The sequence below is a fragment of the Pygocentrus nattereri genome, chromosome 3 (assembly GCF_015220715.1).
Source record: "Pygocentrus nattereri isolate fPygNat1 chromosome 3, fPygNat1.pri, whole genome shotgun sequence".
Lineage (NCBI taxonomy): Eukaryota > Metazoa > Chordata > Actinopteri > Characiformes > Serrasalmidae > Pygocentrus > Pygocentrus nattereri.
In genome coordinates this window covers 23,365,582-23,509,760 of record NC_051213.1, presented here as the reverse complement: position 1 = coordinate 23,509,760, position 144,179 = coordinate 23,365,582, and the positions used below count along the sequence as shown (strand labels likewise).

The 144,179-nt window shown below is 40.1% G+C and overlaps 6 protein-coding genes across 19 annotated transcripts in view; 2 read left to right on the top strand and 4 right to left on the bottom strand.

The window, feature by feature from the left end:
* Window positions 1-63,189, bottom strand: part of ptprub (protein tyrosine phosphatase receptor type Ub) — a 252,566-nt gene extending 189,377 nt beyond the window's left edge. For 8 of the 12 annotated variants that reach the window (XM_037537133.1, XM_037537137.1, XM_037537135.1 and 5 more), the window contains exon 1: window positions 62,926-63,188. In XM_037537133.1, the coding sequence (XP_037393030.1) occupies window positions 62,926-62,995 (70 nt within the window). In that variant the 5' untranslated portion in view covers window positions 62,996-63,188. Of the gene's footprint in view, window positions 1-62,925 lie in introns of all 12 variants that reach the window. The other 4 variants (XM_037537140.1, XM_037537134.1, XM_037537138.1 and 1 more) reach the window with 2 other exon arrangements.
* A 7,415-nt stretch (window positions 63,190-70,604) lies between these two features.
* Window positions 70,605-87,789, bottom strand: LOC108410885 (glucocorticoid modulatory element-binding protein 1-like). Its single transcript, XM_017682185.2, has 10 exons — window positions 87,720-87,789; window positions 78,639-78,777; window positions 77,887-77,945; window positions 77,628-77,746; window positions 77,193-77,296; window positions 75,717-75,862; window positions 74,310-74,441; window positions 74,074-74,211; window positions 73,018-73,140; window positions 70,605-72,874 (listed from the first exon to the last, which is right to left on the bottom strand). Exons 2-10 carry the CDS (start codon window positions 78,746-78,748, stop codon window positions 72,495-72,497), a joined length of 1,311 nt encoding a protein of 436 aa, XP_017537674.2. The 5' UTR covers window positions 78,749-78,777; window positions 87,720-87,789; the 3' UTR covers window positions 70,605-72,494.
* Window positions 87,790-89,174: 1,385 nt separating this feature from the next.
* Window positions 89,175-113,613, top strand: si:dkey-34d22.1 (discoidin, CUB and LCCL domain-containing protein 1). The gene is made up of 15 exons (XM_037536569.1): window positions 89,175-89,381; window positions 94,605-94,826; window positions 97,715-97,852; window positions 101,699-101,750; window positions 102,230-102,302; window positions 102,476-102,609; window positions 102,974-103,011; window positions 103,443-103,625; window positions 103,784-103,896; window positions 104,022-104,193; window positions 104,640-104,732; window positions 105,461-105,554; window positions 105,672-105,712; window positions 105,829-105,936; window positions 111,768-113,613. The coding sequence occupies exons 1-15, from the start codon at window positions 89,282-89,284 to the stop codon at window positions 112,196-112,198; spliced, it is 1,992 nt and encodes a 663-aa protein (XP_037392466.1). The 5' UTR covers window positions 89,175-89,281; the 3' UTR covers window positions 112,199-113,613.
* Window positions 113,614-116,357: 2,744 nt separating this feature from the next.
* Window positions 116,358-121,141, top strand: rab42b (RAB42, member RAS oncogene family). Its single transcript, XM_017708281.2, has 2 exons — window positions 116,358-116,841; window positions 119,998-121,141. The coding sequence occupies exons 1-2, from the start codon at window positions 116,624-116,626 to the stop codon at window positions 120,443-120,445; spliced, it is 666 nt and encodes a 221-aa protein (XP_017563770.1). The 5' UTR covers window positions 116,358-116,623; the 3' UTR covers window positions 120,446-121,141.
* A 2,538-nt stretch (window positions 121,142-123,679) lies between these two features.
* Window positions 123,680-128,671, bottom strand: taf12 (TAF12 RNA polymerase II, TATA box binding protein (TBP)-associated factor). Of its 2 annotated transcripts, none has more exons than XM_017708219.2 (6): window positions 128,513-128,671; window positions 127,375-127,536; window positions 126,011-126,088; window positions 125,014-125,128; window positions 124,607-124,695; window positions 123,680-124,510 (listed from the first exon to the last, which is right to left on the bottom strand). In XM_017708219.2, exons 2-6 carry the CDS (start codon window positions 127,453-127,455, stop codon window positions 124,475-124,477), a joined length of 399 nt encoding a protein of 132 aa, XP_017563708.1. In that variant the 5' UTR covers window positions 127,456-127,536; window positions 128,513-128,671; the 3' UTR covers window positions 123,680-124,474. The 2 variants fall into 2 exon arrangements, with proteins under 2 accessions (XP_017563708.1, XP_017563707.1); XM_017708218.2 differs by having other exon boundaries at window positions 127,375-127,603; window positions 128,513-128,664.
* A 110-nt stretch (window positions 128,672-128,781) lies between these two features.
* Window positions 128,782-136,600, bottom strand: ctps1b (CTP synthase 1b). 2 transcript variants are annotated; one of them, XM_017708279.2, is made up of 19 exons: window positions 136,584-136,600; window positions 136,178-136,454; window positions 135,203-135,382; window positions 134,936-135,106; window positions 134,472-134,572; window positions 134,267-134,383; window positions 134,008-134,091; window positions 132,945-133,025; window positions 132,581-132,732; window positions 132,336-132,468; window positions 132,071-132,159; window positions 131,573-131,667; window positions 131,310-131,372; window positions 131,182-131,225; window positions 130,927-131,023; window positions 130,711-130,766; window positions 130,497-130,593; window positions 130,268-130,412; window positions 128,782-129,733 (listed from the first exon to the last, which is right to left on the bottom strand). In XM_017708279.2, the coding sequence occupies exons 3-19, from the start codon at window positions 135,366-135,368 to the stop codon at window positions 129,655-129,657; spliced, it is 1,770 nt and encodes a 589-aa protein (XP_017563768.1). In that variant the 5' UTR covers window positions 135,369-135,382; window positions 136,178-136,454; window positions 136,584-136,600; the 3' UTR covers window positions 128,782-129,654. The 2 variants fall into 2 exon arrangements, with proteins under 2 accessions (XP_017563768.1, XP_017563769.1); XM_017708280.2 differs by lacking the exons at window positions 136,178-136,454; window positions 136,584-136,600 and adding an exon at window positions 135,927-136,161.
* Window positions 136,601-144,179: the final 7,579 nt, after the last annotated feature.

Genomic DNA, 144,179 nt, shown 5'->3' with positions numbered 1-144,179 from the left:
AATATTTTCTTCATAACTCTGCTATCAGATTAACTGTGTTAATTGGTGTAACTCTGTGTAGAGCTGCCAGCAAGCAATGAGGGATGATGAGGTGGGGGGGAGAGGAGGGGGGGGGTGCCCTGTTGTAAAAACAATTCAGACCTCTCCAAAAAGACAGCTGCACCAAGATAAAATGGACAGCCTAACTGCAGTTTTCTTGATATGACAAAATCATGAACTGCCACAATAAAAAAAACACTTAAAAACTTGCTTGCTCATCCATGAAGCTGAAAATTTGGTTTGCTTCCACTTTTGTAACCCATTTCCTTTAAAATATATAACATTAATGTAACTAAAGAAAAAAGATGCATAGTTAAAATGAGGAACCTCCAAAAGAGACAGAAACTGCATTTTATGGCTACTGTGAAAAGGGGTTAAATACTTCTCAGTCGTGTAAATAAAGTCTTGGCTGACAGTATACATTAGGGAAAATCTTGTGAAATATCCATAGCCTTCAAGTAGGAACAGGAAGAGTATTTTTTTACGCTACATAAAATAACATCCTATGACCGGAAGGCTTGTCTACATGGTTGCTGTACAACTTACAATGTTAACATACACATTAAAGAGCAACATCAATTCTACAGCACTGCTAGAAATAAGGATCTGCTGGCAAAGCTAGCAGGGCAGGAATACAAAATGTGCAGAAGGGCAAAATAAGTAAGAATGGAAATCAGGAAATCAGAAGGATGAATCATCTTTGACTAGTAAGGTAGCATAGAAGGGGGTGATTTGATTAACAACTTGAGGTTAGCTCTTCCTTGTCAGGTGTTATTTACAGCATCAAAGTTTTTTTTCCTTTAGGCCTTTACTGCCTTCCACACACACACACACACACACACACACACACACACACACACACACACACACACAACAAGTCTCCAGAAATTAGATTCCACTCTGTACGGTATCTTCTTGTGTTCTTGCCTCCTGCCTTGCCATTTAATTGAGTGCTTGCATTGCACTTGGGGACTTAGGGGCAGCATTGTTAGTGAATCCCTGGTAATCCGACATTTACATAGGCTTTATTCAGTGTTCCGTATGCTTTCTCTGGTTCAGGGATATGCTTTTCTATAAACTTTCCACTTCAAATTAACACTTCACTGAGAGCAAACAAGCTGGAGTTGAGAGGCCCAGTGCAGCACCTAAGCCTGAGTGGGATTTCCCATCCCTGCTGTACTCTTACATGCACACATGCACTAAACAACAACACCCCATTAATTACCTTTAAAAGCATTTTCACTACTGCACTTTAATATGCATACATGGGTTACAAGCGCCTCTGCTCGTAAAAAAAAGGCACTTTGCGGTTCAAAAGCGTGTGAAAGATTTCTCATTATTAAGCTCCCCGTAATGGCCCTCTCGCTGAGATAACCTGCTCCTGTCAGCCTGAGTGGCTCTTTTTTTAACCAGACTCAGGTAATTCATGGTGTATGAAATGAATTACACTGCCTGAGAAACACTGGGGAAATAAACCATAGCTGAGTATCCATCCTCCCTGGAACTAAGCAAACTAGGGTCAGGTTATGTAGACTTTTCAAAATTGCATTATATCTTCTTTAAATACTCTAGGAGATGATAATATCATTCATGTAAAAAAATGTGTAAGATAAACAATCGATAAACAATATAAATATTAAGAGTTATGTATAAACACAACAAAATCAGGCTAACTAAACATCATCAGTTTGAGACTATGCAGCTGCAGGCATGCAAACCAGATGCTAAGCTAGCTAGAGATGGAGACATCCCTCAGGGAGCTTTCACAACTACCTTGTTCAATATGGATCGAATTTGTTTTTTAGTTCACTCAGTTTTGACCATTTGTGTAAACACTCGTACTTGGGTCTGCAGCAAGCAACTGAAACATTCTATGAACACCATGGGTCTGAATCCACTTCCAAGTGAACCCGGGTTCAGTTCACTGGGTTCAGTTGTTGGGAACACATTTTTACGTTGGTCCACACCATCAGTGCTGTACAGTCTACATAATATGTCTGTTTTAACATCTGTTCCTTGGTAGACACTCATACCTGGACTGCCAAAAATTTCTATTTTTACATCATTACATTTTTTAGGGTTTCATTCCAAGGTTTCTGTGATTAAAATCAAATGGGCAATTTGATCTTTTTCAAGTCCTAAGGTCCTGAGGTCAGTGACAGTATTTAATAACAGGATAAAAATAAACATTTTATTCAAAATGTTTTATTTCTTGTGGGATGCTATGCTTTCTGGTCATAAACAGGTAGGCCTTTAGGCGGAAAAGACTGAGATACTTTTATGTTACTCAGGCCACTGCTGTAGAGGTGGTGTAAATGGCATTATTCACACACTGCAGCAGTGAGGTGTGTTCTCAGAAATTCACAAAGTGATCTAAAACCCTGTAGAACTGTCTTACAGTGGAATAACAAAACCTGTAATATCTGCAAAACCAGTGTTTCGATAACCATGTTTCTTCTTAATACCGACATGTAAAATGTGAGCAAGTGGCTAATACAATCTGAGCTTTCTCTCAGGCAATTACTATGAGTGGCATAAACTGTAGTTTGCAGTAAGAGCACACTCAAAACTGAAAGAAAGGGGCAGGCTATAGAGTGCTTAACGGAGCAATATGAAAGCATCTTGTATTCTTGACACATTCATATGGTTATGTTTATAAACATCAGAGTTAACAGGTTAATAACAGATTGACGTGCTAACTTATTAAAGGCCTTCATTTTTTAAACACTGTTAACACAATTTCTTAGTTTGATCTTCAAGTCATCCATAGTATCGCACAATAAAGCCCAGCTGCCTGCACTACATGTTGCTATGACTGAGTCTGTAATCTTCTCATTCAAATATAGCTTTTAGATGGTGAGTTCCAGCAATGGTTCTCTTGATAAAACCAAAATTATTTCCAGCTACTCCAGTGCTGTGAATTTGTTTGTCATTAAAGTCTGAAGAATCACTTACAAGGAACCAAAGCACTGATACCGGAAATACCAGTAGTGTCAGTTACACCAGCACTAGAAGATGCCTCCAACAGACTACACTGGACAGCACCTGCAGGAGACTTCCAAATGCAGCAGCAAAGTGGATACTATGGTTTCTCTTGAAATGAGATGCAGTACAGAAGTATGAGCGCAAGAGTTCTTATACTGACATCTAGGTATTTTGCCCAAATTGTGAGTTTTTATTATATATTATTTTATTATCTATCTACTGGATTGAAATATCTCTACATTTACAGTAATAATCCTTTATTTACAATCTATTGGATTCTTAACACAGATCTCAACACAATACAAAATAATAAATACTGTTGGTCTAGACTGTCGACATTGTGACGATAATATGTGGAGAGGTCTAGATCAGGGGCTCAGTGCTCTGAGTGAACCTGATTGCGGCTCCTTCAGTCCTCTGGCCACCACCGCAAGCTTATTCCCACAGCCCAATCAGACATTCTCTCATTGGCAAGGCATGCAGCTGGAAGATGCTGGCGGGGCTGAAGCTCTGCCTAGCTCTAGCACTAGCCTCATTACCATTGTTGCACACAGGCTTAGCAACACACACAGATGAGCTCTGTTAGCATTAGGCTGAGGGCTTCTGACTGTTCTCCCCAGATTCTTACTGCAAGGCCATCCATCCTCCCTGTCTCTTTCTCTCTGCACTAACAATGAACGCAGTTTATTTCCTACCACAGAATTAATGAGGGAGCCACAGTACCAACACACATGGACAAAACAGTGCCCATGCAGACAGGCTACAGAGACAGGAACAGTCATGCACTTTTCCATAATGCGTTTAACAATGGCTTGAAGGCAGAAAACTGGACTACAGCACAGAACACATAGGTTGAAGGTATCCCATCATAGTACTGATGTGAAATTAGCTATAAACACCACAGTCAGGAACATCTGAGTTCAGGACACTCTTCTTTAGCTTACAAAGCTCTTTAGAAATTTAAAACTTAAAAAAGTAATCTGTCTGTGTGCCTAACTCAATTTTCAATTTGAAAAAAATGAAAATTTCTGTTGGGAGTGGAGACGAAAAAAGATACGCTAATTAAGAGGAAGAGATGTGGGATCTACCCCAACTGACATCTCACATATCGTACAGGCTTTTACTTTTAACTGACGTGATTTGTTTTCAAACGAAATGTCAGTTTAGTAATAAACAGTGCTATCATACAAAACCATTTACCAATGAACCATGATTTCTGATTTCATGCTGCTCATCCTATATGAAGGAAACTGAAACATGAAGACTAAGGTCCAGAAGCCCAGGAGATGACTGGCATTTCCAGGCCTGTGTGAGAAGGCTGCTTGGCAGACAGTCCTCTGAGAGCAGCAGTCAGTGGGCAGACAGGCTGCTGGAATACTAAGCAGGAGGATGTAAGGCTGAGCACACAGCGGCTAGAGTCCAGAACGGGCTGGGCTATCAGACACACCTGCTGCTGGAGCTGCAGTTCACACAGCTGCTGAATGCCCATGGCAGTGTCTAGGGACCTCACCCTTCCTATGGACCTCTGAGCATACACGAGCCACATAATGACACAACCAACTTAAATAAGACTGATCATCAAGCTTTCTGCGTCGAGAGTCAAAATCTAAGTTTGATATTAGAAATGTATACACTTTTTCAATGCATAATTTTGTATTATTTATGGTAAATTTACACACGCACAAGCACACACACACACACACACACACACACACACACACACAGTCAGCTTAATTATTGGCATCCTTGGTAAAATTGGGTAAAACAGGCTATGAGAAAATGTCTTTGTGCTTGATTATCTCAATCAATATGAGAAATGTAATCCTTAACTGAAGTACGTTTAGCCTAAGACAAACCATTATCATTTAATTTTTCTGAACAAAAGTCCTGGCAACCCTGCATTTGGTACCTTCCTAATAGTGGGCCTCATTTACCAACTGTTCCTAAGAAGAAATTTCTTCTTAAAACACACTTATGCAATTTTCACAAAGATTCTGATGTTCACCAGTGTTTTCTTATTTGGGATTTGATGATGATGAAACCTTCATTGTCACTAGTCACAAATCACATTCTTAGGTAAGAACAGATTCTACAAACAAGAGCACAAAGATGCAAACAATTCTGCAGTTTAAAAACAAGTTTTTTTTTTCTTAGAGCCTTTCTCAAGAACAAATTTAAGAAAGAACTTAGTAAGACACTTTTGAATAAGGCCCAATGAGCCTTCTCCTGTGCTGCTTAATATGAGACCACTCCTCAGTACACAACCTCCAGGATTTTAGGTCCTTTCTTGTGAACTACACAAGTTGTCAATGGGGCACAGCTATCCTATCTGGATTCAAGTGGTTTAAGACAATGATGATGACTGCTGTGCCAATACTTGATTCTGTGGTCATTGAATTTGGACGTATGTTTTGGATCATTATCCTGCTGGAAGATTGAACCACAATCTTTGACGCCATATATCCTAACAAGGTTCCCTACAAGACTTTGTAGGAAAAACACAGCTCCAAAACATCACTGATCCTACACCATATTAACAGTTGGGCATGAGCTTATTTCCTTCTTTTCTGTTTCTTTTACACCAAACCCATCTTCATGTGGTTCCAGTCCAAGTTCCAGTTGCACTGTATCTAGCAAATATGAGGACCCTATGTTTGTGGCGAAATGAAAGAAACAGTTTTTTCTGGCATGCCTTCCAAATAGTGTGTTGTCATAGAGATGGCATCTACTTGTAGTTTTGGAGATGTTAGGACCCCAAAATCCTACTATCTTTTGCCAAACTCCAACTGTGATTCTAGAACATTTTTTGCCTTTCTAACCATCTTTCTCCTGTAAGGGTACAAAATATGCCATATCCTCTTCCAGGCAAGTTCACTAGAGCTCTGTTCATTTTAAGCTTCTGAAATATCACCCTAACAGTGTATATGGACGTTTTCAGGCATATAGTCATTTCTTGATTTGTGAAGGTCAACACAACATTGCATTCTTTAATCTTCCCCATGTTGATCATTGACTGAGGGAATTTGGCCCCTGTGGAGCCTCATTTTTACATCCTAGTGCCCAATCCTGTTCCTGGAGACCTACTACCCCATACAGTTTAGCTCAAACCCTAATCTAACACACCCGATCCAGGTAATGAAGGGGCATTTAGCAGCAGGTGTGTTTGCTTTGAACTCTCAGAATTGGGCAACCCTGCTCTACTGAAAGAGGAAGTCACAGATGACTTAAGAAATTCCCGAACACTTAGGTGGGAATTTAAAAAAAAGTGAAATATAAATGGGAAAATACTTCAGTTACATACTGCTCATGAAAATTTCTAGGGGTGACAGCAATAATGACGTGTTTAGGCAAAAATATACATATTGTGTGTATATATACACAAAACACAAAAACAGTATGCCTGTTGTAGAGCAAACAAATAACCATACCTATACACATTTTCAAAAACACAGCACAGTTATATTAGAGCAGGTGAATAACCATATTTATACATATTCACAAAAACACAGAAAAATAAGCAGGACTATAAATCTTTTCCTGGGAGACTTCCTTCATTTTGCTTTTTACCATGTCTAAATCACCTGACTTCCCACCAAAGAAGAAAGGATAACAGGCTAACTTAACCATGTGAAAAGTACTTAACTCTGCTTGTGTGTACGTGTGCGTAGACGTCTGTGTTGGGGTGTGTGTACCTCATTGTCCCCATTAGCAAACAGAGACTCAAGTTTGCACCTGAGGTGGAACGCTATAGCAATCAATGCACCAGTGGGAGCGCAGCACTTGGCCTGGTAGCACCAGCTAACTTAACACCATCTCTCGCCTGCAAATGAAGCTAATTAAAGGCAGGGTGGAGGAGGCGGGTCACAGTGGGGTAGCATCTGAAGCATCAGAAGCATCAGCTCACACCATGAAGCCTCCATCAGCTCCTTCACAAAGCCACTTTTCACTGAGTCAGAAGACGAGTACCTGCAGCTGAGGGAAATGCAGGAGTACATAGTCTGTTCTCTGTTGGACAGAAATGAGCTCAAAAACAGCACCAGTCACAGCAGACTGATCCTAGACCAACAGACTGTCCCAGAATGCTAAAATATATGTGTCCCATGCACACTTACAAAGTGCATTTCTAGATTTAGCAAGAACACTTGTTAAGCTTGTTGTTTGTTGTTGACCTAGCTAGCGTACTTGTATCTTCTTTGTGGGACAGCTACTTGTATAAGTTCCAGCAATTTTAAGTCTTTTCACCAATATTTCTGAAACAATGTGTTACGATGTTACCAAGACACTCAACTGTGGGATATGAAAGCAGTTTTAGGTAGCATTAGGCATGATGCTTTCTGAATCATATTGGTATCTGCAGATAAATGCTAAATTTGACCAACATTTCAAACTGATATTGGATGATGTGTATATTGTAGATATATATGGGTATATATCCAAAGACGCAGACCATTAGAGAGATACAACACCAGAATACTGAGCTAAAATGTTCGCATATTATACATTTTACTGCATTTGTAAGCATATGCAAAAAAATGCTAGATTTCTCTGCAATGCTTATCCAGGTGAATCTTGTCTAATTTTTTAATTTTATAAAGGTGTATGTACTGACATCAGTGAATAGTTACATGGAAAAAAAATCAGACATCAGCTTCAGCCCGTAATGCATTAGCACCCTCTTTGTGACAGATGGCAAAACAATCAGGTGCCGAGGCAACAACTCTGGTGGAGTACGGACCAGATCTCTCTATTTCTTTTTACTAAGAGACTCAGTATCTTTACCAAGCTCATTACATCATGCTCCCTTTAGATGTTGTTAGAACACTTCCATACTCTCTTACATTCTTATACTCTTCCATACATTCTTATCTCTGCACAGTTTTATGTATTTACCGTATTCATATTGAAATAAGAAAAAACAACTTTGAATACAGCCTTTTGGGTGTTTCCCCACTGCACTTGCACGCCCAATCATTAACCTCGTTATAACAGTTTCTTGATTTCCAGTTAAGCCCCAGAGGGTACTTTTGGATGTATGGTGTATAAATATCTACCCCATTCATCATCCCAACTGTCCTGTCTCTTCAAAGACCATGTCCATAACAATATTTTAGCCACTCCTACTCTGTAGGACTTCCAAAATTAATCATTGCTTCAGGTTCTCAAGCAAGGAGCTATACTTTAACAGAGGAACTATAGACTCAAACATCCTGTCCACTTGGTGGCACTGTGTCCACCTCTTTGGACTATGATTAGTTTCCATGTTAAATTTGACAAAGAGCATTTAGTTCTTTCTCCAAAACACAGACCTGATAATGAATTCCTTTTTTATTCTTTCTGCTTGTTTCACATTTTGGATGACACAAATTATTTTAGTTTCTATCTGGATTCAGTGTTAATGGCTCTGACACCGCTTGTCTTCATTCAGACAGGCCACCTTGCTTTGCATCCCACGACTGGCATATTTGGCACGGACGGTTGACTGCCCGCAGGATTATTAAACTGTGTCCGGACTGATCCTGTTTTAATTAGGCCCTCTCCTCCTCTACGAGCGCTGCAGTTAAGTGGTGCTCCAGTGGTAGAGGGCCAATCCGCTATCAGCATGGAAACAGATTTACTTGATGAGTCCGAATTACAGAAGCCGGTTAGCCCGCAGGCAACTCAGCCTACACAAACACACACAAGCATATTCGCACACACTCACGCTTTTCCACACTATTTTTTCTGTGTGGACGCTCAGGGGACAAACACGACTCATTCTGAATGCTAATGCCTCACAACTGCTGCACATTGACACAGTTTTGTGCTATGGTGGGTGTATGCTTTTCATGTAAGGAGTCGAGAGAAGGGCTATTCCATCAAAGAGTGATGCCAATTGCAATTTGAGGTTAGCGTGTGTATATGCATCTATATGGGTGCATGTGCATGTGTTTTGTTTATGTACATTTATAGGAAAAAATAACCTGTAACCTGCCTTCCGCCCGATGACTGCTGGGATAGGCTCCAGCACCTCCCACGACCCTGATGGAGAAGCGGCTTGGAAAATGGATGGATGGATGGAAATTTAAATTCATCATGCTGTAGAAAACATTTTATTAGAAAGAAATTCATTCTACAGAAGTTAATGACCCCAAGCAGACTGCTGAGAAGATCAAGACATACTTATCAAACATAGAAGCTGCTGGTGTTCTGAGAGCAATGAAACCTTAATGCTTTACTCTCTTGGTCCTGATGCTAAAAATGAATTGCTTGTACTTGTTTTGATTGGAAAATAAATGAATGAGAAGATGGTCTCTGACTTTTGCCCAACACTGTATATACAATGCTTAAAAACAAGTGTTTGTGCATTGCCTTCACTTATTTTCGTTAAACATTTGCAAGCACGATGAAAGGTTCTCTGTAAGTAGAGGTAAGTAAAAGCATCCTTGGATACATAAACAGAGCCCCTGCTATGGGCAGCTGGAGAGAAAGGAACAGACAGTCTGGAATCACACATATCTGTTTACATATGCTGCATCACCACAGAAGCAGTCAAAGCGCAACCAAATAAGCAGCCTGCAGCTAATCGTGCTAACATCACTTCGACTTGCTCCATCTCCAAAAACCTCTGAATCCCTCTTCGCACAACAACACAACATAATTCAACCCATTAATCTATTTCCATATTCAATGCAGCAGAAGGACGGAGACGGGGGTAGAGGGTGGGGGAAACAGATAGAAAACATGAAAGAAGGGAAAGAAGACTGCAAAGAGGGCGAGGACGCCAGAGGCCCAGTGCTAGTGAGTCACTGCTATGAGAAGGCTTTGTGTTGCTAGCTTTAACTCCCATGCTAGATGTATCCCGGAACCAGACTCGGGCAGTCTGGGGACTAATGCTGAGAGTGGAGCCGAGCTGGAGGCGAATGCTCTAGGCAAAAGCATGAGATGGCTAAACTACAGGAATGAGAGGGATGAGCTTAGCAGCAAGGATGACACCATACTAGTGAATGCTCACACTCCATTTCCTGGACTATTTACTGAGCTACTACCATTCAGCAAACCTGCTTTGCTCTATTACACCAGAGACATCTTTCACATGCTGACCTGAATAAAGTATTTCTAACCGCAGCTTTCACAGATAATATGTGCTCCAGCTGCCCTTAGTGCACCCACAGCTAGACACAAGACAGCTAAACACACAGATACAGCAGCTATTCAATTTACCGCCATTTCTGCAGCCTAATGAATAAGTGGCTGCCCCTTGGCCAGGTTGGCTGTGGAAAGGAGACTTTATTGGACCTACCTGCTATAGTAAAGTTTCATTGAAAAGAAGTATGGGACAGGAAGCATTTCTCTAGAAGTCTCATCAGTGCAATTCTGACATAGTCAAGGCCACTCTTCCCTAAACGAGAGCTAAATGCGGGAGAACACAGTTAAATGCCATCCATGAGTCAGCGGAAGAGAGAGGAAGACTACGGCAGCCACGTCAAGTCAAGTGCTAGCAGACTTATCAAAGAGGCTCTTTTAATGTGATGTGCTATACAGACACTCACGGCTCTTTAAAGTAACATTTCCAGCTCTCCTGTTCCATTACATCCAAAGAAACAGATAGGCATCTGCAACCACTATTTGTCAGAAATGTTCATTTTAAAATAAACTCTTGACAACTCTGTTAGGAGTTTATATTAAAGAAGGAGAGCATTCTAATTTAGCATTAACAAACATTAGCTAAAAGCATAAGACTTTTGCTATGTGTTATATTTGGGAGAGTGGGGTTGTTTGGCACAGTTTTCACTCCCTGTTGTATATGCTGGGTATACCTTATATTGGGATAACCCAAATAACAGCAAACAAAATGAATCTCTTATCTATGCTAATTTAATGTCAAGAAACACTTCCAGGAATTAGGGCATTCATAACTAAATTAATGTTGTGCCAACCAGTCCCAACATTGGGGTGACTGGCATTTGTTATGGGGATGGTTGGCACAACTTTAGAAGGCCATAATTTCAGGAGTTTGAATTTAAACTAAACCATATAAACATTCACTGGCAACTAAACAGCTTTTTAGAATAAATTAACCATCATGAATGTTTCTTTTATTTTATCATAGGCTTCCATTGTCATGGACAAAGCAGACAACTCCTGCATTTGAAAGTAGAGATAATCTCAAAGGTCCTTATGTTTTGTATTTTAAATATAATATGTATTAAATAAATACAGATATCATCAAATGGCCTACAGCTTCGGGGTAAGAACAAATTGTTCATTTAATGTAAATGTAATGTAAACAATGATACAGTACAGTAATGCATTATGATTCTAGTTGTGCTATTTACTATGTGTGCAGGACGGGTGCATGCCACAGAGACATTTTGTTTTTAACACAGACAAGTGAAAACGTCCTTTCTTAACATACTGTAACTTTAAGATAACCTGACAAAATGGTCAAAAGAACAACCATTTTTATCTTTTGAAAGCTCCCCCTACTGACCCAGATGATAACACTGTGCCAACCAATCCCATTCTCCCTTAAAATGCAGTGGCGATGTTCGTGCAGAAATTATACAGTTTGTTGGCTTCTCTGTTTTATGTCCCTCAGGACAAGTCTCATTACTGCACAGCGTGCAGAGTTTCTTCTAATCATCAACTCAGCTCTCATCATAAAAATGCACCATAATTTACCAGCTGCATATTATGTGAAACCATAAGTGATAGTGAAATTTCTCTTGAAAAACAGCTTTGGTATACATCTATATTTTGCATCTGCAATTTCCAAAAAGAAATACTTTAGATGTGACAAAATGAGCTAGACTAGTGGAATGGAGTCATCTGCATGGCCTGGGGGAGCAAAAGTGGCACTAATACACCACAACCGTCTGACAGGATTAAGTCACAGGCATTCCTCCCTGCCAACACATCAAGGTAAGTCAGCTTGATGACACATTTTGACATGCCAATTGTGCTGGGGAGAGAGAGAGAGAGAGAGAGAGAGAGAGAGAGAGAGAGAGACTGAATTTAGGTAACTTAGTCAGTGAGACCCTCAAGTAAACCACAAGGAGGTAGGGGTGGGGGGGAGTTGAATGAGCAAAAAGAGGTAAAGAGAGAGTGGCAACAGCTGCTAAATGTCAGGCAGGCAGCAGGGGGCAGTGTTTGAGGTCTGTTGTCCCCGTACTGCAAAGTGCAGAGGGCGAATGCAGTGCAGCCTGCTGTTCGAAAGCTAATTAGAAGTGCCTCTGTTGAGAGCAGAAACATCTAGGGCCCAGGCTCGCTCCAGGATGCACTTCACCACTTCAAAGGAGCCGTGTTGGAAAGGCAACTTTCTATTGATGCTGACAAACAGGGCGTCAAATCACGTCCCTCCCTTGTGATTTACTTTACTAAGCCCCTCTCTCTCTTCTATCAGAGAAGTCAAGGTCAGGTTCTAAGATGCCAGCAGGCCACCGAGACATCAGCCACAGGAGCCTTGGGGCTGTTTATGTGGCAGCAAACATATTCTACATCAGCATGGCTAAGCCAATAAAACACAACAAGAGGTCCAGGCATCAGGAGCCTGGTACGTTGGAGCTTTTATTTTCTAGGCTTTATTAGGTAATTAAAGTTTGAAGAGTGGCCATATGCTCCATGTGACTGGCTGCGGCATGGTTACTAAACCTTGACTGGGAACAGGTGAAAGAGAACAGACTCGCTTACTGTCAGTGCTCCTTGCCATCTGTTACTGAAAAGGCTGTTCTAATGGAAGACAATTACTGGTTTATTTTTACCTCTATGTCAATGCCTTTGAATTTACTGACAATGTGTCTCAGTTGACACAGATTTTGATTCCTTCAAACACAAAGAAGAAGAAAAAAATCTCCAAAGGCAAACATAAAAGTGGAATTCGGAGGTAAAAGGTGCAGGGAGACAGTTGAAAAATGAAAGAAGCCTCTAAGCACTTACTCCAATTCCTGGTTTTCATGTTCCTGTCACACAGTCTGTTTTCCTCCAAAGTCCCTGATAGCATTTGGCCCTGTGCAGCTGATGCCTTATGGTAGTGCTGGCTGATATATATCCTCTTTACTGGTACTGGCTGTCGCATAACAATATTTTAGTTATGAGATATTAACAGACTCAATTTCTCAACTGAATATTTGTAATTTGCTGTGTGCTTCAAAGAGTAGATTTCCTTTCTGGAAATGTGTTTTCTGTCAGGTTAACATGAAATTTTAAAGTCCCAGGGAATGCGTAAAATATTAAAAATGTTTGCATGAAACTAAAATTAAGTGTTTTATTAAACATTCAGCAAAATCTGAATTAAAAAAATAAGACAGAAATGTAATAAGACATGGTTTAAAAAACGCTGATCAGACCAATCTGAGAACTGTCTTGACATAGAGAGGATTAGTGAGACTATTGCTTCCCTAAGCACTGCCTGAGATTAAGACTGCCCAGTTCACATCCAAATTTGGCAAAATACACTGGCCATTTATTGGCCACTGGAAAATGATTCACAAAAGCAAGATTAACCCACATGGAAAGTAAACAAGGACTTAGAAAGAAAAATTGGATTTAGGTTCCCTGTAGCTTTAAGAAAAGAACAAAAAAAAAAACAGTCCAATTAAGACATTATTTTAGCACAGAGTACCAGTAATCTGCAAGTGTGGATTCTAAAGATACCATATTACACAAACAGTGATCGCACTGTACAACACCTCGTCACTGTGTTAGGACCTTATTGTATACTGAGCTACTGACAACAGGCTCACTGAGCACCAACTGCATATGTCTCTACTCTTTACTATGCACTGCCATTTTGTTTATACCTCTATACATATTGCATATTGTACTGCCACTTTGCTTATACACCCATGCATATTGCACAACTATTAACATATGTTATTATTTACAGTGTATAGTCACTCAGTTCATCTACTGGACATGATATGCACAACTGCATTGTTACCTGCATTACGTGAGATTTTACCTTTTCTTGTGCTGCACATTATATTTTATGGTTGTTTTAGCATATTTTATTATATATTTTTATTTCTTCTATTTTTGCATCTGACTAATAGTGTACGACTACTTTTACTCTTGTTTTGCTCTTTGCTATACTTCATGTTGCTGTAAAAAAAACTACTTTCCCTCTGGGATTAATAAAGTGGTCTATCGATATCATGGTGCTAATGATGGGTAACGGTAGCAGTCTGATATCAGCAGAAATTGTTGGATCAGATCAGAGACAGAAACAGAATGAATCCATGAATCTTGTCTCTATACCACATATTCACATTGTGTTAGGTGCTAGCTGTGCATTTCTCTGATCATGTTCAAATCATGTTTGAGTAGCTTCAGCATGACAGCCTACTTTTAGATTTCAAGTGAAGAGCTTCAATTAAAAGTAGCTAATTTTAAAGCTCACTAATATTTAAAGAAGAAATATCAGATCAGAACCCACCAATATTCAAGCTCTATATTGATATCAGAAAAGAAAAAGTGGTATCATGCCATCTCTAATGGCTTCATGAACTTTATTAATGCAAATTTAAGTAGCAGCTGATATTGTGACACTGTAATTTTTATATATATTTTTAAGTATTAAGATATTGAATTTTATCTGTACCATACAAAATTACCTCATGGTGGAGTTGTTAGCCAGTTAAAATCAGAATGCTTTCATTTAATCCACCTTCGCCTGATGTTCAGGCCAAGGTGGCAGGTTCAGGCCAGCCCGGCAGGGAGCATATGAAGCACATAAAGGCTACAATTATATTAAACCCAGTTGCTCTTGCATTCTAAGGCACATCGCCTTGGTTAACAAGCCAGCTTTTGTGCCTCACAGTTTATTTCTAAGTAAATAAGTTAGGAAGCTGACCTAGACTTTCCTTGCCTAGCAGGGGGCTGTCCCAGACACCCTCAGCCAGACTCAAGACATTCCAGCAAGGACGCAGCTAATCACCCCTACACTGCACTTAACTCCCCATCTCTCCAAAGCCAAACTTTCTCCGCTGCACTGTTAATCGGGATTTCGGCACAGCGGGATAGTATGTCTGGCTGCTTGTGTGTTGAACAAAGGGATTTACTGAGGCTGTTAAAAAGCTGGACCTCTTTCTGCAACTCTTTCTCCCACAGCCATCCTCTGAGGTACGAGGAGGAAGCCGTGATAGATGCAGTGCGTGTTATTAGCTACAAAGTGGCGAAAAGATTACATGTTCCCTTTCTTCTCCAATCCCCAGATAATTCATCTTTGCTCGTCTCCTCGTTTATGGCTGCGAGACTGCAGTGGAGCACACACAGGGCTTTAAAAAACAAGCCAAATGAATGAACAAAAGCAATGGCCTGCCACAGAGATAATGAAAAAATCACTTCCTATTGGAAGCCGTGAGGCAGACAGTTTAATTACGTTGCCATTTTTAATTGAACATGAATTATTTACAGTCTGAGCAGTAATGAAATACCGCAAATACCCATATCACCCAGTTAGTGCCCAACTCAGTCATTCATCATGAGTGCACCAGATCGCGCTTGACTCTTGGGTGTAAGAAATTCTTTGATGAAATTTTCATCACAAGAATAAACTTTCAGATCAGCAGTTTGGGAAAAAAGATGTGGTATACATTATCCATTGAAGAAGACAGTCGTCAATTTCAACCCAATAACTTTTGATTGTGGCTGGCTCCTGCAAAGCATAGCTTCAAGTCATGCCTGACAGTTTGACAGCTATGCTCAGGTAAAAGACAGCAGGGCTTGCTCCAATATACAGGAGTACAATGAATTTTCTCATTTTTTTCTCTGTTGCCACAGTTAGTTTGGGGGCGCAGCCACCAATAATATATTTATATATGCAAATGCAGGGCAACAAAGGGGTCGCTCCTCCCTGCAGCGTTGCTCAAGACAGGAAGACCCTAGGCGCTTACCTGAGCTCTCATCGTCAGGACACAAGGCGGGATGGTCCTTCGCTGTTCCACGAAAACAACGAGACACTCGTGTACCCACAGCGCCAGGGAATTTGCTGTCTGTAACTTTCTGTAACACGGAGCAATGATGAGACGGACATATATGCGTAGAAAAGCAAGATTTATTTGGAGCAAATCCAGGATTTTTTGTTTGTTCAGAATTTAAAATGGTAGTTTGGCCTGTTAAAGAGTAAATAATGTTATTCATGTAGCTGTGGTGAATATACAACACTGCCACTTTTTAAATTGCTAATATAGATTAAAAAAATAATAAATATCAGCCAGAAAATTAACCATTTGCCAGTTTGACAGACATTAGAATCACACTCTATTATTTTGCATAGAATATCTGAAGCTAACAAAGTGCAACAACCAAACAACCAATTTAACACCAGCATTCAGGTGTTGTAGTCCAGGCAGCCTGCATGTATGTGTTTTAGGGGCGAGGCTTTGGAGAAAACCCCTGAGGTACACGCATTATTTGTTTCACAGTTCAGTTTCAAAATGATTACCACTGCAGGTTAAAATCGCTTAGCAAAACTGATGATTTTTCCCTTTTAGTAACTACTGCTAATTTGTCAGAATAGCAAGTTGCTAGTTGAGGGTCCCTGAGAGAGTAATGTAAACTCTGCTCTTTCAGCAATGTATCTAAGACTTCTGGATAAAGCACTCACTTGACACTCAAGAGATCCAAGTCTTGATTCCCCATGGGCTGGACATGATGAAGAGATCTCTAGTGGACCCTGCATGTAGACTCATTTGACTCTGTGACTAATATCAGCCCTCTGGCATCTGTTCAGCCAAATTGCTTCCAACATCACATTAACACTAAGTGACTTAATCTGTGGTAAAACTTCACTTGAGTGGTGGTCCATTGCCTGATACATGGCTTTTAGGAATGTAAAGAATTTGGTGCCTGGTTAACGATAATATCTATGTTATATCTAAGTCTTCCTACTATGGACTTTTGCCTTTAATGGGTGGGTTGAGGTTTTCAGTGATAAAAAAACACTGTTTAATTTGAAGTTCTTGTGGTACAAAAAAATATGTTCAGGAAAAGAAGATTTAAAAAAGTGTCTCGTAGGCAGGCGTAGGAGTTTTACTGAAGCATGATCATCTGAGGCCAAGTAACCTGCTGGTAAAACAACAGCTAATGTGCCCTTGTAAGATGACACTGTGTTCACATGCGCTGCTAGGAAACTCAATTCAAGGGAAAACTATTAGAACATTTTGGGAGAAATTAGTCTTAATATCCATATATTACATTTCATATTGGTATCTAGAAACTCCTTCACTTTCCTAATCCATGATAATAAACCAGTGATTCAGCTTTCACTGGCTACTTATAAACTCCACAAAGTCAGGCCTAGACATTCAATTTGAATCAACACCCCTAATCAGACGTGACTTGAGAAGCGCCCATAATGTATTTTATCCAATTACAGAGTGTGGATTCTAACCTCATTCCACATACCTAAGGTGAACTCATCTGGAATCTGAATTTCCCTGGCTATTACACCGTGCTCCCACCACTGTCGCTATGCATTACACCTAGTGCCATCACAAAGCCTGGACTAAGTCATTTCATCTCAAGAGCAGCAATCCTCTCACCAACTCCATTAAGGCCAGTCATGCACCCCTTATTCCCCTTAAAACATTGTCAGTGTAGGTAGCAGTTTATTTTTGTCCTTCGACTGATGGGCATGACCCTGAGTTCTCTACAATTAAATTAAGCAGGATCTTAGGAAACAACTGTTGGTAACATTTAACAGCAGTAAGGGGATTTCTAAATTATACCATTTCATGGTCATTGCCTCACAACCCACTAACTTCAACCTATCTAGAGGGACAATTAACAATCTCTGTGATGGTAATTGAAGAGGAAACTTAAGATATTGTCATGATAATGGCTGAATTCAAGGAGATGGTATATACGAAACTCATTTCCACCCAGCACATTTGTCAATATTTACCATGTACCAATATCTACTATGTACCAATGCACTTTTTTTATTTGCCATTTTATACCTTTGAATAAATTTGTTAAACATACAAACTACAAAGTAATAAAGAAAATACACTTTTATTATTGTAAACATCTGATTTCACTTATTTTTTCATCATTTCAAAAGCAGAAGCTACAGACAGTGTTACTGCTCTTACAGGGAGTTTCTGTTATATTTGACATTTTGCTATAGTCCTATTTAATCATTTTGATCAGCTATTATTTTCAACCTTTTTTCTTTCGATTGAGAAGTTAAAGTGCCACTTTTGACCTCTTTCAGATGAAATAATTCAGTATCCAAAATTACAGTGCATTCTCATTCTCAAATGATTTCACAGGTCTGCTGCTTGTGTTTTAAGTAGAACATATTTATCAGCTATTTTCAGTACATGTTTTAGAAATACATATATTTCAAAAAAGAAAGAAAGAAAAAAAGAAAGAAAGAAAACCCAATTTTCCCACATGTAAGTCGGTTATTTTGCTGGACATCAAAATCTTAATAAAAATTGAGGATAAAATGATCAAAGTAGAGTAACAGAGTTACTATACGGTTAAGAAGTTCGTGGGACATGGTCTGCAGTGCTTCATAAGAAATGCACTGCATAACTAAATTTAGTTCTTGATAGAAGAGCTAATTTGTGCAAGTCGCAAAACGCCACTTGAAAAACTCAAGTAGCTGAATTTACCCCAATGGACTGATTACGCCAACTCTCCTTTGAACCAAATATTCTAATAAAAGTTCTCAAGATTTCTTTGGTATAATCAAACTGACAACAGACCCTCCCTGTAAAACATTACATACTTAAATCTTAGGAGCCCTCTCAATTTAAATGAAAACTTTCTCCCAAAACAAAAACTTACAGTTCAGTCTAGCAAAATATTCTGTTGTGACCTGAATATGGATATTTTGGGGAATAAAGGAAAGAAAAACAAACAAACATATGAAAACACTACAGTGACATAGCACAAACAACTCTCATTCTGTCATTTCTCGTTCAAGGGAGTAGATGTTGCTGCGCTTTGCCAACACTAGGTATTATTGCTGCTTATGTTTGTGTGAAAATGTTCATGTTTTTTCAACCTAGAGCTAAAATGTAACAGTAACTGCATCTATCTCAAGCATCAACACAGACGTGCAGTAGCCCAGAACAAATACAATATCACTTGAACAGATGGTACTGTTGCCGCTAGGTAGCTAACAGTTTAGGCTACATATTGTCGTTATTCAACCAGACAAATTCACTTCATCGGTTTCACTTAAAGACTTTGTGAATAAGGTAGTACATGTCTAATAGCCTGATTCATTGTTTTAATTTTCACTCACTTAATTTTGGTTAAGAACTAAGAACACCCTGTGAGTGCCTTCAACCAAATGTTTTCTCTGCAAGATTTATGTTGTCACGGTAACTTCAGAGTTACATGAATAGTGCATTTCAAACACTGTACAGTAAGAAGGTCCCTGCTAATGTAGGGAATATTTATTAGGAAAACGTAATGCAGTCGTTGTATTAACAATCATAGTGCAATGATTAGAAGCTGCTTTCCATCTGCCTGAGCACAAAGTGAGCCCAACCCTAAACAACACAAAAGACCATTCTTAAACTTACAAAAGAGACAAGACATGTCAGAGGTGGAGCAATAGAGTAAACCTAATCAATGAAAGCGAGGGCATGTATAGTTTTAAGTTGCAAGAGAAACCATTTCAAAATATTTTTTTATATTTTGGGGACACAAACCTTTGCGAGGCAAAAAGAAAGTGTAAACAATTCTTGCCTGAAACAGACAGAAATAAAGAAAAAAATAGTTCAAACTTGCTTAACGAATCACAAGCTGAAGTCAACAGTGAATCTGACAAGGCATGGCTTGATTTCAATAATGGTGCTCGGGAGGAAATGCGCAGCCTTGGCGCTTCGCTGGGGATGAAGGCGTCTCTCGGATGATTCACTCAGACAACGTAATTATGTCTTGTGGTTTTCATCACATTGGCCATGTCTAAGGAGGCAGGGGGCTGGCAGTGCTGCAGAGGGAGGGGGACGAAGGGGCATGCTGGGGATGGGTAGAGCCCCACTGCCCCTTCATCTCACATTAACATCAGAGCAAAGGCACTGCCTGAAGCCACATACACACACACACATGTTTAAACAAACACACACTTATCAAAGGGTAAGAACCAGTTTGTGGAAAGATCTACCTGGAGAAGAGTGTAGAATAGTGTAGAGTATAACTGCTTACGGCTCTAGACTTTTCAGGTGTCAACCAGTAGATTTATGTACAAGTCAAAAGATCATGAACCTCATAGGAAACTCCCTGGCTGTCCTCACACAGAGACAGGGCATAAGTAATGAGAGACAGGCAATTATGTGATGCTGAGCAGGAGCAGCAGCGGAAGCAGCTGGAAGATGGGCACATATTAGCTTCTAGCCAGGCATCTCATGGATGAGGAGACACTTATGTAAAGTTAGTACAGCTCTGATTATGTAAATGGACTTGGGACTTCACCATACAAGGGTGGAGAAGCATTCCAAGTCCACAGCTACAAAAGCAGAGTGATTTGTTGTCTCAGATGGCAATTGATAAGTGGCAAAAACTTAGTTTACTGTAATAAATGACATTTCGTATCATATAAATGTCTATATAACTATGTTGTCTTTATGAATATAAATAGGAAAGAAAACATAATAAAACAGTCAAACTCAAAACAAGCCTTGTTGATAGGGCTAAAAAATTGGGAACAATATCGAATCATTGTTCTGAGCAATATTTTGACCATTATTAATCAGTTGAGGTCCAGGCTTGGTATTCTTGAGGCTTGAATACAGAACAGTAACAGAATACAGAGAACAGTGTGCTAATTTTAGCTGTATTGTCATGTACACAATACATGGGTGCTGGTTGCTTCTGACTGATCTAACAGGCAGTTTTCTTCACATAAAACTTGTTGAGACAATGTAATCACAGTTCTTGCAAAATGAAAATGAGCCATATTCAGTGTGAAAACAGTTCATCTTTCAACCCCACATGTAATATCAATGAGCTATTCTTTTAGTATTGAGTACCAAGACTCTTCACTAACTATATTAATGCCAACTTAAATATAATCAGATACTGTCATTTCTTTGCATAGATGAAAAAATATAATCAATATATCAACTGATAAGCTGCACTTTCCACTATGACCGAGTGGTGCAACTGACAAAGACAGAGGGAAATGACAGAAAAATGTGTGTGTAATAAATGTGTTATACAAGTTTTCTCTATTGATATTCACTTAATACAATACCAAGCTTGGGGGGATACAACGGTCAAACCCATTATGCAATCACTGGGGCACTGTCTGCACATCATGCAACTCAATGCAAGTGGCAACACTGCTTTCATTTTCAGCAAGAGAGAAGTTCAAGGTTTTGTTTTCACCAACTTTTAAAAAAACAAATTTTATTTCAGGGGTTTTAATCAAACCAAATCCTTTGTGAATTCAAAATGCGCTCCCATGGCTTGGGGTAATGGGACTTTGACAATGAGCTGATAAGTGGTGCCAAAACAGCCAGCGTATACAGCCATCACAGGAAACAGACTACTGTTAATTATCTGCTGAACAGCAGGGATGCCACTGGGGGGGTCTTTTCACAGTGGACATAATGGAGCAGTGATGTGTATACTGCAGCAATGTGTTAAAAATGAAAGATGGATCAAAACATACAGTGCTATGAAAAAGTATTTACCCCCTTCCCAATTTCTTCTCTTTTTGCATATTTATCACACTTCAAAATTTCAGATCATCAAACTACTTTTAATATTAGACACAGTAAACACAAAATGATGTTTTTAAATGATTCAATTTTAAGAGCTTCACCTGTCCCTATGTGTAAAAGTAATTAACCCTTAGCTACTAAATCAACCAGTTAACCAAATTCAGTTGACTATTGGGTTTATTTTCACTAGCCACACCCAGGCATAATTACATCCAGACCTGCTGAATCTAAACATTACTTAAATCAAACCTGTCTGGCAATATGAAGCAGGCTAGAAGGTCTCATTATGCAGTGTTCTAAAGAGATTCAAATACAGATGCAAATTAAAGTCATTAAAATCTGCCAGTTTGGAAAGGGTTATAAAGCCATTGCTAAGACTCTGCGACTCCAGTGAACCAACTGGTGTGGAGGGCATTAGAAATTGTTGCTTCTACTGTGTGAAAGTGGTTAAATCAAGTGAAAGGGGAATGTTTTATACCTTCTGTGGCTAATTACCCAGAATGATCCATCTCCCTACCTTAGCTTCCTGTTTGGAGCTAAAGGAAGTACAGCAGTGCGGGGTTGTGTCAGGGCATGGTGGGGCACAATGGGGCTAGGGGAGCGGACAGCCATGGTGCGTGGCTTCTCAAAGCTCAGAGTCCATTAATCACACTTTACACACCCGCAGCTTTTGCAGGCTAGTGTGACAGCAACATGGCCGACAATGATTAATACTTAATGCAGCATTTAGGAATAAGATTTATGCCATCTGTTAGTGGACGACATGGCGCAGAAGTCCACCCCTCCGTTTGTGGAAGACTCTCTGTCTGGGCAGATTAAGAGGGTGATTCATAACTTCTGCAAGAGGGGGTCACCTCTAGATAAAGGGTGACTTTGGCCTGCATGCCAGAGCAGGAAAGGGGCTGACAGTGGCAGCACTGTGCTAGCAGCTAGGCCCCGGAAGCGGCTGGACACTTTACAAGAGCCCAGGTGTCCCTGTCACTGTGCCACTGGGCTCTTTTATACAAGCTACACAACAACAGATGGTAGGGGGCTCTATGGAGCTTTAAGTGAAAAAAGAAAGTATAAACAGCAGCAAAAATATGTGACCCATGTCCTGTGTAAATATTCACCATCTCTCATTTCCCATGAAAACAGGAACCAGGATTAGACTGATAACACACAAAAGCCTAAATTAACTCCTTTCTTGCCACAGTCAAATGTCAGGTGGCATGAGCACAAACATATTTACATGTATTTGCCTTCTCTTTCAGTTTTATCATCAAACACAGCTGAGGACAGCTTTCCACACTCATAAAGCATGACATTTACACTACTGCTCAAATGCTGCAAAATGTTTCCAAGCCATGCTCCTTTGTTAATTGCATTTCATAATCACCAATTTGCTTTTACTACTGCTAATTTCTAAATGCCTCTTCGAGTTATTAAGCAGTGTCACATGTCTGAGGGAATGTACAAACACAGAGAAGTGAAAAGTGTGCAATCTGGCATTCAGTTTAGATTTATTCTGTTTTTGCAGAACACTTATATTTTGTTGGCAGTCTTTGCAAGGGCCTGATTATGAAGAACCAATTTTCATACAACAAAGCCCATTCCTTGCTTTCTGCCATCTGCATATTCAGACAAAGTGTCAAAAAATGTGAAACCATCTATTTATTATTCCTCCTTTTCGCATAAACAGCAAGCCTATTCACCAAGAGTAAACCATATTCAGATGAAGCACAACATGCAGCTAGAGAGGTGAATTTGAGGATTCAGTCCGGTGCAGAAAACAAATGTTTCAGTTCTGTCAGTGGTATCTCCATCAGTGCCTTTGTTGCAGATAGAAGCATACATTGTGCCTTTTAAAGGGGAATATCATGTATTTTCTAAATTTCTTCTTAATTAAATGATTATGATGCTTACAAAGTCACACGTAGTAGTTTGATGTGAAATGCTTTGTTCTAGAGAAACTTACTTAGTCAGAACTGTTCACAATGGTGGTGATCAGAACCAGACGTCTGAAGCAAATTCATCCAAAAGCTAAGCCTCAGAACCATTAACACCAAAGGGTTCCGAGTATGCGAACTGGTGCCTGAGGCACTGTTTGATATAGTTCTGCAAAAAGGTTTCTGTTTAAAAAGAAAGCATTTTTTCAGATTTACCATGATTTAACTATTATCAACATTACATATAAACTCAGATGGTACATGTAAAATCACTGGTTTGGACAGTATATAAAATGACTATATTTGCTTTGATTGGTGACCCCTGGTTACTGTCGCCAACACTGTAAAGAAATCCAAGTTGGTAAATTTATCTGCAGTGAACCATTTCACATCAAACCTCTTACCAAACTTTATGAAAATATGAAAATATCAAATATCAGGATACTAAAATAAGTATTAAATAAAAAATAGCTATTAAATGATCTGTGGAATCACCCTTTGAATCATATAGCTTTATTTTGGCTTGGAGAAAACAATTTAAGATCATGTATGTAGATGGTAACATTTTTCCACAGCCCACCATAACCCTCCCTGCCAGCACCTGACCAACCAATGATTGCTCAGTAAGTCACTGATTACAATCCAAATAAGCTGGTAATCTCTTGTCATATCAAAATTTACATTATCTGAGCAGTGCTTGCCCCACTTCTTTCCTACATGGCTTAAGACCACGGTTTACAACTGCAATGTTTACAACCATGTCTTTACTGTATTAAAGCAATGCTTATAGATGCTTAGACAAGGCCTGACTGTCCCAAGCCTTAAGGGTTCCTATTTTTAAGTGGCCCCGTGGTCTCCCCATGGGAAAACAGTAACTGGGGAGGTTTTTGTTTGCAGTGGGGATAAGCTGCTGCCTCAGTGGAAGAGATGAGTCTAAAAGGAGCTATAACATGAGATTTTTTCCCGGAGGTTGTCGAGACTTGTTCGTATCATCACCCTCACTGTCAACTTTGTGTATCATGGCTCAAATCAAGGCCTGACGGCAGCCTGACAAACACGAACTGTCATCAGTCCCTCCTCCAAACGAGCAGCTGCTTTAACCTTGGGCACGAACGGAAAATAAGGCTTTGTGACATATGGCAAAGATGAAGCAACACCATGTAAAATACCAAACAAGGAATTAGCTGATTGATCAAAGGCCTGTCTTGCTCTTCTTTAAGCGCAGTTGATTCAAGCAAATCTGATGTCTGGAGCTTAATCACAAATCCCCACAAAGAATCAGGAAAACATGTGTATGTTGATCCCACAAATGAGGGATAAAGCTAAGTTCACTTCTTATGATGCAAATGCTGCGCTACCAATAGTATTAATCAACCTAGCATAATGAAGCCTCTCAGGAGCAGCCAGCTATAGACAGACATAAAGCTTCTGCAGGAATGTTTTCAATCATTAAAAGAAATTCAAAGAGGACAATGTTCTTTTTATGAAGGCCAATGTTTGTGAGCAGAAGTAATTAATCACTTTTCATTCATTTATAAATTAATTCACAAAACAGTTGACTGGGAAAAAAAATCTAAAAACATTTAGGCATGAACTGCAGGACACAAATTCAGTCCAATGCTCTAAATAAATGTGAGGAAGAAAAGAAACTCAAATTGCGCTTATACTCCAGGGCTGTGTTCGTTAGCAGCACTACAACTTCCTGATTAAAATTGTAGACTATTAATTCTCTTTGTTATGGCGTGTGCAAGGCTGTGGCCAGCATAATGAAACACGAAACTGACAAATTGAGGGTTGGGACGGAAAAAAGAAGGGCTGTCTTTGTTTACACTCGCTTTCCACCACTGGCATGGGCCATAGAGAAGAACAAAGGGCCAAAGAAATGGAGCAGTTTGGCTCAGAGACAGGTGTCCTGGTAGACTTAGGTGGCATGTTGAAACAAGCAGCAGGGGAACACAGTACACCTGCTAAAAGCCTGATTTTTGGTAGAATGCAGACCTCATACAAACCTAAGATCAATTTGCACCAGAATATCTAAAAAGATGTAAAATATGCTAAATTTCCCAGATGGTAAATACATTTTAAATACATTGTGCTTCATTCAAAAATAAAATAAAATAATATTATATATATATAAACATTTGTATAAAAGTATTTTGGAATAAGTGTAAAATGTGACACACATTATTAAAATATGTGCGAAAGCAGCATATCAAACCATACATGTATATTTATCTTGAAACACTAGCAAAAGCAAGTGTTTCAAGTATTCATGCGCATAATTTAGACTTTTAGAATTTACATTTTGATCATTTAGTATACTTTCAATGTATATATCTACCTTTATCCAAATGTACACACATAATCTTCTGACATAGTTTTTTGATTTTATGCAAACATTGGTTTGTAGATTTGTCTAAAAAAAAGAAGTGATCACTTCAAATCTGCAACTGCCAGCAATAGCTTTGCACTAATGTTGTTCATTTGCGGTCTCTGAATACTTTTTTCAATAGCAGTTTCAGTTTTGAAACAAATCTTTGTTTATACACTAAGAAGTAATTTGATATTTTGCAGTACAGTTGTTCAATTTTAACCCATTTCTCTTGGCAAAGTTATGATGGACTTTCAAAATCCTTCATAAATTTTCAAAGGGATTCAAGCCAGGAGATTGACTAGGCCAGGCAAGCACCTTCACCTTCCTTATTAGAAACTATGGTTAAGTCATTTTGGCAGTATGCTTGTTTAAAACATCCATCTTGTCCATTTTATCGGCTGATGAGATTAAATTCTCCTTTAATATGTACAGTAATTTGCTCCATTCATATTTTCCCATATCATGATAATCTCAAATCTGTAGTTCACTGTGAGTATGGTGTCAGGATCATATACACACCTTTCTTTCTCCAAATAGAACAAAGTAAATTATTGCCAAAGAATTCAATTTTTGTTTCATCTGACAAAGAGTACATTGTTCCAACAAATTCAGATTTGTCTGTATTCTCATGCATAAATTTTACACACACATCTCTGTGGTTGTTTTTAGCAGAGCTTTGTGTAGGGTGTAGCATCGAAGACAATTTATACCATCCTGTAATATTCTTTGTATAATAGTTATTCTATTCTATTCTATTCTATATATCTTCCTCAGACCAGAATTTGTATAGACACTTTTATCTTGTTATGCGCTCGGATTCAGCCTCGCAAGGCAGGGACTCCAATTCCCAGAATCCTTTGGAGTCTCACGTGACTTCATACTCCCCACTCCAAGTCTCCTGATTTTAAGGACCTCCACCTGAACTTTATTTTGAGACCCTAAGGTTGGGTTATTTAAGCCCTGACCGAGCACTAAGACAATGCGAAGTACTGTTCTGCCGAACCCTACTGAGCGTTTTGGATTGTGCCGTTTGTTTCTCGTGTTTGGACTTTAGTATTGTTACGCTGACTTTCATTTGTGCCTAGCCCTTTGCGGATACCTGTTTTGGTCGTTTTGGATATTTGCCTATTTGAACTTCGCTCGGACTGGGATCACGATTTTTGTGTTGCTCTTTGTCTTTCGATCATCGTGCCGTTTCTTTACTACGCTGATCTCCAATCTGCGTTCGTCTGCTAATCTCTATCTTACATATCTGCATATGGTGATCCACACATCTCTTTAAGCTCTTTTCACATTGGTTCTCGATTCCTCTTATTTTCTATTCTATTTATTGTATTCCTATTTTATTTGTATCTTTGTCAAACATTTGTTAATAGTCTGTGTGCTCCTGTCAAACATGTGTGCACACACATACGCCCTGTGACCACTGTTGAAGGACTAGAGAATGACCAACACAAACTATGCTGCAGCACATGAGCTATTGTCTCTGACTTCACATCTACAAGGTGGACTGACAAGGTAGGAATGTCTAATAGAGTGGACAGTGAGTGGACAGTGAGTGACAAAACTCAGTACTACTGTGTGTGATCCACTCCTACCAGCACAACACACCACCACCAAGCTGATAAAATGAACAATGAGCCTAGAAACAAGGAGGTGTTCATAACGTTATACCTGATATATATGGATATGTGTGTGTGTGTGTGTGTGTATATATATATATATATATGCTGAAAATTACAATATTTAAGAATGCTCCCTGTACAGGATATGTTTCACACAGAAAATCAACAAAACATATATGATACATAACTGATATATCAAAACATGACAATGCTGTAAGACATAATGTGACATTTATTAATTTACTTTAATTTATTTTCTTTTTCCTCTCCATATGGGTTGCATCCAAGTAACTATGATGTGTTCTTATGTGATATGCATGTGTGTACATCTGGAACATCTCCTAATTTACTTTAATCATCACATCACAACTAATTTGGATTTGATAATAACCAGTGAACTATCAGCCACAAAACACTGCTAAGCCTCAACATGATTAGTCTCTTACACTGTCATACAATAATGACAGCTGCGACACAAACCTGAATTTCAGTAACAGACTGAACATCTGTGCTGCTGAGCAGTGCTTTTACAGAGAGTGCCCTTGAGTTTGTCTTTTCTTTGTTAAAGAACCACTTTAAGAACCATCTAGCCTGATTTTGAGGGAAAAAGATCATTACAAAGAGGAAGAAACTGTTAAAATTATGCACACCCATTTGACACTGGGCTACGTGTTCACTTGTGATCCTTGTTTCCCTCCCTCAGATGTAAGCTAATTAGCATAGTGTCTGGGCCCAGCTGAGCAGGGAAACAGTGTCTGCCACATAATGAGTGGAACAGGCCTAGGCAATTACATTAAGCCCAGCTCTGATTGAAAAGTAAACAAACACCACCCCCAAACACCCCCATCCCCCAAAAACCTCATACACGTACATACACAGACATGGAGTAAGGAACTTCCACTCACTTAGCTGATGGAGTGACACTAAGTTATACAAGGGAGCCAACAGGAGCTGTTCAACTTCAAAAAACCTATGAATTAAAGGGCAGAAAAAACCCACAAGCCATCATTTCTGAAAGACAATTAAAGCAAAGACACAAGTACAGCGTGAAGGGAGAACATGCTGTTGCTAGATATGTTTTTAAGACACAACATTGCCACGTGCCATTAATTTCACAGTTTGGAGAAAGGGTGCCTCTAATGAGACAGTGACGGAGTCACAATTTTCACCTAAAATGAAAAGAAAACAGCAGCAGGATGCCATCAGAGCTTGCAAGCACATGGAGAACAGTGGCTGCCAGCGTTTACAGGTGCTCGCGCTTTGAGCCATGCATCTGTAGAGTTAAAGAGGCCCACGGGCCACAGCTCTCACAGAGAAGATGCTGCTAAATGAAAGCTGGCTGTGTGGCTCTTTTAAAGTCTGCTCCCAGCCGTGCTCACTCGGCAGGCGTTTCCCACCTGTCAATCACACGGAAAGCAGCTGAGGGACATAAACCAGGGAGCTGGCCTGTCACTGCGCTTTATATCACCTCATGCTCAGCAGTATTTGACCGCGGAAGTTGTTGAGAGAGAAGATACTAAAAGCACCTGTGGAGGAGTGAGTGTCCCTCACCACCCTTAAACAAGAGTTCAGTCAAAAGTGCATTAGCCCAAAAGTTGTCAATCAGCCAATACATGTTTGACACCTTAAGTTTCCTTCTTTAGTTTTGCACAAGCTACAGTATTAATGTAGCTAACAAGTAATACAAGATTCTATCGCCACCAATTAGCATCACGTAAATGTCTTGCTTAAAACATCACATATCCATTTCAAACCATGTAAGTTGTTGTGTAAGCTCAAACAGACTTGCATGTGTGGTTTATGTCACTATTATATTTTTTATATATATAGATAACAGTACATGTCATGTGTCAGAAACCATATAAGCAAGTGCATATGAGATGACTTAACAATGCTTTTGAGTGAGTGATGATTTGGGCAAACAATGCTAACTGGTGTGGTATAGGCCTGTCACAATTACTACATTACTACATACCTGATTGTGATTGGGCCCATATCATGGAAAATTAATTTCACTCATTTTAAGTACTGTGTAAATAATGTTAATGTTTTAAAACATACCATTCAGTATCAAGTCCATATATGAAAACTAAGCTGCATTACAGCCTGTTCTGAATTCATTGTTTCTGTGATGTCTCAATGTCACGATTGGCTCCTCCCACTCCATGTGCGTTTGTTTTCGTTTTGTAACTCCGCCCTTGATTGTGTTCACCTGTCCCTCATTGTTCCGTGTATTTAAGCCCTGTGTTTACCCCTTGTGTTTGCCGGTCTTTGTTTGTCTCAGTCTCTGTTTGCTGGTTATTCCGGTTTGTCATGTCTGTCCCCCAATCTGTCCGTGTTGGCTATATGAACCTGGACTGTCTCGACTATGCCCCTTGATTTGCCCTTAATAAAAGTCGCTTACCTCCGCACATGCGTCCGCCTTATCGCTCCCCGTTACACTCAAGAACCAACTTTTTTGTAAGAGGCACAATACAGTGCAGCCAGTCAGAAGAGAGCTTCTGTATCTTATATTAAATGTCTCACAGTAAAAAAACAGCATGTTTAATTCTATAGGCTAAAGAGAGGTTGGAAAATCCAATACTTGTTAGCTACATTACCCTCATAGCTCAAGGGCAAAATTAAAGAAGCATATTTTGGACACTGAACATATCTTGGCTGATTGACTATACTTTAAGGAGAAACCTGTCTCAATTTCTTTCTTGCTATTCCTTTACAGCACCACAGCGCTGTCAGATGCAGTTAAACGTTGCTGTAGATCTCATACTCCTCTGTGTATTTCACACATGTATCAGAGTAACAATCCGTAAAAAAGACATGGTAAAGTGTATCTTCAAACTTTGCGACGCATATTTAGTTCATTTCCTGGATCAGTGACTGCACTGTAGATCCTCTGGGTGCTCAGGGAGACGAGCAGGCCATGGAGAGAAGGCCGAGAGGCATGAAGGGAATAACACAGAGTGATGCAGCGGCCCAGCAGATCGATAGGAGACAAACGCGTCTCTAATAAGCCAATGATGGAGGCTGTGCGTGTGGAGGACTCCCTGGTGCGAGGCAGAGTCGCGGTGCAGAGAGAACGATATTGACTCGTCTGATTCATTCTACAGGCTGCAGAAATACAGTGTCCTGAGTGAGGGGGCAGGGGAAAACCTGAGCTGTCACTACTCAGAATAAGGACACCAACCCAGAAACACTGTACTGGTCTTAATGCTAATGGAGGGACAGATATCTTCGACAAGAGCAGAAATGGCTTCCTCACTGGATTCTGTTTCTGACATTTGACACTTTTTGTTTATTGTTTTTCTATGTTTTTTTTCAGTTCACTGCCTTCCAAACTAGGGCTGGATATCACCATCTAGTTTATAATTCTCATCACAACACGTGTCAAAATTTGAAATATCACAATGCATCACAAGCTCTCATTTGGATCATAGGCATGACTTCTCAAAACATTCTGAAATAATAGTTCTAGTAAATGTTTAAAAATGACACATTTAGTTATGTTCTCATTGATACCTGTTACAACAAAACATGAATCAAGTAACTTGAATACACGGCTTAGAGGCTGTGTTACTCAAATGTATTTAATGAAACTGGTTTACAAATTAAACCAAAGTGTGTCTGCAAATTCAAATTCTGCAAGAGATGGGCATTCATTGTGTCTCCACCATGGCAAATATGTAGTGACAAGCTAGGTGTAGAAACAAATCCACATGTTGGAGCAAAACCTCATTCTCAAAAAAAATATGTTTACAAAAAAAGGAAAAACACTTATCAAATTTTGACACAAGTGGCAGTAAGCATTTTCAAATTATTTAAAAAAGAAAAGAAGAACAAAAATGGAGATTCAAAGTTTTGTTCAGACAGAAATGTACACATGAAGCCTCATAAGACTTGCTAGACTTTCACAGCTGTTGCCATCTATAGACGTTAAATAGTAACTTCATCCTGAACTACAGACGTACTATGAAAAAAAAACATAGGGATTCCAACCGGGCCAAGAACCAGTACACTGCCATAGGTCATTTGGTACTGGGCTATAATGTGGCTGTGAGCACGAGGTGTCAGTAGTCTAACTGCTGAACTCCATTATTCTATTATTTTTAGTTTTTATTAATGCAATTAATATGATTATACTAGTATTTTGAGACTTGATTTCTTTCTTTCTGAATGGCTTAAAGTAAGTAGGCTGCACTCAGCAGCAATTGGCTGCTTTCAACTGTTAGCTGAGAAAAAGTGAAGAAACAGCCAAAATTGCCTTTTTATCAAGGCTCCACACTCAGAAAAAACACTGAAGAAAGAATTGAAACTAATACTAAGAAAATAATCGAAAGTATGATGACAGTTTAAAAAATACAGCTTCATTGCCACCGAGTGTGGTATGAGGTGATAAGTTGTGGAATAAAGCTACAAAGCTGTCCAATTACTTCACCGTTTGGAGACAAAACAGCAAACTACATGCTACTCAAATGCTCTCCATCAAAAACATTAAGGGCTGCAGTTCAGTCTCTGTTGCTTAAAAGGTTGGGAAGCCTGCACTACACAAAAGTATGAGGAACCTCAAACATCACATCCATATGTGCTGTTGAACAACAGGCAATTTTGTGGAGGTGCTTCCCCTCTTTGCCACTGTAAGAAGTTTTTGGTTGAAGCTGACACCAGTGTTGCGTTCAGGCCAGTCAAGCTCTTCCACACCAAACTTGGCAAACCATTTATTTGTGGAGCTTTGTGCATGGGGGCATTGTTGTGCTGAAACAGGAAAGAGCCTTCTCCAAACTGTTTGAAGCACACAGTTTTGCCATTGCATGCTGTAGCATTAGGATTTCTCTTTATTGGAATACATATTTACGCAAAAGATCAAGGCCAAATCATGAAAAACAGAATCATGACTCAGCAGTCAATCACAGCATTGCTGCGGCTCTATGCCAGTCCAGGCCCTTCACTTTAGGTAAACCTCAAAACACTAATACTGTCAGCTAAAGGAGGATAGTCGTCAGGCAGCAAATGGAGTGATATGGGCTCTCGCTCTCTTATATGTCTGGCAGTCAGAGTTCAGCAGGCAAACTGTGCTGAGCTCCATGTCTAGAGGGGTTGCTACCTGTCCTATACCTGGCTGTGGCTGATGGATTTCCTGCTGGGTGCTGACTCGGTGAGGCATGATGACTAGCGTCATCCACTGAGGGCTGAATTAAACCTGTCTCAGGGGAGGAGAGGGTCTTCTAGGCCCCACGATGACAAGCAAGCCCAAGTAACAACTCGCTCAGGCAAAGAAAGAAGGGAGGGCAGGGTGATTAAGAGCACAGAAGCAGAAGCCATTTGACTTGACAGATGTTATGATAATAACCTCCAAAGATCACACTTTAAACTGTTGATGAAGCAGGCGTGAAGGTGTTGCAATTAGGCCAGTATATCAAGATTGATAATTAAAAGCAGAATGGATCTTCCTCTTAACTCACACTTACACACAGCACTGCGCTAGAGCAGCAGATAATCATTCAGTGCTGTAAAGTCATACGCTTTTGCCGATAGGCTACACAAGCATCTCTCCATTCATCTGGAGATGATGACAGCTTCTGAACAGACACCACACCCAGAGGGCAGGACAGGAAGTGAGGGATGGTACCAGGAGAGAAAGCACAAGGGAGGAGTGAAGACATGCAGGAACAGCAGAGACAAATGAGTTAACACACCAGGGGACAGTTATTGCAAAGTAGGAGAAAAATGTTCAGCAAGAAGCTAAAATTGTGCCACACAAAATATCTCAGAGCACCAGCATGTGATTGCGCTGTCTGCCTCACCCTCTAAGTGAGGCAGAAAGTAACAGATTATGGGTACCTCACTGCTGCAGGGCTCTTAAGTAGCTTAGGACTTGCGCTATATTTTAACAGTTCCATCTCTGATGACCTTCTGCAATTATACTGCCTTGTAGAGAGAAATGAAACTTACTTTTCAAATACGTTCTGTAAAATGCAAGACTCAGCACTGAAACTGGACTTAGGAGATATTGAATAGTGCAGGATACAGATTTGGATCTGTATCTGTAAGCAAGCAAGGAAGTAAATCAGTAAATACATAAGTAAATAAATAGCATGGATTTATGACACCTGTCTGAAAATGACTTTGCTCGGTCCATTTGCAGGCCAGCAGGGTGTTATATCCAGCTGGATACATGGGTTGGGAGGTAACTCCAATTCAGGACAGACTTTAGGTGAATCCAAAGTCAGGTGGTTTGACTCAACACAGTGCGGTCTTAAAATGAACTCAGATTTGGCTTTGGCTTCCTACTTGTTCCTACTACACACTACATAGATCTGAGTAGTACATTTGGCTTGTGATATCTTGCTTTTCCTGCTTTTTTTCTAGCATGACAGGAAAGCAAAAAGAAAACAAAACACATACTGTTCATGAGGGATAATGCTCAGCTTGTCCATGGTGCTGCACAGTTTAGTGTGTAGATTACTGTAACACACTTGGCTCAACTCATGAAGGGTTCGGTAATTTGCTGATTAATTGGTAATTAGTTTGCTGTTGAGTTTGTTGTGTAAACCAGGGAAAACACAATTGTCTGCTGTGCTTTAGATCTACAGGACACTCAGGAGGTTTATCTAATTTAAAAGCCCTGACAGAAACAATAGCTGTCACATTTATTCTATGAAGTTCTGCAGAGACCCCAAAAATTATATTGATGCTTTAAATATTTAACCATCTGTACATTTTTATGAGGTTCCTTAGGTTACTTCATAAGTATTTAACAAAATGATATTTATTTCAGGCAAAACCTGTCATGTGTGGCCCCTCCCAGTCCTGTCCATGTGTTCGTGTTGTGTTTTGGTTTAGCCCACATGTTCTTTGCTTTGGTTTTGTAGTCCAGCCCCCTTGTTTAGTGACTCCGCCCCTGATTGTTCACACCTGTATTTTGTGATCCCTTGTTTGCCCTGTTGTATTTAAGCCCTGTGTTTGCCCTTTGTCTTTGCTGGTCTTTGTTGTTTTGACATGTTTGATTTGTTTGCTGTGTTTCTCCATTGTGTTTATCCTGTGTTTCTTAGTTATGTCTGTCCACCCTAAACTCGATATAGATTATTGGAACCTGGACTGCCTCAACAACGACCCTGGATTTGCCCACAATAAAAGTCGCTTATCTCCACATATGCATCTGCCTCCTCGCTCCCTACCATCACAAAACCACTTTAAGCTCAACTGATGGTAGACTTTTTGTGTGGAAAAGGTCTGGAGAAGAGTTTCAACCACACTGCACTAGGGCTACTGTAAAACCCAGAAGTGTGAATGTCAAAGTCTGGAGCTGTTTGTTCTGTCAAGGGTGTCAGTGAGGTTCTATTAATTGATGGGATTACAAATCAAAAGTGTGCAAAGGCATTTTGAATGTAAACCTAAAGAAATCTGCAAAGACACTGCTCAAACAATACTGGCTGAAACCAGCCACCATTTGACAGAAAACTAAAATAAAATGAAATAACATAGTTATTGGATAATATAGTTTTGGAACAGTCTGTTTAAAATTAGCATTGCCTGGTTTGGCATTCCATTTCCTAACATGATGAACGTAATACATTTTTTAAGAAGAGCAAATGTCCAAATACTTTTTGGAGCCTCTGGATACGTTTGGATATTTTAAATGAATGATGGCATAAGCAGCCCAAAAGATGCAAGAGCATGTCATTTTAATTTAAAATGAAAACCAGCAACTGTAAATGAATAGGATCAGATTTTAGCCACATCTAACCGCATCATCGCTATGCTATCATAATAAAACGTCACAAACAAGTATGATAATTCGGTTAGTGTTCATCAATTTGCAATGTACTCCAACAGACTCTAATCATTTTAATTAAGTCTTGAGGCTAGTGGGTTTGCATAGTTTCAGAAGACATTAAATCAACATATTTTAAGACAGTGCGAGGTTTGTGCAGAAGGGGAGATATGGTGAAACAAAGACGAACTTAAGAGAGAGGAAGAGAGATGGCGGGAGGGAGGCTTGTCCCTTCCAGTTGTCTGCAGCGGTAGGGCACTGTGTTGTGTTTGCAGCATCATCCATAACCAAACCCCTATAATGACATGCTGCTGTAGTGAAGGGTTAGCATGCAGCATTTCACAGCACCCTAAACAGTGAGAGAAAAAGCAGCATGTAGACCAGCATGTAGACTGCTCCCTCTTCTAGCTTTCAGTAAAATGGCACATTTTGTGTGCTTTAAACAATTTCATGTATTTGTGATGATAATAAGCAGCCCGACTGCATGACATGTATGTTATTTGTAATCATGCAAAATGTGTGGCCTTGTGCTATTGCATATGAAAGCATATGAATGTGTGTAAGTACGTGTAAGTGTTTGATCTTTTCTGGGAGTTGGATGTGGACAGACATAAGCACCGCCAAACTGCAGCTGTCTGAGGAGATGTCAGCCTCCCCATATTAAACAGGGAGCAGGTGCGTGTGTGTGTGTGAGTGTGTGTTCTGACACGTAGGCAGTCCTCAAAGGAGCCGTGAGATGTAGAGCTGAGATTTGCAGTGCAGACCTGTCGCCTGACTGGACATGAGGCCACTTGCTCAATATGTCACCAAAACACCCTCCAAATCCCTGCAGACTCACTGTGAAAAACAACCTAAATTCAGCTTTTAAAGCTGTGAAATCGGTGCATGCTACTGATAAGACTCACTGCCTTTTTGGCACATTTTCATTCAATTAGAAGAGATGAAATGGACATTAGCAAGAAATCTAGACCTTATTCTGAAGGAGGTGGGAATATAGGGGACAGTGGGAGTGGAGCATTTTGGTTTATGCTTAATAATTTAAAAATGGATGAGCAAGATGAATATTTTTATACAATTTTATATTTTTTTATACAAGCAACCTACGCCTATTTGTCTCTACTACAAATGCAAACATTAACTTTGATTCCAGCATCTACTACTTAAAAACAATTCAGCTGAAAGCAGAGTGAGCGCAAACTTTAGGCTGGGTTAACTGTAATATATGCAGAGGTTAGGTAAGCTAAACTAAAGCTAAACTAAAATGTCTGCAGAAGACAATTTATTATTCTTGAATCACGCAAGTTATCCAACATAAATACATAAAAATATATATTCATTAAAATTAAAATGATTAATGAATCATTAAGGAGGCAAATGTATTTTTTTACAAAGTAGAAATGCAAATCTCAGAACAATAAAAATGAAATAGATTTTATTTAATTTTACCTGATATCTCTAATAAATATTTGAATAATCTGTGCATAAAAACATAAAATGAACTGTTTTTGAAATTATATTGGATGATATGGACATCCCTCATTTACTTAAGGGGGCTTATTTTTTCATACAGATGAAATGATGGTAGAGTCCCAAAGTTGCATTGCACCCTCAGTTTTACCGTTTTGCACTCTCTGTAGAGCTCAGGAAAAATGCAGTTAAAACACAGAGGCTGTCCATTGCAAAGCTGCAACAATTGTTTAAGACACTCTAATTACAAGGATGTACCATATCGTATCGTTCGCTATAATACCGGTATAAGTTTCTAAACGATAAAAAAATCCATATCGTGATAACAGCGATATTCTGCGTGAGTCATTTTGGAACAGAAAGTATGACGCAAAGCAGCTCTGTGGTGGAGTTTCTCCCAAAAACGGGAGCGACATCAGAGTGGAGATGATTTGGTTATAAAATCTCGGATGTACAACAGATCACAGTAATATGCAAGATATGCAAGAGGCCTGTAACAACAAAAGGGAGAAACACAACTAATCTGTTTCACCACCTCAAGCAGAAGCACTCAGTGGAGTCTGAGGAAAATCAAGTGTCTGTGTTTACACGCAAAGATTTTCGCCAATCCGACTGAATATAATCGGATTACAGATTCAGACTGAGGTGTTTATTCTCACTCTGTTCAACACTCTGATAAATCTTCCTTTACATGCTCGCTGCGATCCGATGCAAAATGACGCGCATGCGTGCAGTAGCGCTTAGAGTAAACGTTACTATGACGTGACACCATCACGTGAGGTTCAGTCGGCGTGAGATGAGTTTCCAGTTGGCGCGCTTGTGTTTTGAACGGCTTTAAAATGATGTCGAGAGGAAGACGTCGTGCTCTGAGACACATGAGCTGGACGTCCGTCCCACCGCCGTCTTTTAAAGCTCAGAGTATAAACCTCGTCTCCTCACCTCCTTTCACTGTGACGCGCCGCGCATGCGCAGAACGGATTCACACGATCCGACTGGAGTGTAATCGGATTCAGGGGTTTACACGGATATTATTCTTCTGTTTAACTGATTATTTAGAGGATTACTCACCTCGTTCAATCGAATAGACATTGTATTCTGAATGGCCTCAATCAGACTAGACTATTCCGATTGAGGTGTTTACATGGACGTATTCTATTCTCTATTAAACGTGGCTAATACCGCGAAGAGCACTGAACAGCTGATAACCACGTTTACATGCATCCTAATAATCTGTTAATAATCCGACTAATATCTCAATCGGAACAATTTTTTTGTGTCTACTGAATATTTGAAACATCCATCCATCCATTTTCTAAGCCGCTTCTCCGTCAGGGTCGCGGTGGGGGGGTTGGGTGCTGGAGCCTATCCCAGCAGTCTTCGGGCAGAAGGCAGGATACACCCTGGACAGGTCGGCAGTCCAACGCAGGGCAGACAGACAGACAGTCACTCACACACTCACACCCAGAGTGCATGTCTTTGGACTGTGGGAGGAAACAGGAGAACCCGGAGGAAACCCACGCAGACACAAGAAGAACATGCAAACTCCACACAGAGAGGACCCCGGTCACCCGGCAGGGGAATCGAACCCAGGCCCTCCTTGCTGGGAGCCACCGTGCTGCCCTACTTGAAATATATTTATACTAATTAAAATGTTAACATTTATTTTGTTGCAATAGCATGTTTTTGAAATGAACAAAATGTTATTCAGTATTTTGTCATATCGCTAAAAATATTGTTATCACAAAAATACCCAGAAATATCGTGATATTATTTTAGAGCCATATCACCCACCCCTACTAATTACTCTAATTACCTTCTTCTGACTACAACCAAAGCTCAAAGAAATTTCATAGCATCATTTATGGTTTAAAGTCTGAGACATTGCATGCCAAGTGAACCATGATAGCCTTCTATTTGTGGCATTGCTCTGATTTGGAGCAAATTTGGCCATTTTCAAAGTACAGATTTGACATATGATCATTTTAGACGAAAAGCACTCATGGAACTGGTTCTAGCTAAGTAGCTCACTCACTAATTAGCTCACTCACACTTAGTAGGCTGAGGATTATCCACAAGGGAGTGCTTTTGCAGGTTCTCAAGTTTCTGGAGCTTCATATCACTCATACTGTGTATCCTTGTTTCTTTGATTCCCAACATGTTTTAAAAATTCAGCTGATCAAATTTTGCAATTTATTTTTCAATGCAATCATCATTTTCCATCATGTATTAGCATTATTCACACAATGAGCCCATTTACTTCATTATTATCAACATCTTCTCCAGTCTAACAGACCCCGTTTTCCACTTCAACACACTTGATGCTAATTATCAGCTGTATCAGATGTTGTGAGGCAGAGAATACATGAAACCACAGGGTTTATTTGTGTATTACAGACACAGTAAAATTGTACAAAATAAACTTAGTTTATTTAATTATGTTAAAAACACAATGAGAAAATGCCAAAACCTTTGAAACCAAGGTCTGCAACTTTGCAACAGTGTGGCAATGAACAGAGAACTTGTGTATGCCTCCAACAAAGCTTAAATTGTTTGTAAGAGCAGTAAAAACAGGGTGTACTGCACTTAGTCTCTGGTTAGCATGGTGGATATTCACTAATGGAAAATGATAATAAACACAGCTAGCAAGCCGGCCTGGATATATGTAAATGGATGTGTGCACCACCACTTATTTCTAATACACCCTCAATAATTATGCTCTGGAAGTGACCCTGGATAAAACAGTGCTGAACAACAAAAGTCCAGGCTTTGGCTTCGTTGCTCACAAAGGAAATGAGTATCTGCTTCAGTAGATGTGAAACATGTGCCTGTTGCTATGTGGCAGCATGCATTAGACAGTCACAGCTGAATGTTTTCTCAAAAAGACAAAAATCACATGTCTTTGACAAAAGCCAATAATTAAACACATGTTTAATGTCAGCTCCAGACCTCCTGGGGAGATATTGGACAGCTTAAGGACTCCAACTCCAGGGCTTTAAATGAGTGTTGCCAGGCAACTTGGTTTGCATTAGTATTATGCTTATGCTTAAAAATAGAGGCTAGCTAGCTAGAACAGGGACGTGCTAAGCAGGCTTATTTTCAGAACAGCTTGAAAAGAATCTAAATTAATCCTGACAATAACTTCAGTTCCTTCTGTCCAGTGCTTTTCACTTACTTCATTAACCTGCCTTTGCAGTTTCTCTCAGACTCTCAGTGCAATGCCTCCCATCAGCCCACCTCACCCCCTCCTGTCACCTACCTTTCCCAGCCCACAGCTCACCTTGTCTGGGCTGAATGGAGGGTAGGCAGGGGAGGTGTGATGGCTGGACGTTTTTGTAGGTCAGGGATATCACTTCATTTACAGTCAGGCAGGCGTGCTAGCAAACGTCTCGTTAGAGGCCAAAGGGCTCGCTCATGCATGCTACATAAGAGGGTTCTGCCAGACTGCTGAGTTTGTAGAAGAGATAGAAGGAGGAGAAAGAACAGAAGTAAGCATTTTAAAGGACACATACACATTCAGCAAACTGGAGAGAAGCCAAAAGTAAGATACATTAACATGCAGTACAAGATCAAGGCCAAGTAGAGAAATGGTTGATGCTCAAACTCTCCTTAAAGCATAAAAGTGAATTTTTAATTGATGTAAAGACTAAAAGATCACCCCTCATTTCACTTTACTATGCTGACCTAACAGTGTTATAATGGCACACAAGATGCAATCAGCAAATGTACTACCAGGTAAATGTTAGGACATATCCACTCAAATAAAGATTTTGTGTGTTATACTTGCAGATTGATATTTACACAGTTTAGATCAATACAGAATAAATCAAAACTATGAAATAATTCATTCAAAAGTGAAACTACATTTTCTTTGCGCTAATGCAGTTTTACACACTCCTGCCCGTTAAGCAGCTTCATGAGGAGCCACCTAAATATATACACTACATTCCAAAAGTGACACCACTCTTCATTTAAAAGGCTGTGTTCCAGGACACATAACAGCCCATTTTCAAGACTCATTCTTAATTTATGTTGTTGGAACATATTATGATTATTAAAGAAATAAAATGTGTTTTCCATTATGCATCTGCTGTTATTCTTATAAAAATATTGTTATATCCAAAATTTTGTTCAATTTTGTGTCCAAAATAGAGCAGTTTGGGATGAATTTAACTTCCAGTTGTAACGCGGAGAGAGGGGGCAGTGTGTGAGACCTGGAAGACTACCAATACTGTCACCATCAGATAAACAGAATGGAGAAAGTCAAATTCGACTCTTGCTTCAGATCTGAAAAAATCCAGAAGTTTTCTGTCCATCCTTCCACTGCAAGTCTCCCAAAACCAAAGGAAGTTGTAATGAAGTCAAAGGATGTACACCCTAAATACTAAAAATTTACATTGCATATAACTGCATTAATGCAATAATTGAATAATGCATTATATTAGTTGTTGGGGCTGGTGTTTAATTTTTGTTTATTGTTTTGTTTTTTTTAGTAATGCTGGTCTCAGATGTTTGCATAGTGTTGTATATTTTTAGGGCTCCAAGCACCAAAGGTTCTGGATCCCTATTGTTTTCACTTAGATTCACACAAACATTTTTATGAAACGTATCATGCACACCAAGCTGTAAGGCTTTCAGACATAGGACTCGGTCAATAAGCAGTACTCCCTCTCACTACTCGGGCAAGGGAGATGAGCCGACTGGCCTAAAGGAAGCACTACAGCAAAGTTCTTTTACATTTTGCCCCACACCTCCCACACCTTGAGACATTCAGGCATAATTCTTGATGCTGCTTATATCTTGACTCAAATCAGCAGCAACCATCCCAACGTATTAGACCTCACTGAGCTGATTAGGTCTTGGACCCGCATACTGCCGCTTGCTATATAATTTTTTCTTTTTTTATTAATTTTAATTTTAAAAAGTTTTTTGTCTTCTTAATAATCACACACAGAAACATCTGTGTCAGCAAGTAAAAAGCAGAGATTGAGGCCTTTGAGGAGGAAATTGCTGCTAATGAAAAAATACCTGCTTTGGATATTTTGGATATCTGGCTTCAGAGTAGAGAGAAGAAGTGTGAAAGAAATTACAGACCAGTAAATGAATGTGTGTTTGAGTTGTGTCTCACCAGTGTGGTGGTATATCTAGAGGAGAATGCAGCTGAACCGATACACACTTATTACCTGGAAATCTCTATCTTCACTGATTACAGACATTAGATGATCCAGGCAGAGCCATGTCTCCACACATTTGTTCACACCCACTCCCACCCCACATATGGCTGACGTTCCTGCACATGATTACATGTCATCCTCCTCTCTCTATATATATATAATTCTATGATTATGTGTCACCATGTTCTATAAATATACTCACAATATCGCTAGTAAACAATCAGTTATTTGTCCAGATACACAATCACACATTCATGCGCTCTCCCCAAAGTCATATTAAAACAGATAGAGCAATACATCAAAATAAGATACATATTACTGCTGTCATGCTTTAAAGGAGAATGTAAACAAGGTTTCTAAATGCAATGCACAGAGAAGGCAAGAGCCAGAGCCAAATGATTCTCCTTTGAAAAAACTACTAAACTTCACAATCAGTTATATTAATTGCACTTCAATTAGACTATCATGCTCAAACTGCTCAAACACTCTATTACCCCACAGGAAGAATACAAAACACATATTGCTAGATTTGTTAAAGGATTTGACTGGATTTATTCTTTTGTCCCTCTGATATTCAAAGCAGCATTTTCATTGTATCAGATCAATGCCATCTCTAACATTTACTGAGGAAGATAGCATTTTTAAACAGGCCCTTTTGTCATGAACTGTTCGCAGAACGTTACTGGTGTTTCTTACAAGTTTTTCTTGTAATGGTGATGACGTTTATACACAATGATGCTTTTACTTATATCCTACATATATTTTGTTGCTGACCCCCCAAAAACAACCAAACACAAGTCTCTCACTTGTTTTCATTTAGTTTTCCACATCATTTGAGCACAACAGCAGCACCTTACACTGTGTGACAATTTCATGATAAATGGACTATTGTTACTTTAGTAAAAAAATAATTGACATTTTACTTCATAGACTCAGTTATAGGATTTCAGTTATAGGAAGCTTTCCGGTTGTAAATTTTGTTTCTCATTTATCTCTAACGTAGCCAAATGTGTCATCTCATAGTGCTAAATGTACTGATGGTCAGGTGGTCAGAAGACCTGTCTGTGTTCCCCGTCCCCTCCTGCGGCTCATACCTTGCGTTTGAGCAAGAGACTCAAAACCTAAAACTCTCCAGTGGTACTGACCCTGGAGCAGGATACCATTAATGTGGCTTAAGTAAATTTCTGATCTAAATGCATGATACATGCCACAACTCCTTAATATAATGGAGCTGCCCATAACCAAAAACACATGCAGTCAGAATTAAGTCCTCACACACACTAAAGCATGAGAAATGCCGAGGGATTCAATGTCACCAGCAGAATAACTTTGTTAGTGTAATCATGTTAATGTGAGGCTTTAGCTGGCTAATGAAGTTATATTCTGTGCCTGCTTCAGGGAGTGAAGTGAAATTCCGGCACTGGGCCGCTCAGATACTGCAGGCTTTCTCCCTCCCTGCGGCATTACGACACAGACACAACAACTTGTATGCTATCTCTTATCTGAGGTACTAAATGACCACCCTGGGAATCTGTCTGCCAAGGGTAATCACATATACATATACACAGAAACACACACACACAGTCAAACAGTTGATTTCGTTTGTTTTCAGGCAAGAGTAATACCAGAGACACCTTCACACAGCCTTCACTACAAAGGGAAAAACATATGAAATTCATCTCTCTTGCATATTAGTTAATAATGAAAATATTAGGTGGTCTTCAGCTCTCTATTTACATGCCGCTTTCTGGGCGCCGGAACCCTATGTGAAATCCCCAGGCGGAACCTCTGGCGCCACGCAGATGCACTGGACCAGAATAATCCCGTCGCTCCAGCGCTGAATGAGAAACCCCTCCCCGAGACCTTAACCCTGCGGCAAAAACCTGCACAAATCCAGCAGCAATGATGCACACACCGTTTGCTTCCTGTACAAAGGCAGAACCGCTCAGGCTATTGACACCTCAGTGATGACAGCACTAAGCTGCCCTGTCTCCAATAAAGTCATTCAGACTTTTCAAGCCTTTCTGACTAGCAAAATGTCTGAATACTTCACACACAAACCCTGGAACTGATCTGTCCATGCTCCGGCCATGAACGGCTTCTTTCAAAGCAACTGTTGCAAGGTTGGTAAAGCTTTACAGAACACTGGTAAAATCCCATTCAAACTAATAAGAAGAACTTTTTCAACATTATGGAATTTTGAGTGCAGTCTTAATCATTTCAAAAGACATTTCATTTGAATGTGTTAACTAAAATCAAAATGAAAAGTTTACTTTCTTATTTCTTTTTCATAGCATTGAAAAATATCATAGCGATGCAAATCTGACAAAATTAAATGCAAAACGGATAAATCAACAGGCTGAGGATGTCCTAAAATGTACCCCATAGCCCTGCCTAGTGCTAAGTAACATATATTTGCATGTTGGTCAGATAGAAAAAGAAATCGAAAACTGGAAAATGAAAAGTGAATCTCCAGCAGGTGGCGCTGATGTTTGTTTTCATTTTCTTTTTCATTCTGACAGTTAAAGCGCACCCACAAAGAAAACGGAATCACGAACTGTCACTTTGCTGTTGATTTATCCGTTTTGCATTTTCATTTTCATTTTGTCAGATTTGCAGCCGATCGCTATGAAAAACAAATAAGAAAGTAAACTTTGCGTTTTGATTTTAGTTTTGACATTCTGCGTTTCATGAAGAAAAGCCAAAGCCAAAGTGAAGTTTGTGTTTTCTTTTGGCTGTTAGCTTTTTCATTTTAGATTTGGCTGTGAAAAGACAGAATAATGACTAAAATGAAATGACAAATAGGCATTTTCAATTTATTTTTGTCACAAACGGTTCGTGCTCATGTGAAAAATGAAAATGCAAATTAAGGCATTTCATTTCATTTTCAGTTTTGGCAGGATATTTGCGCAGATGTTTGGAAAAAGAAAAGGCAAAAAGAGGTTTGCATTTACATTTTATTGTTTTCATTTTCCCCCGCGACCCTGACGGAGAAGCGGCTTAGACAATGGATGGATGGATGGATGGATGGATGTTTTCATTTTCATTTCCTTTTTGGCTGGATTTTCCTCCCATAGTTAAGAGGCCACAGTGTTTTGTGTTGTATAATGGAGCTAACTGTAGCATGATGGCATATTCACTATTGTCTCCAACCTGCCTAGTTTCAAGTAGCTATAACAAGCTCACTTGCATAGCATTTTAAACTAGAAACACAATCTTATTTACCAAATCTAAGTGTCAGCTTAAAACCATGAGTTTGATTAGTCTTTTCCCAGTGTCCTGTAAAGTTTGTTTAACTTGGCAACAGTTGCAACAAAACAATACATTCACTGGCAGAACACAGACAGGCAGGGCTGAACAGTTATTTTTTATTCTTTTTTTTTTGGAGAGGTAAAAGCAACTTCAAAGATTTTATATATTATTCACAGTTGTCTAAACAAGTTTTAAATGGAGTTTGACCTAATAACGCAGAGCTTGTGAAAGGGTAATCCAGCACACTACATTCAGCACTAACGTATCAAGCTCAAAAAATGCATGTGCTGCACATCTTGGCCAGAAAACATCCAGGACTTTAAATTAAAGAAAATCATTGCATTTAACCCTTTCACAAGTATGGTCCCACCAGTGGGACTTGCCATGACTGGTCCCTAGATAATACGGTCCCACCAGTGGGATTTGGACTAAGTGTTGAAACGAATTCAAACGCTGACACAACAATCAGCTTTATTTCTACTCTACATCAAATCAGTCTGCTTATTTAGCCCTCAATGCACCTCTTATCTGTAAAACGCAATAAAAACATGGTAACATTGGGTACATACGTTTTTGATAATCAGTGCAAGTCAAACCTGACTTTAGTCTTCAGTTACATGCAATGAACTGAGCTGCTGCCTGCATGAAGCCAGCACTGATGTGTATTTTAGAAGCACAAAGAAAATACACATGATGTTTCGCTCTTAATCACTCAAAGGCAAAAAAGCAACGGGAAACATTCTGCTTCATCAGCCATATGGGTGCTTCTGGCATTATATTTTCTCAGATACACAACAGCAGCAGGTAGCCCAAGTTTAATTAACCTAGCCTAGTGTAAATGGCCACAAGAGCCTTGCAGTGAGTCAATAATGTTAATGCTGCCTAGTACGTAATATTAACAAAGGATAACTTAACCATGTCCTGCAAAATCTCAGTATAACACTCATAATCTCCATGTCATAACATGTCATGACATACATGTCATAATCTCCAGAATACAGTTTACAACAATGCAAACAAACATGGCTGCACCTGCAGGCCTTCTTGTGATTATTTATTTAAAAGTGATTTTAAATGAATGCCAGTAAATTATATGTTCTGAAGTCATGAGGTGTCACAATATTATTAAAATGTGCAAAAAAATGGCTAATAAAAATGTGCATGCTTGTCTTGCAACACGCGTGCTGCAAGAACTCACTTTGGGTGACCCACTGGAGACACATTTGCGAAGGGGATCAATTGCACTTACAATATTGGTCTTTTTTTATATATTGATCAATTCTGATGTAGAGTTGGTCCTTCCTGGACAATATTGACCATTACTCTTCTGACTAGGAAGTACAAGAAACACCTTAAATATAGAAATAGACTGCAGAGATAGTATGTCAGATCTATGCAGGGAAAATGTGAAAATGAGAAAAAGGGGGTTTCAAAGTCAAGGGGATCAAGTTCCACTATTACTTCTGTTTCTTTCCTCAAAACATATCTCTGTTCAGGATGGAGAAGGTCTATAAGCTCAGGCACAGCTGTCTTTGCTGCTGTGTTGTCTCAGAGTACACATAACAGAGGAACAAAAGGCTCACCTAAGCCTGAAAGTCTGAATTTGACCTCCACATTGTGAACAGCGAGGGAAACGCCTAGGGAAAAAAGACAAGAGGAGTTCTGATGTCGCACAGCCTATGGAGCTTTGATCAGCTCCAGACAGGAAATCCTGAAGCCGTCCTCTGGGACACCCCACAGTGCCATCCCAGTTCAAATTCGGTCTCAGCTCATTCACTAAATTAATGAGGATATTAATTACTTCACAGTTTAAATTTAAGACTGTGTGTGTGCGGATGTGTGTGTATGTGTGTGTGTTTCCTTTGAAGGTATTATATTTCACCGCTGCATTAAACAACCAAAAGGGAGCAAAATGTAACTATGCTGTAATTTAACAGTACAAATTCAAAAGCTTACAGGAAATAAAATAAGATGAACCAAGAGAGTAAGAGAATGCGAGCATAAGAGAAAGAAACACAGGCACAAAGTAAGAGAGCAAAACGAAAGTCCCTGAAGAATGTAAGCTCTCTTTAAGTTGCTGAGGTCAGTGTCCACAGGGTTTTATTGCGGTTCTTCTTGTGTCCCATGATGCCACAGAAATGCACCTAAGCACACTAATACCCGTATTAGCCCTCTCGTCTCCCTCTAATGCCTTTTCTCCTCGCCGCTCATCTGCCTACTTCCCTACTTAATCCTGGCTTAAACCCAGCTGTAATTAGCCAGGATGACCAGCTGATGGACAGCAGGGACAGCCTCTTGCGGCACTGACCTGAACAAAAAACACAAGTCAGCTAGACATGCTGGATGTGCAGCCCAATGCATTGTTTTTTCCAAGACTGCAGAAGCTGGAGAACCATCTTTATCGCCTCAGCCATTCAGCAGTCACAGTTCCTTTGTGGTTGGAGCTATTTTATCTAGTCAATATGTGAATCCATCATCTCCCTTAGGCCATAAACAGACACCCACAAAAGAAGAACAGCACACACAATCTCCTTTGTTGCTGGAAATTTGGCCCTCCTCAGCAAAGCAGAGAATGGCTTGCATGGGCGTTGCACATTCATATGGATTTTTGCTAATATGAGGCACTAACAAACCATTGCCTCACTGCCAGGAATGAGAAAGCCTGGCTCTTCTCCAGGTGCACTGTGGGAAGAAAGGCCAAGCAGATACCTTTTTGCTCAAAGCCCCACCCACAGCCCTCCCACCCCACTTACAGCCCCGCACTCTCATTGGCCCAACCTGATGACTTTTGCAGCCAATAATATCTTTAAAAAGGAGAGAATAACTTTTGCTGAAGCTTTCTCTCCACAGACCCTCAAGGCCCAAAAATCTCAAACCCTCATTCTCATTCATCCTGCTGTGCATGTGTATAAATACAGAGGCAGAGGCAGGCTATAATAACACAAGGTAAAAACCCAACAGCCCCAGTCCTTCAGAGACCAAAGCTCAGCAGCCATTGATCTACAAGTGCTTGAAGGCAGGAATTACACATGTCTCACATGTAAAAGAGAAGAAAAAGGGTGTGAGTTTTTCTCTGAGACTGGTTGAGTTTCAACTGATAGCTAGATAAAGCAGTAATAAAGAGCAGGATTCTCACAGCCATTCAAGTTTCATTCCTGCGTACTTAACAAAGACAGAGAGACTGTCCCAAGTGTGAGCAGAGAGACTCTGCTGGGTGTGAAGAGAGGCAGACACTTCCTCTTGTGAGAAGGAACAAACTTGTGCATGTTTACCTGGACACATGCATATGCATTATGGATGTCAGCCGAGGCAATAGCAGCGTGTCGGAGCGTGAAGGCCAATGAAGTAGGAGAGAGTGAAGAAAGAGCAAGGGAGGGACAGATATGACAAGGGAATCAAGAACAAACAAGAGCGAGAGAAACCAACAGATAAGGTAAGGAAGAAAAAGCTTCACAACTTATCGTGACCAGACGTGTACTGGGACCTGAGAGGGAGCGAGGCTCCCAAGGAAACAAGGAAGCTCTTTCTGACAGGTGGCAGTAGTCAGATCAATAGCCTGATGTTCTCTGTCCGCCACCTAACACCTGGGGCTCTGCAACTTACAGTCATCTGCATCCCTCGCTCATTGAATTACATTCTTATTGGATTTATATAACTGCAACCCACACATCAAATCCTGCGCATCAGGTTTTGATTTGTTGGTCATCCTCTTTGGTGTGCCAAGCAAGCATTGGCAGACTTTCCACCGATGTCACTTGGAAGGCATGCGAGAGAGATCACTCACTAAAGCGCACGCATAGAACTCTGCGTAGGAGTGAGGAGGTATTAGGAGTCAAACAAGGAGGGAGGATGAAGAACACTGAATTTCAAGCTCAGTCTCACCTATTTTATTTTCTTTTTCAAAATGTCATCAACATATCCTCTTAGTATAAATGTAGTTGAAGTGCAGGGACTGAATACAGTAAATAGAGCTCTGTTCTGGACCAAAACTTAAGCTGGATCTCAGCTTATTGCACTTCAATTATTGTGGAAAACTGAGGGCTCTTTCACACTACACACTAAAAAATGCTCAGCCTCTGAAATTCTTTCAACTGCTTCTAATCAGCGCCCACATTAAGCAAATCTCCACTCACACTGGCCACGAGGCCCTTCAGCTGGAGCTTCTTAAATCTAGTGCATTTTTCCAACTTTTTTGTTTTCCAGGCTTATGTAAGAAACAGTCACTTTTCGGGAAAAAAATGGACTGCGGGAGATATCTTTCTTCACAAAAAATGAGATTCAATAATTCAGGAGAGTACAGTTAGCTATCATCTACATCTCATTTTGACCACACAAGGAGTGTGAAAGAGGGGTAAAGGTCAGTTATCCTGAAGTTATATAGTTCACATACAGTATTTAAAGGAATACACCACTGTTTTTCAGTATGGCCTCTATCTGATGTATCTGTAGCAAACACTCATCTACTACAGAGGATAATTTCAATGTGTTTTCCTATATTTAGTAAGAGAACAGAAAAAATGTCCACACAAACACGCTTATAATAAAAGCGAAGGGGCAGTTGCTTCAGCCCTTGCACATTGGTTTCTATTATAAATGTGCTTGACCATGGTCACTGACTGTACAGTGACTGATACAAACATGCTAGACAACAGATCTTTGGCTGAAGGACACTAGAGTATTCAGTTAACCCTTTAACGCTGGTGCAAAAATGTGGTTATTTCTGCCATTCAGACTTTACTGGTTGTCAAACTAGTCACACCGACAGGGTCGACCTGTGCTTAACAACATCACTACAGACTGTTACTGATCAGCCTGACCACCCAGCACACTACACACTGAGCTCCACTAGCTCAGAGGACTGTATGCTGTGCACTTCATCTCTGACTAGGCCTTATTTCTAGTCTATTTATATATTTATACTGTAACTGTTTATTTAAGCTGTTACCTGAACATTATGCTGCTACTCTCTACCTGCACTGTACATTTTATATACAGATCACTGTTCACATCGTTTTTTTTTTTACAAATAGTACTTCTGCATTTACTGTACTGTACTGCAATTCACCATGCACATTTCTGTCTATATACCTGATACACTTGAATATCCGACTATGCACATACTGTCTATATGTCCAGCATACTTGGGGGCAGTCTTGGGCTGGAGGTTAGGGATCTGGCCCTGTGACCGGAAGGTTGCCGGTTCGATCCCCAGGGCCAACAGTCCATGACTGAGGTGTCCTTGAGCAAGACACCTAACCCCCAACTGCTCCCCGGGTGACGTGGATAGGGCTTCCCACTGCTCCGGGCAAGTGTGTGTTCACTAGTGTGTATGTGGTGTTTCACTTCACGGATGGGTTAAATGCGGAGGTGGAATTTTTTGGGATCAAAAAAGTATCACTATTTCACATACCTGCTATAACCTTTGCCTATGCACATTTTGTCTACGTTCGACACTTGTACTTACAGACTATGCACATTTTGTCCTGTCTTTTACTGTCTTTTGTCTTTGCACTGTTTACTATGCATCTTTTATTACTGCACTGGAAAAGTAGCCCGATAGTGTTCGCTATACTGTACTACCCTGTATTGTATAATGACAATAAAGTTGAATTGAATTGAATTGAATTTACAAATGTGATGTCTCACTTGCTATTGCTGCCTTGAGCTTGCACACTTTTACAGTACATCCAACAATAAAATAAGCCTTGTGCATCTTTTATACAGTGATAGAAACACAGTAGCACACAGAAAGCTCCAATTCTAAATGCTAATATTTTTTAATATGTTTAAGGTGCACATGCATGCACCATAACTCATCTGGTGGTTCATCTCAGAATGGACCGCTCCATTCAATCGGGCTGAAACCCTTGAATTCAACACTTACCATTTAGTAGTTATTGATCTAAATTCTTATTATCCAGGAGCTAACATGGATTATTCAGTAACCATCAGTATGCAATTAATATGTAGGTTATAATATGTAAGTATAATATGTAGGTATCTGCAGTTAATTTAGTAAGGATCTGTCGGCCAACATTCAAGCTTTTCAAGTTTAAGTGGTTAATACAGTGTTTAGCACATTACTATAGGCATTCACAGTAATTGCCCCCAACTCCCTGGAGTATCATGCCCGCATAAAAGGCATTTTCTGTGAGAAAGCCTGTTCAGGATGCAGACAGAGCCTACAGGACCATAGGGAAGGGTCACTCCGCACCACTCACACAGATAGGCAGGTGACAGAGAGAGCAGCTCAGGGAGAACAGGCAGGTGTGAAGGAGAGGTGTGCTGGGGCAATGTAGTCCCAGATGACATCTGGTGCAGTCATGCCATAACCTGTCAAGAGCAGCTGTCACACCAGGGCAAAGTCAGCCACAAAGGGAGAAAGACAGAGCAATATAAAATGGGAGAGAGAAAGAGCGAGAACACAGGAGAGTGAGAGAAAAAGGAACACAGAGAAAGAGAGAGTGAGAGCACAAAAGTAAAAGATAGAATGCTTCCTTTTTATGTGACACAGCAAGAGGAATAAAAAAAGGCTGAGAGACAGAACCCAAGTGGCAGAAGAAACAGTAAATTTCTAGCTTGAAGTGTGAATCCGACCAGTTTAAATTATGCTGTTGAAACAGGCAGCTATAATTCATTTAACGAGGAATGGGGCTGAAAGCTCTGCACACCTCCAGCTCACTTGCTTGCTCGTAAGGACTTAATGAAAGCAACATGATAATGGGCAGAATGATGCCTGGCCGTCACAAGGACATTTGCTTAATGATGCCCATGGGAAGCAGCTAGCCTAGCTTACAATCCCACATTTTCCATAATGTGGAAGAATCCAACTAGGGCTGCAATGATTAGCTGAAAAAGTCAACCACATCGATTATTAAAAAATGTTGATGTGGATTTATTATTGTTGATGCATTGCTAGTGTTGTAGTACTCAAGTCTAGTTTTGATCTAATGACCAAGTTCAAGGCCGTAAAATAATGTTTTCTGTCTTGACACCTTTGGAACTCTGGTCTCAGTCTTTGGGTAAGGTGGACTCAGAAATTAATCTCAAAACTTTCTATTATTATTGAATAACAAGAAAACTTCAAACAGAATAAATCAGTCCTTACTTTGAATGTTTAAATCAATTCTTTTTCGCTGCTGGTTGAGGATCTAACTGATCTTTTCCATGATGGTTGGACTAGGCATTATTTGCTTGTTGATTTTCATTGTTCCCAAAATTCAAACATCCCCCTAGGGCAGATTGGAATGTTATTATTATTGTGTTTTCATTTAACAATAAAAATGGCTTACTGTTGTTTGTTTTATATTCAACTCAGTCTCACCTCTTGAGGTCTTGACTATAATTCTTCAGTACACCTTAAAAAAGAGTTCTCTAATGCTCTATAATGCTCATACAACAGACATGGCTTTACTGGCAGATTGCAATTCACTACAAGAAGCACTGGGGCTGATATGGTTTTAGTTGGATTTGTTCTTTAGTTGCACCATGAAAGAAGAACTCACTTGTCACACACAACCACAATGTTGGCTTGAACTAGTTGATTTATCACATAACCTGAAGTACAAAAATCAGCACTATTTGCAGTCCTATATCCAACTATGGGCTTCAGTTTACTATACAGAGAAGGGGAGGAGCCATTTTAGTTCTTAAAGTAGTTTTATATTTTACAATGTCAACCAACTACAGAGAGCTGACGCAAGCCAAGCTAAGCTGAGGGCTTCTGCTGGAATCACTGGGTTGGAGCAGCGCTAACCCTTCACGTCTGCGAGCTGGGAAATATTTAAACTTAACAGAACCATGCTGAAAGCTCCACTGAAATATTAATACCGCTCCTACATGCAGAACATATCAGCAGGTCCAGAGACACAGGCTGAGGTAGAACTTGAAAAGCGGCCAAAGGAGCTAAAAATAAACACTCGCGACAGCGGCCTCTCTGAGGATGGGGTGAGGGATAGGACTCGGAGCATCTGTCTTGCAGACCCACTTTCTGTTTGCGGAGACGGCGGCTGCTGGCGCTGCGGGGAGTGAGCAGGGGCTGCCAGGCGATGGGAGACGGTTCATCTGCTGCAAGAGGAGAAAGCCAGCAGCTTTGACACACTGCCTCATGCCCACCCCACAGATGATAGAATGACGTTTTAACTAGGAGCACCATCATTAGATCCTGCAAAACGTGCTGAGGATCCTATGGCATGTGGTTGTCTGAGTCAGAGAGGAAGAGTGGGTGATCTTCAGGCTAGTTGGGTTTATGCTGAGCTCTAACAAGACGTGACAGGCTGCATCTTTGATCCATGAAAACGTTCCTGCCTTTCCGACTGCCGAAAGCACTGTCAATGGTTTCTAGAAGTTAGCTTACTATGTACAGCTACACATGCCTATTTCTTTTTGAAAGCACTTCTTTTTGGGGAAGGAGCTGCAGACATTTTGCTTAAGTTATGTATGCATATGACTTAGGCCCGTGGCAGGGGTTGTGTAACCCCAGTACCATAGTAACAAACCCTTGTAACAGTAAAAACAAGCATTGTTTCAGTATATATGTATACCTCTAACAATGTCAAGATGCTAACTTTTCATGAGACACATAAATTACCTTTTTTAACATGTAGGATGGTGCATGCATTTGCTGTAACTACATAGATGCTACTTTCCCCATTCAGTAGAAAAGTGGGCCCCTGCTGTGTGGTTCATGATTACAAGAAATCTGACTTGCACAAAAAGTACTCTGTGGTCTATGTAGTCTTAGCTGTAGAAGCCATGCTGAGACAAACAGAACAAGATGTGAGGATAATAGCATTAAAAAGTACTGGGTACATCTTTGTCAGCTTGCAAAAATCAGACTTATCCTAACCTAAAACTAATCAACAACTCCCTTTCCAGTCTCACCAAGTATTCCAATTCTGTTGCCAGCCTTAATATGACCAGATTAATATGAGCTGACCACCCCAAGTGCCTTATAGTTTCACTCTTATATCAAAGAGGCACTGCTCTGGGTTTGATGAAATCTTAGTGGAATGGACTTGCCAGATTTCAAGAATCAATACAGCATTAATCTCTCTTGGACAGGGGCACTGTGAAGCAGGCTATCAGGGCACAGAGGTGTGGAGGATGAGAGTAGGCTCACAGTAAATCCTCCAGCCTGTCAAAGACAGAGAGGGTCAGTGAGGAGCCGAGCACTCCCTGGGGCCTCTGATACAACGGGCATGACACATCCACGGCTAGAGAGTTCACTCCTATCGCTCCTGTACTCTTCTAACCATCACAATGATGGCACATGTACTCTTATTCGTTCTCCATCTCTTGTACGTGCACGCACAAATGCTCACCCACAATGCTAACCAGAGACTTTATAAAGCCCTATTTCCATTTTGCTTTGCTGTAAAACATGATCCAAAAGGTCAGAGGGATGCAGTTTGGCAAATTCATTTAGTCATAAATTGAACTTTATGTGCACGCACATAACCGTTATGTACAGCCCTGTGACAGAAAGGCTTACGCCGAACGAATACAGCACTGCAGCTAAGGAAAAAAACATAATAGATCTCTTTAACAGCATGAACCTTTAGTGGCTGCAGGTTTCTGTGGATATAATTCATACAAGTGAATATACAGTGAATTTAACAAAAACACACAAAGCTGTTATGCTTGATTACCAAACAGCAAGAAAATCCACTGAGAGCAATGACTGAGGACATTTGTTTCATGAGTTTAAAAACAGAAGACGTAGTTGGGCTATACAGACTGGAAATGCAAGAAATATTAACCCTTTAAAACCAAATATGTTCTAACTAACACATTCACAATATGTTCTCATACAGTTGTTTGAGATGGAACATTATGACCTTTTCTTTTCTGATACCAATACAAGAGAAAGGCATTTCAATTCAATATTCAATGCAATATTGGAAACTGTAAGGCATTTTTCAAAATATTATAATAATAACACTCCCCCCCGCCCCCCGCCACAAAAAAAAGACTCTTAGGGCTACAGGCTACTGCACACCACTTTTCTGCTACTCAAACACTCTACCACCTCACAGAAACAAATCCACAGTTCACAACATGACACAATACAACATGAGGGTGTGGTACATCAGGTTAGATTTGTTATAGCATTGGACTGGATTCATTCTTACTTAGCAATTCCTGTTCAGGCATTTTCAGCTGATATCAGCCTTATTGATACAGGGGGTTGATATCTCATGCACCTACAGAGTCTTCTGTATTGTCTGCCCACTAGATCACAGTGAGCAGTGGATATAGATCAACAGTCTGCAACCATTCTTTTCTACTTTTTTTTCTGGTCAATGCTTAGCAGCCAGAAGACGAAATATACCATACAGCAGATCCAGTCAAAGCAATGGGTGTTATTTGTTTGCGCATCATTATCATCTTTTACACTGAATAGTTTGCTCAATAACTGGCATAACTGAAAATACAAGTTTTGTTTAACCAGATCATGTCATATATCACATGTTAAGACGCATGCTGCACATGCTCCTCACTATTTCAGAAGAATCATCTTGATTGTGCATCACTTTGGATTCAAAACCAGCAGTGAAATTCACACTCAAATACAAATCAATATATGTGGGCAAATTAAATCAGGTGGCTGGATCCTGTGAAAAGTATAAAACTGAACTGTGAGGATCAGCACCTGCAGCAAAGAAGGTGATGAAGCAATAGCTCCTTGTTAATTCAGTGCATATATTGCCACAATGTCATAATTTTTGTCAGACCTGATGCTTAAAGAAAAAATAGTCCAAAAAAGAAAAAAAGATTTGTGGAATGTCACTTTTGCATTCTTGACATTCTTTCAGTGTGGAAGAACAAAGGCTCACTTACAACACAGTTGAATCTTTTCAATCCAATATTTCAAGCTCATTTAACTCCTTTGTGGAAAAATACCTTTCTAGACTCTGAGCCCAGACCTCTGTTGAGCAACCACTGCTCCTTGACCCCTCTATGGCTCTCGTTTAAGGGGACCACGGCACAACAAAGCATATCATGTGCAATTACTATGGAAGCTTCAGTGGTTTTTCTAACAAAAGTGCCTTTCAGGGGCTCAGAGGGGTTCCTGACTATCATACATGGTTCTGTGATGATGAGGCAGCCACACAACGGACAAGATGAGGAGAATTGGCAGGAGAGACACAAGGGCTAAAAGCCCTCTGCCCTCAGACCACATGATGGAGAGCAAGCTGACCTGCAGGTAAACACTAGTGTCCCAGCACAGTGGCCTCAGAAAAAGAGCTGAGACATTCAAAAACGAGAAACCTGCCTTAGATTTTGCTGCAGTGGCTGAAAGTCATTAGAATACAGCACCTGTCTTTTACACTGTGTCAAAATTCCTCAATGAATTGGCCAAAACACCTGCTCCAACATTATTTTAAATAAATATTATTGCATTAATTCACATTAAAAGTAAAGAATGTTTCCACTTTCTCTTGTTTCGAGGGGCCGCATTCAGAGGGCTGCTGTAAAATGACCATTTTGGAGATAACTGTTTTTTCTTTCATTTTTATGTACAGCAATGATATATTAATGCAAAGTTCACAGTGCAAATCCATTTTTTCATCCATTTTTTGTCAGGTCTACAGAATTGTTATATATTTTACTGTTAACTGACATTAGAAGGTCTAGTAGCAGTTGGTTTTGCATGAAATATTCCACCTGTCATGCTTCCCTCCGGCTCCCAAGTATAAGTAATATGTATATAATAAAGATTGCTTGACAAAGTTTTAAAAATCATATCAAATCACGTCCACTAGGCACTGATCTTGTGAAATGCCTCTCAAAAGGTGGCATCCAAATTATAAAGCAAGGTGTCGTGCTGAATCCCTACAAAGCATATTTGGGAAAGTTTGATTTAAAAGAGCTCCTTGAGTTGTAGCACAGTTGGAGACTGGCAGAGCTCCACACCTCTGCACATTAACATTGATCCGATCTGAGGTGAAAGCCAAGCCCAGCCCTGCTATAACAAAGTGTGCTGGGCTTTGAGGCCTCAACAGGAACTTCAGGTCACTCTTAATGCCCTGCTAATCTTCTATTCGCAACAAAGTATGTGTGTACAATTTCATCAACCAAACGGCAGTTCCTCGCACACAGCCCGGTGAAGCAGATCTCCATCCAGGCCCCTTGAAACGGAACTGTTTTTCAAAACCATCAGTAAATCACAGAGGAATTAAACGGTCCTTCCAGAGACAATAAAGAAAAGCCAGGTCTCAGTCTCTCTCTTGTTTTTCACTCCGTTCCCATCAGATGTGACTCAGCGCTGAACTGCTGTTTGAAGAGATGGGGAAAAAGGGCCCTCCGGCAACCCCCCCCATCCCCCCATCCCCCCCTTCTCCAATGCCCAGAACAGTCAACACAGAAGTCCAAAGAAAACATTGTCGACAAGAGACGGACTCCTTCAGATGTTCTAGAACAGGCACTCTCAGCTGTTGCCTTGAAACTATGTCTGACACTGCTCATTCGTTACTTTGGCAGCCATGGCTGAATGCTAGAGGGAAAACAAAGACGAGGTCACCTTAACTTACACCATGGAGGGAAATCCAGAGGTAACAAAAACAGACGATTTCCTGAAATTAAATTGGGGTTATGATTTCAGTCACCCCACCCAAACTGCTCTTTTTCATATCCAATAGTAGAAGTCAAAGGAACTCTGGCAGATGACTTCACTTCTTTTTGATATCTTCAAGTCTTTAGTCTGTATGTCTGAGACCTTCCTTGGTCTGCTGCTCTGCACCTGGGCGTCAGTGTGTCTGCACAGAGGTTTAGGCTTGCTTGGTTAGCTTCACATTGTCAGCAGGGGAAAACCCACTAGCTCTTTGTCTTGTGCCCATTCGCTCAGAGCCTTACCTTCACATACACCTGCTTCATTAGTAGCTTGCATATAACCACTGCAAAGCAGCCTCCCTTGCAAACAATGGGAGGAGGCTCATTCCTCAATAAGATGTGTGATGTGACATTTCCACAGACAACGGCACTCGAGAATGTGAGCTTGCATTCAGTAGGACAGATGGTGTATGGGTACTCATGCTATCCCCGCTATAGATTACGACAAACGAGTTAAAGAAGTCCACAAAAGTACCCTTGCTTGTCCTTGACCAATCCAGCTGCTCTGTCAAGATGTTTTGTTTTTGTGAATACAAAACATCAGCTGCAAAGTGTCATGGTATGACAAATTCAGTTTTAATAACCTGAAGGATTCAGAATGAAACTAATTCAACTTTCCTCTATAAACAACAGTATATGAGCCCTGTGACTATGAATAACGTAACTTGATGTGTTATATGCCTACAGGAGATAAATTCCCCCTCTCAATAAATAACCTTTTACAGTTTGGCTCATAGGCCTCAAAAGCAAAACTGCACAATCCTACAGTCAAGACTGTTTACCAGGGCTGGCCAAACAGCATTTTACAGGCTTCAATTACTCACTGATATTTCTAAAATAAGTGCTTGATAACTCATTCTCAAAATCATCCTAATGTAACCATTAATAACATTTGAAGACTTTTTTTCGTCATCCATCTGATAGAAGAGATAAGCTTCCATTTTAATAAATGTTTCAATTCACACCAGCTGTGCAAGATGTAAGTCTTGTGGCCTTCAAAATGTGTGATTTTTTTTCATTTGTGGTTAAGTAAAGCGTAAAAATTCATAAAGATCTAATTAAATCACACATTCTCACATTCTGTAGCTTTCTAAATGTGGCTTTTAATAATCATAAAATTTTGATTGATTTAATGCCACATAAATAGCTGCTGTTAACAATCTGATTGCCTTTTTAATACGCTGTCTGTAAATTTCAAAGTGTAAACCTAAAGTGGCCTAATTGACTGATCAGCTATCTCACTCTCTACCAACACCTAGTGGCTCGGAACTGATAACAGAAACAGTTGAATCTCAAACATACATTACTTGCTGCTGCCTTCTGAAGGTGTTGTTAAGCAAAGCATCAAATAAACAAACATTATTAAACACTTCTCTCTAAAGGTGTTATAGCACCAAGTTGTACAAGTAGAGCTTTTTTGTTTGTGTAAGACCTGTGATGTGTCTCAACCGTTAAGTGTGATCACACAAATATGTATTAACTGTGACAGGCCTGTTCTAAACCATTTAAAGCAAGGATTTAATTGAATCCAATCATCTTGTTGTGTGTTTTAGTTACAAAGCAGCTCCTGCACTGTACTAACAACGTATAGAAGCTACATGTACAAGCTACAAGTCCCACACATGATTTCTTAAGCTGCTTTCTCACTGAAAGCAGTACGCACTGTGCTGGCTGCTCATGTTGGCGGCAAGCTGCTTTTACACCACATAGTATGTGCAGTGTTTGCTGGTTGGGTGCAAAAGTGGACACCACTCTCCATTTAAACTAACCTTTCTGGTAGCATCAACTACCAAACATGCCCACTGCTCTGCTATTAGCCGCGCTGAGACTTTTCTACATTAGGTAAGCAGCTTTAGGTGTCTGATCCTTTTCCTTCAGTAGCCACATGGAATGCGGTGCAGTTTGTTGCACTCTGGGCTTTGTGACGTGGATGCCTGGCCTGAATTTATAATGTAATTATATTAGCAGTAACGGTTCTAATTAAATGCCTTTGCAGATGAAATTTAAGGGTATGATTTCCATTGCCTAAAAAGACAATGCTTCTGAGAAATGATTACCAACATAATGAACAAATACTCAAGTATTTTATTATTTGGGCAATCCCTGCTGTTCAGTGTTCAAAATATCTATTCCACACAGAAACGTTACTCTTTACTATGGAAATAAAATTAAACAGATCTTTAAAACAGTGAGTGAAGGAGCTGCCTGTAACACATTTTACAGAGAGCATGTGCTGACTCTATAAAACTGCAATATCACAAAAGCAGATAAAAAGCCCAGTACATTTCAAATCTCATACAATGCTGCCACAGCCTTCGCACTGCCTCACCGTTCCATTTGAGCTCTTTTTATTATCTTCATGAGTTTTAATTATTTTCAAAATTCAAACTATTCGTCTTAATGATGTGCTTCATTTTCCTCATTATGGCAGACGATTTCTGCATCACTGCATGAATAAGATTATGACAGTGTCTACGTCTATGGCAAGGAGAAGCGTGAAAGGATAAAATGTCCTTCAGAAGAGAAATAAATGACAGGTCCCTCTTGTGATCACTCTGCAGCTCAGAGCTGTTATGGGGAAGTGTAATTGTCTGTAATTGCACTTTTATCAGACTATCTGGAAGAAAGGAAGCTTATTTTATGTTTTAAATAAGTCAGCTGGTCTTGCAGCAGTAAAAACATGGAAGGTAATTGCTCTTTTTTTCTAATTTTCAATCAATGAAACAAACTAATTTATAAATGATTGGGGAAACTACAGTCATTACACGGTAATAAACTAATTTTAAAATTATTTTTGAAATAAAAATTTGATTCAATTAATTAAGAAAGTAAAGCTTGGAGGTACGTATTATTAGTCTTCAAGCGAGTATAGTGAAAGAGAGGTGATAAACTGTTATAGCAGCTGCAAACAACTCGTTTCAGATGTTCACAGCTTCAGCCAACCACACAAAAAGGGGGAAAAAAGGCCATGGCGGAAACAGCAACACCACACATTATAAACAGATTACTCCTTCAAACTCAGGGAAGTGAACAACATAAATCAGGATCTGAGTGTCAGAGATCTTAATGAGATAGGACACTGAGATTACAATGGAAAATGTCCCACCCAGCAATGGACACACAACCCTGTTGCTTGACAGCTTGCTAAATGAAAGCCATTTTGTTAACTGAAAATCAATAACTTCCTCAGACGGATCATGACTGTTTGTCAAGTTGCTCAGGCAAGCCGAACTATAGGCTGTGTTTCCCAACAGACGATAGCTGATAGGAAGCAAAATGCTATCAGCAATACAGCACTGCTCTCTAGAGAAATAACACATGAAGTCTGTTAGATAATGTGTGACTGACCAACTGACTGACTGACTGCATAAGAAATAACAGCTTTTCTAGGGCAGATCATTAACCCATTAATGTCTATATTTGAAATTTGAAATTTCCTGCCATCCATATGTTCTCTGAGCTAGCTTATGCACAAATCGGAAGACATTTCATTGACAAATCAATCAAACCACATGGCTAATAAGTGAGATTTTATCGTGTGTCATGTGACTGCTGATTTTTAATGACACAATAGAAACAGAATAGAATAGAAACAGAATAGAAAAATCCCAATTTGATTGTGAATTCAAGTATGTAATCAAAACCTCACATGCATGCTGTTAAATATTCATCCAACGTACAAAAAATATATAAAGAATTTCATGCCTTTTTAGACAAATAGCACACATTTGGTGGCATTTGTCCTTTTCATACTAAATGTAGTTGGTGGACATGAATGGGTTAATTAGGCCTAAAGTAACTAGAGTCAGGTGCACTCACAAAGAAAAATCTGGATATTTCTGTAGATGGAGAGCCATAAGGACACTATGGTCTTAAATCTGTTCCTATTTCAAGTTCAGTTGTGTTTATAACGGGATTCACAGCTCCCTCACTGTAACCCAGTTATTCTTCTGCAAGCTGGATAGAGCGCTTTAAAGCTCAGTGTTCACCAATAAAACATCTTTCAGTTTCGCTTATATGAAGTGCAGCAGCCCAACAGAACATCTTTTCCAGCCATACTGCGTCATTTGGTTTAGGGCTCTAACCGAGTGCTGCGTAACTTTTAAGTGTATGTGTTTTTTCCCCACCCGTATTGCCACAATACCCGCCCACGAGCGCTAGGATTGGCTGGGCCAATCCGAGCTCAATTTTTCCTATGAATATGACTATCGGCCAATCGTAGCTAGCGAGGGCGGGGCTTGCCGGAATGCAGGTGGGGAAAAAACAGCGCAGAACGAGCAGCTCAGTCAGTCCTCTCGTACGGCGTCAGCAGTTATGTGCTGTTCTCTAACGCATCGGGCGGAACTGTAACATTTAGCTTAACATGTAGAGAACACACGAAAACGAGAGTCTGCAATTTACTTCAGATAACTTTATTTAATTAAAGGTATAATTAAATATGATGTATTTTATATAATTAAAGTTAAATAAGTGTTAGTAGAGACGGTTCATTTAGACATGCAGTCTTATTATCTGCGCAGTACGACTGTGAAATGATGCACAAGGTCTGGCTCCTGGAATCAGTTTACTACAATGAATCACATGAACCAGTTTATTCAGAGGACACAAATAAAGCAGGTCCGCCTAGACAATGAAACTAAACACCCTAATGCAATATAACACTGCTTTAAAAACTACGCTGGGGACTCGAGGGGGGAGGAAAGTCGGTGTTACAGACTTAACAGTTTTCCACCTCGCCTGTAAAGTGACTGAGAGCAGGTCTAATTGGATTTGAGGTTGATTTTAATACACGCCGAAGCGAAGTCCAGACGACTTTTCTGAGGTAACGCTTTAGCCGTGAGAGAGTCACATCTTCACCCTCTACCCAAACCGTCCCCAAACATCCCCACGCTACAAAAGTTCGTAAACAATTTCAGGGGGAAGAAGCTCAACCCCAAAACATTTCGCCGTTAGAGGATGTCAGCCGTAGCCTTCTCGCCAAACACAGGAATAACTTTTCAGAAAGTGCTCAGGTAGAGAAACGGCACTTTTACCTGTTGGTCCCTCGACGCTGTCGGCGCGAATCTGAACAGCCAGAAGCAGAAGAATGGCGCAGGTATTCATGTTACGCTTTTAGTCCAGTCTGGGAAAAACAGACGGGGATCATGTCAGTGGCTCCAGGTCTGTAGGTTATGGACTCCAAGTCCATCGGTCCCCGAAATCCCGGGCGAAGCGGAGTTGAGAGAGCAGAGAAGTGAGAGAGAGAGAGAGAGACGCTGCGAGCCGTGCGGACTGACGTCAGGGTAAACAGTTCAAAACGGGATTAGGATTTTTTTCTTTCCCAGGCATACTTTCTGGTGTTGTTGGACGTGGGTGCAGATTTAAGTGTGTGATGGACGCCCCCATGCGGCGCAATGCGGGATTTAAGCGTGTGCGCGTAGATCCCCCACTGCAACATTCACATGCAGCAGTTCAGAAAAAACACCCACTGGCACTGCTGTGGAGGGCTCTCCTGTACGAAAGAGTGTGTGAAAATCTAGGGATTCAGATGGAGTGCATGGAGAAATATGGCATTTGCTGTGTTGTATGCCGGATACTGCATCTAATGAATGAATTCAGTTACTTTAATGTGCCACCATTCCTGACACAACTGTTTAACTGCTTGCACATAGCTTGTGTAATGAACCTAAAATCACCATGTCTAATGCCAGGTGTTGGCTAGAGGTGTATAGAGCTCTCCAGCACTGAGCCGTTGAGCAGTGTATGCACTCTCTGGTGTGATGGAGCTCCATTTATCTGCAGAATGAGTTAAAGCGGTGTTTGTGATCCAGAACTAATCATCCAACACCAGCAGCCTACCTGACCTCACTAATGCTCTTGTGGCTGAATGCCACCCAGTGAAACCTTGAAGTGTCTCGAAACTTCTGGACATATGATGTATGTAACAGCAGACCTGAATTCATTTGAAGTTAATTGAGCAGGTGGGAGGAAGCAGGCATAGTCTTTCTGTAACTGAGCTGTAGGGTTTCCTAGGGACTGAAAAACGATGCAGACTTTTTCCAGATTGAAAGTGAGGGCTGATTTGCAGTGATTTCATAACAGCACACAATCCCCAGTGCACATCAGCAGTGTTTATTTAAGCCCAGCTAGACATAAATGAGGAGCTGGGAGGAAGCAGGTGTGGTCTTTCTGAAACTGGGCTCAAAGTGTCCTGGGGACAGGAGAAACTGCTCTAGGAGATGTTCTCTAAAAGTGAGAGCTCATTTGTAGTGATTTTGCAACAGCAGAAACGCACAGCAAAATCCCCAGCGCTGAATAAACACCTGCAGAACAGCCCTTTATGTAAGCCCAGCTAGACACAAATGAATGCTGTATGACTTAATATAACACTGTTTCAACACTGGGGATTTTGCTGTGGGATTTGTTAACGTGTCTAGGCTGCTGATGCATGTAGCTTTTCATCTGTTTTTTTAGCATTATGCATGTTATCAGTTACCTTAAGACTTATTATTCAGTAAGAGCTATGAAGAATGTGGTAGCTGCTATGAAAGTGCATACTCAAGTTATGCAGTAATGACAAGGAGCTGACTGTTGAATTGTGCCCACACATAGGCCCTTAGAGTGTAGGAGTAAATACTGTTTTTTATATAATGTAAATCTACAACTACATGTTATAATTTCCAAGATACAGGAGAAAGAAAATGCATTCTATATTTTTCTTTTTTAGATTTGGCTAATGTACATTTTGGAATTTTGGATAATCTGGTAAAAATGGTATATGATTAAAAGTGGAAAAAGAAGTGTTTTGTCCAGCAGGAGCAATTTACAACCATGACCTTCCACAATCAATGACCAGCTTCTTATGTGCTTTATTCGATGTTACTTGAAAATGTGATGCAAGCAAATTTAATATCTCTGTAAGATCATCTCATACACTGGCTCTATACAGTGCCCTTCACAGCTGTCTTATGAGATGATGCCACATTTCCTGAGCACCTGAGCGGACCTCTGTCCAGAAGGTCTTTGGCCTTGGAAACAATAGGATTTAGTCAGCCAGCTCTGGAATTCTGACCCACAGCATCACGTTATCTTAGCAGGCCCACAGGTTTTCTGGATTTGAGTTAATCTTTTTAGGACATGGCAAAAGAGAGGCTGTCTATTGATTCATGAACAGCAGCAACAGCAAAAGGTTAGAGCTGGAGCCCAGCTCAGCTCAGACACCTATTGTACAGCCATGTCCTACAGCCAGGAGGGATGGCAGTTGCAGATAGTCCAACACTAATCCATTCACATTTCTCATATCAATTTAATTTTACACAATGGCTAGAGTTGGACTTTTTTCCCCCACATTCATCCCCCCGGCTTGACCTATTTTCACAGCTGTGATTCCAATGGAAGAGTTTTAAGGTGAGTACCATGATGCTCAGTTGTTCAGTGTGACTCAAATCCTAATCATAAAAGATTAGTTCAGGCTAATGACATAGACACACACACCTGTCTACATCCGGATGACAGCTCTGACAAACAAGGACTAAAGGAACAGACACAGCTTGAACGTCAAATTGGATATGTTTTGGGGTTTGCTGCTTCCTGGGCTTTGTGAGTCATCTGCCACTAGAGCAGTCTGCAGTGTTAAAGCATAGGTCAACCAAGTTGCTTACATGAAGCAAGCCAAGGACATTTCCCCACTGTTCTAATTCTATGAAGCCCAGAGCAGATTCTGATCTCCATACATCATGACAACAGTAGTAGCCAGTAATTAAGCAGGTACTTTTTCAAGTGTTTGTAGTTTATAAATGGGCCCATATCCAACATTATTCACTTTACATATCTACAATTTTTCCCCCTGAAATCTGCTTAGAATATTTGTGTGAAATATGGAAATGGAAACGAATGAGACTTAGAAATGAATAAGATTTTAAGACTGATCTATGTAAATAACTTCTGTTCTGATTGGCTGCCCTTGTGCCTCATGCAAAAAGCAGTGAAACACTCCTAACTTCAATGTGAATGAACAGGGCTAAACCAATGTTGGCTGAATAAGTTGATTTTTGTGACATCACAAACACAATGAATTTGAAATGGACTGTTTCTGCAGCTTATTTTCTATTTATACACATTTTGATTTAGGATTGAATGATACATTGTTTACACACTACATCAAACTCTATTTCAATAAAATGAGTTTGAGTTTCCATAATATGGGCCCTTCAAAGTATATATTTGGAGTCTTTTCACTTCACTATTTTCTGCAGTATGTGTCAGTACTTGTTACTCTGAAATGAGAGAAAATTGGACCATGTATAATATCCAAATATAGATATGATCTATTTAAAGCCAAGGCATTCATTGAGATAGCATTAAGCTAAAATATACAAAATCATCATACATAGGTTACTGTCTATTGCGAGCAAACTATTATAATTTTATGTTTCTACAACTGCTGAGTTGGGTTTGATAGCCATGTACTACCCAGCATTTTTGTCACGATTGGCCCCTCCCACTCCTCCATGTGCTTTTGTTTACCTTTTAGTCCTGTCATGTGCTTTTGTTTTGGTTTTGGTCTGGTCCATGTGTTTCTTTGTTTTTCTTCCTGGTCCTGCCCCCTTGTTTCCAGACCCTTCCCTTGATGGTATCCACCTGTATTCATTACCTGTGTCTTATTAACCCCCTCGTTGTTCCTGTGTTTTTTCCCTAGTTGTTGGCCGGTCTTTGTTTGATGTCTTTGATATATTGTTTGAAATATTCTCATTTGGCATTTGTTTATTCCAACCTCCTTTGTTTGTATATCCTGTGTTTCTTTCGTTATGTCTGTTCCCTGTTCTCTATGTGTTAGCTCTCTGACCCTGGACTGTCTTGACCCTGATTTTGGATTTGCGTCAATCTTGCTTCTCTCAGCATTTGCGTCCCAACATTACAATTTTAGAGTAGCTTAAATGGTCACTACAGAAACAGTCACTACCAAGACATGGAATGTTCAGTCATTTATTTTAATAAAATAAGGTGTAGTATAAGTAATAAGGTTAATATAATTAAGGTGTAGGCTCCTTTAAAGCAAAACGATTTTAATCTAAAGATAAAATCAGTTAAAAGGCCAAAATGTGTTTTGAACTATGCCTTTGAACCAATTCAGTAGAATGATTAATATAAATATCAGGCACTTTGAAACTAATCAAAGAGCAAACTAATCATTGCATAGCACAGTATTTCTGAACCCAGGTCTGGGAGGCCCACTGCCCTGCACATTTTAATGTTTTTCCTGCTTTAAAATAGCCACCATAACTCAGTAATGGGCTGGTAAAGAGCTGATTAGTTGGATCAGAGAAGCAGAGAAAACACTAAAAAGTGCAGGGCAGTGGGCCTCCAGGACCAAGCTGAAGAAACATTCACATAGCACACCTTTTGATTGGCTGCTTTGTTTGACCTGTTGTACACAGAAGGTAGCTTTAGCCATACATCTGTAACTTTAGTAAACAGGGAAGTTTAATAATAATGATATAATAATGATAATAATATCACTGTAATACTGTGATCACTGTGCTTTCGCTTTTGCTTCTAAAGTATTGTGTACTTAAAAGCAAGTGCTTCTGTACTTTAACTCAAGCAGAAATACAAATAGAAGACTTCTGCTTTACACAAGCAATATTTTACTAATGGTATCTCTGCTTGAACCTAAGTACAGAGTTTGTCTTTTGACCACCACTGCTGAACAACAATGTAGAGACATACCCAATCTATTTGTACAGTTATCCAAACATGAGCTATATATGTTTACAATGCACATTTTATGCTTGAGCAGTAGAGTTGCGGAACAGCACACTTTTATGCTGATGCTGCACTGTTATCCAAACATATGATCTCAGGGGGGCACGGAGCAGAGGCGCAGAACAGAAGATTTCACAGCAGCCAACATTTCCTCTGACAGGGAATTCAATCGTCACTTTTGTGGGGCACCATGCTGTGGTTCATCATTTGTTTAGGTTCCTCATGTGACCACTGGAGTGTCGGGATTGGATTAAATTGAGAGAAAGAGACAGATGTACTCTCTTGCAGAAACACATTTGAGCCCTGCTATGGGAATCCCTCGTACACATTAACTTATTTAGCCACACATGACAAATGAGTGATGGATCCCACTCTATTTTATTCAATTTAGAAAGGGCAAAGATGGTGTTGAGCAGCCATCCTACTCCAGTCCAGTGTTTCATGAGTGTGTGTGAAGAAACAAATGCATGGCGAGTGATTATGCACAGTACTCTGTAAGAGGCTTCGAAAACTACATGCAGCTTGGATGTGCAGTTTCACTATTTGGACTTGGATCCAAAACTATAGTGAGCACTTGTGACTATGTCACAGAAATTTAATTTAGTCAGTCGTTCCATTCACCCCAAATGTAATTGATCAGCCAAGACATGTTTGGTGTCTGAAGTTTGTCTCTTTAATTTTGCACTGAAGCTACAAGCTTAATGTAGCTAGCAAGTAATGGAACCTTGTAGTCAGTCATTAGCATTGTGGAAACTGCCTAAGTCATCACACTTGCCTCAAACCACAATGAATTATTACGTAATTTTAATATAGGCTTGCTCATGTTAGACACTGTATGACACAAAGTAGACCAAATTGACAAATCCAATCCTTAAGTCTTCAAGACTACCGTTATTATCCATCCAGCATATTTTTTATAATATTAGAATGACATAATAGCATTTCATACAGTAACAGAAAGTATATATCAAAAGTATTCAGATACACATTGTTGTCATTGTACAAAACCTTGAATTTCCATTTTTGTCATTTTTTCAGTTTTTTGAGTATGATATCCATATAAATAGTCAAGTATAATCCATATAAATCCACATAAATAGTCAAAAATGACTTAGTAAGAAAGATTGTTATATTAACTTCCATTTAAAGTTACGAACCTCTTTTTTTACCTACACTCAAAAAAATAAGCTTGCTGTATGAGGTTAACTCAGTTGTGCCAGATCTGTCAGTATACAGACTCTGTTACCATATGTCCATATGTCACCATAAAGTTTAGCTGTTGATGGAACTAAATTTAAACATTTCAGTGCAATTTACTCAGGTTTCATTGTAGTGAAATTCTCATTGGATCAACATAAACATTTAATGAAATGTGATTTTTTCTTTGTCCATTTAATGTAAACTAGTTACTTAATGACAACACAATTTATTCATTTAATCTTGACATACAGTTTGCAAGTCAAACAACCCCATTGGTTGATTTTTTCAAGTTACCATTTTGGAGATGCAAGGCTTTTTTCAACAGTGACTTTATAAAAAATCCAAATAAAAGCATTTTCAATATTATTTTTAAGTGATACTGTTTTGATCCCACAACCGGGGAAATTCCATCTCCGCATTTAACCCATCCATGCAAGTGAAACACCACACACACACTAGGGGGCAGTGAGCACACATTCCCGGAGCGGTGGGCAGCCCTATCCACGGCGCCCGGGGAGCAATTGGGGGTTAGGTGTCTTGCTCAAGGACACCTCAGTCATGGACTGTCGGCGCTGGGGATTGAACCGGCAACCTTCCGGTCACAGGGCCAGTTCCCTAACCTCCAGCCCACGACTGTCCCATGTGACACTATACTTGTTAATACTTGTTAATATAAATTCCTTGTATGTGTAACATATTTGGCAGAATAAAGTGATTCTGATTCTGGAGCAGCCGCATATGAACTTATGCCCAGCGCAAAGCCTTGGGCTGTGAAGCAGTAGAACAGTAGTAAGTTACACCTTACTGCAGAGTCTAGTTCCAAACAGAATCTGCTCCCCTGCTCCAGCTATTTCACTTCTTTAAAAGTCCTTGATTGGCTGGATCCCAAGCAGTAGTTTTAGGTATGAGGGAATCAGCATGTTAGATGCAGGTTTGAACTAATCTCTGGAGGAAAGTAGGTCTCCAGGAGGAAGGTTGGTTACAGATCTAGTGAAGAACTTTCATAGAATATAATCTATTCTTGCAGGAAAGAGAGGAACAAATGCCCTGATAATTCCCTTGATTTCTGAGGTAACATTAGATAAGTATGCGTCTAAAACATATAGGGTAGAATCTGCATGCAAAATGATTTAGGCATGCTGTTTCCACAGTACTAATTTAAAAAGAAAACACCAAACAGGGCTTGGCACATTTGGGGTAAATGGAGGAATTATTTGAATTAAATTTTTCGCTGAACCAAAATTGGCATTTTACTTATTAGAAAATCATATATCTATGTATATAACAGACAGCACAGACAGTTCATGTGTTTCACCAGCTCCCACTCCCTCCTGGTAATGCACCATCACCACCTAGAGGCTAGAATGTAGACTTAGATGTTTCCAGAACAATGAAGAGAGCTGTAGATGATTCTGAAATGACTTTGAAAGCCATATAACATAAAGAATAAAGTTATGATGAAATTAACATCCGGAAGGCCTTGTTTCATGACTTCAGGCAGAATACCTAACAAACATTACTGTGAAATTTAAGTAAAATGTGATTTTTTAATACATTTTTGTTTAGCCCACAATACTCAAAATATTGAATACATCTAAAAATACCACTTTGTGTGTGTTTAATATTTAACTCTACAGTAGTTTATTATTGTATAGAAAATAACAAACCATGTTCACATGATATGTGATTCTAAACTTTTGAATAGCAGTGTACATACCTAATGTAACATGTTTTGAGTAGGAGGCCATGAAGGAAATAAAAGCAAAGGTACATAAAGCACAGCATTCAGTTTAATAGCTGAAATAAACAGGTGCTGTTCCACAGAGCAGAGGTTCTTTGTAACGTGACATCAAACAAAAAAACTCAAGCAGTGCTACAGGAGCAGAGGAGGGATTCTACTTGAACAGACATGACAGTATAACCTTGCCATTTAAATCGTTTTACTAATTGAGAAACTAAATTTCAAGCACCAATAATTACCATTCCCTGTGTTAAACTATAACCACATTGATTTTTCTGAGAGCTTCCTTTTTTAACACATTACAGGTCAGCTAGAAGAATTTTAATGATAACAGTTATTAGTAATTAGATAATTAGTAATTATCATTTGAGTGCTCAAGAGCTCAAGTCAGTTTACGATTGTCATTTCTGATACACTGAAAGTATATGAGGTATTTTTAGCAGCGGTTAGATGCATCAGATATTAGAGTAGACTTACTCAATACAACAAGCTACACGTCACCTCATTTCAAGCTAATCAGGGTTACAAATCCATCATTTACAGAAATGCTACATCAATCACTATGGAAACCAGTATATGATAATTACCACATAATCACATGTAAATGAATGTTACATGTGCAGTTGTACATGACAGAAAGTCAAAGTCATAAATACAGAGATTATAAAAATAGGTTCCCTAAGAGAAAGGAAAGATTCTGACAAAGAGAATGATATTCACTTTCCCCTTCCTGGTTACTAGCAGAATTATTGCATATTATAAACACTGTATTAGGTTGGTCAGCTAAAACCTGACATTTGTGCAAAAAAGCATAAAGTATTGCCAAAATTCAAATAAATCAATCCACAGGTGATTCTGACCCTCCTTCCACTGTGAGAAGACAACATTGTGTTTAAAAGGATGTGTAGGTGTCAAGAAGCCATTGCTGAGAAAAGAAAACCGACAAAACAGAATAAAATCTGCACTAGAACACCAACAGTAGACATTTAAGATGTGGAGTAAGGTCTCATAGACAGAGTGTAATTTTTTGGATAACTTGGACCATGAGAAGCAGTCAAATGCAACTTTTACAACTGAAATAAATCCTTGCAGGTTTCCCTGAGAAACTGTAAAAAAGTTCCTTAAAAAGAATGGAAGCTGCAATAAAGGTAAAGGTGGACACACTAAATACTGAAACAATTTCTATTATATTAAGTTGAATTTTTTTCTGTTAAATATATTTTACTTCTTTTTTACCTGATGCTGTGAAATGATGACTTGGATGTAATGGCCATATGGACATGAAATTGAATGAAAGAAGGGTAGTTTCTGACTTTTAAACTCAATTGTATATTGCTTTTTAGTTTATATAGTCATATATCATTTCATTTTTTTTCTCCATCATTTGAGCACAACTTCCCTTTATAATGTGTGAAAATGCTATGATAAATGCACCAATAGAAATTTTACTTGGAATCAAACATTTAACTTACATTAAAAGTTAAAAACATTTTTGTTTTCTCATGTAAAGTTGCTATTTTGGAGATACATTATTTTGTTAGGATAGCAATGATATAAGAACGGCTAAGATATCACATAATATCTCCACTGCCCATGTTTAGTAAGCTTCTAAGAATTTAGCACTTAAACATTAACAGTGTCTATGTTATATAGACTCGTTTACATGATGATAGCACAGCCAATCCCAAATCAGCACTCCCTTGTATTTTAATAAAAAGTGTATGGTCACCCAATTGCATTCTCTCCCTCCTTTTTTTCATCTACAGTATCTCTATTTAAAGGTGGAAAGGTGGGATCCACTCTCACGTCCCTCAATTCTTGCATGGTTTATTGCTACCAACAACACCCTCTGCATCACCTAGCCGCTCCTGCTGTCTTCCTTTTCCCTTTCTCTGTCCAATCTCCAGTTCACTTATCTCATATAGACCTTCTCTCCTCCTCTTCCCCCTCCCTCTCCCTTCTCTGTCCTGGGCTCAGGTCAAGCACCCCCACTGGGGGAGTTCTGTCCTCGAGACCTGCACTGAGCACAGTGAACCCACTGGGGGATGCTACAGCCATGGCCTCTGTGCTGGTGTGGTGAGGGAGCAGCTGGGTGTCAGTGGGCAGCTGGGACAGCATGGCCACAGGCAGACCAGCGATGGTCAGAGGTTGGCTGGTTGAGGTTAGGTTGATGGGAGAGAGGATTGTGAATGGTGATGTGGAAGAGGTCAGCAGGCTGGAGGAGCATGGCCGCTGCAGCCTGGACCGTTTGGATATACAAACCATCATTTTCTGCTTATCCAGCTGGTCAGCAAGAACTTTTGGGGAAGGGGAGAGAGAGGTAGAACAGTTTACATGATCATCAGAAACAGTTACACTACACCACTCTGAAACTACAGCTCAGACAAGGCCTGATGTTTTTAATAAACGTACTTCATGTTGTTCACAGCTTTTATCTCACCTTTGAGTGTGGAATGCATCTGATGTTGATTTTGGTCAGTCTTGTTTCGCTGCAGGTCCAAGACTTGTCTCACAGAATCCAGCAGCCCAAACATGTGTGTTAGTGTGTTCAGAAGCACTGCATCTAGTACACACATATGTACCATATTATATTCCACACTAAAATGCAGATGTCAATATATAGCATATCTCTGTCTTGTACACATGATTTTTTTACTTTGTACACACACACACACACACACACACACACACACACACACATATATATATATATATATATATATATATATATATATATACACACACACACACACACACACACACACACACACAAAAGTATTTGCTTGTCTGCCTTCACACGCATATGATCTTGAATGACATCCCATTCTTAATCCCTCTTTTAATTCATAGAATTTAATATGATGTCGGCCCACCCTTTGCAGCTATAACAGCTTCAACTCTACTGGGAAGGCTTTCCACAAAGCTTATGAGTGCATTTATGGGAATTTTTGACCATTCTTCCAGAAGCACATTTGTGACGTCAGACACTGATGTTGGACGAGAAGGCCTGGCTTGCAGTCTCCGCTCTAATCCATCCTAAAGGTGTTCTATTGGGTTGAGGTCAGGCCAGTCAAGTTCTTTCACACCAAAGTCACTCATCCATATCTTTATGCATTTTTGACATACATTTTCTACTCATTGGGACTTCTAAGGGTTTATACAGGCTCATTTCCAACCTCTGCTAACAACTATATATATATATATATATATTTGAACAGCTACAAATGAATAGTCTTTAGTTACTTGACTTGCAATTGCAATGCATGAATTCCACTTGCTCACAATAAATAAACTACAGCACATTCCGATCACCCTGCGAGACTGTCTGGTACATTCAAGGGTGATGAGATTTACATGTATTTTTAGTCTCTGAAATTACACTTTGACAAATCATTCTGAACAATTTTTACACAGTGATCAATTTTGACACCACATATACACAAAGCCTGTGATTGAATGTATTCTGAAAGCAAAACCTTCCCAGCCAAGTCCTCACCTGCCTCCTGCAGGGTCGCCTGCTCACTGCGCTGCTCCACTCCCCTCAGCATGGCTAGCAGCTCTAAGCGGATAGTGGACACTACCTCCCCCATCAGCCCCAACTCAGCAATGCCCTTCCACAGACACAAAGTTTCATCTGCAGCAATAATAATATGATAAAAACCTGCAATATTTTTTGTTTAAATATTTATTTATTTGTTTGTTTTGTTTATTTGTTCATTATGCCAAACTGACCAGATATGTCCTCTGTGTCCATTCTGACCTCTCCATTGTTTGTAGTGGGGGTCATCTGTGGGGGGCAGGAGTCAACCACATCACTGACTGTTTCCTCAGGCCTCTCCTCTGCACTGCTTTCCTGTCCCATGACTACACACAACACATAAGCCACACCATACTGATCCTCCTTCATGGGATGTATAACCATTTAGTCCCTCTCAAGTGATATTTATGATGCTCCTACAGCTAAAATTGCTTTCTTTATTCAGAAAGTCTGGTGGGTTTCATCATTCAACATCGTAGCCAGAAATCACCTACTTAAAACAGCAAACTATCCAACTACAGATTGTTGTTTTTGCACAACATGTGGGGATAGATGACTGTCAGAACGATGCTACAGCCAAAACAAACCTGCATGAAGTGGTACACTTGTTGACAAATGTGTGCATATATTCACACAGCACAGCTAAGTGAATGAAGCATGCTTACATGTGAGAACATTCTTCAATCCATCAACTTTGAAAAACCCCAAAAAGCTTTACTGTTGTTATGATGTGCACAGCAGGCAAGCGCCTGCAAAACTCCCCATCAAACTGATAAAGAAGTGGTGCATGGAAGTGAATATATGCAAGTGCAAACAGCCATTTAGATTGTAACTGACAAAATGTGATAAACGTGTTAAATTCTACATGATGCATCAGCTGCTAAAATGCAGTGTGGGGAAATGCCAATCATGACCTTATTTTGGAAGAGATGAAGAAACAGACCAAATAGCTGTGGATTTCCTTAATTATTTGGGGCCAGCAAGACAGTTTTAGTACATTCTGGACAGCATGTCTTTCTTCATGTCATTGCAGGCCTAATCTTTGCCAGACTGATAATTGGTTGCTGTAGGACTCTGGTAAACAGCTGTCTTTAAAATAATCAATAAGACAGAGTAAACAGAAGGAGTATCCATTTAATCCAACTTATTGCACCTAAACAAAACTGTATTATTTCCCAAGCCAGATCTATTGATTAATTTAATCAGTGTTAGAATTGTGAGAATATCTATTATTAGGCCACTTCCTCCTCTAGAGCAGAAAATAACAAGCACTTCAGTTCTTCGGTATTATAATTTTATTCTTTCTGGTTTATGAGAAATCATTTCAGATGACCTTTCCATCAAATCTTACCCAGCATGCCTTTGCACATACAGTGCTGCGGTCCAAGTCAGTGCGCTTTTGCCCGAAATACCACATACAACTACCTAACAATTTCTTGTGGATCAGAGCCCACACTCTATGAGCTACTGTCCTTCACCTGACGTGTTTGAGTTCATTTGTAAATCAAACCTACTGAAAAACAGGCTGCAGTGTTCTGCACAGTTTCCCAATGCTTCAGAAACCTGTAGCTGTTCTGTGTATTGAGAGTATGGCTGTGTACCTGGAAGAGGGGAGCAGGGTGTCTGCAGCACACTGGGGGCTAGTCGTGTGCTATTGATCAGCAGGTCAAACTTGGTGCTGCGGCAAGAGTTGGTGCACACGGTCTCGTGCTGGTAAAAGTCAATCTGACCTGAGTCCATCATCTTTCTGCAGGAAACAGACAAAAGAGATGCGAGAAAGTGGATCATTTTAATCCTATAAAAATTCAAATGCCAGAACTGTTGAATACAAACTACATTCTCTGTGTTAAACAGATGACTCAAGCTGTCAAGTCATGAACTGAGTCACATCAGATAGATAACACATACTCTAGCTGCCAGTATAAAGATGGATGACATCTTCAGCACACTTTGACAAGAGAGGAAAATAAGGACAACTTGAAAACCTGATTTGAGTCATATTTTAGGAATATGAAAAGAAAAGGCCTTTCGCCTGAAGACTGCTGGGATAGGCTCCAGCACCCCCCCGCGACCCTGACGGAGAAGTGGCTTAGAAAATGAATGGATGGATGGATGAAAAGAAAAGGATATAGACAAGTTAACTCAACCCTACTATAGGAGATTTTTATGGGAAAGCATCATGACCTTAAATGTAACCCTAAGAGCAGTTTCTCTGCAAGTACACACTTGCAACCACACAGTCTGGTTGGCTGAGACACACTCATCCTGTCTTTTTATATCCAATGCAGTAAAATTTGTTTTCACCACACCTGTATCATTCCACTATCCACCACTGATGAATAACAGCAACAGTGGCTTTTAGGGGTGCATAATGAGATTGAAATTATGGTATACTTCACTTTTGCCATAAAATACTTAAAAAAAATACCAGCACAAATGTTCAGATGTGACCAATATTTGATGGTGTAGTTATTGCACTCTGGAACAGCAGAATGTTTAGGTGATGCTGGGATTCTGTGCTAAAATATCTGTGTATTTATTGATTTTATTGCACTTATAACCCACTACAAATAAAGGTTACATTTCTCTGAAATGCAAGGTGGCTTTAGCCTTCGTTTCTAGATTTTATAAATGTTTATGTATTGGCATTGTACCATATTGCATTCCAGTTATATTATTTAAGTTGCACTGACAGAGAAAAACTTACTTACCACACCCAGTTAGACCTTAAGACCACGGTTGTATCTTTGAGAGTATATTTACACTGTTCTTACCTTGATACATGAATAATGTACCAACAGAGTATCTTCTGATAGTGCACATTTCAATAACATTTAAGGCTTCATTGTTGTTTAATGGTGTACAAAAGATATAAAACACCAGAGGTTGTGTGTTGTTGCAAATAATGATCTACAAAATCACAGCTGTGAAGTTTTTCAAAAACCGATTCCCCACTGTGTTCTGTTGCTTAAAGTGAAGATTTTGATAAACTAATTTTGGGAAGCTCAATGATTATGTCCTGGTAAAAAGCAGTCAAATAGAGGGAGCGTGTAGAAGAGCAGAGAGAACAGACGCACCTGAGCATCACTCCTCCAAGCCTGATGGCTCGCTTCCAGTCCTTGAGCGTGGCTTTGCCAGCCAGGTGCACAAACTGCTTGGGGCTAATAAGCTGATCATTGAACTAGACAGAAGAGAGAGAGAAAGAGAGAGAGCACTGTATTTCAGTGTCCAAACACACTTTGCAAGTCTGGGAAAAGTGCCACACAACGTGAATTGTAAAAGTGTTTGATTCATTAAACCTCAGCTGTTGACAATGAAAAAGAATGTCCAATTACAAATATACGATAACAATATACTACCACAATTTTGAGATGATTAACTTTTAAATGTTACATTAAATTCTGTGTGTTTACAAAGTTTTGGAAAGACACAAGCACTGAAACTCTCATTTCTTTCTTGTTAGGTTGCTGTCTGAATCTGGTGTTTTGGATGAACAGCTTAATGATGCGAACCTTAACACATTTGACATTGATTCCTGGACATACAAACTTCTTGAACAGAAGCACTGCTTTGCTGTCACCACAGGTGATCGGATAGCCATATTCAACCTCCTCTCCCTCTGAGTTGTCCTCTTTGAAAGAAATGCAATTACACATTAATTACAAAGGAAGGGTAATACATCAGTTATATGCATATGCATGCATAGGAAGTATAAAAATATTTCATAAGACAGAGCACTCTTTTAACTGTGCTGAGGACATGATGTCATACCTTGTTGAGTCTCTACAGCCAAGAGTGTTGTACCTGTTTCTCCAATATCTTCATGTGTCCTATAGAGGGCAGCAAAGGTAAATAACAAGTTATGGACAACTGCTGCATTTCCCTGATCCTAAACAGATTCAGTTTTCTACAGACCATGCAAAGGTCTTAGCAAGTACAGAAATTATTTACAACTATATATATATATATATATATATATATATACAGTATATTTTTCATGTGTAAAAACACTATATACCACTAGAATGATGACAAAAGAACTTAAATACAGTAAACAGTAATAGTAAATTTCTTGTTTTCAGTAAAGTTCTTAATATCTTGCTTAGAAAAACAAAAAATGCTGACATCCCAGTGCACTCTAATCATTGCCATGCATCAGCAGCACACCTGATTTAAATAATTTAATGAAGGATTGATAAGCTGGGCCAGGTATTGGATGGTAACTGTAAATAGTGGGCTTCCTTGAAAAACTGTGTTTTTCCTGTTGAACACAAGAGCGCTTAATGTCCAAATAAATGGTTTAAAATATCACCCTATTAATAATCTCTGCCTTAGAACACATTAACACTGACATCAAAATGGTTATAGCATAAATATAATTAATTGATATACATATAAATAATATAGATTTTTGCACAATACAAAACATAAGAAGTATACATTTAAAACATACTGTACACATATATAAAACAAAAGAAATTTTAGCATAAATATAAAAACATTTTGTCTGATGTAAATCTTACCTTTGGGAGATGGACTGGAGGTGCAAGATGAGCTGAGTCTTGTGATTGTTATTGTGACCCACTTCCTCTCCCTTCACCATCACTATGTCCCCCATTGACATTATGATCATAAGGCCCAACACTGGGGTCACATACAACACTATAGGAAAAAATACTCCTTTAATACCTCAAAATCTGTCATTATCAGCCTTCACTTCTCAAAATAATATTATTACATGTATTATATATTGAACATTCTCCTTGACACATTTTTTACAGACTGGATGTAAGCTTTTTATATTCCCCCCATCCACAGGGGCACAAATTTGATTTAAGAAGTGGGGCTCAAGTGAACAGCGCTATAGCCCTCATACAGCAAAAAAAAAATAAATAAATAATAGCAAAATACCTCAATGACTGTTACATCATATAAGTCAACAATCACAGTACAGTAAAGAAGTAATGACTCCACAGTATAGTAATGACTCCGGGGCAGGTTATGTACTTTTTTCCAACAACCACCATCTCTCAACCACCAATTTTATCTTGCTTGTTTTTTTGAGAAACCCCCCCCCCCCCCCCGCTCATGGCATTTTCCAGATAGCAAGCATATATGGGTCCACTGGCCTGATAGGATCTACATCTCACTGGCTGTATGCCACTGCTTGTACCACCCAGATTACAGTCCTGCATACAAGGTCTAACTAGTTTTTCCATCCATCCATCCATCCATCCATCCATCCATTTTCCAAGCCGCTTCTCCCTCAGGGTCGCGGAGTTTGCATGTTCTCCCCGTGTCTGTGTGGGTTTCCTCTGGGTTCTCCGATTTCCTCCCACTGTCCAAAGAGATGCAGTCAGGCTAATTGGACATGCTAACTAGTTTTTAACCTTGTCAAACAGACTTTCTATTGATATAGCGTTTTATTTTGGAAAATATTTGAGACTAATTTTACAGTTGACAGACTAGGTGTCAAACCTCAGTCCAACTCGCAGACCAAAACGGACTGCATTTCCCAGACTCCTTCGGGAGATCACGTGACAGCGCAACTTCCCATTGACCTGGAGTCTGAATCGGACTACACCATCCACAATCCCAAGGGGGATCACATGATCTCTGACTCTGTTAGACCAACCTATCAGAGTTCACAATCACCTGATTACTGACTTGCATCATCTGTGTATGTTCAGAGCAGATAGGTTATAAGCCCGGGCTTTAGAAGTAGTCATTGTGAAGTATTGTATCTGATTAACTTACTGAGCAGTTTCTCTGATTGTGTGTGTTCGTGCCTGTTTTTGACCTCTGCTGGATATCTCGTTTTCTGATTTTGCTTGCCCCTTTCTGTACCTTTGCCTTGGACTCTTGCTGTGTGTTTTTTGAACCCTTTTGCCTGCCCTTTGACTACATCTTCAGCCTGCCCCTTTGGTTTTGTTAAATTGATGTTATGATCCCCCTTGTGATCCTGCTGCACCTTCTGGCTTTGACCCATCCTTGTACTCTGACTATGCTTTTGTCTGATGAGAATAAACCCCATCTTATTCTCTTTATCCACACATGTCTGGATTCTGTCAACGGGTTACAGAATAATTCAACCAACCATGCAGACGGCAGACCCAGAAGTGCTTCAGAAGGCCGTTGACGGAACAAGGGCAACTTTTAGATCGTGACACAGTCCCTCAAGTCGCTCGTGCATCAACAGACAGAACAACAGGTTCAGAGCCCAGCTGGTCGCTAGCGTCAAGGGACTAACGGGGCAAATCCAAACTTTGAGCTTCTCTGCTTCAGCTGCTCACACGGTGCCATGACAGATGATTACAACAGATCAACTTTCCCGGTCAGCAAGCCAGAGGTGATCCTGGAGGTGATCCTGACAAATGTTGAGGTTTCCTGTTATAATGTTTTGTTTATCTTGATTGATGATAGCTTGATGATAGCTCTGATTCTGCTAAGATTTCCTTAATTGTTTCCCGACTAGCAGACAAGGCACTAGAGTGGGCTATGGCAAGCTGGAATCAGATACACCGGTTATCTTTCACCCAGTTCCTTAAAGAATTCAAAACTGTTTTTGATCATCCTTATGAGGGTAAGGTAAGCAGGAAACTCTTAGCTAAGCTAAAACAGGGTAGTCATTCTGTTGTTGACTACTCCTTAGAGTTTCGAACTCTCGCTAGAAGCAGTGGTTGGAACGAGGCCACTGTGTTAGTTGTTTTCCGTCAAGGACTGAATGAGGACATCTTTAAGCTAGCCAGTAAGGATGATGACTTGACGTTGGACCAGTTAATAAACCTTTCGATAAAGTTGGACCATCTGATGCATAGCCACAACAAGACCAGGAGTAACAGAAGAGTGACTCCTTGTAAGATCCACCGCTGAGTCACCAGAACCGTTAGAACCCATGCAGTGTGATTCTTCAAGGCTGAGTCCCGAGGAAAGACAGCATCATTTGAAGAACCATCTCTGTCTTTATTGCGGTAGAGCTGGATGCCAGTGTCAAGCTTGACCACAACAATGCAAGGCGCCGACCCCTGGACAGCATGTGGAGTTTTCTCCACGAAAGGGATGGTTTCTAAATCTGTCCTGTTGCCTGTGACTGTTTACTGTCATCCCCACTCTCTTATCAATGTTGATTGATTCTAGAGCAGAGGGGAATTTCATGCATGCCAAGTTGGTGGAGTAGCTTCAGGTTCCTGTCACATCGCTAAAGAACCATCTGAGAGTGGCATCATTAGACAGAAGACCAGTGGGAATGGGCAAGATCTCTAAAGTCACTCTCCCAATAGAATATCACACTAGTGCTCTCCATATAGAGGAACTGGCATTCTTAGTCCTCGAACAGTGAGAATTTGAATTAATTTTAGGATTACCCTGGCTGGAAAAACACAATCCTGTCATTTCCTGGTCCGAGCACGCCATTACTAAATGGTCTGATTATTGTGTACAATCATGTCTCACCACCCCTTCTATGGCCATTCGTTCCACTTCCATAGAGAGACAACAATTTGATCATTCCTCCTGAATACTTAGATCTTAAAGAAGTCTTTAATAAGCAGAAAGCTACTGAATTGCCTCCTCATAGGTGCCTTATGACTGTGCCATAGAGCTAACTGAAGATCCAGTTCTCCCACTTCCGCACCCAAGTCACACAAACCGAGAACACAAACCCAGACAGACTGTTTATTGTTGCCTGTGATTTCAACCATGCTCATCTGAAGTAAGTACTCCCCAAATTCTGAAAGTATGTGGACTTTGCAACCCGCGGGGCTAACGTGCTGGATCTTGTTTACACAAACATCCCCAGCGCATACAGGGCTGAGCCTCGCCCCCACTACATCTACTAAAGACCACATCTCTGTGATGTTCATTCCAGCATACAGACCACTCATCAGACGTGCCAAATTAGACCAGAAGCAAGTGAGAACCTGGCCACCAGGAGCTATCTGCTCTTCAGGACTGTTTTGAGCACACCGACTGGGAGATATTCAGTGTAACAGCTACTACCGGTGACTCCATCAACCTGGAGGAGTACGCAGAATCAGTGACTAGCAATATCAGTAAGTGCGTTGATGATGTTACTGTCTCCAAACCCATCACAACTTGCCCCAACCAGAAACCATGGATGACTGCAGAGGTGCGCATGCTGCTAAGAACCCATGACAAGACTTTCAAGTCAAGGGACAAAGCAAGCCTCAGCGTGTCAAGAGCCAAGCTCTCCCAGGCCATCAAAAAGGCTAAGCGTGCCTACTCAAATAAAATCCATGATCATTTTCAAACACTGCTGACACACGTCACATGAGGCAGGGGATCCAGGCCATCACCAACTACAAGTCACCTCCACCTGCTTGTGACAGTGATGCCTCCCTTGCACACATGCTTAACAACTTCTATGCTCGGTTTGAGGCACAGATCGGCACGACGGCAAGAAAAACCACACCCCCTCCGAGTGAACAGTTACTGTGTCTGTCCACTGCTGATGTGTGGAGAACTCTACACAGAGTCAACCCACAAAAAGCATCAGGATCCGGCAGGATAAGATAAGATAAGATAAGATAAGGCTTTATTGTCATTCGCGTCACATGTGGTACATGAGGTGGAACAAAACATTGTACTCACGGTCCAGTTAACTCCCAAAGTAACAAACAATAAATAGAAGGTGCAAATAAAGGGGTGCAAATAACAGCAGCATGAACAACAGCAGCATGAGTACGAGGTAGAAGGTGTAATACTGATAATGTATAAAGTGACATGTGTAGGGGTGATATAGTGGGGGCACTGATTCAGTACAGCAGCAGAGATAAATAAGTGGACATGAAGTGCCATGGCGGTGACGTCTAATTGCAATTTAAGAGTGTTATGCCTTCAGACAAGAAGCTGTTCCTCAGTCTGGTTGTTTTACTCTTAATGCTCCGCAACCTCCTACCTGAAGGGAGTGGGACAAAAAGTGTGTGTGCTGGGTGAGTGGGGTCCTTCATGATGCCAGTGGCCCCTTTTCTGCATCTGGAGGTGTAAATGTCCATGGTGGTGGGAAGGCTGACTCCAACAGTCCTCTGTGCAGTCTTTACGACCCTCTGCAGGGCTTTCCTTTCTGCCACAGAGCAGCTTCCGTGCCACATGGTGATGTAGGAGCACAGAACGCTCTCCACCACACATCTGTAAAATGAGGTGAGGACTGAGCTCCTGAGTCCAGCACACCTCAACCTTCTGAGGAAGTAGAGGTGCTGATGTGCCTTCCTGATCAGGCTGGAAGTGTTATTACTCCAGGTAAGGTTGTTACTTAGGTGTACACCCAAGTACCTATAACTGGAGATCCTCCGTTGTGTAGGGGGAAGGGAGGGATGGTGTTGCCCCTTCTGAAATTCACAATCGTCTCAGAGTGCTCAGAGAATGCGCCGAACAGCTGGCTGATGTTCTCACGGACATATTCAACATCTCTCTGAGCACTGCAGTCGTTCCAACGTGCTTCAAGTCTACCATCATCATCCTTTTGCAGAAGAAGTCTTCAGTGTCCTGCCTCAATGACTACCATCCCGTTGCACTCACTCCCATCATCATGAAGTGCTTCGAGAGGCTTGTTATGAGACACATTAAAGACCAGCTTCCTCCTTCACTGGACCCACTGCAATTTGCATATCGCCCCAACCGCTCAACAGATGACACCATCTCCACCACACTCCATCTGGCTCTCACCCACCTGGACAATGAAGACACCTACATCAGAATGCTGTTCATAGACTTCAGTTCAGCATTCAACACCATCATTCCTCAGCAGCTGATTGGAAAACTGAGCCTGCTGGGCCTGAATGCCTCCCTCTGTAACTGGATCCTGGAATTCCTATCTGAGAGACCTCAGTTAGTCAGGATAGGAAATAACATCTCCAGCACCACCACACTGAGCACTGGTGCCCCTCATGGCTGTGTTCTCAGTCCACTGCTGTTCACTCTACTGACTCACGAAGGTACTGAAAAGTACAGCTCAAACCACATCATCAAATTTGCTGATGACATGACTGTGGTGGGTCTGATCAGCAAGAATGATGAGTCAGCGTACAGAGAGGAGGTGCAGCGGCTAACGGACAGGTGCAGAGCCAACAACCTGTCTCTGAACGTAGATAAAACTAAGGATGTCCACATCACAGAGAACCTCACCTGGTCCCTCAACACCAACTCCATAGCCAAGAGAGCCCAGCAGTGCCTCTTCCTGCGGAGACTGAAGAAGGCTCATCTCCCCCGTCCCATCCTCACCATGTTCTACAGGGGGACTGTGGAGAGTATCCTGAGCAGCTGCATCATCGTTTGGTTTGGGAATTGAACCGCCTCAGACAGCAAGACCCTACAGAGTATAGTGAGGATAGCTGAGAAGATCATCGGGGTCTCTCTCCCCTCCATCATGGACATCTACACCACACGCTGTATCCGGAAAGCCACTAGCATTGTGGACGACCCCATCCATCCTTCACACAGACTTATTTCACTGCTGCTGTCTGGCAGAAGGTATCAGAGCATCCATGCCACCACTGCCAGACTTGCACTATCTGGAACATTGCTGCTACACTGTGTTTTCACTATTTTACTCAGGTCTTTTTTCTACCTCAGTAACTGCTGTTTTTATGTCTGTCATCTGACTGCGTGACTCACAGATCACAGCATGTTAATATCTCTGTACCTTATTCCACTACCTCATGTCCAGAAATGTCCATGTTGGTGCTGCACTGTCCTGTCTGTTTACTGTGTCTAATGTCTGTTTAATTTATCGTATTTATTGTTTCTAGCTTAATTTTTTGTTTGCACAACGTAACGTAATTTCACTTCACTGTGTACTTGTACAGAGATAGAATGACAATAAAAGCCTCTTGACTTGGCTTGACTTGACCTGAACATAATCTACCACATGAAGTGATTATTTAATCTATATGGTGGGGGTTGAATGACAAGATCGAAAAAGCACTTCTTAATATAGAAATACCTAGACAATGCCTGCCACAGAGAATGTACGTGCCTGAGTCTTACCAGAATCAGCTAGTTACTTGGGCTCATTCTGCTTTAACCTCCAGTCATCCAGGAGAAACACGGATTTATCAGCTTTTGGTGTTACTGGCAACAGTCCATGCTCAAAGACATCCATTCCTTTGTTTCCTCGTACTCTGTCTGCTCCCAATGTAAGACCCCAAAGACTCTTGTAGCATCGAAATTGATGCCCCTGCCAGTGCCCAATAGGCCTTGGTCCCACATTGCCGTCGACTTCATCACTGATTTACCTGAATCACAGGGGTATAGTACTATACTTACTGTAATTGATAGATTCTCTAGGGGAGTCAGATTTGTGCCATTCTCCACCATTCCCAGTGCCTTTCAGATGACCCTAGCTATTTTTCAATATGTATTTCATGTCTTCAGAATCCCTGAAGACATAGTGTCAGATAGAGGACCCCAGTTCACGTCGCAGGTGTGGATGGCCTTCTTTGAACACATTGGGATCCCTATCAGTCTGTCTTCTGGTTATCATCCCCAGTCCAACGGCCAATGTGAAAGGGCGAATCAGGAATTAGGCAAATTTTTAGACACACTTCTGTTTTGAGAATCCCTTGGACTAGTCTAAGTATTTAGTATGGGTGGAGATAACCCAAAATTCTTTAATCAGTTCTGTGACAGGCCTGATGCCATTCCAGTGTATCCTCAGTTTCCAAACATCCCTGGCTCCGTGGACTGGCGTACAAACTAAAGTGCCTGCCGTGGACGATTGGATGAACAGGAGCGAGCAGGTGTGGGAGGAGGCTCGCTGACACATCGAGATGGTACTGCAGCAACTCAAGGAGCAAGCTGATCGACACTGAGGTCCTACCCCAGTCTACCAACCAGGAGAGTCCATATGGCTTGCCACTAAGGACTTCCAACTGTCAGAGGGAAGTTGCAAGAAGCTGTGACCTAAGTATACTGGACCCTTTAAAGTGGTAGAGAATAAATTATGTAATATATAGGTTATGCTTACCCCCTTGTTTTAGAGTTTCAAGGTCAATTCATGTCTCAAGCCAGTAGTTGCTGGACCTTTGGACAAGGCTATACCGGACGTCTCACAACCACCACCGGAGGTGATAGATGGGACCCCAGTCTACGCTGTCTGTAGGAGTGAACTCCAGGTGACGTGGCGAGTTGCTTCAGTATCTGGTAGGGGTATGGCCCAGAGGAACAATGCTGGGTGTTGACTAAGGATGTGTTGAATCCTGCAATCCTCATCGCTGATTTCCACAGTCGACACCTGGAGAAGCCAGCTCCTCATCCCAGGGGTCGTCCACAGAAGAGGTTGATGAATTCTCTCCTTGCCCGTCTATGTCATTCTCTGGGGGAGGAGCCCTCAGTCCAGCACCTCGGCAGCTCTGGTACAGTCCCTATTCGTGGTTCCAGTGGTGGGTGTGGGGTACATCCTTCTCGTCCTCACACAGAGGTCCGCCCAGACTCTTTTAATTTACAAACAGTTGATAGACTAGGTGTCACATCTCAAACCAACTTGCAGACCGAAACGGACTGCATTTCCCAGACCCCTTCGGGAGATCATGTGATGCCGCAACTTCCCATTGATGCGGATTCTGAGTCAGGCTACACCACCTACAATCCCAACGGGGATCACATGACCTCATGTGTTAGACCAACCTATCAATGTTCACAACCACCCAATTACTGACTTGCATCACTTGTATATGTTTGCCACATGTTCAGAGAAGATAGGTTATAAGCCCAGGCTTCAGAAGTAGTCACTGCTTGTACTCGGACTACGCTTTTGTCTGGTGAGAATAAACCCCATCTTATTCTCTTTATCCGCACACATCTGGATTCTGTCAACGGGTTACACTAGGCAAAATGATTTTGTTGTAAATGTTGCTGACCCTGTGCTATATCAGTGACAGCTGTATAACCAACATTATTTATGTATTGGTGTTAAATAATTTACTAAAATATTTTGCAAAGAATAATGAAAGATAGAAATGAAGGGAAAATAATCATTTGGACAATAAGAGCTGAAAAGTAACACTTTGTATATTTATATACTTAACCAACCATCCTCTTACTTTATGGGGTGCTATAAAATAAAAAGATATGTGCTTAAATTGAATTTTAAAAGTGTATGAATATATGAAAACAACTAACACCATATAAATTCTCCCTTTTAGAATATAATAAGAATATAAAATGTGAGTTATTCACTTCATAGTGGGCGCCTTTCTCAGGTTTGGAAAACAGGTCTGGAGCTGAGCTGGAGAGCGGGCTGCTGTGGGGATTGTAGTCCACAGAGCGCGGTAAACCAGTTTACTGATAAAGTGACTGCCTTCCGTCCCGCGGCTACAGTTCAGCGGGGCTGAACTTTCTGCTGGAGCGTTACGCGCCCTGTCTTCTGCTCCTTCACTCTCAGCTCACAGCGCCATCGCAGCTTTTTCCCCTTTTTTTAAATTTTTTTTTCTCCTCTCGCTACGCTGCACGCGATCCGGCGCTCGTGCGTGTGAGCGCGCCGCTCTCTTTCTCCGCGCGCGGATCGCTCTGCTGCACTGAGACGGCGCTTTAAAGAGGAAACGAGACCGGAAACAAACACTTGCCAATAAAAAGTCGCGTTTTCTTACCTTTTCTCTTCTTTCTTCTTTTCTACCGTCCCGAGCGCATCGTTAGCTGGTCCGGCGCAGTGCGCGTGCGCCGTGCCGCCTCGCTCCACTTCCTGCGCGGAGGCAGCTGGAACGCTGGCACGAGGAGCGGCGCCTCGCACGCGATCTGCGCGCACCGCTTACACGAGATCAGTCTGACCCAGTAGAGACACCCGCGCGCACATGGGATCACAATTCCAGCTCGCACAGTAATCAATGGGAGCACCTCGTGCACGCCGTGGACCGAGAGGCAGAACTGCTGATCACAAACCTCGCGCCACATTAAGTTTTCAAACAGAATGTGTCCGGGTTTTTATGCAGCATGAAAACTCTTTTCTAATGTTCTTAATAAGAAAAACATACTGCAGTCACACACTACATGAGTTTGTGCACAGAAATGCGCGTGAAACCGACCGAAATAGAGACTTGTTGAAGACAATATCATTATGGAGAGTGCATAGAGGCAAAACCGTTGTACCTGTTTCCAGCAATGACGTTATTCGTCCTATAGAGGGCGCCAAAAGCAAATAACCCAATCAGGAAGATTTCTCTTAATTCCAACTACGTCCAGTGTCTTCAGGCCGGCGTGTCGACTTTAAAGCCACCTGCAATCAACTGCTTTATAACGTGCATTAAAACATTTCAACCCAAAGAGTAATTAAATGATTACAGCAGTGTCTTCTACCTCGTGCTTGTGAATTTGCTATATTATCCTCTGCAGATTTTTAGCTTTTAACTAAGGACTAGCAAACCATAAACAGTAACTGCATAAATAATTTTGATTGTCTAAAACCTTTTAATATAAAGATTAATTATTTATTATCATAATCACAATATTTGTGTTCTGCTGGTCTTTGCTTCCTCAGTGCATTTGATGTTCGGGTTGTAGTTCACGTATTTCACCGCAAGGTGGCAGATCCTCGTGCATCTGTGTTCTACATCGTTCTCCAGGAACGACAGCGGCACAGAAAGTAAAATAGCCGGTTCTTGGGTATGTTGGGTCTGTTTCTACTTGCTGTTCCCTGCAGACAGAGTTGTTTCGTATTCGTTTAACTTAAAAAAAATAAAAATAAAAATACAGTTCCCAAGAAGAGAGGAGACGCTGGTGTGAGAGTAATGATAACGATGATAATGACGATGGAACGATGTTTTGTTCTTGGTTGTGATTCCGTCCGAAAACATTCCGCTGGATTTCCGCTCAGTGTCGATACTCGTGTTTTAAGACTTATCAAACAGCTCATTTAGTTAAACTGGTACAATCTTGTTAGTGTATTAGATGAAGGCGGTTTGCCGTGAAGTCCCGGGGAAAGCTATCGTTTTCAGTTTGAAGCCCGCCCTTTTTTGGGGATGTGTGATAATTGGCACAGCCAATGAGAGCCAGGGAGCCCAGTTAGCCACGCCCACTGCCCCCTTTCTCTCGCACTGTTTAACGTGGAGCGCAGCTGTGGAGCAGCTTCAAGGAGTTTGGTTAGGCCTGTTACACTGACTCTTACCCATGGATACCACAACATACGCAGTCTGACTGAAGATAATCTGAAGAAATCATGCGGGCGACAGCAGGAGGCAGCTGGGGTGCCGTCAGCTTGTTTTCTGGTGTTTGGTGTATTTTCAGCCTTGAGACGTTGCTGGTGCACGGACAGGGAGGTAAGACTGTTCACCAAATTCGCGCTCTGTCTATCCAAAAGCTTCGCACTGATGCATTAAGTGCATTAAGATAATCTGAGGAGACGAGATTAGTTCTTTAAACTTTAGTGCCAAACGCAGTAAGGTCAACTTTAGTGCCAATGCAGAGAGAGTAACCTTAGGGAGCTCTGACTGAAACTAAAACCAATCCTGAAGCCTATTTTAAAACTATTTAAAACTATTAAAACTATAAACTATTTTAGTCTCCTTTCTTTGCTTTATTACTCTGTTCTATTAATGAACAAATTAGTTTAATTGCCTGTATCTTTAAAGAACCTGGATGATCCTTTAAACCGTTTTTTTGCATGATATGTGAATAACTGAATGCAAAGAACCTTCTTAAAGTTTGAAGAACCTACACATTCCAGTTAAAGAACCTTACATCTAAGTTAAGAACCTCAAGGAAACTTTATTGTCAAGATAAAGTTTGCGTTAATTCTGAAATCATGCGAAATCATACTGTTTTCTGTGGAATTGTTGTTTAATTAACTTATTTATTTATTTAGTTGTTAAACAAGTAACACATTTAGAGGGATTGGGGAAATAATTAAGAAAAATTAGATTAAATGGAAGAATAGAGGACAATGTCCTTCTTCCAAGTGGTCTGTAAAATGTATATAGTGAAATGGTCAAATATTTGATGGTATAAATGGGATACTGCTTTAAAGTAAATGCTTTTATGCAGTTAAAGTAACACTACAATTAATATGTCATTGCTGTTGGAGCAAAACCTTGTATCTGTGAAACAGTAACTTTACAGGAGAAGGATAAAACATTCCTAGCTTTTTAAGTAAGTTAATGCAATAAGATTGTTTTACCATCAATTTCTATTGCTGCACTCATCATGAAATTTCCACAGAATTTCCACAGCTGGTGTTTTATATTATGTAAAAAGATAAAAAAATGACAATAATGGAGATACAAGATTTTGTTCCATCTGCAGCGATGTCCAGAATGCTGCTGCTGGGTGCTTCTGTCCAATGTCACACTTTTGATAATTGAGAGAAGAAACACAAAAGCTGATCAGCTACAGCAACATCCTATCAGTGTGGACTGGCTGAGCCGTAGATCTCATCTGCGTTTATTCTCTTTCTTACAGACACACACACACACACACACGCGCACACACACACACATGCTCCAGTTTGGACATTTGGCTTGTCAACATTTCTCAATATGCGTGGGGTTGAGTGTGAATCACTGACCACAGACTGAGGAGACACCACAGGATAAACACACTTGCATACTCTCTGTGGACTCTGGATTCCAGCAGCATCACTGGGGAAGCTGACTGATGCTGGGGTCATTACTTTATGTGAATCATTTGTTTTAACTTGCTAAATAGATAGAGGGAGTCATGGGAGTGAAGAAATCTAAAGAACATGGCTAAAGAGCTGTTTCTTAAGCTCAGCACATTTACTGTCATTATATGATGGACAGCAGAGGATTAGAGGTGTGACAGCCTGAACAGCTGAACATCCTGTCGGGCCATAGTTCAGTGCTGCAAGGACATGCCCACAAAACCCTAAGGTGAAAATAAAATTACATGTTGCATCACACTGTGTAAGTGATGACCAGCTGAAATCTGTAGTTCATTTTTCAGCCTTTTCCTAATCAGCCTTAATGAAGGGAATGTCCATCTGTATTTGCAGTGCTAAAATGTTTTTGACAGTGCTGTCATAGCATACTGTGTCTACATCACACTACATCATACTTTTAACCTTTTAAAATTTGAATAGGAATTCCACAAATTGTCCTGCGTAAGTCAGTGGTTTGATGTGAAATGGTGCAGTGCAATGTCAAACTTACCATATTTCATTATTTACAGTATTATTGATGGGAACCTGTGGTCATACAGAGACATACCATACATATATATAACCACCCTGAATTAATTTTTGTGCAGAAACTTCTTTGTGCGAAAATCGGCTATCCGCATTAATTAATGGCAGAGATCATCCTTCATTTATTTCATTAACAGTCACAATAGCAACTACAAGCTATTCCATTTTCAGAAGATATTTCAAAGGCATTAGTTGTAAGATATTCAACTTGCATAAGATGTTTAGCCATCCACGGTGAGAAGACAACTCAACAATGTTTAGCTGTAAAGAACTGAGAAAAGGAAAAAGAAAGACAATTTGAGAAGAAACACTGAAACTGGGTGTCTGATGTTTTGAAAAGTTTTATAGACTGATGAGTTCAAGTTTGTATGTGCAATTACTTGACTCATGAGAAGCAACAAATGCAAAAACATTTAAGACTGAACTTTTGAAGATGTGGAAAAACACCTTTCTTTGAGTGAAAGCAAGTCTCCTAAAAAACGACCACTGTAATAAAGACAAAGGTGCACACACTAAATTGTAAAAATATATATATGTTTAAGGATTTAGTGTAAATATTTGTTAAATATATATTTTCTTGCTTTTTCCAGATCCAGTGAAAAATAAATAACTTGTCCTTAATTGCTGAGTTGACTGGGAGTCCTGGTTATTTCCAGTTACTGGGGCATAGAAGGAATTAAAGTCTACATAATGAGACAAGGCTATAGGCTTGTTTTAGGCCATGTAGGGTGAAGGTATACAATAAAGCTTGATGGAACAAAATGTCTTAAATAACTGCTCTACAACAACAAAATTGTCCTCTCATTCTTTATGATGACAGATAGCCACCTTGTCGCCTGTGGTTACAACCCATGGCTCTGGTATTTCCAGGGAATCTCAGGGGAGATGAGTTGGGCCAGCAGGGGCAGAGGGGGACCAATTGAGGTTGTGCAAATTAGCAGCTAACCGGATGAGATAGACTCAGTGATGTGACGTGAAACACTGTTCACATCCACACATCCACAAGCCGGCACTGAACTTATCATGGACCCTTAGGAAATGGAAAAGTGCTCCTGAAGATTTAACATCTAGACCTACTGTGTGAATTCCCAGCCAGACCATACATTCTGCCCTTTGGCAACTGTGAGTCAGACTAATAGTGGCAGCTGAATTTCAACTAAGAGACCCATTAACAGTCTGACCACAGATGTGCATTTGTTTTCCTGTGTGATGAAGACTTGTTCATGGCAACAGAGGTTTTGTAGATCTAGCAATGAAATTCAGATGTACTGAAATAGATCACAGAAGTCTAACATGCATAGTTATAGCCCCACATAAGAATGTTAGTGTGGGTTGGGTAAGAAAGAAAATCTCAGACACAGTTATGCTTCTCAAGACTGAGTCAAGGTATTAGTGTACCACATCGTCGCTGTAAAAAAAAGTCTCCATTTTTCTACATTCTACAACACGGCTGGTTCCTTTACATTATTTGAAAATTTTATAGTTAATGGACCAAAATGCTCCAGCATGACTTGCAATAAAATCTCTTTAACGTATATTGAAAGTTTACAAACGTAACTGTAAGGTCATTATTTTAGAGATGTGGGGGGGGGGGGGGGTTTGTTGGTTTTTTTTGGTACAGAGATGATATAAGAAGCAAAGAACTCAAAGTTCCTAGATTCCCTCAGGCAGTGTGTACTAAACCAGACCAATATACTGGTTGACTATTAAAATCAGCCTGTATTAAAACAGCCAATATATGAGGAAAAACAGCAGAGCAACTTTTAGTTTCTTAAGTTGAGTTTAGGAAATTGAACTAATCAAACTAACAGTCATATTTGAAAATTCACAGTACACAACTGAGTCATATCTGTCAGTACAGCCTTTTCCAAATCTACTGGAATGTATTTATTTTAACCCATATAAAATTGCATTAACCATTATCTGTATTTTTAGGCATTTTTAATGTGATATCGGTGAAAAAATGCTACTAACAGGTGGGCCATAGTCCTGAGTTTTACATACCCTCAAAACAGTGTACTGGCACTTACTCTTCATTTATAGAGATCATGATGTCATGCTAATGACCCTGGTTGAACCCAGTGATTAACGCAGCCTCAGAGTAATTAACACTTTAATTGACATGAAACAGAATTCCCCCTACAGTGTGACTAACTGGTGAATTTGGCAAACCCTCTTTTCTCCCAGGCTTCAGCTGCTTCACCCACACTTACTGGCCAAAAACACACACCGTCTGCAGATGACTAACAGTACATATGTACTTTGCACTGTACTGCTTGCTCTTAATGTGGGAGATTTTATGAACTGGACTAAGAAATGATACCAGATAGGAAAATAGCTTAAAGATAAGGAGCAAAGGCATTAATAGATCATTTTGTTTATTTTATAGAGATTAAGTCTATTAAAATTGCACCTTAACACTGTTCAAAATCACTACAAATTAGAGAACTAACACTATGGTGTGTCAGCCATAATGCCTGTAGCAAAACTCATGTAGTAGTGATGTGTCATTTGTGAATGATGGGCTCTTACAGGTGAACACTGGGAGCTGACTTGCATTGAAGAATTGTTTATTTTTTTAGACAAAGGCGCTGAGTAGACATTATTATGCTGATTTCAGATAATCGCAGGGCCACTCTCTTGGATCTCCTTCGAACATTCTGCTTATCTTGTGATCCCTCTTAAAATTTGTCTTGTCAAACTACTTATAAACATTGGGTGTTTGTTTAAAAAAAAGTGAATAAGTAAATGAGTGAGCCTTTCTGGACGCAGTGTAGGTTTGTGTAAACCTGCCTCGAGATTAAAGTGTTGGGGGGGTAAACGAGAGTGATCAACTGTTTTTGTTCAATATACATTTTCTTTTCTGCACATCAGTGTGCAAGTTATGATTGGAAATTAGGAGTATGACTGCATAGTCTGTTTAATATTAATATAATCAATTACAAGCGCTTCTAACATTCCAGAATTGATGCTGCTGAATCGCCACTTTCATATGCATATTTGCTCCCTGTTGAAACCATGCTCTGTACATAAGCCAACATACACTTACTGGCCACTTTATTTGGTACATTAACATACCATGACCACGTCAGCATCACAAATAACACCGTCTGTGTGGTGGCCGTCCCATTCAGTGATGAAAGAGGTGAAGGGGAGCTAACAAATAAGGCAGAGAAATGGAAGGACTACATTCTGTAATTGTTCTTCTGTATGTTAAGTAGACATGATAAAATGGCCAGTAAGTGTAGATACAAAGTATTAAATAGAGTGACCAGCGAGTGTATATCAAACAAGAAAGGAAAAATAATAATTTCAGCTTGAACTCTTCTCTGTGCTGCAGGTGATGGATGTGGGCACACTGTTCTGAGCTTAAGGAGCGGAACAGTGGCCTCGAAGAATTACCCAGGCACCTATCCCAATCACACATACTGTGAGTGGAGCCTGAGGGTGCCACAAGGCCACACACTGCGCCTGACCTTTGGTGACTTTGACCTGGAGTGGAGCCAGGACTGCAGAGCCAGCTCACTCACGATCATAGACAAAAGTGGAGTAGAAATACTGGGTAAGCTGTTTGTCTTAAACATATACACACAGTAGAAAGACTACAGTCACATTCTTATCTCCATCTCTTACATCCAGTGCAGCAAATACATATATCAAGAATTATGTATAAAGACATCGTATGTAATTTCCAGTAGTTAAACTTATGAAATTCATGGCTTTGTTCCCACACTTCATTCACCTGATCGTAACTCTATTGCATTTTTCATTTAGTTCACATATTGTAGACGTACTCAAGAAAACTCGCGTGCTGAAATTGTTGTAAGTCATTCTTGAAGTGATAACACATAGCCTTATGTCCCATCAGTCGTGTTTGAGGTACATCCTCATACCTGTTGCTGACTACAACCTGCAAATGTAACAGTCACACACGCAGCTGACTGAATGGATATTTCTGATATTCTTATCATTATGATCTAAAGGCTTATGCTTAAGTGCTTGAAATGTGTCTCGAAGACAGTTAACAGCGGTGAGTTGATATGAATGGATTATTTACAAAATAAAGCCACCAAAGCAAGTCATTTCCAGCAGACAGGTCATGTCATCACTGTCAAAACATCACGTTTCCAAAAAAGTAACTATACATGAGAAGGACAAAATGTTCTTAACTTTCACTGTAAGTCATTGTGACACAGTTGAATTCAATTCTTATTCAAGTGTTTTTGGGTAATTTCTGTTGGTCCATCTTGAATTTCTACCGATTCATCACAAAATTTTGACCCAGCATAAAAGACATCCGACATTTTCCAGTTATATCAGAAAACTACAAAAAATGGTGATAGTGACAGTGTGTAGAGGTTCTTCAGTCCTGTTGGAAAAGAATTGCAGGTGGCTCCTTGTGAAGGTGCTTGGGAGAGTTAAGTGTTTAAAGCTGCACCAGGAAAAGAAATGGTAACAGCTTTTCTGTCACTGTATAATTCCACTACTTTACTAAAATGTGGAAAACCATCTAAAAATAAGCAAAATCTTGGCCAAACATTTTAACTTTTAACTTTTTCCTGCAGTCCTATCTTCTGTCCTCCTGACAACCCTGTGATTGGTGTAGTGTAGTGGGTAACACCTTTGTCTTCCATGCTGTGGACTAGGATGTGATCCCCTGCCTAGGCAAGCACCCTACACTATACCAGTAAAAGTCCTTGGGCAAGACTCCTAACACTGCTTCCACCTACCTCTGTAAAAATGATCATGCTCTAAGTCATGCTGGATAATAGCGTCTGCCAAGGGCTGTAAATGTAACTGTTACAATCACCACAAGAGAAAATGAAAAAGATTCCACCCGTGACTCAAATCACATAAGTATGTCATACTTATAACGCCCATCAGTCCAATTCTGCTATGTATTCAACAGTTTAAGCTTTCTAAATAATGACTCTGTGATAAAAGTCCATATAGCATCAATTTCTTTTGTGATTTTTTTTTTAATGGGACCGTGGAGGTTCAAAAAGAAAGACTTTTAGGACAGTGTATGATATGTAATTACTCCAGTAGTCTGCTATTCCAAACTGATAAAGTAGTAAACTACTTGTAAAAGTAGTTGTGTCCAGATTTTTGACTGATGTTGTAATAAGGCTCAAGGTCACTGTTGTATCATGTTCTGATCCTGTAGGTACAGTCTGAGGGATAAAATCCAGACTGTTCAGTGCCTCAAGTGAAGCGCTCCGTAGCTACCTTATTATGTTGTTGTTATTGGCAAATTCCAGAGGCTCTACCTCATGCTGTTCAGCAGCTCCAGCCAAGCCATGTGCCCACACAAGTGTCTGCATACCACTCCACTACAGCACAGCCATTACGTGATATCACTTCTCTTCACACCTCCCTACACACACAAACACAGATGCATACACGCTGCACGCTCAAGGACAAGTGACAGGATTGGCGTGAGACCTCAGAAGTCTTGGATCTCTCAGTCATGCATGTGCTTGTGTTTGTGCATAATTGTGTGTTGCGTTTTTGGCTGCGTGAGAGTATGTGATTGTGTGAGTCTGCTAAGCCCTGAGGCTGCTGAATTTCATGTATTTCTCCTTGTGATTCTTCTTAGAAGAGAAAACATGCTAGTGTGCTGTGTGTCAGTTAGTGGGTAATTTACTAAAGACAAAAAAGCAGAATTATAGAAGTACAGGAACCTCACTGTATTGTAACACAATTGAGCACTTTATTTTGGTAAAATCATGACATTTTAGCCTCAATGCAAGTTCTTTATTTATTTAATAAGCTACAAAAAACCCTCTACAAGTAAATTTTAAGTACTGGCATTAGGAGATTTGTACATGAAAATCGGCATCAGGCTAGAATTCTCATCACAGCAGATATATACACAACAGATATTTACACTCCGAAAGTCTTAACAAATTGCATTGTAATACTGATTTCCAGTGACTCTTCCTTGTAATGGGACAAGTGGACATAAACCATGCCAACAAAATGTCCCCCCACAGTACAACAGAGCCATCACTGTAACGATCAGTACTTTTGTCTGGGTGTATGTTTTACACACTGCACTGCACTAAATCTAACAGCCCAATTCTGTTCTCTTTTTTTCTTTAAACATGCAGTTGGTCCTGCAATGATATACTGTAATGTAATTGATCACAAAAATTGCTTATTTGTGTGAGAATCAGTTTTTACTCCCTTCATATTTAACGTGCCAGGTTCTCTCTGAAAATTGCTGTGTACAGTCATCTGTGTAAAATATGACGCTGCTATGTTGGATTCTGGATTATCTGGGATGTGCATTTATAATCGTGTGAGTGTTTGTAGTTGACATTTTTAATCATAGTTTTATATGAGTGAGTATGTTGACTGGTGTGTGTGTGTGTGTGTGTGTGTGTGTGTGTGTGTGTGTGTGTGTGTGTGTGTGTGTGTGTGTGTGTGTGTGTGTGTTTTGTACAGGACCTCTGTGTGGGCAGTTGCCTCCCTCCAGCAGGAATGTGTCTGTGAACAGTAGTGAAGTGACGGTGCACTTTGTGTCCCACACACACCGTTCTGGACGAGGCTTTCTGCTGTCCTACTCATCTAATCAACACCCAGGTACCACTGCACCACAAATTGTACACAAACCACAACACATGTACCTCTGATCTACATTATAGGTATTTACACAGGCATCAGTCCATCGTGATAAATCGCTCTGAAAGTGCCCATTAAACTGAATCAGTTGAATCAGTTTTAGAGTAGTGCTTTATATTTTGCAAACATTTTAGGTATATCTCTCTCTGTGGTGTATAATATGATCAAAAGATTCAGGGAAAAATCTCTGCGTAAAGGGCCAAAGACCACAACTGTGAATACTCATGACCTTTGATCCCTCAGACAGTGCTGGTTTAGAAATTGACATGCTTTAGTGATGGAGATCACTACATGACCTTGGGAATACATTGACAAACCATTGTTAATAAATGCTGTTCACAGTGTTTTTCAGGGATGTCCATGCTTTTTTCAAAATGACAGTGGCAAAAAAACATTTTGCACATGTTACAGCATGGCTGCATAATCAGAGGATGCCTTTTATCAAAAGCATGTGGCGCATTTTGAGGTGAAAAATACAACAAAGAATGGTTGATACATAAAACCACACATGGATACAGGCTCTTTAGCTCTGCAGCAGTTGGTTAATGTGTAAAACCATGAAGGAGGTGCTATGGAGACATGAATATTGAGTGCACCTATCTAAACTCATGTTGAGTCATGCACTGCATCAAGTGAAATGTATCAGAGACCCCAGAACAAAGAATGCAGAGTACTATTCCTTTTTCCCTCCTTTGCAACCTGAGATCATTAAGAAATTATCTTTCTGCACAGTGTATTTTTGCTACCTACTCACATTAATAATAACCAGTCTCAGAGTTGTCTTTCTCTTTAAAATGTCTTGAGAAAACTGTTCTACAGCAGCAGAGGAGTAATGTGCTCTCACTTTCTCTCCCCACATTCAGCGCCTTTGCACTGTATACTGGTCAACAGCAGTAGCCAGAAAGTTTTGCTCAGGTTTACTCTGCCATCAGACATTGATAAAGTGGATGTCATCCTCTTTCACACAGGGAACTTTCAGTGTTGTCTTTGCATTTATTTTGAAATGTAAACCCAAAGTCTTAGTGATCTAAAAACCGTTCTGAATTTGTACACATATAGTAACTCAGAACCTGTCATAGTGCATCCAATAAAAAAGGCAGCATCATGCTTCTTTTATATAGTGATAACAAAAAAAAGCACTGGGCACAGAAAGCTCAGCATACTTCAGCATCCTTATCTGTTTTAAGTCCAGTGTGAACGTGTGTGTGCCAAATATTATGGGAGCAGGTTTCATTGAGTTTGAGGGGACTAAGATCAGTGGTTGAATTTTGAACTTTTTAAGTCTAAGCATAATGCATTTACAGTTACCATCCAATACCTGCTTCAGCTACTTAAACATTCATTCATTTAAATCAGGTTTTCTGAAAGAGAAGTCAGGAACCAGACCTGTACTCTTCTAACTGTGTTCTTCTAACCAAGATTTTAATTACTTGTAAAGAGCTATTTTTACATTTTATTGTATGTATGTTTGTATTTATTCTAATGTTATATAGTGTTTCATAAAAAGAAACACACTTACTGCTGAAACAAATGACTGATTAAGACTTCAGCACAGTACTGTTCCCAATAGACATTAAACTTTGGGTGACATAGACTTAGATTACTTTTTAACTACATAGCTTCAGTGAAATAAAGAAGCAAACTTTGGATACCAAACATGTTTTGCACCCCACCCCACAACCCCGACCAAGCACTGGGTATGATGAGGTTAACAAGGTCAGTGCAATTTTTGTCGCTGTAGATTGACCCCACCTTTAAAAGATGTATACTCCAAATCCAGCTTAAACACAACAAGAAGAACATTCCAGCTGAGTGAAGGAGTGAAATATAAACAGCAGATTGGGAGTGCTTTTCCTGAAAGCTGTTTATTCTCATGTCCTGCTTGAATTGTGACTCTCCCTTCAGCAGGTCAGCTTGAGCAAATCCTTAAATAACAGCCTGCTGCGCATGCCATGATAGTAGCTTTGACTAGAGCAAGGTGTTGCTTCTACCAGGGTATGCATCAACTTGCAATGTAATTAAACAGTTCACTTTCTCTCTCCTGATTCGCAAGAGAGCACTTCTATCAGACAGACACAGCTATATGCTGTGTGACAAAGGTGTAACATGCCCATGGCACAGGAAGTACACACTTTCTCACTGCAAAACGATCACAGAGTCTCAGAGAAACACTGATGTGTGTGTCTTTGTGTGTGCAAGTGGAGCTGACATATTGGAATGCGGCTGTGCTGCTTCACTGAGCTGAAGAGTGTTTGCTTGGTAAGCAGGCCAGCCGGCTGCCTCTTCTGGCCTGAATAGAGAAAGAGGGAGACAGAGAGAGAGAAAGAGAGAGAGAGAGAGGAGAAAGGCCCCAGAGACTGACCACACACTGTGAGTGAGAGAATAACTGTGCCCCCTCCTCCACTGCAGACATAACCGCAGCATGGTATGTTAACCATTGCTTAGCCACTGTGTAGCCTGGGTCTCAGGTGATTTTACATAGCCAGATAGCATCAGGAGTTTTGGCTAGTTTTTGCTTTTTGTTGCTATCAGAATAAAACCTTGTATTGCCAAGATGGTAACTTTACAAGAGGAGTAAAAACTGTCTTGTCTTGTATAAGAATTAGTGAGACAGTTTTATACATGTACTTTTTGAGTATTTCTGTCATGAAATTCTGTTATTCATTAGAAATTGAGAGTTAATTATGTTTTGCGATGCTATTCAATTGATCCTGAAGGAAACTCACTCAAGACCATACATACAACAACAAAATAAATAAATAAAAGAACATGACCATACATCTAATAAATGTAAAGTAAATGTGTGTAATCCCTAAAACACTTTTAATTCTTGTCCCTGGGCAAGACTCCTATTGCTGCAGTAGCCTTTCTTTGTAGCAGGCTTCAGTTGCGAGTCGCCATGGATAAGAATGTTTGCCAAATATGTGAATGTAAATGAGATCAGATTGAGTGAGGAAGGAAGCCTCAGCTGCAGGTCTTTTGAGAGCAGGAAACATGCTAAAATTCACTCTTCAAAAGCACAGTTTTTTAATGTTAAGTCAGCTGAGGTCATGAGTGAGAAAAAATAAACTGATTAATAAATGCTTTTTTATTAAACAAATGGAACTAAACAGAAACTGCCAAACTGTATGAGAGAAAAACAATGGGAAATAAATAATTATCACAACATATAAACTGAAATTATAACAAGATATTAAGTGTGTTCTGAATGTATTACTGTTTTATGTAATGCAAACCAGTGTGATACTAAATTCATTTAGGGCAGTGCATTCAGTATTCAGCCATCAGTAATTTTTTCAAGTATTCTACCCAGCGTTACACCATGCTTATTTCTGTTGATAACTGCAAAGGGTTAATACACAAAAACCCTCTACAGATAAATTTTTCAATTGCTTCATTACATAATTTACTGGAATCGCACAAGCTTCTTCAGAAATTCCACTAAATGTAAAAGCCACATCACAAATCAGAAGTGGCCATTTACTGAGAAAAGGCCTAACAAAGTCATTCTGCGTTCTCTGATGCGAGCACACGATTTCCTGTTATTTGCCGAACAGTTGCCTGTTTTAGCTGCGTGAGGCTGTCCAGACAGCTTCTGTCAGACTGCGTCATGATTTCAGACTCGGGGCATGCTCAGGTCCCAAGTACGCCTTACAGACTATACACAGAGGTCATGCTTTAGAGCCTGAAGGAAGTGTGGGCGGCATGTAGTCTCTGTATGCGTGACCAACTGTGTGGGAATTTTGGTGTATATTTAAACTGATCTGTTAGTCTGTGGCTGATGGTGCTGCGGTTTTCCTTTCCCAGATCTTATCTCATGTCTTCATCGAGGAAGCCACTTCACCTCCCAGCGAATCAGGTAGGATATAGACCTCTGTGACTGAAGCAGATACAATAGATCAAGTTCTGACTCAGCGTGAAACAGCAACATAATATACTGGACTGCCAGATTATTAGGTACACCTACATTGTACTGACACATCAAATACACAAAGTTGTAATTAAATGTTAGAACACTGCTGGTCAAATTACATGTTCATTTCCTAAGTGAAAAGATGTTAACACATCCTCTTAGGAGAACACACTTCTCTACATTTTAATGCACATTTACTGTCTATTTTCTGAATTTAACATATGGAAAAAAGATATAAAACATAAAATGTGGCTTGTGCAAAAGTTATTACATATGTATTATTTGATGTTTGATTAAATGCACTATAATTTGAAGAAAAAAATGCCATAATTAAGTTTAAATCCCCTGTGGAGGATATGTTACAAAACATGCCATTTCAAACTTTTGCACATGATTATAATTGACTTTTGTCCCACCTTCCTCAGTGTGTTCTGTCCTAGTGGCTGCAAGCATGTGGCAGGAGAAATATGGGGTCAGCATGAACAAGGCTACCGAGATGTAAGCCTTTAATGTCTTACATAAAGATGATTTACCTTAGAGTAATTTGAAAAGTCATGTTTTTTTTTGCTTGCTTGTTTTTAGCATTTATAAATGTTGCTATTTTATAGATTTTTTTTTTATGAGTGGAAGCTGAACATGTGGCTACATGCAATGCAATGTGTGTTTTGTAGACGTCTGTGCTTTGCAAAGCTGCTCTTCATGCAGGGATTATATCAGACAGCCAGGGAGGAGTGATCAATGTGACCCAGCAGAGGAGCATCACACTTTATGAGTCAAGCTTTGCCAATGGAATTCTATCCAGAACGTGAGTATAGTAGCCTGTTGTCTGGTTTGTTGGACATGGATTAAACATAGTCTTGGACTAAACTGCAATGCTGTTGGTGTTTCACAATAAAAATGTCTTATTAGTCTAGACGTATGCTCAATCAGGGTCTGGGAAGTGGCCAGATATCAGATAAACACATCAATGTTGCTCCACGTGGGAGACCTAGTTGAATCAATAATACTAAATGACTTCCCACAAATTGACATTTACAGCTATACTCATTTGATTCAGTTAAGCTCTTTGATAGATAATACAAGAATAGTGACTGAATGCTTTATATGCGACTTGGCAATTGAAACAGAGACTCTCACCTCACACTTTCTTTTTGTTATTTCCCTCACAGGGGTTCATTGTCAGATAAGAGGCTTGTCTTCAACAGAGGTAATGCTAGTGCTGACTGAATTTACATAGGGATGCTATGGCTATATAGTTCTGTTAATAATCATGTCTTATATGAACACCATATGATTCTTAAACAGCTAATTCTGTTAATTTAGTGAAATTTGTGACGTCCTTCTGTAGTATGGCACCAGTTTGGGGTGAGAAGGGCAGTACAGTTGGAGTGCTGGAGTGACATGAAACATATACACATAATTATAGTGTAACTAATATGTACTTACAACTGCTACTTAGTACTTACCTTGAATGTAGTATCATTATTACCCATGCGACAACTACACATTACCAGCATCTAAAGATGGAGTGTACAAGCAGCATCAACGTTACTATTTACTTGCTCAGCCCATGAAGTGAGAACTGACAGACTCAGTAATTTTGCAACATTCTTTTCTCTCCTACATTTCATGCAACAGCCTGTGACAGTCCACTACCTGTGATGACTTACAATGCCTCTTCAATGTGGGAGGAGGAGGACAGGTTGAGCTGGCCTCTGGAAGACAGAGACTCCAAAGGCCACTTGTTGCACTGGTCAGCCAGCCCTCAGGATCAGCAGCCATGGCTGGAGCTGGAACTATGGACCCGAAGTAACGTCACAGGCTAGTGGTCCAATGTGATTGTATCTTTTGAGCAGCAGTTCTTTTAGATCACTTTATTGATTTTACATTACATTTACACAAGTGGCACCTGTCTGGCACTGTCTGACCAAGTGTTTGTATGTTACTGAAGGGATATTATAAAATTCTTTTCCATCTAGGAATAATTACAAAGGGACTTCCAAACTTCTACATTGAGACTTATAGTCTCATGTTCAGCAAAGACCGCAAAAACTGGAAAGTTTATAAAGATTCATCCAGCAAAGAGAAAAAGGTACACAGTCTGCCTTCCAGTGTATTTCTCAGAATACAGTGATTTTGAATTCAGAACCATATAATCTCAATACAATAGCAATTATGGATTCATGCTGCATCGCTCATGTTCTCCTTTCTGTGCAGGTATTTGACGCCTATTCTGATGGCCACACAATTGCTCTGAACAGCGTAGTTCCTCCAATAACAGCACGCTACCTCCAGCTCCGGCCACAGCGCTGGTATGGCAGGGCATCTGCACAGGTACAGGTGCTGGGCTGCAGCATGTCCTCTTTCCGACCCCGCTCAAGGGGTGATGGTAAGATTCTGTCTTTCTCTGTTCTAGATACGTATTGTTTTAGATAGATATATATTTATTTATTTATTTATTATCATTTCTAGAGGTGGCATGATAACACTTCTTCTTTTCTAAAACTGATATTGAAATTGAAGCCATGGATATTGGCCAATAGCAATCCATTTTTTTTACAAACTACTAACATTAAAATTTCATAGTGCTATTGCAGGATATGTTTGTCACAGGATTCAATCTAATTCATTATTTTTCCCCTCTGATATCCAGTCCAGCATTTTCTGCTGATGTTAGCCTAATATTGATACCCACCATGTCATCTCTAGTAATTTCTCGAGTTTCAGAAGAATAATAATTATGTACTGCCCACCATTCTATTGAGACAAGATCTTTGTTGAAATCTGTTGTTTCCCTAAATCTGTGGTTCTTAGCCCAATTATTCCATTCCCCAGTATCAATCACAGTGAAGCCAGTTCCTACAGAAATGGTGCTGTTGCCTCAAGCCTCTACTGAGAGTCCTGTGATCACAAAATCTTTAAGTGAAAGTAAGTATGGACAGTGACAGAGTGACAGTGGTTTTCATCAGAATTTCTGCTGCAATGATGTACTTGGAACATGACAAATCTATTTTTTTGTCATGTGGCATGTTGACATTTATTTTAGAGGAGAACCATACAAAAGACATACACCTGTACTGGACTTAGGATCTATCAAGTTCATGATAGAAGTCTTTAATAAATCACAACCACTAACAGGACACACATGTACTGGGTAATGTGTACAAAAGCAGGCAATCCTGATGTCAGGTTACAGGAACTGGAGTGCAGTCAAGCACAGAACAAATACATAGGCAAACAAATGACTATAGGCTAGAGAAAAGTATGTGCCTATGTCACAATAAATAAGATGACCAGATGAAAATGCACTCTCATAGCTTACGATTCCAGTGACCGTGAGTAAGTAATATTGTCAATACACTTTACAGTTTGAAAGTATAGATTCCCCACACACATATCTTTGTTATTATTATTAATGTTGTTGTATTTAGATAACTGCTGGCCAACAACTCCTAACAATTTAATAATGTCTCTTAAGAGTGTCAAAGCACTTTTTCCCCAGTCTTAATTTTGTGGTGACTTTGTACGTAGACATATGGAGACATGAAGGATGGCATGCAAAGCCCCATTGTCTATGCTCTTAATTCTTATTATTATTGACTAGGTGTGTAAGGTTGCAGATGCTAACAAATTAGGCTTCTCTCATTTACTTACAGGCTCCGGCCAGCCAATGCTATTGGTGGTGGGTGTGGTTCTGGGCATGGCTCTGTGTGTGGGTTGTTTGTTAGCAGGGCTTTTGTGGAGAAGAAGGTACTTAACCAAATACCACATTACATGCCATCTGTTCTCACAATCTGAAATGTTACCCTAGATATAGAGTGGTGCATAAGTATTGCCTTTTAATACAACTTGAATCTCTTGTTTCAGGAAAAAGGCTGTGCAAATGAAGAAGTGTTGCCTTAACTCAGGTAGGCCTGCAATAGAGTGTTCTTGGTATTTCAGCCTTTAGCGTTCTAGGCTTCCTTTCTTGTGACTTGTAATTAGGGTGTTACCTGGCTAAGTGGCATTGTCTCCTGTGATTCAGGTTCTCAGAGTTTTAACGGGAAGAAGCTGCCTTATACAGACTCTGAGCTCATAACCTACCCTCTGGCTAGGAGTGTACACGACAGCCTCCCAAACCCTCCTCTTAATGGTGAGCCCTCAATAACAGCACAGTGGAAGCTGCAAGCCATCAGTTTTACTCGGTTACTTCATCAGTTCTGTTTGTGAACAGCCAAAACACAGAGACAAAAACAAGCTAACCAGTAGCAATTTAGCCTGTTTTCTAATTTGCTCAGCAGCTTACTGTGGATTATATGAGCATCAGGAGAAATCCAAAGTACTCAAAAAATCGAAAGATTAAGCAAACAGGGGAGGTATGTACAATGTACAATTATTGTTTATTTGCTGACTTTAAGATAGTGGGGTCAAATCTGGCCTGTTCCAGATGTGCCTAAGTTTTTTTCATTATCTTCTAAGCCTCTGATTCCTTCTGGGTCATCCCAGCAATCATTGGGCTCAAGGCAGGAATATTAAGCACAGTAAATAGACATTCACAGTCCAATTTGTATAAAATGCATTATGTGTTTTTTTTTCTCTGTAGAGGATGTGTTAACTTATTTTCACTTACAAAACATTGTGTGACCAGTGGTGCCCAAATCCTTTGCATACAACTGTATCTGAAATCTGGATTATGTTTATATATTAATATAATACCTCTCCTTGGATCACCACCTTATCGTGGTGGAGGGGTTTGTGTGCTTGAATGATCTTAGGAGCTATGTTGTCTGGAGCAAAAGCTCCTGGTAGGGTCTCCCATGGCAGACTGGTCCTAGGTGACAGGTCAGACAAAGTGTGATCCATAATAACCCCTATGAAGACACAAAAACAGGACTTGTGTACCCTGCCCGGAATAGGGTTACTGGGGCCCCACCTGGAGCCAGGCCTGGGGGAGGGGCTCGCCAGCGAGCGTCTGGTGGCCGGGCATTTACTCATGGTGCCCGGCCGGGCCCAGCCCGAAGGAGTTACATGAGTCCCCCCTCCCATCGACCCACCACCAATGGCAGGGGCAGTAGTAGGGGTTCGGTGCGTTGTGGATTGGGCAGTGTCCGAAGGCGTGGGCCTTGGCGTTCTGATCCTCGGTTGCTGAAACTGGCTTTTGGAACTTGGAACGTTACCTCACTGGCGGGGAAGGAGCCTGAGTTGGTGTGCGAGGTTGAGAGATACCGGCTAGATATAGTCGGGCTCACCTCAACACACAGCTTGGGCTCTGGGTCCAATCTCCTTGAGAGGGGCTGGACTTTATTCTTTTCTGGAGTTGCCCATGGTGAGAGGCGGCGGGCAGGTGTGGGCTTTCTCATAGCCCCTCGACTCGGTGCCTGTATGTTGGGGTTTTCTCCGGTGGACGAGAGGGTAGCTTCCCTACGCCTTCGGGTTGGGGAACGGGTCCAGACTGTTGTCTGTGCTTATGCACCGAACAGCAGTTCAGAGTACCCAGCCTTCTTAGAGTCCTTGGGAAGGGTGCTTGAAAGTGCTCCTCCTGGAGACTCTATTGTCCTACTGGGGGACTTCAATGCTCACGTGGGCAATGACAGTGAGACCTGGAGGGGTGTGATTGGGAGGAATGGCCTCTCTGATCTGAACCTGAGTGGTGTTCAGTTTTTGGACTTCTGCGCAAACCACAGTTTGTCCATAACGAACACCATGTTTGAACACAAGGATGTCCATAAGTGCACATGGCACCAGGACACCCTAGGCCGCAGTTCAATGATTGACTTTGTAGTCGTGTCATCGGACTTGCGGCCATGTGTTTTGGACACTCAGGTAAAGAGAGGAGCTGAGCTGTCAACTGATCACCACCTGGTGGTGAGTTGGATCAGGTGGTGGGGGAAGATGCCGGTCAGACCAGGCAAGCCCAAACGTATAGTGAGGGTTTGCTGGGAACGTCTAGCAGAAGAACCTGTCAGATTGATCTTCAACTCACACCTCCGTCAGAACTTTGACCAGATATCGGGGGAGGTGGGGGACATTGACTCAGAATGGGCCATGTTCCGTTCCTCCATTGCTGAAGCGGCTGACTGTAGCTGTGGCCGTAAGGTAGTTGGTGCCTGTCGGGGCGGTAATCCTCGAACCCGGTGGTGGACACCCCAGGTGAGAGATGCCGTCAAGCTGAAGAAGGAGTCCTACCGGGCATGGTTGGCCTGTGGGACACCAGAGGCAGCTGGCAGGTATCGACAGGCCAAGCGATCTGCGGCTTCAGTTGTCGCCAAGGCAAAAACCCGTGTATGGGAGGAGTTTGGTGAGGCCTTGGAAAGTGACTTTAAGCCGACTCAGAAGGGGAAAGCAGTGTGCCACTAGCACTGTATATAGTGGAGATGGTGTGCTGCTGACTTCGACTGAAGACGTCATTGGGCGGTGTAAGGAATACTTTGAGGACCTTCTCAATCCCACCGACACGTTCTCCAGTGAGGAGTCTGGGGACATGGGAATAGGCTTGTCCATTACTGAGGCCGAAGTCGCTAAGGTAGTTAAGAAGTTCCTTGGTGGCAAGGCTCCAGGGGTGGATGAGATCCGCCCTGAGTTCCTCAAGGCTCTGGATGTTGTGGGGCTGTCTTGGCTGACACGCCTTTTCAACATTGCGTGGACATCGGGGGCGGTGCCACTGGATTGGCAGACTGGGGTGGTGGTGCCTCTTTTTAAAAAACTACAGGGGAATCACACTCCTCAGCCTCCCTGGCAAGGTCTATGCAGGGGTACTGGAGAAGAGAGTCCGGCTTATAGTCGAACCTCGGATCCAGGAGGAACAGTGCGGGTTCCGCCATGGTCGTGGAACACTGGACCAACTCTTCACCCTCTCCAGGATTCTGGAGGGTTCATGGGAGTTTGCCCAACCAGTCCACATGTGCTTTGTGGATCTGGAGAAGGCATTCGACTGTGTTCCCCGGGGTATTCTGTGGGAGGTGCTTCGGGAGTACGGGGTACATGGCTCTTTGCTACGAGCCATTCAGGCCCTGTACAAACAAAGCTGGAGTTTGGTTCGCATAGCCGACAGTAAGTCAGACTCATTCCCAGTGAGAGTTGGACTCCGTCATGGCTGCCCTTTGTCACCGATTCTATTCATAATTTTTATGGATAGAATTTCTAGGCGCAGTCAAGGGATGGAGGGTGTCCGGTTTGGTGACCTCAGGGTCACATCGCTGCTGTTTGCAGATGATGTGGTCCTATTGGGGACATCAGGCCGCGAACTTCAGCTTTTGCTAGATCGGTTTGCAGCCGAGTGTGAAGCGGGTGGGATGAGAATCAGTACCTCTAAATCCGAGACCATGGTTCTCAGGCGGAAAAGGGTGGAGAGCCCTCTCTGGGTCGGGGATAGGCTCTTGCCTCAAGTGGAGGAGTTCAAGTATCTCGGGGTCTTGTTCACGAGTGATGGTACAAGGGAGCGGGAGATTGACAGGCGGATTGGTGCTGGGTCAGCAGTGATGCGGGCTCTTTACCGGTCTGTTGTGGTAAAGAAAGAGCTGAGCCACAAGGCAAGGCTCTCGATTTACCGGTCGATCTACGTTCCCACCCTCACCTATGGTCATGAGCTTTGGGTAATGACCGAAAGAATAAGATCGCGAATACAAGCGGCCAAAATGAGTTTCCTCCGCAGGGTGTCTGGACTCTCCCTTAGAGATAGGGTGAGAAGTTCAGTCATCCGGGAGGGACTCGGAGTAGAGCCGCTGCTTCTTCACGTCGAGAGGAGCCAGCTGAGGTGGTTCGGGCATCTGGTTAGGATGCCTCCTGGACGTCTCCCTCGGGAGGTGTCACAGGCGGGTCCACCTGGGAGGAGACCCCGGGGAAGACCCAGGACACGCTGGCGCGACTATATCGCCCAGCTGGCCTGGGAGCGCCTCGGAATCCCCCTTGGAGAGCTGGTGGAAGTGGCTGGGGAAAGGGAGGTCTGGGCTTCATTGCTTAGGATGCTGCCCCCGCGACCCGAAGCCCGGAGAAGCGGAAGATAATGGATGGATGGATGGATGGATTAATATAATAAAAGTATTGTCTATTTTCTATAAAGATGTCCCCTCAAAAAAGGTTTTAAATGATGTTTTGCCATTCGACTTCCATTCGTATTCAGTGAACTCTTTTTATTTAAGACCAAGGGCATGAAAAGCATCCATTTGCAAATTAATAGAGTAATTCACAAAGAGATAACAGTGCAGTTCATGTCATTAAAACAGCCACAAAACAGTGTTTGTTGTGATGATGTCATGGGGTACAAAAGTTCTTACAGTAACCACAAATAAAGAGCTTTCAAACGCAGTGCTAATTCAGCGCAGGAATGAGCGGCTTAGTGTGATTGCACTAGTAGGACAGAAAGAGGAAAAGAGAGAGAGTAAGAGTGACCCTTCTATTCCCCTCATTCCTGCTTCATGGCTCTGCTGAGCAGCCAGTGCAACTCAAGAGAGGGTTCTGATGGCTTACCCTCTGAGTGCATTCTTTCTGTTTCTTTCTTTTTCTCTTTCTCTTTCTCCTTCCCTCTTTTTCAGAGGCTCAGTGGCAGCATAAACGTGTCTTTCTTCAGTTGACTGAGCTTCTCTGAAAGGGACTCTTTAATTGGTGCCCCAATGATGGGCACTCATACTGGAGCAGCACTCATCCCCCTCCCTGCCTCAGGCCAACTCATACTTCAACAAGGCCTTCTGTCCGAAGTAGGGCAGAGAATCATCAGCCAAGACAATTGGGGTCCCTTTTAGAGTTGCTCTAATTAAGGCAGTTTCACCCTATTAGGATGCGTGCAGCGAATCAGAGAGGGTGGGACATGCATAGAGGTCTGTGCATGATCCACATCCTTAGAGTATGGTGTGTGCTCCATCACATCATGGATTTACACATCAGACATTATAATAAAGACTGAATACAGACTTGTGTATTATTTGAAACATTTTTATGAATGATGCAGATGTGCTGATGACTGCTGATGTTCTAGCAGGAAACTGTAAGAGTTGAAAAGAGCGGAAAGTGCTAGTTAATTACTTACCATTTACTTATCCTAAAACTGATATGGTACAATTTTGTGCCATAATGATTCCTAAGGCTACATTCTATCACTATGTAGTTAATTTGAACTATTGAATGTAATGCATATACTATTGTTGTATGCGAACGTTAGAACACCCTTAGTCAAATTACATGTTTTATTGATTTTGTAAAATTCTTTGTTTAACCTGTTGTACAAAATTAAAACATTAAATATAAAATGTGCCGTAACTTAAATTCAGCAAATAAACAGTATTTCTGTTGTAAAGTGACGTGCATCAAAGAGCAGATGTGTGTCCTCTGTAGTGGATGTCTCCTTATTCTCACTTAGCAAAACATGTCATTTGACCGGGGGTGCCCAAACTTCTGTATATGACTGTATCTAATAGAAATTAGAAATAGAATTGCCTTTTAATTATCAGTCTAGAAGTGACATGACGTATGTCATGATGGAAAGCTCTAAAACCATGGCACAACATACACTGCATTTACATATAAACTTATATATGTTTATCTTACAGCGGTTTTGCTCCGTCTAGTTGAGTTGAAGTTATAAGGAGTGTTTTGGCTCAGACCGCCTTTTGAATGATACAAGGCAATCAGATATACATATATCAGACTTAAAGGCACAATAACAAAAACTGTGTCTTAGGGATAAAGATATTTTAGAAATTTGTCATATAAAAATGAATTATGACTTTATGGTGTGTAAACACATACAAACATCCCATCATCAATGTAAGATATAGCCCTTTATGTATTCACTGCAGGCTAATGCAGTAATTAAGGATATGTTGTAGACAGAACAGTCAACCATGCACATTTACTAAATGATTATAGTGTAAATCATATAGCGGCATGAAGGTATAACATTGACTAAGGCTATAATATCTTTAAAATGCTCCATGAATTCTGTGTTTTTAGACCTTACACCACAATTATGTCCCTTTCCTGTGTTTGCAGACTATGCCGAGCCTGATTTGTCAGCAGGTGGGCAGAAGATGGGCCTCACTTTCCGACCAGAGCTGGAGGAGGGTTACACCATGCCTTTTGCCCTAAACCACTACGACACCCCGGGTCAGCTGCACGAGTATGCAGAACCCCTTCCTCCAGAGCCTGAATATGCCACACCCTTCAGTGAGCAATGCCCAGACCCCTCACAGCTGAACACACAACACACACACTCTCAGCTGTTTCAGGCAGGATCTGGTGCTCAAGGCAAGAGGGTGTCACCAGGGCAGCCAGAGTATGACTGCCCCGCTCACCATGGCCTCTATAACGGATACTGTGCTCCAGTCTTCAATGGCAGTGGCCCACGCAAGGCTAGTCTGATCTACGCAGAGCCACAGCCACTAGAGGCGCTGCTGCAGCATACCTACCACGAGCCCCTATGAGTTACCACAGCAACCCTTAAGGGACAAATGCAGTCATGCTTAGCGTCTCTTACTGCTGCTTCACACTCATAGTTTCAGTAACATTTTTAACATGTCCTCGTCAGCTCTGCCTCATTTTTCCTCAGTGTCATTTTAAGGGCTATTTCATTACTTTATCAGCTCAAGTGAAGTTGGTTAGATCAGAGGTATTCAACTCCAGTCCTGGAGGCTGGGGTTCAGTAGAGTCTGGTAATTGCTGCTCCAAAAAACATCTGCTAAACCTGGCAATTTTCAGATGAGCTGAATTAGGTCTGTTTTGAGCAAAAATCAGCAAACTATACCTCCAGGACCAGAGGTGAAGACCCCTGGGTTAGATGACCCCTGTGAAGAGTGATGGGTCAGGTCAACATAAATAAGTTTGACAGAAATCATTGCAATCTTACAAAATTTCTTTTTCTAACCTGAAAAATGGTGGTTAAGACCTTGTAAAATAATACTTTTAACCTATAAAATTTGATTTGCAACATTAAAATTGAGCTTTATGCAGCAAGTACACATTCTGTTATAGATGACAGCAAATGCAACTTATTTTCACTTTTTTATTTTAGTTAGCAAGCTAATTGATGCACAACAACAACAGAAGAAAAGCAATGCAACATAGAGCTCATTCTAGACATAAAGCTTGGCCATTCACAACGATTGTATATGTTGCATTTAGACTTGCACTCAGACTAATTATTTCATGCAGGCTGGCCTAGACAAGAACAAGCAGGTTTGTATAAAAAAAACTACCTCCCCCTGTCCAGTATGTATATGAATGGCCACTTGTAGAATATAGGTGCTATGCACTTCTGAGTTGTGGGTCAAAGTTGGCAAGAGCATGTTAAAAATATTGAAACGGAGGACAAGAATATTTAGGACTGTGAATGCCTAAAGAGAGACAGAGGCGTAGAGGGAGACAATCAGTGCCATGCACTGTCATCTCCACTCAAACTCCAATAACCTCATGCACTGCTAATTGAACAATTGTATGCGTTTTCCTTAAATGGACTTGCATGAGTCAGTTTTAGGCACTTCTATGCATATCCTTGATTTTGTCTGTTCAGATGTGAATTCAGCATGCAAAACCATCTCTGTATGTACAAAGAACATTTAAAACCAAGTGCTAATTCACAACAGTGAATAAGATGGATTATAAGAGTGAAATATTTACTACTGCCTTTTATCCACTAATGACTGACACTGAAATGAGTCTGTTTTTTATGAAGATAGGAATCTGGAGTTAAGTGATTATTTGGTGGACCACTGACTTTTTGTGTATTTATATGAGTGTGTGTGCATATGGAATATAAATATGATGTTATAAATACATATTTCCTTTTTATTGTTGTAAAATAAAGCTGTAAAGCTTTTTATAGAAAGCAGATTCCATCACAGTCTTGTTGGTTTTTTTTTTTTTGGTTTTTTTTTTAATGAATGTTTTCCTCAGATACATCACAAGATCATACGTACACCAGTGTGCATGGAGTGCACAGCTCTCTTGTACCTCTGGACCTCTGTAGTAGCTGCAGAAACCACAAAACCCCTCATAAATCAGTAGAGCAACCACAAAACCCCTCACAAATCAAATCATACTAACAACTCCTGAACCAGAAGTAGCCCAGAAGTCCACTGCATGTACAGAACTTTGTTTATGCTTGCTCAACTGCACAACTGCTCTTCTGAAATCAAGGGTATTAATAGGGAGCTTGCCCCAGTAACACCCACTACTCTCCTGGAAAGGTTTTACACTAGATATAACAACATTGCTGTGAGGACTAATTAGTGAGGTCAGGTATGATGTTGGATGATTAGTTCTGTATCACTAATATCACTACAGCTCATCCCAAAGGTTTTAGATGAAGCTCCTTCACTCCAGAGAATACAGTTCCATTGCACTACGGCCCAGTGCTATGGGGCTTTATACCCCTCTAACTGATACTTGGCATTAGACATAGTGATATTAGGCTCATGTATGACTGTTCTAGAGCATCCCATGCTATTGTCAATGCTATTCTGTGGAGATGTGTGTGCAATTGAATGACTGTGTCAGCAGTGGGTGTACCTAACTCTAATTTAACTCTAATTTGAAGATGTGTCTGGATACTTTTGGTCATACAGTGTGTATCTACAGATTTGGCATAGAAAAGTGTTGTGTAGTGTAGATACATTTCAGACGTGGGGAGAGAAGTCCCCACTGACCTCTGTACATTTTATGGGAAATAAACTGTAGAACAAGAAGAGAATTTCCACAGAATACCTTTTGAGAAGATATCTGTCTCCACCTGGTGGCTGTTGTAAAGCTAGTGCATTACTAAAACTCAAGGTTATGTCCAGGAGAGTAATGGTATGGATTTGGGTATGAGCAGAGTAGAGTAGATGTCAGAACATATATTTTTTTTCTACTTTCTTTGCATCAACCTCTCAGGGGCCAGAATGGGAAATTCCTCAGGATGATGCCTAGTATTTACTGTGGGTAATGCGAGCCTGAACGTCATTGTAGAAGTCCTGAAACCCCTGCCCAGTCTCCTCGCTGCTTGTTGATTCAGTTTGGCCTTGTAGGCAGTGTTAACCAAGCCAAAACTTGTCCTTATTTGTCACTCATTTTTTCTTGGTGGACTTTGGAAAGCTGCTTTCTTTTAAATAGGCTACCCATGATGGGAAACTTTTTGTGTACAACTGAATTTTTCCTTGGTTACTTGATGAGGGCAATTAAACTTGCAGGACTTCAATGTTATGAATGGTTAAAATTACAGCTCTGATTTAAGGGAGGTTGTATTTATTTATTTATTAGCATTTTTTTAAACTTGTTTGAAATCCCAACAAAATGGGCTTCGCTCATATTTCTTCCAAACCTGATATTGAAAAGAGTATAATGCTATATGAACAAACTTTTTTTTTCCAAGATTCCAAAATCCAGGATTTTAAGGGCAGGGAGTAGGTCACATTTGTTGTATTTCTTCACATGTATGGGATTCATGGATATAAGGTTACAAAAGGTGAACATTTTAAAAGAGAGTGAGTAGCCACTGTAAATCTTTCTGCGCTTTTAGCCATAATACTGTCAGAGAGTGAGTGAACTTCTCTTTCTTTCTCCCTCTGGGTAAACAATGAATGCTTCGCTGCTTTACTGCCGCCTACCTCCACTCCTACTGGCTCATGTAAGACATTACACTGACAAAAGCCAGCACAATGTGCCTGTGCCTTTGAGTGTATCAAAGGATTATGAGGATAAGAGCGAACAAAGAGCAACTGTGAGTCTACAACATGCACTTCAGTTTCTGTTGTATAGCTGAAAATCTGTAAACAGGAGAAAACAATGCAAGACTGAAGCTGTAGAGTTAATTTTATCATGCGCCCCTCCTGTCTGCGTCCTAAGGGAGTGAACTCACCTCCTGTTTGGACTGACTAAATTGAGCACAAATAGATGTGGGAGGTATGAGCATTGTGCAAGTATCTTAACTACTGCAAATTGCATTTCTGGAAGAAGAGATGATCCTGAGTCATCTTACAAGCTGTTAAGCAATGAGCTATGACTGTTAATGGTCAGCCAACAGATGGTATGAGGGATTTTTTTACCCCAAAACTCCTAGCAAAAAGGGTTCTGTACAAAAAGGGTTCCCAGAGCCCCCAGTCAGTCCACATTTTACCCCTTTGAATTTTGTTAGTTAGGTTGAATCAAAACTGTGGACTTTGGGAGCCCTGGGGATTATTTTAGAGAAGCACTGCTATAAAGTACTAACAATGGTAATAACAGACTGGATGAAAATGCTTTTTTTGTCTAATATACAATCATTTTTAAAAGGTTCTTTAAAGAAGCATATATAACATGTTCTCTATCAGGTAAACTATCTTACCTTTCAAGGAAATACTGAAGCATAGCATTCAAATTTTTTTGAGTCTGCATGGTTCTATTTATAGACATTCCCTTGAGGAACCCTTAAGAAATTTCCTTTTTAAGCATGTAGGTTGAAATGTTTGCATGGTCTGTGAGACACACTAAAGGCAATGAGCTGGTCTTAGCAGGAAATACTGGGCTTGTCCTGATATGAAATTGGTTGGGCCTTCCCTCTGGCATGGTTTAAAAAAAAACTCCCCTGCTTTCTCAAACCACTCCCTGCAACAAGTATGAGCAGGCAAAGATGAAGTAGCAGATCAACACAGGTTCCACCCCTTCGACAGTGCAGCTGAGTCTGTTGCACAAACCTGAGCAGGCTCTGAAGAACACATAAGAACTACTATGGATTTAGTTCTTTTTCTGTTATGACTGAGGACGTGTGGGACAAAGGCTTGCACTAGAACACCCTCATGACTGCTGTCTTGTAAACTGGCACTGAGAGAGGTGAGAAAGCAGGTGTTGAGTTTATATCTCTGCTGTTTTGAGGCCTGTTCTGGCCAACATCAGTCATGGACCTGACGCTGTGGCAGTACCAGTTTCGCATCATCATGCTGGGTGACTCTACAGTGGGAAAGTCATCCATGCTGAAACGCTACACAGAGGACGAGTTTCTGGAGTGTATCAACCAGACTGTCGGAGTGGACTTCTATGTGTACTTCCTGGAAGTGGAGCCCGGAGTGAGGGTCAAGCTGCAGTTCTGGGACACAGCTGGCCAGGAAAGATTCAGGTACAGCACACTGAGCATATATCTGATGACCAATATTCAGTTTGTTCAAGGTTTTGTTTTTGTTTATCTAAATATTATCTCTTTAGAAGCTGTACTTGTACAGTTTGCACAGTTTTCAGGCTGATATTTAGGATATCCATATTATTATAGAGTAGGAAGGCAGCAGAGATGTTTCTCAGATGGGTGTGGAGGAAGGAATGGTTTTAAAGGTCAGTCCATACATCATGAGTGCGGAAAGGCTGTATATTTACCTGCATGCTAGTAGTACAGTAACTACAACTGATCACATTTGCATAACCCCATGCTAGCAGCTATTCAAATGATCCAAAGTTCAACCTCATGTTCTTCCTTTAGAAGCACAACATGAACATCTATTCAAGATAGAAATATTTAGCAAACTTTCCAACTGAAAACTTACCAAACTGTCTAATTGTGATGTAACATTTAAGCATCAGTTTGTATCATGTAACTGAATAAAGTTAGTTTTTTTCCAGGAAGTATACTTTTGAACTGGATTGATATTAGTTTCTGAACTAATCAAAGTTTATTTTCTACGTGAGAGCTATTAATCCGATTTTGTCTCAAAGTTTAATCCACACTAAAAGAGAAATTTTCAGCAAAGATCTGCCTGGGAACCTCACTACTCAAACCATAAAGATCAGCTAATTAGTGCTGGGATATGAGTTAAGAACATCACCCACACTGATCTGTATCATAAAGGAAAAGGTCCACTACTGTCAAGCAAATTTCTTGGATTCTTGAGAAAGCATGTTCCTTGACATGGGCTGAATACTGAAAATGAATGATTGACATCAGACCTACATTTACTTGTAAGTGTACAATTCAAGGGTGCAACTGGGTGAAGCTGTACTGTGCATTTACGATGCCATCCTAAAAAGCATGTTCTGTCCTGCTAATGGCTCAGAGCCAGTGATATTGTCAGGTGCAAGAATGTAAGCAGAATGGAAATGGGAAGCAATAGCTTTTATCTAAGCCTGCTGCTAATGAAAAGACTGAAAAGGAAAATTCCACTGACTTTTAAACATTTATGAATAATCGAGTCAAAACCTGCCAAATGATCTTCTGTACAGAGGTGGTGAACCAGGGCTCACAATGTCTACAACACAAATACTATCCCAAATGACCAGAGATCCTATTTTTATTTTATAATTTTTAAATGATGTGTAGGTCTCTTTTTCTGCTGCAAATTCTAAAGTTCTTCAGGAAATGAAAAGTTGTTCTTTTATGGCATTCATTTAAAGAACCATTGTGGCACCTCTGTTTTTAAGAGTGTCAGTATAATACATTCTTATATAGTTTGAGATTATAAGTGAGGTAAGTATATGTAGTCTAATACATTCTAATGTTACAATACATTTGGTAATATACATGTAAGGCTAATACTTCTTAGTTGATACACTGTTATATGATATGTAACATGGGTGTAATTCTAATATCAGTACTAAGGTGTCAGCCTCAAGTCCACAGAACTGCAGAATTCAACCCCATTTAACACTTCTGATTCAACTCATTACATAATTAGCAATGCTTGAGTAATGTAGACTAATATAGTTGTAAGTACTGTGGGTATATGTTTATATAATATTATTGTAATATTTCAGAGTAATATTCCACAGTTTTCCCTTTTCAGTTATACATAACCTGAAAGGAAACCAGAAGCTTTTGCCCGAAATAAAAAATATATATAATAAAGCATTCAAAGGTCTACCATGTAGATGCTACTGCTAGACCAATAAGAGTCTTCAGACTAGACTCCAAGTGCTATGCCAACCACTGTAAGAGTATGTGACGAATACATAAATGTATTTAAGGGAACTCATGCCAGAGTTTTGCAAACAATGCTGGCAGGTGCTACCAGCAAACTGCTCCTAGAAAAAAAGAGTTATTTTGCAGGAAGTGATTCTGACTGTTTTATTTATTTTTTTAGATAAGGCTTAATTATTAATAAACCCAAATAACAATACAATGACAGGATATCTGTTACTGGATTCTTGTAAGCCAATGTGTTACCTAGATTGCATTAGCCAATCAGACTGCAGAATTCAAATGATCAACAGCACAGAATTCAACTAGCCAATTAGACTGCAGCTTCTATTAGCTAACCAAATCACAGAATATACTTAGCCAATCAGATAGTAGGATTCTGTGCAGTGGTTCCCAATCTTGTTCCAGGAGCATCCCCAGCCCTGTACATTTTAGTGTTTTCCCTGCTCCCAACACACTCCAACTACTCAGCTGATTCCTGAGTTCAAGTGAGAGTAGAGCGGGTTTAGAGCAGGAAAACACTAAAACATGCAGGGCACAATTACCAGTTAACCAATCATCAGCCAATGCGTTAGCCGATCAGACCACAAAATTTAAATTGTCAATCGGAGCACAGATTTCTAGACAATTAACCCCTAAGTGTGTGTGTGTGTGTGTGTGTGTTTGTGTATGTGTGTGTTTGTGTATTCGTTTGTGCCAGTCAAAGTTGGCAGTCACTTACGGTCCCCATGAGCCAAGAGACCCATGCAAGTACAAATCAGATCTACTCTGTTACTTTTTAAATAACATATTCTGAAATATAACCACCACCAAATGTTATTATAGTGCTTATTTATGTATTTTATTGCTTAAGTTATTTTATTTTCTTTATTATTTTATGAAATCCTCTCAATAAATTGGCAGATAATTTTGCTTAGTTTTTCTTAGTCACAAAAGTCTAGAAAAAGTTCCATATCAGGTCCATATCATGGAAAACTACATTTTCTCCATTTAAAAAAAAAAAGCAATTAACATAGTATGTAAACACCTACTGGTCACTCCCTACTAAGGAAACTAAACTGCAAGAGTCCATTTTTCAAAAAAATCTAATCAAATTTTGAAGTCACTGTTCCTTTGATGGACATGTTCAATTGCCCCTGGATGTGCGTGTGAGTGAAGGTGTCTGTCTGACTGCCCTGCGATGGACTGGTTAATCAAGAGAGGTTGGAAAATGGTCATGTAAAGATTAATAACTGTTCTGGTAAAACTTCAGGAACAAAAAGAAAAACTAAAGCCATGCCCTTTGCATCATTTAACAAATCCACTACTTTCTCTCTGTGTGTGTGTGTGTGTGTGTGTGTGTGTGTGTGTGTGTGTGTGTGTGTGTCTCAGGTCAGTGACCCGCTCCTACTACCGGAACTCGGTGGGCGCGCTGCTGGTCTTTGACGTTGGGAACCGCGCGTCGTTTGAGCGCGTGCGGGAGTGGCACGCTGAGGTGTGCGAGCACGTGCGGCCTCATGTCGTACTTTTCGTGCTCGTGGGCCACAAGACCGATCGCGAGGAGGCAGGGGAGCGCGTGGTCAGCCGCGAGGAGGCGGAAAGGCTGGCGGCGCAGCTCGGAGCCCCGTACGTGGAGGCGTCCGCCAAAACAGGCCACAACATCCGGGTCCCGTTCGAGCTGCTGAGCAGCCGCGTGTACCAGGGACTGCAGGCGGGAGAGGTGCAGCTGAGGGAGGGCTGGGACGGAGTGAAGAGCTCAGTTCCACACAGCCAGAAGACCACCACCACCAAACTGCACAACAACGACTCCAACACGCCGAGGAAGCGCTGTGACTGCTAGAGGAGCTCCCCTTAAGAGACTCGCACACCGAGCCTGATCTGAGCGGAAAGTAGTGAGACTGTGGAAAGAACTCAGTCCCTGTTTAGTCAGCAGCATCATCCCAAAGCGCAGGGCCAGCGGCCGAACACTGTTACTGAAGTTATGAGCGGTTTCTGAGGCGAAATTAAGTGGCGATGTGTGGGTCAGCAGTGCCCTTCTCGTGTCACATGGTCAGAGGAAACCCTGAACAAGGGTAAAGTAAAAGAAGACCCATAGTACTTTCTTTTGGTGGCCTAGGGTTTTCACTTTGATTCACTCTTGATGTTCACTTTGATTGCTGGATTTGTTAGTGGGGGTTTCCAAAAAGCACACCTGTCAACAGCCAGCTTAGTGATGCAGTGATTGAGAATGGATCAAAGCGCCAACTGTAGTAGTGAAGTCCTGTAGTAGTGAATCACTGGTACTAATTAGTAATAAAAAGATGCAATGACTGCTTTTAATGAATTCATTTTGAAATAAGGACAGTTGTCCTGTTGGCGTTCCTTGGTTCTTCATGCTGTTTTTGATACCTTCTGGTACAACCTACTCAAAACATCATGCAAGGTGGGACTTGTGCCTGAAATTCCCTGCTGATCTAGAAACATTTCGAACTAAACCAGAAAATTCCAACATGCAGTATTGTAAAATGCGGAAAAAAGTAAAAGTGAAGAAAACTTCTTTATGAGTTGGTGTGTCCAAACTCTGTACATGTAGGCTGATGTATGTACAGTACTGTGTAAAAGTCAGAGACCACTCTTTATTTATTTAATTTGCAGTCGAAATGGCCATCAAGTACAAGTTAATCATCTCTCAATGTCTTGAACAAAAGCACAAAACATATTTAACACTACATCACACTGAAGCCTCACCAACTAAACATAATAGGTCTATCAAAATGTCTGTGTTCACTCTTTGCTTTTTGCAGTTCCCATTCTTTTCAGGAGACCTGCATTCAGTTTTTCAAAAAAATGTACCTCCAATAATAAACCTCAAAAATGTTGGTCTGTTTTCTCAGTAATAGCCTCTTGACATCTACACATCCTTTCAGGCTCATAGTGTTGAGCTGTCTTCCAACAGCGGAAGGATGGACAGAAACTCTTGTGTCTTTTTTCAGATCTGAAGTGAAAGTGGAGCTTGATTTTCTCCTGATATAAGATGTAAGCTTTAAGCTCTGCTTATCTGATGGGAGCAGTTTTGGTAGTCTTTTTGGTCTTGCATGGTTGGTTAGCCTCTTGGAACCGCTGGTGGTTCCAAAATGCACTTCGGCATATTCTTCCTAACTTTCGTATAACATAAGGTACATGCAAAAGGTGGGTATCATATGAGAGCTGTAACTGTCTTCTTTCCAGTCAAACAGATGGGTAATGTCACGTTAAACCCTTATAATAGAAAATGCTGAACTCACAACTTTTTTTTGTCTACTTAAAGTCGACCCATCTGGGCTATAAACAATAAACAGATGGTGTATATACTCTGTAAAAATAATCTTTATAAAACAATACAATGAGCATCTAATATTTTTGGCTTTCAGCAGTAAATTATATATCATATATATATATATATATATATGATACTTAAACTACTCAATTGCCATTTTGACTGGAAATAAATGAAGGATAGTCTGACCTTTGCACAGAACTGCATGTATGTCAAAAGTTTGGATACATTGTCATTTTCCTTATTTTTACAGTTTTCCTCATTTTAGAACGATAGAGAAAACACCAACACTTTGAAACAGCACGTTTAGAATAACGCAGAGACCCAAAAAATGTTATACAAATCAAACTCTTCATGAGAAGCCACCTGATTTGCTTTTCTAACAGACCTGAAAATACAAACATGTTGCTGAAACCCATTTTAGGGGGCACCTAAAACATTTGAAGTACATTTTGTACACTAACTCTGTACATTAACTTCACTAATTACATTACAAAAAAAATATACCAACATGCAAGTATAAGCTTTTAGATCAAAATGTCTTTAAGTGTATTCACCTCATGCATTTTCAGGTAGGTCTGCCCAAATATTTTTACGGTAACAGACATAATTATGCACACAAGGGCTTCGCATTAACCAATGAAGATCCTCCATTCCAGCTAATTTTGCTTGTTACTCATTAACAATACAGCATATTCAGGTAGTTTAATCATACTCAGTAAATATTTAGATAGTCAAATCTTTTTATTCATGAAAAACACAAGATCTTATAAAGAACAATACTTAGCCAAACCACATAAGAATTTTCTATAAACCCCATGAAAATGGTTACATTTCACGCCAACCTCAATGCAGAGCCAAAGTATTGACCTTTTTTGACCACGTGATGTGGTCAGGTGTGATCACGTAAGGCTTATGTCAATATTCCAGTAATTCTGGCTACCTTAGGACTGCAGTACTGAAGTTACATCCTATATTAAAACTAAGCACTACAAAACACACTGCAGTAACACATAGTAATCTTTGCGTGTTAATGAGACCATATTTGCCAGCTGGGTAATTTTATCAAGTAAACATCTCGAGTGTGGACAACATTTAGTAGTATGGGTGGAACTGAACATGACCAATGTTACTCAAGTACTAACAAAAGGACTCTGCGTGTGAAAGTCCTCAATGAACCATATAAAACAGCCCCACAGGAAAGCCTCAGAACCGCTTCATAACACATAGAACTGAAAAGGGGACCTATAAAATCAGTCATGTGATGAGCTCAACAGCGTGTCTACTGTGGAAACCCTTTCTCTTACCTATATATATATATATATATATATATATATATATATATATATATATATATATATATATATATATATATATATATATATATATATATATATATATATGAATAAAGCATTGCTGCAATTTAGATATCATTAAGACTTGCCCACCAGTTGAGTTTACCAGAAGACAAGTTTGCACCTGCAAGACATAATAATAATAATAATAATAATAATAATAAAGCATATCATTCTTTTGGAACTAAAGACTGGTAAAAGAAAGAAATGCTTGTCTCATGCTAACCTCAAGTGATCTACCAAAACTAGTCAGGCATTAATCACATTTAAGGACAAAACTAACATTGCCAAACATTGTAAACTTGCCTCCAGCCAGATGATGTCATACAGTAACTTAGTTTCAGTGTCTTGCTGAATATTTATTTTGCTGAAACAGAACCACCATGTTGGATTCATGGAAAATTATTCCGCATTCACAATTCAATTACAGCTGAATAAATTCTATATTTATTACCTTAAATATAGATGCAAACAGTCCAACATGGAGAGAGTAACAGTGAAAAATTAATTTCAAAATTCAAAGATGTTGCAGATAAAGTATACTTGAAGGAACCTGACAAAATGTTGACTGCACAATCCTTAGTGTTTTGTGCCACATAAAATGACTAAGCTAACCACATTTCCTGTCAAAATCATGACCTGTGGAAAAGTGGGACTATGCGTATTTATTAGATAACAAGGGCAAGTGTCACAGCACGCCCAGTACTATTCACCACTACAGGATATTTACACCATAGATCACAAATTAATCTGTTTCAAAATTCTCCCAAGAAATGATCAAACCAACAGATTCTAAAGGAACAAATAAAAGGCTGTACTTGATAAATATGCAACTATATTTATAATTTATACATATTTTCAAAGCGGCTGCTGTAAAAAGTAAATGCCCACAGTGAGTGATCCGATCTGATCTTCATGTATTTTATGCAAAATTTAAGATATTTAATTGCAGCATTTAGGCATAAAATAGCAAAGCCTACATTAATCACAGCAAGCACAAAGCATACTAATAACAGCCAAATAACAGCATCAAAGCAAAAGTTAAAAAAGAAAAGAAAAAAAAAACATATAGAAGCACTTGTCTGACAAATGTGCCTCTATCAGTTCGATATGGAGGCCTGCTGCCCATCAACTGCAAAACTTTCAAAAGGTCACATGTTCTTCCCATAAACCAAAAAAGCAAAAACGAGTGAAAAATTTCTTGGTCTTCTCAATCCTGCTACTTTTTGGTCGTCTTACGGATCAGTGCCATTCGCTGGAAGAACAAAAGACAGTTATTGAGCAAAACTTGACAATTTTCTCTTCAATATAGGTCTGTGTTCTGTATTAATCTAAGAACATTAAGGCTGACCTGTTTGTGCGCTTCTGTGGTACACGCCTTCTTGTATGGTCGGATTTCATCTGATCCAAAGCCAGGGATCCACATGTTCCACTGGCGTTCTGTGGAATCAACATAGTAACACAGTGAAGCACTAAAAGCAAATCTTTAAATGCGTAAACTTCACACAGTCAGAAACGGGTCACAAAAAAACACATTAAAGAGCCAACAGCAGTGATCTCAAAATAATATATGGATCATATATAATATAAAATTACTTAGGATACACACACTAGCAGTACTGAGAGACAGAATAATAATTAGACCACTCAGCATTGTTTATTTGGAGGACTCTTTATACACAAAACCAAACAAAAAAACTAGAAGCTGACATCAACAGTCACAACAATAAATGAGCGATAGTTGAAAAAGGCACTCACCAAGGTGCAACTGGACGTCCTTTACTTCCAAGGTGTTAGACTTCCTGTGCCGGGCGAGCTGGCAGGCAGCGGTCACCACACTTTCTATGAAGTCATCAGCAACCTGCAGCAACATCTAAGAGAACAAACAAAGGACTTGGAATGTGTGTTAAACACATGCACCAGATATTCCTGCTATTAAGACTAGCTGGAAATAAAAGAGATTGCCCGTAAAATGCAGATGGTACAATATAAAAATGCAAAAGACTGTTCATTGTTGGATATGCTGAAGCAATGATCAATTGTCACTTTCTTTGCATCAATGGATTTGTGAGTAGTTTTCTAACAGTTCAATCAATTATAATAAACCTCGTATGTCTTCATTGGAAAACATGACTAACATATTATGTATTCAATTTATTTTAGCATTAAACTCCAGACATTATTGTACAGTACCTGTAGAAAGTATTTTTCCATAGAATTCTCTCCCTCACATCTTAGATTTAGAGGTTCTGTTACACCTTAATCAATAACATTTGATACTGTACAAAAAAAAAAGGCACAGTATAAATCCAAAGCCAAACTAGTATATTTTACTACACTTGTTTTAACATTTAGAGAGACCTGATAGAACGTTCTATGTTCCATAATTATCTGTATTTTGGAATTTTATTTTTCAAACTTTTTCACCCAACAAATTCTAGAAGAATTATATAAGAAATAATTCTCAAACTTTCATGTAGCCAGCATGTATCATAGTCTTCTGTAATGAGTCCAAAATTCTGATTAAGACAGAAACAAATTTATGCCCTGAATTAGCATCAAGCTATGTAAAAGTGGCAGGAACATTGTATACTTCATTAAATACAGCTAAAAAATACTCAACTACTTTACTGTAAGCAATTCATTTTGACATACACACTCCTTATATGCCTTTCCTTCTAATTCACACAGTATATTAAAGATTAAATATTTTGGATAAAAAAATAATATGCTGAAGTAAAGCACAATTAAGTACCTCCTCAACATCCTCATCAAGCTGCTCGTTGGGGTCAATCTCCCTTACAAGGTCTTGCAGTTTCTTCTTACTGAGCACCTATATGAGATAAAATCATATTGCAATTAAATATGTGGCTCAAACAGATAAGCCATGCATGCTGATTTATGCTGGGATGTTGTGAATGAAAATGCTGGGATGCTGTGCAAAATGTAAAGAAAAACAGAACGCAATTCTGTACAAATTATTTGAAATGTGCACTTAATTGAAAATGCAAAGTATAGTAAATGCTGAAACTGAAGTCTTTTTTTTATGTATGCCCATTTTGTATTTGATGCCAGCAACACGTTTTTAAAAAGTTGGGACAGGGGCAACAAAAGACTGGTGAAGTTCTGTAATGTTATGAAAAACATCTTATAACTAATTAGGTTAACTGAAAACAGATCAGTAACATAATTTGGTATAAACAGAGCATCCCAGAGATGCTGAGTCTTTCAGAATAAAGAGGGAGGGGTTCACCACTCTGTAAAAGACTGCACTGCAATTTCGTCATCTACGGTCCATAATATCATAATATAAGATTCAGGCAATCCGGGGAAATCTCTACCGATAAAAACCCATATTGGCTCGCCATGATCTTCAGGCCTGTAGTGTACACTTCCAAAAAACACAGTTTTGTGTCTTTGAACACAGTTCATTGCTAGTGCAAGTTCAACTCTACCACACAAAGAAGAAACCATATATAAAAAAGAGCCAGAAACGCCACCACCTTCAAAGTGGAAAAGTGTCCTGTGGTCCAACAAATCAACATATGACATTCTTTTTGGAAATCATGGAAGCTGCATACTCCAGGCTAAAGAGGAGAATGATCATCTAGCTTGTGTCAGCACAAAATTCAAAGCCAGCATCTCTGATGGTATGGGGGTGCATTTAGTGCACATGACATGGGTGACCTTCACATCTGTGAAGTCATCATTAATTTTAATTGACATATACAGTTTGGAGCAAACTATGCTGCCATCAGTTTCATAATGGGCATAAATTCTTTTGAAAAAAACAATCAAAATTCTCAGTTTCAACACTTGATATGTTGTCTGTACTATTTCAATTAAATACAGGGTTTTAAATATTTGCCCATAGCTGCAATTTATGTTTTTGTTTTTGCACAGTGCCCCACCTTTTTTGAAAATGGGCTTACAGTTAGCTAAAAGGCAATGGTCAAGCAGGACGATACAGAGCAGGATACACTGATGACTATATTCCCAGTGAAAGACTAGGTGCATTATAGTGGTATACAGAAGAAAACAACAGCTTTTGAGCTGCTCTGATATGTATCAGCACTGATGTTTTCATACACTATGAAAATGGAAAAAAGAGAGCCTCACTTGTGTTCCCTCTGGACTCAGTCTGCCAGCAGGCCCAGGTGTGCCCAAAACCTTTCCCGGGACAGCAGTGCTGTTTGCCATGCTGGTGGTGAGGGGGGGGGTTGAAGAGGCCTCAGCTTTGGCACCAGTGTACAGGTTGGATCTGCTGGTCTGCTGTTGATACTGGTTCATGCCAAGCAACAGAGAGCTGTCATGAGCCTCCTGTAAGGCTGTAGTCACGTGTGTTCAACTGCTTGTTAAAAAAAATAATAAAACATTTATGTAGATAGATAGAATGCATAATGATCTAACTGACAAACTGGATTGACACCCAAGTGTATTAACCATCACACACTGAAAATGTATTTTTAGACAGCTGACTAGCCATCTGGATAGGAAATGTGACTAACGTTACACTTCATAGTGCTGTCCTATGTACTGACTCACTGAACAGGTAAAAAAAAAAAAAAAAAAAAAACACAGACAAAGATGTAATGTTCCCTACCATTTGTTAGAAAGCATACCGTACAGCTGTCATTGTGGTAAAGGAATCAATACCACCAATAGCTCCCTAAAGCTATTAACTAAACTCTAGTCAGCTTGAGCAACTGGCTAGACAACAGCAGCTAGCTAGCTTAGCTAAGTCGATTTGTCAAAACATCAGTAGGCTGATGCCAGCTGACATGTAGTTAGCTAGCTAAAGAACATTAGCCAGCTAAGCACCGCTTGTGAGCAGGAAGAAACTGGAAACAGTTTTACTGACTGAAACTTTTAAAATTCAGTAATCCACCCGGATATCTTTCATCCCATCGGCTCTCTAACATTATTTACAGACCAGTAATGTGCGGCTATAAACGTGAACGTACAGCGCTAGCTAAAGTACCGCTAAGGGGAACAGCTGACTAACGTCTGTTAATGTTTATGATCATTTCATATGTACCGTTATGTATAATTTATGCCCCATATATACCAATTTTTGCACGCAATTTACTGGTTTAAATCCAACAGTTGTTTGCATTTATGCTACATTATATCGGCTAGCTAGCGAAGCTATTTTGGTCTATTCAGTGTTGGCTAAGAGCTAAAGCTAAGGTTGTACAAAACGATACAGCGCGAAAATTTTTAAAACTAAAATATAGAGCATAAACAAATACTTCACCTGACTGTGTTATTTCCTCATCTTACGGGTAAACAGATAAGGTCAAACGCAAAATGTTGCTGTTCCAGGTAATTTATAACCCCTCCATTCGCTAACGCTGGCGAAGACAGCGGCAGGATCTCAGAACCCGTCCACAACGGAAATGTCCGTTTACAACTTAAAAGTCTCTAGTTAAGGGGTGAAGAGCATACCGACTCCAATCTCTTCAACGAAGAGGTATTTTGGTTATATCGATAGAAATATTGTATATAAAACAATTAGACAGTAAATAACGTATTTTATAGCTTTATTTCACAACACAAAATCTAACAACAAAGTTGTACCGATAGAAACAAGGTACATAAAGGGCATATCTTCATGATAAATAATTTATCGTTCATTGTTCAATCCACTTTTTTCCAATTCAGCATTTTTAGATGTTTTTTTTATTTACTTTGCATAACTAAGACATCTACATTTTGAAGAATGCAGAGTCTAGATCACAGCCAGCAAGTTTTCACCATGCACCATTTAAGGTTATTGCAGATGTTGATACTGTCAGAAAGCACAGGTTGAAAGATGAAGATATGCTCGTTATTTATAGTTACATCTGGTAAAATTATAACACAACAAATAAATAATTGGTGAAACATTCCACCAGTACTTTTCTCAACACTTCCAATTTATTACGGCAACAGAAACATTTTAAATGTTCAAACTAAACAAACTAAACTCTTTTTAAAGACATAATAAGAAGGTCTATTGGCTGTGCTCATATTTATGGTATTCACCCACAGATTCTCAATTTACTTCTACACACATTTATATTACATACATTTCTTAATTAAATATTTATTTCCATTTCAACACTATAAATAATCATATAAATAGTTAATTTAAGTTCAACAGTTGTAGGGATTGTTTAAAATCTTTTTAAAAGGCAACAGTTCTGGTCCTTCCCCTTCAGCTCCAACACAAAGCCCTCTGCAGCACAGTCTGAAACACTACAATTCAGCTGAAGTAGCTTTCAGGGAAGATCACATCAAATGATGTTCTGTCCTCAACAAGAGCAGCTAAAAAAATAATAATACTTCTTTGCGCTTTTCTGCCCATTTTCTGTTTTTCCTTTTTGTGCATGCCTACACAGAGTGGCCACATCCCTTCTATGAAACTGATGGGAATTTGAGTTCAGAGAGTTCAGAGTCTGGAGAGCTACTGCCACTGCGGTCACTGTATGTGTCCCTGAGAAGGGAAAAAAAAAACAATCTTTTAAAACACAGTTTAAACAGCAACTCACTAAAAAAAAAACGTATTAAAGAGATCTATATCCACAGGTGACAAAACATATTATAAAGGCAGAATTCAAAGGAATTAAAAGAATTAGGGGCATTTATCAGCTTAATAAACACACATATTCTAAACCGCTTCTCTTCAGGGTCGCAGGAGCCTATCCCAGCTGTCATCAGGCAGAAGGCAGGGACAGGTTGCCAGTCCATTGAAGGGCAGACAGACATACACATTCACATCTAGGGGCAATTTACCATGTCCAATTCACCAGACTGCATGTCTTTGGACTGTGGGACGAAACCAACGGAGACACAGGGAGAACATGCAAACGGCACACAGAAAGGACTCTGGCCGCCAAGCCAGGGAATTAAACCCAGGCCGTTCTTGCTGTGAGCTGACGGCACTACCCACCACGCCACCATGCCGCCATCAATAAACACTTAATCAATTAAAATATAACAACCCAGGGGGTTAAACACTCATAATTACCGTGGAGAAAGTCTGCATCCTTTGAGCAGGTAGCTCTGAAGTTTTCCTGCAGCTGCTAGAAGCAGCCCAAAATAGGGGGGTGAAGGCTTTATGGGTCGAGAGGTGAACTCTGGATGGTACTGCACTCCAACAAAATATGCATGATCTGCCAAAACAAAAAGTACATTAAATTAACCTATTCTGGGATCTCTCACAGGTATTGGTAGTAAATTACTGCACCTTTACCAACCTTCAAGTTCAATAACTTCCATTCGCTGGCCCTCTGTGTCCTGGCCAACAAAATGAAGTCCTTTTTTTTCAAAGTGGTGTTTCAGTTCAGGATTCACCTTGAAAAAATACAAATGTATGCAGTTAAGAGCCTTTGTAATATTCCACAAACATACAACTGATATTATATATATATATATATATATATATATATATATATATATATATATATTTACCTCAAAGCGGTGCCTGTGCCTTTCATCAACATGATCAGCATCACCATACAATTTCCCTATAGTACAAAACAAAACAAAAAATTCCATTGCAGTACAATCATTACTTTAATAACCTCATCCCAACACCCATCACGACACCACTACTCTGCATAAAGCAATTAGAAGTAAGTGTAATGCATTATGTTTCTGTTTTGGTCCTCAAAAACAATAACTCACTGAGAATGCTTGAGTTGCTTTTGAAGATGGTTCGTCTTTTCCCTAACCTCATAGTGCCACCCATTTGTCCTGGATTATGTTCTGGCATGTCAATCACCTGCATTAACAGATAAAAGGATTACTACAGCCCATATCTGTAACACTGATACCAAGTGCTCTTGTGGTAGTATTGTCTAAGTTTTAACAGTACTTGTAAGGGTGCAATTCAATATATATTTCATCTATTAATATATATATAAACAGAATGATACTTACTACAGGGTGCTTTGTTTCAGGATCAAACTCAGTAGAGTTGGCATCTGAGCAATGAGACAATATTAACATGAGCAATACAACTGATTTTTCATTCAACATACTAATGAGGAGCTTCTTAGTTGCGTTACCTTGCCAGCCAAACATGTTGCGTGCAAATTCACAAACAGCGAGCTGCATGCCCAGACAAACACCTGCAAACCACAACACTTTAGTTTATCTTGGATTATATGTTGCTAATTATAGGGCAACCAAAGGCAGCCCACAACAATATTTTGACTAAATAGTCAGCATAAATACAGAAGAATCAGAACAACAGAGATGTATCCTGTTGTTGTTCATAAATTCCTATGGCTATACTCTTAATATCCTATGGATCTTAACACTCTTTTACCTAAAAAGGGCTTTTTCTGCTTCCTTGCCCAATTAATAGCCTGAATTTTTCCCTCAGTGCCCCGTACACCAAAGCCTCCAGGTACCAAAACACCGCTGAAAACATAAACAGTCAAAAAAGAAATTCACATATTTAGACAGGTAAACATATTTACAGTTAGACCTAGATGATTCAATTGTAGAACATGACATATTACAGTTAATACACTGGAGATACATTGGAGATACTAACACACTATACGTGTATCACAGTGAAAACAAATGCTGAACTACATTAAATTACATCATTCTAAGTGCACAATTTAAAAATCTGTGTGGTATTATATAAATAATTTCTTCTCCATTCTTACTCTTACTTCAGTACTTTTCCAACTACTCAGTGTACTAACCGAAATTAATACATGAAACTGTTACAGTGTGCTCTAAATACTTTACAGAACCTAATGCTGGTTATGGAAGTCTAGCTGTGCATTGGGAGACCGTGTGCTAAGTCACTCACTCAGCGCTGCAGAGTTTCTGCCAGGCTTCATGGTATTTCACTGGCTCTTCCTGTTGTGTGCTCTGCTCCAGGTCTGCAGAGTCTATGTACTGAAACAAGTACAACAACCAAAAAGGTAATTCAATGAACAAAAAACATGTAAGTATTCTCATTTGCACACAGGGTAGCCAGACTGATCCAAAAACATATTCATGATAAAAGAAAATATATTATTATTATATATTATTTTAACATCATGAAGTCATTAATCAAGAAAACTCCTTACTTTGACCTCTAGCTTGTGGTTGATTGCAAGGGCTGAGTGTTCTAGAGCTTTAATGACTGAGGCATAGGAGTCTGAAAACTTGGTGTACTTTCCTACCAATGCAATCGAAGTGTGCTCCAAAAGCCTGTCAGATCTGTCAAAAACATATCAGTCACAGTACATGGCAAATTGTTCTTCCCACAGTGACAACATACTCTTTTAATACTTTAATTCTCTTTAATATTTTAATACTGATTAATTCTCACCTATCTGACATTTCTTTCCACTTGGTGAGCATTCTACGGGGCCTCATCTCAATGGGTAGGTCCAATCTTCTGCAAAAGTATTCCACCATGCCCTGATCCTCCAAGAGCAATGGAACTCTATAGATTGAGGACACATCATGTATGCAGATCACCTAAAAAGGAGAGAAAGTACAGGATATGAACAAGGTACTTTCCCTCAGTTGTTTGTAGACTATTTAATGTTCTAGGTCCAGCTTCTCATAGGTAGCCTCATTCACCGTTAAGATTACAATAGAAACATACAAACTGATCTCCAATCAGCACAAGTCAGCAACTTCTACCTCACTTTCCTATTATAGCTCAATAATACTCCACGTTTAGATACCTGCTCTGGCTCCACATGACAAAACATGGAGATCTTCTCTTTCACTGCAGTGTCCAGAGGTGTGGAACAACGACAAACAATCTAAATGAAAAGAAGAAAAATCGAATGGCTTTTCAAAGAACATTGGGGAGCCCAGGTCAAAAATACAGTGCAGTTCATTTTTGTTTGGCTCCATACTCTAGGACAGCTGTGTCCAGTCTTATACACAAAAGGATGGTGTGGCTGAAGGTTTTAATTTCAACAAAGAGTATATATGACCAGTTCTTTGAAGGCTAACTGATTGATTAAGCAAGTTGAATCAAGTGTACTCTACATATTTGGAATGAAAACCTGCAGCCCTTTGTTGTGTAAGACTGGACATCCCTGCTTTTAGCATGTTTTATAACGAAGAAAGAAAAAAAAAGACCATGAATTTAAAATACAGGATGTTAGCTTTAATTCAGTGGTTTCCACATTTATATTGTGAGTTCATGCACAGGGATGATAGAAGGTCTTGCATTGATTCTAAAGGGATTTGCACATAGAGCCAATACGAGGATCAAAGAAGTGTTAAAGCCAGTTGCAGTGGTTGCAACAAATCAATCAGAGATCAGCCAAAATATTAGATGTGTCAAAATAAACCATTTCTAATATATGAGAAGCAAGAAGCCACTGGTGAGCTCAGTGATAGCAACCAACTTGTTAGATCATGGAATAAAAAAAAAAAAAATAAAAAAAATCAATAACACTTTCTAGAATTAGTCACAAGATCCAAACTACAAATAAGTCCATGACCAGAATGGCCAAATCTGGCTAGAGAGAAAAAATTGAGAAAAAGGGGGAAAAACTGTATAAATTGTAAAACCCTCATTTTGATCTAGAGTAAAATTGTAAATAATAAATAAAAATAATCCCTGGGGCCTCTACATTAAAAAAAAAAAACAATATGTAAAATATAACAAAACCTATTGGTTTGCAAAATACGTGAATGCATGTTTTGGTTTGGTAGAAGAGTTGGTGGATTTGTACATTGGGGTTCATCACCCCACTGAGATAACAGAGAAAGAAAGGCCATCTGACTGACCAGATCTGGAGACAGGCCCAGCCCACGAAGCTCACGCACACTATTCTGCGTGGGTTTAGTCTTCTGCTCTCCTGTAGTGCTGGGCTGACAACACAGTGGGAAATAATCAGGACAAGATAATCATACCTTATCATCAATCTAAACTCAGGGTGACTCCTTTATCACAACTATAAACATCAGAGCTTCACATGCTATGAGTGTAAACACTGAATAAGCTGACAAATGTGGATAATGGTTATGGGATTATTGTCTGTCTTACCTGAGGAACAAGGCTAACATGGATGTTACAGAAGTTTTCTCGTTTCACCTTGAACTGAAACTGTCTGAAGGCTTCAATGAAGGGCATACTCTCGATGTCTCCAACTGTACCCCCAAGCTGTGATAAGCAAAGGTATATTGAAGATAAAATACAGACACCATTACAATATTAACAAACACATCTAACAAATTCTGCTGAATAGTACCTCAATGACACAGACTTGCGGTTCAACACCATCATCATCCACTGAGACTTTTGCCTGACGCATCACCCATTCCTGAATGGCATCAGTGATGTGTGGCACCACTGTAAAAAACACATCAAGCACTATAGTAAACCAGCGTTTTTACAACAATTGCTGCTCACATCTGTTTTTCTTACACGGGCATAACTGTACTGTGAAATACTGTGTGAAACACTGTTTGAATGACCTTCAGTAGAGAAACACAACCAGGGATAATAAACTCAAACTGAAGTCATTACAAGTTAAGAAAATGTAAACAAATGTGACAGAAAGCAAAAACAGCTGCTCTAAAGTGTTCAGACTGTAAATCTAAGTTCAACATCCAACATCTGGTACTTGAAGAAAATAATAATGAAGTCCAGCTGATGACAAGAGCTTCAATTTCACAGACCTAAAATTACCTCGTATTTACAAAACAGACTCACCTTGCACGGTTTTGCCAAGATAATCTCCTCTCCTCTCCTTAGTTATAACAGACTGATAGATTTTTCCAGTAGTCAGGTTGTTGTCTTTGGTTAGTCGGATGTCCAGAAAGCGTTCATAGTTCCCCAAATCCAAGTCAACTTCACCACCATCATCCAGTACAAATACTTCACCTGTAAGATCATGCTTTCGTCAGTATGGACGACACTAAGGCCACTAACCCCTTCAAAACACCAGCAGTCAGGTAGGGTATTTGTCCAAACACTCACCATGCTCATAAGGAGAGAAGGTGCCAGCATCAATATTAATGTAAGGATCAATCTTGATTGCCGTGACGTGGAGGCCACAAGATTTAAGGATTGTTCCCACACTGCTGGCAATGATGCCTTTACCAATTCCAGATATGACTCCACCTGTGACCAGGATGTACTTCATTTTGGGTCAAAAACCTGGACATTTATTAAAAAAAAAAAAAAGTTTATTCCACCCAGGCACTGTGGATTCCAGGATATCCAATGGGCCACAGTAGCGCTAGACAACATAACCATACTTACCAACTAAACAAAGTAAAAATATACATTTTCAACATTTGTTATTTTAAACGTCAGTTAACAATACGTTACTGAAATACGACGTCGAGTATTATGCAAGTGTAAACAACAACAAATTACTTTCTTCATTTTACCTGAAGAAATATATCAAACAGGATAGTCTTTCAAATGTATTTATTCATTTATATACATTTATTCTTTTTCTTAACGAAGTTATAAGTTTAGTTGTAACCTGAGGAGGTTGCGGTATTGCTGTGCAGTGCGGAGCAGCTTACCATAGGTGGCGGGAAATTAAATGATAGCTAGCTGTCGTTAGCTAGGCAGCTAACGACAGCTAACGAAGCAGTCAAACCAGCAAACCACAAAAATAACCACGAAGACATGAGCTGCGCAGACTGCAGACAACCGGACTGCGGGCTGGCATAGCAGGTTGGGAACTTACTTAGCGGGTGAGGTGACAACTGAGTAACAAAACGTGTCGAATATCCCATTTCAGACACGTCAGTTAGCTGAAAGTGTGTCGTCCATCCTTTGCACGATTTCTCCGTTAACAGACGCACTGGCCGTTAGCTGGACCGAAAACGTGGTTAAACACCGCTACCTTCTTACATAACACTGCAGCACGTTAGAAATCTGATGCATAGAACAAAACAGCAGACACCCCAACCAGCGTCTCTCAGGGTCTGTCCTTACCTATTACACCAGCTGTAATATATCGATCAGTGTGCCGTTACATATAAAAGCTCCCGTTTTCTGATTCAGCAGAGGCTCGTCGCTGTCGATGTTGTTTTGCGAAGTCTGTCAGAAAGCTTGTTCACGACACGTGCTGTGTAACCGCAGAACAGGCGACTGTACACACCAACTGATCTCCATCGACCCGAGTAAGTCTGCTAAGACCTGTGCTCAGTGTTTACAGATCCGCGGTAAAGTGTCTGCCTGTTCCCAGTCAGCGTCCTGCCTTTCACGTCGTCTTTGCCATAGAAGTGGACGTTACACGCCACCCAAAATGGAAAAAAACCATCGAGAGACTGGATTATTCAACAGACAGAAATGACAGAAACAACAAGCTAAAAGCTAAAGTTAGTAAATTAGCTATTACCTCAATCCGGTGACCAATAGGTTTAAGCCATCATGACCCTTTAAACAGTAAAAGGCAGCAGTGGTTGAGTTAGAGCTCGATATTTTGTCTTATACGTTTCAAAATTAATATGCGTGAAATAAGCAAAAACTAATTAAATAAAGTAACCATGTGTGTTTCATAAAAAAAAAAACACAGTGACAGTGATTACAGTGACATTTGCAGCTCCGATAAAATAAACCGGGGTGCTCGCTAGATGGCGCCTTCAGACTTCAGACAGAATTGTGTACGTGTACGTTAGCCTACAGTTTGTTTGTTTGTTTTTTTCCACAAATAGCTTCAGTTGCTTCTGATGTCTTCAGCTTACAAAGTCCTGCAGATGGTAGAATGGTTTCTTACCTGACTGCAAGGGCCAAGCAGACTGTAAGATTTAAGCATGTGTATACAAAGCTATACAAACTTACCCAAAAAAGCTTGTTGCAGGAGTTATGTAACATTTCAGACAGGGACAGAGTTGGTTCTTCAGTAGCAGCTGGCTTTAAGACTATCTGTCTAATTATAGCATCCCCTCAGACTTAGCCTGGTGGCTCCTGAATAAGGTTTGCATAGCACAGGAATTATATAACTGCCAGAAGATAATGATTATAGACACAGGACTGCTTTAAAGTCAACTCTGTAATGTAGGTAATATGCCTGCTGAATGGTGCTGATGCATGCTATTGCAATGTTACACCATAAAATCCCCAGTGTTGAATTATCACATACAGAAGCTCCTACAGTGGTCATTTAAGTCCAGATGGATATAAATGAGCAGTGCAGGAGTAAATATAATGCACTGGGTTTAAAATGATGTGTTCAGTTCCACCTTTCAGAGTTAGGCTACTCTGAATACACTATATAGAAATGAGTAGACTACATGAACTGTCAGTTGAAAGGGCAGCTTAACCCCTTAAAATCTGTTTGTTACATGCTAAGATTTATTAGTCAGTAACTACAGAGACATCGATGCAAACTGGCTGGCTATAACCTATTCTTAGGTTATAGAAGTGTGTAATAAAACTTTGGGCCTGCCGGTGAGTCCTGGCTATTTAAGGGGTTAAAAAAGGCTTTTTGCAAGGTGTGAGTGATCCAAAAACTTCTGTGTCATGGAACAGCCTGATGGGGAAAAAGTACAATTACATACAGACCAGTCACTTTTACTGGCATGATCTAAAGTTAGTGAAATATTCACCGTAGAAGGGCTGTGCGCTCGGAAACCACCCACAACATCCTCTTCCCAGCCAGCCATAGCCACAGCTCACTAGGAAAACAATGTGGTAGTGGGAGGGTGTAGTCCACTGTGTGTCCGTGCGCAACCAGCATCCTCCCTGTGCCTGGATAAGCCTAATTTGATTATGGGGGCGGGTAACAAGAAATAGAGAGAGAGAGTGTGTTGTGTGTGTGTGTGTGTGTGTGTGTGAGAGAGAGAGAGAGAGAGAGAGAGAGAGAGAGAGACCGTGTCCTTACTGGCTTATGCTAACCTCGTAAGCCCAGTATCTACTCTAGTATTAATAGCAATATTAATTGATCAGCTAGTATAATTTTGTCCCCAGTTTCCTCTGTTGTTTTGCTGTAGCTTTAATCATCACAAGAATGTACTCATTTTTTGCTGACATCGAAGTCCATGAAGTCTGTATGGCTGGGGAGGGTCTACAATTAGCAGGGATTGTGTAATTAAATGAAAACATGTGTGTGTTTTGGTGTGTGCTGTGTTCTGCACCCCCACAAAACACTCCATTCATTATAATGAGGAGCAAAGCTGGGCCTTCCATGCAGAAGCAGAAAGTAAGTGTATATTATCTACAGGGGACTCATGCTGGTTTGTGATTGCTGTGACTGTTTATAAGACAGTTTATAAGACAGTTATGAAGTGAGTTTTGAGGAACAAAATCCTGTTACAGGTTATATACTCCTAAAATAAAGGTTCTAATAGTTCCAGGCTCAGGCACATGATTAAAGGAGAAACCTTTACTTAGTATGAAACAAAGGAGCTCAAACCCTCAAACCTATTGTTTTTAGGAGGCCAAGGTACAATGTTTGTAGAAATAATATAGAAATAAAGAAGGTAGGTATGTTTTAAATCAAGTTTTAAAAAAATGATTTTATTACTTTAAATTACACAGGGGTTCACGTTTGGTCTGACGATTGAGAGGGACCAATGTGCGGGGCCTAAAGCCTATAAATAGCAATTAAAATATAAAGCTGTGTAAACAAAGTATGTCTTCAAATACACTTATCATACTGGTATTTTATGCTTTATGTCTCAATATTAAAGCACAAAACAAATTATATAAACAACAGGAATAATAATGTTATACGTATTCAGTATAGAGATTCAGTTTTGTTACCTATTACAGTGGCATTTGATAAAATGACAATTAAGACAAAAGGAAGTGCTATTAATAACTCAACAATAAACAACAATAAAAAAAAATTAATACTGTAAAGACGTGTTGAAAGTGCATCTAGGACAGATTAATAATTATAAATATTATATATATATATATAATTACAGTTTAATTGTTAAGCTGTATTTGACAACTAAATAGTAATTGGTGTCTTTTTTGTGTGTTTTTTGATAACCACTTTACCTCCCCACCCCCCACCCGCCCACCCCCCAAAAAAAAAAAAAATTCCCTACCTGGAATGTGCACCAGTGACATATTTTGTTGCCAAAATGCATAAAAAATATCATTGTAAATAGGAATTAGGAATTGAATAAGATATATATGGCATAAAAATATATTAGTTATCCTCTCGTTGGGTGAGGGGGTAGGGTTCGGGTAAGATTCCGGAGGATCAAATGAAATGTCCTTTTGGGCCAACTTTGGACTTTGGGCCCCTCTCTAGGCAGCCCTGGTCATACATCTCATTTAATCTACAAATGGTTCTGTAAACAATGCTCAACTGAAAAGGAAGATCTGTGGCATTGTTCCAAAGAATGCTTTTTGGCATTATTATTATTATTAAGTGAGGTTTTTAGGTTGTTTGCAGATCAGTATAAATGTGAAATCAGTTTGAAACCCAGTGGGTATTCCAGCAGTCATCGTGCCCCTTGTGGTCTGGCCCTAATGAGAACCTTTGAGACCTTGTTTGTTCTTTGTTTTATGAAGATCACACATGAAGCCCAGAATTGAGGGGAATATAGATCTACCATGAGATATGAGCCAGAGAATCTATAAAATACATACCATGCTTAAGTCAGATGTCTAACCAGTGCACAGCAGGCTCTTTGTCACTTATGGCGTTATTTCATATTACTATGTTGCACTCTTTGAACAAACAGTACAGTCCCTTTTAGGGCATCGGACACCAAGACACAGTTAACGTGAGGATATCCTGACTGTTTCGCCAACTCATTTCCATCTCTACCAACAGCAAACTGAGAGTTCAACTGCAGTCTCAACTTTGTCTTATAATTTAATGGGGGAGCAGTGTGTTTGATAAAGTCTGCATGAATCAGAGAAGAATTTTCCTCCCATACTGTGCCTGGGAAAGTCTCTGAGCTGGCTGAGCATTTTTCTTGGAGATGGGGGTTGAATGGGAGGTGAAAGATGATATTGTTGATAAATATAATATGCTTCCTGACCTGCTGAAGCACAGTGACATAATCAAAAATCTTTTACATTTTAGGGGTGGGCAGAAGTCATTATGGTAGAACAGGGTTGGTCTGGCACAGTTTTCAGTTTCTGCTGTACATCCCAGCCATACCATGTATAAGGATAACTCAGTTAGAAGCAAATGAAAACTGAACATCTTAGCTACATCAGACACTTTTAATGTCAGAACATATTTCTTGGAATTAGTATTCATGACTATGTTCATGTTGTGCACTTGTGCTAACCACAACAGGGGGTTGTTTCGTACATGTTGTGAGTAAAGTTGGCTATTAATGATACAATTTAACCTCTTAAAAAGGCCAGGGCCCAAAGCTTTATTACACCTCTATAGCCTAAGAATAGCTCATCCAGTTTGTGTTAGAGTCCCTGTAGTCACTGAATAATGAGTCTTAGTACACAATAAGCCTGGGGTTTTTAAGGGGTTAAAAGAGTGAAGCTTTTAATTTTTAATTTTAAAGCAAATTAGAAATGAACATTCAATGGAAACCAAGAATGTTTTTGAATCAATGAAAGGTTAGAAATAGCTAATATCATTGGTTTATACTGAACAGTAATATACAAAGTCCACAACATCATGACTTGAGAGCACAGAAACTGTGGTGCCACCACTGAACTTAATGCCATGCACTCCTCTGCACCCTTTATTCAGTTAAATTTAATGGGTTTGGTGTTGTTGGTAGGATGTACATGTTTTGGTTGTGGTAAATTGTGTCCTTTTAAGCTGTTAGTGTGTTGGAAGTGTCTTTAGCCTCGTGTTATGTCATGTTATGTGACCTATCCCTCATTTCCCTCATTTCCCTCATGGTATGTTTCTCCTCTCTGCCTGCTGGTTCAATAAAGAGCTTTCCTGAAGAGAAAATGTCAGAGTCTGGGTCTTCTTCTGCGCAGATGCAGTACCCTTCGTAAAATATTACTCCAGCAAAATTAGTCTTCTATTTAGTATTTAAAAATTGATATTTAATGCATAAACAGTTTGGATCCAAAGTTATAATTGTTTTCATCTTTAGGCAGCCTCACTAATCAAATGGCCTCCAGGAGAGGTCACAGAGCTTGGTCCTGAAGCTCAACCTTCCTGTGGAGTCTAGTTCCAGCCCCAGTCTGCCACACCCGCTCCAGGTAAACAGCTTCTTCAGATGTTGATTGGCTGGATCAGATTTATTAGTGTTAGGTAAGGCCCCCGAATGTTAGATGCAGGTTAAAGATAACTATGCAGGAATGTTGCTCACCAGGAGGAGGGGTGGTGACCGCTGGCCTGTGGTTTAGAGTTGACAACAACTTCTTATAAATGTAATGTAAATCGCTGCCGTTGGAACAAAACCTCATATCTCTAAGATGGTAACTTTACAGGAGAAGGAAAAAATATACATTACTTTCAATGGAACCAGACTTTTTTGACCATTTATTTTGGTCCATCCTTCATGACATTTACACACAGTATAAAGGACATGCATTTACAAATTATACCAAAAACTGAAAATTGACAAAAATGTAGATACAAGGTTTTGTTCCGACAACAGCGAGATGTAATATAAACATTGATATAGTATAGTATTACCTATGCTGTCTAGTACATGTTAATATTCAATAATAAATATGTGACAGAAACCCTACACCTCAGTAGGCTGACAGATGAGCCAACCAACTACATCCACATCACACAACTATGTATTTCATTTTAGCTAGTAAGCATTACTCATCCTTGGCCTTCAAATCATACATCAAAGCTGATTGCCATTTCTACTATTGTATGATTTTCAAAGTCTCTCTTTAGAACATTTCTATAATGTATTTACTCAGGGAGACTTTTTTATTTTAACACAGAGAACTAAAAGAAGTTATTCTCACCCTGACAGTTAGTAATATTCAGAGATTTTGACAAAATTGATGAATATTGGTCAAGAGGGCACTTTTATGAGCGCTCCCTCTACTGACCCAGAAGTGGACAGTGTGCCAGCCATGTTCTTCCCATAGTATACTACAGTATGTTTGATGAATTGTGCTAAATATGATGAGGGACACAAACTAAAAAAGTATAAAGAGATCAGTTTTGATTTCAGGTTGATGTTAATGAGGGTGCTTTTTCTTTCATTTTTCAAAAAGCAAATTTTAGGTGTTTGTTATATGTCTTCTTTATGAAAACCTGGTGTAAAATCCAAATATATATCTGTAATTTGATATTCTGTGCATTCTGTGCAGAATGATGCTACTGATTATTCATATCATGGCAGTCATATTAAACTTTATTTACTTCCTTTTACCTCAATATTTGGAAAAGCAACTTTACATCCTTTGCATTGTTTTCGTTTGCATTTCATGATGAATAGAGTAATAGATGTGATTCTAGACTGCTTAGAATACAATTAAAGGCATTAGTTAATATTTAAACAGAAGAAACAACAATTCTACCCAGATTCACTGAAATAATTCTACACAAATTCAACTCTCTTATTCTCTCTCTCTCTATCTATCTCTCTCTCTCTCTCTCTCTCTCTCTCTCTCTCTCTCTCTCTCTCTCTCTCTCCCTCCCCCTCTTTCTCTTTCACCCTCTCTCCTTCTCCCCCTCCCCTCTCTCTCTGTCTCCTCCCCCATCTCTCTCTCACACTCACACATTGTAAACAGTGTGAGTCGTGGAGCACTGCTGACTCACCACCTGTCGTCCAGGTGCAATTCCAAGTGACCGTGTCATCTCAGGTAGGAGTCAACACAGCCAGGGAAAATAACCCACAAGTCTGTGTGTCACGTGCAGTCCAGCACGGCGCTCCTGCTCACAATGCTCTTATTGCCCTGTTACCATGTAAAACATTAAATACATGCAGAACTGTTGCTCTGGGCTCTCTCCTGTGTGTCATAATGAAGTATCACTTCTTCTGTCCATCTGCATCAATCCACGGCGACTCCAAAGGGATCTGATATTGTTACCATCAGGACCTTAATATGCTTCATGACTGAGTGACTTATAAGACCTCGTATAAATCAAGAGCAAAGCAATCAAAGAACAAATAGCATGTGCAAAAGTTCAGGCACCCATGGTCAAATGACATGTTTTGTTGATTTTCTCAGTGGACACGTCATTTACAGATCTGCACATTTTACAGTTTTTCTTGATTGCTGAAACACATTTAACAGAACTGGGGTCAATTTAATCTTCATTGTATCTTTATTAGCAAAGCAGAAGTGTCCTTTTACAAATGTGTTAACACATTCTCATTACTTTCAGTAATTTTCACATACTTTTACAGAGCATTTAACTCAGAGCTCATAAAAAAAAAAACAACAGTTCATTGGATAGCTGTGCAAGCTAAAGGAAAACATTCACTTTTTTATAAATTCATGGAAAAAGGTGAGAATAATAGAAAACAACATTACACAGAATTATGGCAAACAGCAGGCTGGCGATAGTGTGTGTCAGCAGAGAGATGTGAAATAGATTTATACAATGCCTGACTTGGCTATTTGGGTTTTATATTTTACAATGAATGCTACAGTGTGTTAACAGTTGGATCCTTCTTCCACATTCTGTCATGATTTATGATCTGCTCCATAACTGTTTTTCTGAAATTCAATGAAAATTTCAGCTCAGTAAGGTTTGTATGTAAAGCCGTCTTTGGGCACATCTGATGCAGTCTAACCTGTGACTGATGTATTCTCAGATGTATGATTTGGCATAATTTTGGACAGTGTTGTCCTCCACCTCTCTCGTCTTTGTATCAAGAGTGTAGAAAAAAGAGTAAATATATTTGTTTAAAACTACCCAGGAGACAAGAATAGGTTTCACGTTGTGATGTTTTTGCACTGAATTTATCAGCAGATAAAGTGCAGATAAGTACTGCAGTCATATACAGCACTAATACTAATGAGGGGAGCACCTTGTGTAACTGTAGCCTATATTTTGTTGTTTTTGGTGAGTATTTAGTGAGTGAATGAAAGAATTTACTCTACTGATTGTTGTAGCGTTTGA

Coding starts and splice junctions, on each gene's coding strand:
- LOC108410885 (XM_017682185.2), bottom strand. CDS start 78,748: ATGATCATAATGTCAATGGGGGACATAGTGATGGTGAAGGGAGAGGAA. Junction 74,212..74,309: donor GGACACAGAGGACATATCTG/GTCAGTTTGGCA, acceptor TTATTGCTGCAG/ATGAAACTTTGTGTCTGTGG. Junction 72,875..73,017: donor GATGCATTCCACACTCAAAG/GTGAGATAAAAG, acceptor CTTCCCCAAAAG/TTCTTGCTGACCAGCTGGAT.
- si:dkey-34d22.1 (XM_037536569.1), top strand. CDS start 89,282: ATGCGGGCGACAGCAGGAGGCAGCTGGGGTGCCGTCAGCTTGTTTTCT. Junction 89,382..94,604: donor GCTGGTGCACGGACAGGGAG/GTAAGACTGTTC, acceptor TCTGTGCTGCAG/GTGATGGATGTGGGCACACT. Junction 97,853..101,698: donor CTCATCTAATCAACACCCAG/GTACCACTGCAC, acceptor TTCCTTTCCCAG/ATCTTATCTCATGTCTTCAT.
- rab42b (XM_017708281.2), top strand. CDS start 116,624: ATGGACCTGACGCTGTGGCAGTACCAGTTTCGCATCATCATGCTGGGT. Junction 116,842..119,997: donor GCTGGCCAGGAAAGATTCAG/GTACAGCACACT, acceptor TGTGTGTCTCAG/GTCAGTGACCCGCTCCTACT.
- taf12 (XM_017708218.2), bottom strand. CDS start 127,545: ATGAACCAGTATCAACAGCAGACCAGCAGATCCAACCTGTACACTGGT. Junction 124,696..125,013: donor GGACGTCCAGTTGCACCTTG/GTGAGTGCCTTT, acceptor TTGATTCCACAG/AACGCCAGTGGAACATGTGG. Junction 124,511..124,606: donor CCACAGAAGCGCACAAACAG/GTCAGCCTTAAT, acceptor TTGTTCTTCCAG/CGAATGGCACTGATCCGTAA.
- ctps1b (XM_017708279.2), bottom strand. CDS start 135,368: ATGAAGTACATCCTGGTCACAGGTGGAGTCATATCTGGAATTGGTAAA. Junction 135,107..135,202: donor CTTCTCTCCTTATGAGCATG/GTGAGTGTTTGG, acceptor ATGATCTTACAG/GTGAAGTATTTGTACTGGAT. Junction 129,734..130,267: donor GGATGCAGACTTTCTCCACG/GTAATTATGAGT, acceptor TTCCCTTCTCAG/GGACACATACAGTGACCGCA.